General features: G+C 39.6%; 4 protein-coding genes across 4 annotated transcripts; 3 read left to right on the forward strand and 1 right to left on the reverse strand.

Annotated features, from left to right (window-relative positions):
• Positions 1–41,683: 41,683 nt before the first annotated feature.
• On the forward strand, positions 41,684–58,881 carry LOC119720136 (transcription factor COE3-like). The gene is made up of 7 exons (XM_038189691.1): positions 41,684–41,764; positions 43,357–43,477; positions 46,627–46,757; positions 48,300–48,515; positions 48,643–48,838; positions 49,482–49,664; positions 51,985–58,881. The coding sequence occupies exons 1-7, from the start codon at positions 41,750–41,752 to the stop codon at positions 52,275–52,277; spliced, it is 1,155 nt and encodes a 384-aa protein (XP_038045619.1). The 5' UTR covers positions 41,684–41,749; the 3' UTR covers positions 52,278–58,881.
• Positions 58,882–71,793: 12,912 nt separating this feature from the next.
• LOC119720715 (T-complex protein 1 subunit eta-like) lies at positions 71,794–92,801 on the reverse strand. The gene is made up of 11 exons (XM_038190526.1): positions 92,695–92,801; positions 90,278–90,431; positions 89,694–89,800; positions 86,569–86,747; positions 81,377–81,548; positions 79,867–80,031; positions 78,372–78,505; positions 75,830–75,982; positions 75,164–75,315; positions 74,438–74,626; positions 71,794–72,532 (listed from the first exon to the last, which is right to left on the reverse strand). The coding sequence occupies exons 1-11, from the start codon at positions 92,698–92,700 to the stop codon at positions 72,300–72,302; spliced, it is 1,644 nt and encodes a 547-aa protein (XP_038046454.1). The 5' UTR covers positions 92,701–92,801; the 3' UTR covers positions 71,794–72,299.
• Positions 92,802–92,933: 132 nt separating this feature from the next.
• On the forward strand, positions 92,934–111,810 carry LOC119720714 (DNA polymerase lambda-like). The gene is made up of 9 exons (XM_038190525.1): positions 92,934–93,909; positions 94,229–94,306; positions 94,581–94,688; positions 95,296–95,475; positions 95,927–96,055; positions 96,548–96,716; positions 109,450–109,544; positions 110,053–110,166; positions 110,497–111,810. The coding sequence occupies exons 1-9, from the start codon at positions 93,040–93,042 to the stop codon at positions 110,650–110,652; spliced, it is 1,899 nt and encodes a 632-aa protein (XP_038046453.1). The 5' UTR covers positions 92,934–93,039; the 3' UTR covers positions 110,653–111,810.
• A 473-nt stretch (positions 111,811–112,283) lies between these two features.
• Positions 112,284–118,718, forward strand: LOC119720716 (casein kinase I-like). Its single transcript, XM_038190527.1, has 7 exons — positions 112,284–112,593; positions 113,196–113,302; positions 114,129–114,255; positions 114,392–114,490; positions 114,615–114,754; positions 115,379–115,532; positions 116,274–118,718. The coding sequence occupies exons 1-7, from the start codon at positions 112,468–112,470 to the stop codon at positions 116,523–116,525; spliced, it is 1,005 nt and encodes a 334-aa protein (XP_038046455.1). The 5' UTR covers positions 112,284–112,467; the 3' UTR covers positions 116,526–118,718.
• Positions 118,719–135,581: the final 16,863 nt, after the last annotated feature.

The following is a 135,581-nucleotide window of genomic DNA, read 5'->3' on the forward strand; positions in this document are numbered from 1 at the left end:
ATGTTCATGTTAACATAACATGTTTTATTGTTCCCTCCATCCGAGTATAAAAACCAAAGTTGACATCCCGGACAAAATATCTGAATCAGCGCTTGCTCTCATGAACATTTTTTATGCTGTCTGGTTCATACTGTTGTTAAAAACCAGTCAACACCGAGGTCAGAAAGTCAAAAATCCCATTTAAGAAAGAGTAAATGTGGAATTCGGTTGGGGCGAAGGAATGGGAAAGAAAATGGGCCGCTGTTGGCAACAGAAGGTTTTTATTTTCTGCCTGACCTGTAGTGCCTATATATCATCATCAACCATGGCTTAGGTCACTTCTAATGGATGTGTTGCCTTCAAAAACCAATATCATCAGAGTTTTGAAGCTTGAAAATGCTGCATTGCCTTAGAGCATTGATCTCTAGAGTTAAAGGGTAGCACTGAAACAGTCCGTAAGTCTTTTATTTGTTAAGACTGAAAGAAAAAATGTAATGTAAACCTTTTCATTTTGTGATACAAATACAATTTGATGTAACCTTGAAACAGAAGACCGGTACGTGTCAATGTGTGAGCTGCAGGTTGAACCGTTATGAAAAAAATGAAAACAGTTCTTTTAAAAAAGAAAACAGGCTTCCCAATTCGTACTTGAGGAAACACATGTATAGATTTTCATTTCCTCATGCTATAGTCTAGAAAAAAAGAAAGAAAGCAAGAAGAAATTCTGGACACCTACCAGTAGTTATCATCACTCCAGTATGTCTGGAATTTAGACTAGACAAGGCCGTTGCCTACAGCTATGCTACTTTCTTACCACTTGTTTACACATTCATATTAGTTGTGTAATTGGATACGGCTATGTTAGATTAATAGTCCATTGAGCTGGCTAGTTCCTTTTTCCAAGCTGTAATTAATTTATTGGGTGTTTGGAAGAAGTGTCTTGTGCAGGTGGAGTGGTCATAAAAACACTTTGAGATGTGACATTTTTACACCACAGTAGTGAGATTGTTGTCAACTGCCCAATGTGCCTGGCTGGGCTTTTTCAGGAAGATTGACCAGTTTTGTGTTCTTGTAGCATGGAGGAAGGAACTTATAGACACTTTTGATAACACAGGACAAGTGGAAAATTGAACACAGTTGTTAAAAAAAAATCATAATTCCCTTTTGATGTACTGTATGGTCACCAAGAGCTCATCAATAGATTTTGGGAGATGTGCAGTGTACCCTCAAAGATTGTTTCATGGTTTTTGGAGAAACAAAAAACAGTCACACTGTGTGTTAAAGTTGATGGTTATTGGGTGTTAAATTAGTAGTAATTAAAAAGTCTTCTACGCCCAATAAACAAACACACCCTGCTGGTAGTTGTGATGAAAACTGCACACTCAGAGTCTATTTTAACCCAACTGTTTCCTGGGTTATATGGGTGTGTTTTTAAGAAGAATAGAGTCTGCTAGAATTAAGAATATTTCTTGACGTGGTATGATTGCTGGGTGTAGTTTTGTGGGTGATTTCTCACTTCCATTTTGCCCATCATCTCTTGGGATTGAGCATTGAGGAGAGACAATCCTCTGCTATGACTGGGCTAGTCCGACCCTCTCCAAACTCCAATTATACACCAAATTGAATCCTTTACACATGATTTCCTCGGCGTTAAGAAGATACAGCCAGCTTTCTGATGATGGGAAAATCACCTTGCTCTGAGGGTGAGCGTGTGTCTTTCCTTCTTTCGGCTCCCCGGGCCACCAGTCTAGGGGGAGCATGAGAAGCCAAGCCACCCATAGGTTGACAACCTTTACCCCAGGGTTGGTGGGAGCAACTTCTTACCCCTGGGGCTGAGATTTAACTTCATCTTGGGCTGAAGCTGTCGGCTTAACTCTAGCCAACATTTGATATATTTCGTGCCCAGAGTCCGGCGGAAAGTCTGTTGTGCAAAAAAAACCGCTTGACTTTCTCCAATTTGGGTTGAATTGTTGCTTTTGATGCTCTTATGGGTTGTATAACTCTTTAATCTTTAATAAACATTGGACGTGAAGGGGGGGGGGGATTTATTAGTTTAATAATGTTGTAGTTTCCTAAAGTCTGGTTGGATTGTAAAACTTTGTTTCAGACGTTCTGTCGCATAACTATGCAAGCAGGCGAGTTGAAAATTGTCAAACTCAATTGGAAAATCAAAAATAAAACCCCCTCTTGTAGTTAATATTCTTAAGATTTCTTGTAAATGTATCTACGTATTCTGAGCACAAGGGTCTCAAGAACTGAGAAGTTAGACAAAGGTTAAAAAAAACTGTGGTTGAAGTAAATTTTCACTCTAACACTTTGTGGCATTTTGCTGGCAAGTGCGGATGAATGCTTGCCGAGTTGTGGTTCAACCTCCACAGAGACACAATATTTAGAAATAAGCCACCAACTGTGTTAAATGCCGTCAAGATCCCACTAACAATTTGACAGAGGGAAAACCCTAGACGCCAATTAATACTAAATGGTGTGATGGCACTGTGAATTACTCATGATCAGTGGTGTAAAACACTTGGTAATGGATGTAATACTGGTGGAGTGGGCAGTGAAGTTTTTGTGACAATTTCACAGAATTGAGGTACCGGTATGACACGCTGAATTTCTGGGTGTCCGTGTTCATGCATTGTAATGTTAGTTATTGTGAAAATGGGATATTTTAGTGCACTTCTATAAAACATGGGTTTAATAATCTGAATTTAGTACATGTACTTGTACATCTTGCAATGGTTTTGGATTATTTTTTTGTTAATTTTTTTAAAAGTTAAATTTTGAAACACTTGTTACTGGTTGCCATGGGAATACCCATTAGCACTTGTCATCTCTTTGCAAATATCAACACAGTAGCAAGATCTATTGTAACCAACACTCCTCTCCCCCCCCCTCCTCCTCCAACTAATCCCAGATGAACTCTTAATTTGTTTGGACCAAAGGTTGTCAACAATGCCATCACTCCAAGATGCACATCCTTGAGATATCCAATTATCATCTTGTTACTTGTCCATCTCCAGTGAAGATGCCGAGCAGATGCCCTCGCCAAAGTGCAGCCAACAAAAGCCCCTATCCCCGCCTCTCATCTTTGCTCCGACATCCATTTACTAGGACAGAAAACTTGAAGAAAAAACCTGCCATGGTCTGTCAGTCATTGCCGATGACATTCCTTTTCCCCGCATCCATTCATCCATCCCTCCCTCCCTTGGTAACATCCTCCTTAGCCATCCTTACCCGCATCCAGCCAGCCAGTCCTCTTCACAGACAGACTACCGCTTGACTGTGTTTAGTTGTTGCTGCTAATGGAGGCTTCTGGCCCTAGTATGAAATCAATAAAGATTGATCCTAAGTGTGATGTTTGGCATTAGCGGTGATTACAGCGGAGAACCCCCAGCACAGCTGTACAGGACCCAGGGGTCCACACCTCAAGTGTACTTTTCCAAAGGCCGAGTAATTAGCAAGGAAAAGACTTGGGGATTTGCAGCCGATCTGACTGGCTTGACTGGCTGGTGTGCACTGTACTATTTTTGTTGCCAGCCAGCCTGTGGGTTTAAGCGTTGAGTGTGAAAGCATTTAGGATTTAAGACTGTTTTGATTTCTCTTTATTGTATCCTTAAGCATTGATACTGCCTTGTATGTATATCATAGAGCTAGGACCCACAGTACTAGTACAGTTGCACCCAAGTCTACATACAGTATACATGCCCTTATGTAGCATTCATATACCCTTTGTATTACAAACCAATTAATTCCATATGGTGGTGGTGTAACCGTTTTTAGATGGTTAGAAAACCACAAACGAACCATGAATTTCACAATTTTTTTGTACTTTGAGCTCGGCCTGATGTGAAGGTCTGGTGGAAATTGTGGGTGTAATTGAATTTCAGGGCAGAGATTCACAGGTAATTGGAGACAAATGTCCAGCACCGCCTTGTCTTTGTCATGCCTCAGAGAGTGACTGGGCAAAATGGCCGACCTGACATAATTTATGGGTGTGAAGATGCATAGCCTTAATCCTCCCAGTCTGGGAAGGGGGGAAGGGGGTCACCCCTAGGCACACTATTCCTTAAATCTCCCTGCCCTCAATGATTGTACATTGTCCGTCCGTTGGGTGGTTTACATCACACATGGCCTAATTTTTCTGGCGTAACTAGTTTGACACAAACCCGGAGGTGTGATACTTGTCATCACAATTTTCTGTTAAATACTTTATCCATTTGCCGTCAAAAATTTACCGTTAGCTTGACAAAAAGCAGTTGCATAGTGACCCAGATCCACTTCCCCAGCTCTTTTCAATATAAAAAAAATGGATTTGTTGAAATTTGTTAAAACAAAAGACAATTTTTTTCAAAGTGAATCAAATAAAGCTACCATGGGACCCAAATATTTCCAATGAAACCGCTGGAATAATTTGGTTAGCAATGTAATTTCATCAGGTTCCAAAGTACCCCATTGTGAGAAAAATTCAATTTCAGGCCGGTCAATATTACCACTAATTTACTGATGAAACTCAGCCTATTCAATATGTAAACAGTGTACTTAACAGGCAGCATAAGCAGTTAGCTCCCAGTAAATAGCCTTTGCCATGGCAACGCTAATGCAAAGTATTCCCCCATGCCCCATCAACGGTTAGTAATAGTTGTGGATATTGCTTGTACATTTTTCTAACTGCTTTTTTGGAGGGCAGTTCCTAATAACCACGCCGGCCACATAAATCATACACTGCAACATACATGCCCAGCAAACTCAAATCCGTATACAAGGGTTCTCCGTAAAACTTTTGTCGTTGGAAATCTCCGACTGATGAGGTCAGAAACCATGGAAATTAATGACCCATAGCTTGCTGATGCTGATTGGTTGAGGCCAAATTAAAAAAAAAAAGACTTGGTAGTTTATTGCTTCTGTTAAACAGAGATCTTTCTTAAGTTTTTCGAGGAAAAATTGGCAGACTTAGTCAATCCAAGTCTGGCAACAAGCTTGTTTGCTGCGACAGAATACTAAGAATAAAAAACTTGCCAGGAAGGACCTAGAACTTCACATCAATTGATTTATTCTGTGGATTCTGCTTACTCACAAAAACTGTTTTCTTTTATTATTTCTGCCGCTCATTAATCATCTTCAAGTCTCTAGTTTCAGTTTCTCTGGATCCACGGCAGGCAAGTAGTATATCTCAGACTCTTCCCCAGGTGCTACACATCAAAATGGTGCCAAGGCAGCTTTGTGAGTCCAAGGTTGTAATGCTTGGTATGCCATGCTTAATGTCTGTTGGCTAACAGACTACCAGTATAGAAACACTTGACATAACAAGACGTGGGGTCAAAGGCATTTATACTGGCTTCCCAAATCATACCCATCCTAGTTTTCATGGATACCGAACATTGCTCCATTCTCCATCACCTCAACAACCTAGCTAATCCTCCTAGGAATCCTCCACTCGACCCTAGCGAAATGTAGGCTCAATTTGTGGGTCGCAAAGCCCTAGAGGAGTGAACCTTTAGGGTAGTCAGCTACCCCAAGGAGGGCAGACGTAATCCTTAAGGAATCCTAGCAGGGTTCTCCCCAGGGTCTGCTTGGCTCCCTGGCTCCTCAGCTCCCCATCACCAACAACAGAGCTGTAACTACCTCTTGCGGATGACCCGTAGGTCACGGGGTCGTGACCCCAAACCCTCCCATGGGGACGCTCTCTTTTTGAGCCGTTTTAGCAGCTAAATTTGGATCTTTTGGAGAGTGATTTGTGATATTGGCTGCTGTTGATTTCTAGGCTAATTTTCTCGGCTGGTTTGCTGGGGTTTTTGGCGGCTCAGCTATAATCTGGCAATTCTTGTACTTGGTGAACCCTGGGAAGAAGTAGATTTCCACAAGTCCTTTGCTGGAATTTCAACAAGTAGAGAGTAAATAAGATTTAAAACTTTGCATGGCGGTAGTGTAAACTAGTGAGGGTTTGCGGTACACCATGTGGAAGAATCTCTTTGGAGAGGATAGAGAAGTAGAGAGTAACATTGAAGAAAACAAAAAGACAAGAAAAGCGTACTTTATGATGCATTATTTGTCACTCCCCTGAAACTTATACTCACTTGCCCCAGGTTATGCAAACCTTGGTGTCCATTGAAATATTTCTGAATCAGATTTCATTTCCTACAAAAAGTCCTCAGATTGTTTACATCCAACAAAACAGCCGCTTTCAAAATCAATGGTGGGCCATAAATTGAAATGCAACTTACTATTTTCCTATTAGTTACCAAGAATCCATTCCAGATTTATGAGTGTATTCACAGTCAACAAATGATTACATCTTGGTCCCCAACACCCTGTTTAATACAATCTTTGATAAAAACCATGAATGACGTGCTGTCCATCTTATCTTCAAGGCTACTTTTTGTTCGGTCCATTTGGCCGATTTTTTTTCCCCCCTGTCAGGTGTGATTACTTTCAAAATATTCCCTGCCAACGATTCATCTGGCATTCAGCATGATGTTGGCATTCAAACCTGGCAATGATGTATAGCAACAGTCAGGTGCCCAATGACGCTTCAACTCCAACCAATTCTTTAACAATGAGGTATGCATTTACTGGAGAATTCAAACCACATGCAAAGATGAGTCAGGTTTGAAAAATGGCTCCTTGGTATAATCTAAGACAAAGACCAGGACATCAACTGAGAGCATCAAGGGACCAAGAGACTGACCTTCCCCCCTCTCACTCCAGTTTTGTCTGGTCCACATTTTTTTTGGTGACAATAATCACCTCTCATAGATCACCACTGACAAATTTTGGCAGGAGCTTTGGTCCATTTTTTGGGTCTTGTGGAGCCAGAGCAGTCAAGTCGATAACTTGAGCAATTGACTCTCAGCTTATTCCCTGGTTGCATCCTGCTGCATGGGCTCATAATGTCTAACAGATGGAAGAGTTTTCTCTTCCCCCGGACCCTGACAATCCCACTCCAACTCATCATCATACCTTGATCTCTACCTCACAGCTCTTGGTGCTCTGGCCCCAGCCCCGCGGTGCCAGCAAAAGAAAGCGGCAAAAAGCATTTTTCTACGGATCACGTTTCCAAAGCGGAAAGGTTGACCGGTTACCAGGCAGTGTGGCCTACATTCCACCCATGATCTTATCTCAATTAGCCTAAATTCAAAGAGATTCTAGCCACACTCTGTATAGAATGACAAACCTCTCTATCCAACCATAGAAAAAAATCTGGGCCTACTACTTTTTTTTTCAAAGACAGGGCAAGTGGGGTGATGATTTATACTCCAGCGTGTGAGAGGTTCAGTAATGGGCCAAATCACTCAGCTACTTCTCCAAGACAGTATTTTATGATTTCTCCTGTCTCTCTGTCTCCAGCCGTAGATTCTTGATATTGATTCTGACTCCTGATTAACATTTTACCAGATACTAATACTTACACAGCTTGACTTTCAAGGATTCTGTTTGATAATATCCCTTGGCAAAGTCTGTGAATTGTAAAATAGTTAAAGGATTCTTTGCTAATTTTGAATGAAATTTGAGCTACTCTTGTGCTTTGCACATTTCCCTCTTAAAAATAGTGGAGTAACAACTAACATGCTTTAAAATTATCTCAATCATGACTTTCAAAATTCTTGAAAATAATCACCATGAAAAAGCAGTTTAATCACCTTGAAACCATAATTTTCTGATTAGTGCCCACCCTCAATTTATCTTTTATCTAACAATCATGGAAGATTAAGCTGTAATCCTACAAATTGCTCTATTCTGCAATGTAATGGCGATAAGTTCTCCAAACACAACCTCACTGAAGGAGCATCCCTAGAATTGAAGATTTATGATGTCGCTATGACAAATATCTTCTGTCCACTGACAGTCTTTGTGGAGGCATTTCTGATGACACAGCCTTCACCTCCTTCCAAGACACAAAACAGCCGCCATCATAAAATGAAAAACTGACGTGCATTCAGCTTGCTTGGCCCGTGATGTCACGTAGAGTTGACAGCTAACCAGAGACCCTCAGATTTTTTATCTGAAATCATATTTTTACAGTGTGTGGAACTTGAGTCAATCCAAGTGAATCATTCCTCAATTTTGTCATTTCCTTAATGCCAGGGGAAATTAGCCAATCCAGTTACCTATGCACCTAATTGGAAGTACCCCTCAGGCCTAAGCCTACCCCACCCAAAGCCTCAACAAATTAATAAAATGAAACAGCTTAATTTTCAATTAAAGTGCAAAGCTAAGATTTCTTTTCATCGCTGTCTTGATTCTTTATGAACATCAAATCCTGTATCTGATTTGCACTCTCATTATCCCATCCTTTTCAAAGTTATATTCACCCTAACCTTCTCAAAAGTGTGAGCAAGATTGCAACTTGATGTAAGAAACCTCAGTGTGTGATCTCCCAAGATGTTTCTGTTAATATTGTCATCTCAACCCAACTCAGAAGTCATGTCAGGAGATTGCCATCCTTGAGTCGATTAACACAGTTTTCATTCACACTTCCCTCCGTCCTGTTCGGCAACCCAACAGCTGATGTTGTTGGTGTCTCTCTGCCTTGCCCTACTTATGTCTCTGATCTAGACCAAGAATTTCCGGCCAACATAACAGAGTTTTTTTGCAGCATTGATGTTTGTGTTTTGGCCCATGCCAACTATCCATAAACACTAGGCCATTTCATGACCTGTACTTATAAAAGAATCGTACAGCTGAGAGACATGTATTTCAGAATCTTTACAAGTCTTTGTAATTGAAAGTTTGCACAGGGACTGGGTTAAGTTGGATGGCCTAAAACTTTGGATTATTGATCTAACATTACAATGTGTTCTGAAAATCCAATTGTTTGGTAGAAGTTGCAGAAGCATAGGAAATAAAATGACATTTTCCATCAAAGAAAAATGGGGAAAATAACCCAACTTTTAGGATTCACAGTATTTTGCACGGGGAATTAATTCAGGACTTTACATTATTTAAATTTGTTGTAATTTTTAACCATTCATAGTCACGATTCATTCCGTTTCAAAGAGGAAGTGTATTGTTAGTTTTATTTTGTAGTTTTCATCTTTATTGTAGGTTTTCGAGAGTGGAGTGATTGGGGGTGGGGTTTAAGCATGAGAATGATTTGATTATAAAAGGATTTACTGTTCAATATCTGTCAGTGCAAGTTTACTAAGCGATGAATCACCGAAAACTCTCTTAAGTAAAGACAGGAACCACTAAGCCACAAATTAACAGTTATAGGCCAGAGTCAGTTACGTGTAATGAGATAATCCTCATGTATAGACATGCAATTAAAAGGTCAAAAGGAGTCAAGTGAGGTCAGGGCACCAGACAAGTTTGCCAGCGTGCTATTGGTCAATTTGTCTTTGACAATACATGTACATTAGATAGTGTTTTAAATGTGATTTTTGTGGCAGAAGCTGTGATTGTTTTGAGCTTTTTAGAGGGAAACCAAAAAGTACAATTTTCTTTTGTTGCATCAAATTGTAACGGCCTGCATGAGTGTCACCTGCAAGAATATAACACAACTTTCTCAGTCCCATTTTAGAAAGCTGCAGTGCAATCAATGTTAAAATCATTGGATTATCAGACTTGGCAGACTTTGTAAAGAAAAGTACTCTAAAGTTGGCACTTAATACAAACAAGTTTTGTGCCTCAAAATTGCATGTTCAGCTGTATGCATTGAACCGAATACAGACACACAATGCTGTATTGAGACTCTATTTACCTCTGGATCCGAGTCCTGCATTTGTAGCCAAAGGAGAAAAAAAAAAAGGAGTTAAATATTCAGCGACGGTTCTTTTGCATATTGCGACAATATTGACCCAAGGTATAATGAGGCCTTAACACATCTGTATCTGCCTATCTCCGGCAAATTTACATTTGTTAACACACTGCGCGATCAGTGAACTGTCGGCGTGCATTTTGTTCCTCCCTTTTCCATTCTGGCTTTATTTGAAAATCTGTAACCAAAGTCTGAATTGGTTTGAGGAAAGACGACGGAGATGGAAAGGAAGAAAAAAAATTGTTTGCAAACTGTAGGAGAGAAAGTGCGGCATATTGTTTGGGGACTTTGGGGTTTCCTGTGGTTTCCTATTACTTTATGTATTTGTTTTCATTAAATTCACTGTTTCCCGATCATGCTTGGGCCATTATTGCGCTCGGTCGCACATTTCTGAAATGAGACCGAGTACAATTTCATAGCTGGTTTGGAAGTTATACGACACTCTCACGTTTTTAGTAAGATGCTTTGTTTTTACTGCATCAAGCATGCTTTGGGAAATTAAATTAAAAAGCTTCACATACATTCTGATGAGAGATTAAATTTCTTGGCTCTGTTTTCAAGAGAAGAAGATCGTTCAAATTAAGGAATTTTTTTCACAAGGGTGGAATTTATTTGGCGGTTTAGAATTCAGTGATGTAGTCAAAATTTGTCAGTGTTGGCCTTTAAAAAGTATTTGTATAGAAACTTTCTTTTACTTTCCCAAAAGTTTGGATGGAAAAAACGAGACTCAAATCATTTCTTACACTTGGTGAGTCTTAAATGGCGCACATAACTTTTCCTAATCAACACCAGAATTCCAATTTTGTCAAAGCTCAAACGTAGTTATCGTCCGCGTTGATGTCTCTTTTGACCACACACGTCCCAGGACAGTCATTTCTAACTGAGGCGTAAAACTAGAGGGATCATGGGAGTTACGAAGCTGACGTTGTTTCAAAAGTCTCTGACCCCAACACCAAAGTACCGACCGGTTCAGCTTGACCTAGTGTCACAAATTCCTTACCTCCAATGGCATGGAGTATTGCCTTGATAGATGGACACCGCCTGGTCTTCTGGGAAAAAAAAAGTAATCTTGGGGTTTGGTGTGACACCCATGAACGATGGTCAGTTGTTTAAACTGGCCTGAGGGTTCATCAGAGGAATTAGTTAATAATATCCAGCGACTGCTCCTGACTGCATTCTAATTTGACGTTGGGTTGGACTAGACCTGGGGCCCGGTGATATTGGTGTTGAATTTTTAATCAGAGGGTTTCTCGTTTCACTCGGCTTTTCCTGTCATTATCCCGGCCCCCGTGATTGGTTTTCTTGGTGGTAGTGGGACGCAGTCAGGAGAAGACTTGATGTGGGATATTGGGATTGTCTCTTGTGATCTGTATGGAAGCCGGGTACTGATTGCACTAGAGGGTTGCCAGATCTCCAAACTGCTAAATAATTCCGTGGGGTCGGTCTCCGAGGGGTTTCTGGATGTCAGATCAGGGCATCGTCAAAGTGCAGGGAGGAGTTGCCTCGACAACGGTTGCCGAGTGCCCTGCCCGCCCCGGCAGTGTTTAGAACACGTAATATGAGGCCTGTTACCTGCATCCAGGGCATAGCCTGTCATAAGGTACTCCAAGTGAAGGGGAAATGAAACAGGAGATTGACGTTGGTTACGTGCACCTTGGTAAAGACGACCTCTTTAATGGATCTGGCCCTAAATCACCAGCACAATCGCATCATCTTGGAGCATTATCCCACACGGTCCCAAGACAAGCTACCAGAATTACGGCTGACCTTCTTCCCAGAGGATCAATCACAGGATCCCATTCCAAAACAACTACATGTATAAAACAAAACCAAAAACCCCAACAGGTTCCTCAAAAAGTACAGAAGACCTGTGTGCGCCGACTGCGACAATCCAGTCGCAAGATGGAGTGCAGTGATAAAAGTTCAGATTAATAATGTATCTAGCACTTCCTGACTGAAAATCTGATCAAATGATAGTAACCTTCTCTACTAACAGCCCGATACAGAAAGCCCATGCACTTTAAAAAAACGCCGGTACTTTTCTCCTCCTCTGTGTTTGAGAGACAGCGCGATGCAAATATCCCTTCTTTGTGCGTAGAGATCCAATCTACAGTGTTGTGAACAGTGTACTAAGATATTTGTAGGGCATGGCATCAAGAAGTTGCTTTTCATCAGTTTCGAGGGAGTATTTTTGTTGCCTTAAGGTCCGGCCGAGGCGAAGTGGGAGAAGAGATTATACTGTGGCTTTGCCGAGATTTATTTTAATATCCCATTAGGGTTGTGGTGGTGGTTTGGGGGGTGAGGGGGAAAAGTCGCTGCAACAGATAAAGACACTGTGGCTGATGTGAGTCCATGTTGACAGGCTACCGGCTATTACCTGCTGGCTACCGGGGAAAAGTTGATGCAAAGGGCTCATCAGGGATACATAACTCAATATAGGACGGCCCGCCAGATAGGAAGATCTTGGCAATTGGTGTTTAAAAAAGGAGCATTAAATTCCCAAGACTATTTTTGATAAATCTATCTCACCTCTACAGGATAAAAAAAAAAAAATCATCATCATCGGTTATAAATTGGGTGAATTATTTGTTTTGGGTAGGTACGTGCCACGTTCAAATGAGGTGCTGAGGTGATCGGGTATGCATGATGGTACGTATTGTGTCACTGAACTTCAGCAATCCGTGCCCGACTTAACGAGGCACAATACTTCAGGGACAGTTTGGCTTAGCTTAGGACTGTTTATTTATTCTGATGATTATTCATTTGATTGACTGAGTTATTTGCTCTCTGAATTCAGAATTGGATGATTGTGATTTTTTTTTTCTTTTTCTGCTTTTGACCTTAATCAGAAGTATTTACATGTCCTTGGAAGAAAGTTTGTTCACTTCGGTGTTTGGGAAGGTAAGATCTGGTTTGTGGAACAAACCAGATATTTTTGACAGAAGGCCTCGGGTAACCATCTCAAGTGTCGCGTTGTTAAACCATGATTAAAATTAATCTCCCACTTAATCGTTGTTTTCAGTCCTTTGTTGATTTGAGATTTCTTCAGTTTGGTCCTTATAGCCCATTGCTTGAAACAATTTTTACTTTTTTGGGGGAAACATACCGTTCTAGGCAAATGAGTGTTCCTTCTAATGATTAAAAAAATTAAACGCATGCAAAGAAATTTTCAGGGGATTATGTTTTTTTTTAACTTCTAGGCATAAAAGGAACAAGATAACAAATGGAAAACATGTAAGTGTAGAATCTTGGTGGAGTGCTTCTATCTTTTGCTGGTCTGTGTCCACTTATTGGTTGTGACAGGTGCAAAAATTGTTTTGAACGTTGAATCAACATTGATATCTGACTTGCTGATCCCTCTTAAATTGTTTGAGTTATTGTAAAGCCCTGGCAACTGTTGAACAAGACGATACATATTACCAGGGTCTTGTTAAGTTTTACTGTTCATCTGCTGCCATTTTTAGCTGTAGTCAGATACTATGCTTTGTTTCAATAGGCCATGAACTGGGGTGAGATATTTTTACGCATGAAATTCTTCAAGTTTGGTAAATAAACAAAACCGGGAGTCTTGTTTGCCTGGTTGGATGTTCACCTTTTGATGTGTCTATCAAGAACGACCCGTAAAGTTCCACACGGGGAAATTTTGGAGCATGTGTGAAATCTAAGATTGGCTGTGTTAATGCAGCGGCTTGTGTTACTCTGCAATGTTTTCCTTTCCTCAGGGGAATTTCTCAGATTTGGTCTCCGAGTTCATCACGATTTTTTGTCTTTGAGTATTTTCGAGGAGGGATTATGAGAACTTAAGTCGCAGCCAGATGAGGAATTTGTTTTTTGGAATAGAAGTACAAAGGAATCAAACTATTGGTTTGCCTGTAGAAAACGAGTAACCTGCATAAATTTGGAGATGTGTACAATTTCTGAGATTTTAGTTAGATATTTTAGAAATGTCCTTCTGAGGTCAAATTTGGTGGTTTTATTTTTAGAATTGCAGAGAACTGGCTCTTTGAACTTTTCAGAAGAACTGGAAAAAAGTTGTTCTTTGACAAATCTCTGAAATTCAAAATATTGATTCATTCTGCAGGTTTGAGAGAAACATGGTCGGATATTTATTATGAGTAAGCTTGCGCAGTGAAAACCTGAGCTTGGTCCTGTGACAAGTCTCACTTCGTAGCTTCTCAGGGGGGACCAAAGCCTTAGGGTTAGGGGGTATCATGGTGTCAAAACTCATATCTAGTGTGTGCTACGACGCTCCTAGGTACACCAATGGGTGGCAAAGGCAATCTCCGCCCAATCGCCATGGCGATGAGATGCAACAACCTTTGAGTTCCCTGGACGAGTAACTGGATCTGCATCGTGGGGATTAATACTTGATGTGCATTAGATTGTGTCCGACAAGTAATGAATTTTGATTATTGTGCCCTTATTGGTTTACAATGCACCATGCATTCTTTTTTCATTATTATCATGCAAATGTGTTATATATGGAGTGATTTTAAGTTATACCACTTTCCTCGTAAAATATATCCATGTTATTGTAACATGAAATATGAAGAACTTCATGAAGCACATTTTTAGTTAAAACTTTACAGACAGTAGCAGTAATTTAAAACGGTAGTGAATTTTCGTCATAGAATTTCAATGCCATTCTTATTTATAAACGTGGGCCCCCTGCTATGGGTCAATTTTGTTGGATATCTTGCAGTCTTTCTCCCAATCGCAAACGGGGAGAAGAATGTGGCTGAACAGGAGAAGAGAAATCTCCAGAGGAATGGGCATTGACGCCCACAAGCTGAGCAGACCCATCTCAGAGAAACGTGAAACTTATTCAATTTCTTGCAAGACAAGCTAGCGACCCACATTTTAAGAAGACAACCGTTTTTCAATTGGTAACTTTTCTTATTTTTTTTAGGGAGGGGGGAATGGGATGCAAATTGGGCCAGATTTGTCTGGGGAATCAGGTACTGGACCTGCTGGAATCCCTGAGATTGTGTCTAACCATTAAGGATGGGCCGAGCATTGTTTCCTTGGAGACTTGATTGCAATAAGACAGTATTTCCTCCTCAAGGTACTGCACTGTCCTCACCCGGCTACAATCAATGAAAAGCTTTGACCACTTACATAAATAAAACTGCATGTAGAATTGTTCCTTCCAACAGTTTTTCTTTTCTTTTAGGAGTTAATGTCCTTGAATTTGTTCTGAATATAACCACTAAAAGACTTTTGCCAGGGGGATGAAATATTTGAGATTGTCCCTTTTTATCCCATTTAGAAGAGCAAAAAAATGTTGGGATTGTGAAAGTTTCCATGTCACATCTGGTACTAGTTACCACGGTGTTGCATGAAAACAAAGGCTGGCCTATCACAAGAGTGCCCCAGAAAGTCGAGCGGGCCAAAGCGGCATTTTTGGTGTCCACAAAAAAAGCTTTGAGCTAAAAAAAAAAAGCCAAAAAACCAAAAGTCCTTCCGTCTGTTGCTCAGATTACTCCCCGTAACCTAGTTTGACTGTTGGTGATAGATGGAGGGGTCAAGAAATCTTGATCCCTCCGACAAAAAAAAGAATATCAAGAAAGTCGGAGGCAAAACCGTCCGCTAATCTTCTTTCAGAATGGAGCGAAGAAGAGAGGGGGGTAGCAGCAAGAGGAACAGGAAAGTTTGGGTAATAGTTAAGGACCTGGTGTATGAGTTATAGGCTTAGGATTTATATTGCTTGCAGTCCCTGCGGATTGGATCTTTGGAGAGTGTGGTTTGGCTTCTTCTGGAGTTGATATACCCAGCAGGTGTTGGCGCGCTCTATTCCAAATGGGCAATCAATCCACATTAACACCATTGCCCTTTACAGATCTTCTAATAGAAATAAAATCCTCAAAAATAAAATGATGAATTGTTCCAGTTAAAGAGAGAGTTAACACCATATATTTTTGTTTGACTTGTTTTTTTAAAAATCACTTGTGAAAAAAAGGCATGCATTGTCAGTCATGACCAAGTAACATCCTTTTGACAACTTAAAAAGTTGGTATTTAAATTTCCTATTCATAACCTGAAGAGATGAGTCAGTTTTAGGCTGTCAATCACCTTGATGTGTCCTGTAAAATTGTTCATAAAATTGTTTTTGTTTAGATTATTTGTTTTGTACATGAAACAGCAACTATAGTTAAGGCATTGACATTGTGCAGTTCTAGTACATGTACATTGTACTTGAAGGCCGTTTCATGTACCAATCCCTCCCCAGTCCCCATGTAAATCATTTCCCATGACATCCTGTTTGTTGAAACCTAAATAATAGCAATGTCCATCATTTGCTGGCTGATAAACGAGGGAGAGGAGGGTTGGGAGATCCCGAGTAGAATGAGATAAAACTCTCCTCGTCTTAAGACGCAGCTATGAGTGATGACTGAATGAGGCAATCACACTGACAAGGTTATCAACACTTGCAAGGAGTCTTCCACCCTCGGTTGTTCTTCTAAGGAGTTGGGGTTGACTGGGGTATTTGGAGCAGCATTTGAGGGGATTAGGCGAGACACTCTATTGGCGATGGGGGGTACATGTACTGGATTATCAAGATGGAGAGGTATTTTTTTCTTCCCAGAGAGGGGTAGAGAAGTCAAATGCATAGATCGGTGAACGCTTGAGTGTAGCAACATGTACATTGTTGTACATTAATGACACATTACTGTATGAGATTTTTGGCATTGTGCTGTTTGAGATTTTTCCATTTAACTTATTAAAAATAGAGTTGTTTTAGACCGTAGAGCAAGACTCAGGTTCATATATTATGTGGCATCGACAGGATGACTTGTCTTTTTGTTAGTATTTTGACTTATGACATAAATGACTCTAGATCAGTGAAATTTGATAAATATCAAGGTACCATTTTAAGAATGCAAAACCCTTTGCCTTTCAAATCTACAAATCTGCGATTTCCTGTTCACAAGGCAATGTGTGTATTAACACTCAGTCCTTTGTTGGCAAACTACGAATCAGTGCAGATTATCGCCGTCATCGCACGCGTCGGTTGCACACCTTGTGAATACAACGATGACGAGTACGGCATCTGTGAATGTCCGCAGGCCTTAGATTTCCTCGCTTGCCAGCGCTCCTTCCACTCACTTGTCTCTCTCTCTCTCCTCTCTCATTCCGTGTTTTCTCAATGACAGAGCGGACACACTCTGCCTCGTAGCAAGGCCCTCAGCAACTCATTTGTGACGACTCTCTCAAATCCTGTTACCTTCTTGCCATGTTGATCCCGTGTTTATGCAAGCCGCAAAATAGGATTGGTCAAATCATTTTCTCTCTGCGTATCTATCCGACCAGGATGGAATTTTGTCACGTAGCGGTTGTACCGGGCTGCATTTTTTATTTGTGGGTCATGCTTGCCTGTTCCGTGGGGCTGATTTTCAATTTGGCCCAGTATTGTGATTAAAAATCCATTAACAGTATCCCGCAGTATAGTGATGAGATAACACCTTAAGAAACTATCAACAGATTAGATTCTGCCAGGCAACTAACCCCGTCTGATTGAAGTGCAGGACGGGACAGGAATCCTGCAACTTGGAGTGATTTCATTGTCAAACCGAAATTATCCCTTCCAGCCGCCGCGGGCAACATTGCCAATCTAAAGCTCACTCTTCCATGCCAGATAATACGGAGCAGACTTACGGGGCCTTTGTGTGCTGCACGGTCCATCGGATGAAATCACGTCCCTCTGTTCAGATACAAAATCCTTGTTCATATCAGAAAAAAAAGTTTGGTGAAAAAGAAGAACACAGAGAGCTTTTAATGATTACTTTCTCCCTACTTTAATCGCCAGATACATTAATAGGAATTTCATTATTTTGGAATAAAGTTGAAGGATATTTTGTTTTCTTTATTTGAAAATGATCTGTGTAGTACTGAGGTAAAATTCAAAAGCAATTGATTCAAAAGCAATTGACATGAAATCTCAAAAGCAACAATTGTGTAGATTTGATTGCAGCATCGGTATCCTTTGCCATCATGGAACATCCAATTACCATTTGAGTTTCGTCATCAGGGCAGCGTAAACCAACGTGCATAGAACTGATCAGTTTAGAGTTACTGTGTTTGCCCAGCAAAGGAATCCAATGTCAAGTGATTACAAATTGATTGGAAATTGAGATCTGTTAAGATTATTCCCTTGGCGAAAATGTTTCATAATCACAGGCATATATTACCAAGTTGTCGTAGGATTAAAAATGAAGCACTTTCAGTGATATGCTTGAAGATAGAAATGCGTCCATTGAATAATTGGGAACACCAAAAATTGCTTTCAGACTTTCATTTTGTGTATTATTTATTTAGTAAATTTGTCATTCAGTGAATCTTTAAGATTGACATACAGTCAAAGACTTTAATTAAAATTTGAAAGAAAATAGACGACACATATCCAAAGTGTTAGAGAATTCTCTGGGAGTGTGCCTGCCACGGTTATAGTAGTCACGACTGATGCCAACATTTCCAACATATTCCTTAAAATAACAAATCATCTAATAATTTCCTGCAATTTTCTCCTGTCTGACATCCACTGCACTTTGATCCCAGTCATGCGTGCTCTCAGCCCTACATCCAATCCTTTGTTCCATCGATTCAATATAACAGCTTGCTCCCGCCGATTTGCCGCATTTCCCATCATTTAACACCGTCTCCCCAAATCTTCACATTCTCAGACATTTCGGTATGAGCATGCTTTTGTTAACATTTTGTCCTCATCATCCTGCTCCTCGGGTTGTTGTGGTTCAATCATTGAGCGGTAAATTTCTTTGGACGTTTCCTCTGCGGAAGCGACACCATTCTGTGGTGATGAGCCATGATGGGAGTGTATCAACACGGTCCGAGCATACAAGGAGGTGCTAAGTCACACATATCCAGCTATGTCGCACCACACCATTCCGCGCCACCTGCTAGGAATGAAGCACTCATGCTAACCACAGGTGTTTCCACACCACTCCCAGTTTCTCCTCAGTTCTCATTATTCCTGCTCCTACCGCCGCATCCTTCCCCCACACTCCAAATCCGACTATTTCTGCACATTTGGTTACAGCTGCGTCAAGAAGCACCAACCATAAGGGCCAAAGTAATGAACTAATAGCTTGTCCATCCACTCTTGGAGTTACACCCTACCCCTCCACAGCCCTCCTTCCAATAACATTTATCGCCTCTTCATGTCTAGGTCACACCACTCTAGTTAGCACCTGTTTAAAGTCACCAGAGGATTCCAACCAGGTACTCACAGCTAATATTGCAAGGGTTTTTATTTCTCTGTGAGTCTGAGAGTAAGAAATATCTGTGCTATTCCCAGCTCGCTAATATTAATGCCTGGGCTGTGCAGTTTTCAAGCATCAGTGGTAGAGTTCCCCCAGGATCATTTAATCAATAAATAAACAAAGCCAGTTTTATTGGACTGGATTGGCAAGGTTGTGAATCCGGATCGGATTTTTTTTCTGGGATGGGGAGATTATATTTTGATGAAGGTTTGAGATTTATAGCGCGAATGATAGATTGTGGGATAGAACTTGCTTGAAAGATTTCAGGCTTTCTGCACTTAAAATGTAATGGAAATATTAATTCTATTGTCAAACTGCCAGTGAATTTACGTGACGTAAGTAAATTTGAATAATTGCTTTTGAATAATTTGCTTTTAGGTTTTTGCTAGGATTGCCTTTATGCTTTGTCATGATATCGTGTACATGTAATTTGTCATGGAGAGTTGTGCAAACTTCCATTTCTAACGGGGATTGGTTTGTTGTCAAGACGGGATAATGAAGTCTTGTCTCATTTGCTGTGTGATTGGAGTTTTGAGTTTACTTCAGTCACTTGTGTGTTTATTTATTTAGGGTCTTAAATTACTCAACAGGGACTTTTCCTTCAAGAAAAATCAACTGTTGACTCCTGTCCTGCTCCTTGTAGACATTGATAAACGCATCTTGCGTGTGTCGTTCAAAACTCAATGAAAAGAAAACAGGAAGAATCAACTCAACGGGCAATCAATACTTCATTACGTCGGGAGGCGGCTTGGAGTGATCTGCCTGCCGCCTTTCTTTATTGGTTTTAACCCATTCTTAAAGACTTGACTGCCTCCTCACTTTATCCAAGGATGTAGAGGCCGGCATCCCCCACTGAACTAATATTGGTTAAAGGAGAGGATTAGCCTGCATTGATGTCACCCTTTTGGCCTAAGAATGATCAGGGTAGACACTTCGAATTCAAGAGTTAATTATCCATTCTGGGTCTCCTACCTCCGTTGTTGGTGGGTCACAGAGTCCTGAATTGTAACCCTTTGACAATGGGTTCTCATGGAGGACTTACACGGACCAGTTAGCCCCGATATTCAATGGTTCCTGGGAAACCCTAATGGAGATTTCCTTGTGTCTTTTGATCGGGGCGCTGCCGCGATGGGTTTTAATACAGCATTACTGCCAGACTTGTAAAGCGAGAAAGATAACTCTATCAACATGGAAATGAGACGGATCACCTCAAACAGGTTGTGTCGCTTTCCCCCGTCTAAGCCCCCTCTCACTCTCCCGGTTCTCAAAGAGGTTGCCGCTTTGAGACACAAAGGAAGGAAAACGTTACTGGGATTTCAAAGCATTTTAGGAGTCGGTGCTAGGGTCAAACAATGTAGCCTCTCGGTAAGCCTCGCCTTACAATGACACTCGCAGGTACTTAGCAAAACACACTCGCTTTAGCTCAAGCAGAGGGTTTTGTCACTCAAGAAAAGAAGCTCAGATGCCAAAAATGGGATTTTGGAAAAGGAGTGTTGAGGTAGAAGATGGAAGAACAAATAAGTTTGAGGTAAAGAGATCAACATTTCAATGGATGGATATTGACTAAGATCTGATGAAAGTCTGAAAGTGTAGATCTGTATCAGTCAGCTTAGGCAAAGCCAAATTCTGTCAGTAATTGATTTTCTCTTCTAATATTTGATTAATGATCTTGGTCTGAAAAAAAGAACTAGTCATCAAAGCAAAGCAGAATTCTACCAAAAGGATGCTGACATGGTTAATTTTTTCAGAACAATTTTGTTGGTTTCAAGAGACTTGTTCAAACTGTTCTCAAACAAATTATTTTCAATGCCATCAAAGCCATCAGTTTGCAGATGTGAATTTCAAACTTTGTCATGATTTATTTGTTCACTGTTTTACAATGAGCATAATTCTGTCAAGGGATAAGTTTGTCTGCATTACAGACAAGGTAAGATCCCTTTTACGTCAATAGATAAGACAATATTGACTGATTGGTCTAGACATCAGACTTCTAAATATAAGTTCTTCCCTCCAGTCCTTTCCATCTTGCCACCACCAGAGTCTAAAACCGGACATTTACATGCACCCTGTGGTTGACAAAAGCTCCCAGATTAGCTCGCTGACACTTGAAAAGCTTCTAAGCTTTATAAATTGACCCCAGCCGCCAAACTGCCCCTGTGTCCCAACTCCGCCTCCCCAAACTAGCCCCATGGTGTTCTTCATGTGAGGTAAATGGACCGGTCAGCCCCCCTCTATTCTTCGGCTTGGACGTTACCCCTGTTAGCATTCCTTCCATTAATCATGGGGTAGGACGCACCATTGTGTCATGATTCCATTGTTATGTCATCAGTCTAAACTCAGATCATGATGATGAGAGGTTACCTCCCTTTTTGTCATCTTGTCTTTCCAACTAGTGATAAATTACATGCTGAGGAATCCTTTCTGGACAGTTGGTTATTTATTCGCCAAATCACATGAATGGTTCTGCATTTTAGTGGCTGTAGTGTTACTGTTAGTTCCTCACAAATTTTCATGCAGACTGTGAAATTCAGTGAAAGGTACAGACAGTGTAACATTTGGTACTTTCTTTCAACCAACTTGTGAAAGTTTTTTTCTGAGTGTTATTTGATTCTGTTTGACAAAACTATTCGCTAAAACCTTTCATCTTTGAAATTGAAAATGTAAAATGCCACTTTAAATGTTGAGTAATTTTGTGACATGTGTAAGGTTTAAAAATTAAATTTTGCTCAAAAGATTTTTGAAAATAAAAAATCCTCACAGTTTAAGCAAATGTTAGGTAAAAACAAATAAGTTTACAAGTTGAAATTTCTTCATAATAAATTCTTGAAATGAAGTTCTTTTATTAAATCATATTGAATCCAGTGAACCTGGTCAAGAAATAGCAACCATCCCCTCAGCCCCTGTGGTCAGGCATCAAGTCATAAAAAAATGTAGTCACTGTTGGAAAGCCCTCCCCTGACCCCAATGACCTTGCAGCAATCCTGTCCCTTGCGGCCAAAAAACTTCTCTTTTTAGAGACACTTTCACTTTTTCTTTGGCATGGCCCAAAAGTGTTCAAGTGCAGGGTGCATGACATTGCAAGAGGTTTGGTCTATGGTACATGACCCTGGGTAACAATAACACTTAATAGCTAGTGGGTAATATTGGGGGGGGGGGGGGCAATGAAGGGGGGGGGGCCTCTATGATGCCACCAGGTCCTGCCCTCTATTATACCGGGGATAAGACATCTGATCCAGTCCTTCATTCGAGGTAATTTCAACCCTGAATGGTGGTGACAGGTCAGAAACAAAAGCCTGCTTTCTGTTCTCTGGTCTGGGTCCTGGACCAAACGGATTCCAGCCCTGGAGCAAAGGTGGTGACAACTTGTGCCTCCAAACCAAAAAGGTGATCAAAAAGGAAGAAAATGGAATCCCTTTTGGTAACCTCTGGTTGGTATTAAGGTCCCGATGGGCAAATTGATAACAAATTGCCAATATTGTCAGGAATTACAACTGTTCTTTGTTAGAAGTTAGAATGATTTTTCCCCCAGAATGTGTTCTTCATGAAAACTGTAAGTAAGCCTTGTCTAAGCTGAAGCAATGTAGAGAGTGAGTTCAAACATTTTGAGACAAATTTGTCCCTTGAGGGATGTATTTTAAACTCACCAAAATTTGGTAAAAAGAGTTCCTTAACCACAATAGGTATACTTTGTTTTGTTTTTAAATTATCTACACATCTTCACAATGACAAGGTTCATAATGTTTGCAGAATAATTAAAAAACTTTGGAAATCATCAATTTGGATTTTAAAGTAAACCTACTTGGCAGGCTTTGATCCAAGCAGCAGCTGTTATGACAAGCGCCCTCGCTTGTCGAGATTCAGGCAACTTCTCATCAGGTTTAGTTGTCTTGACTAAACCCTTGGTATCAGCCTCAGACCAGACTCCGTGGAGCCAACCGATCCCCTCTCACATCTGCTAAGATCATTCCCTTGCTCCATAAAAACTCCCCGGCCAGAAATACTCCATAAATCTCAGCTGCGGCCATTTTCTTTCTAACCTCGTGAAGTTCAAATTCCTGGGAGATTTTTGTGTCTGGGGACTGGAGTGGATAATATGTCAGCTTATGTGCATTTGAGGCCTCGCTTTTGTGGCGTAACTGGGTAGCATAATGGCCGGCTCACTCATAAAAAATAGTTGAAGTTGTAAATAATTACCGTGATTCGTGCCATGGGTATATTTCTCTCGTAGATAAATGTATCAATCATGTGTTTGAGATCACGGATATATTTTAAATTATTGGGTTGTTGCTTCCAGTTGATTTTTTTCACATATAAAAAAATAAGTAGTAGTTATACATTGTGAAAATCTTGCGTCATTGCTTTTTGTTACACTGAAAGCCACATAAACTGATAAAAGTTTTGAGAAAATATTTTTAAACTTGAGTATGCCCTGCAAAGAAAATCTCCTTTTAACTTTTTTTTAGAATTATCAATAACTTAATAAAATAAAACTAGGCTACCCCTGACTTACCTTATTATAATATTTAAAAAAGTTACTACAGAAATTAGCACAGATTATTGCAGAAATAATTTAGATACAATTAGTCTAAATTTGATTACGCTTCAAGCACTAGAAGAAAGTCTGTTATTGGAACATCTATTTCAGACTTCAATTTCACTCACCTTAGTCTTCTCTCGTTTACTCAATTTATCTTTTTAACTTGCCCTCATATCATATCTGCCATGTTATTTTCCTTAAAATGAAACGAGAATGAAAAGGAATCAGACATGGAGATGAATGTATTCAGAGAAACGGGATTTGCCTAGGATTAGGCCGAGCGTTGTGGAGTTCAGCGCAGGACATGTTGGGAGATCTTTTGATGTCTGTCTCTATCAGTCCTTCTTGGGGTTTACGGACAGCGACAGAGCCTAAGGCAGTTGATGCAGGGCTCCTGACTCAATCTTCTTGTCTTTGCTAGCGCTCCGACTGTTGTAATTTCAATCAAATTGTGAGGATTATCTTATTTTCTTCAAATATTGATGGTGGAATTTTTGACAGACTGGACGGTGATGAATGAAGGACAGAAATGTTACAGCTAAAAGAATCCAGAGATGTTTTGTTTTAGACTGTCTCTTTTTTTCTACCAAAATGTTGAATTAGGAAGGAAGGTACATGTATTATCACATGTAAGGGAGCTTTTCAAACAAAGAAAATCTGTGTCAGATTCTTCAAAGGCATACTCTTAATAAATTTCTGTTGCGAGGAACAACTCTTCTCTTCGATAAGAAGAAGAGTTTTTAAATAATTGACGGACTTGTGACATACCAAATAAATTACAGGCTGTCCACACTGACAAGCTGAAGATTTAGTCGCCAGTTTTTCAGTCTTTCACCTCAGAATTGAAATTGGCACAATCAGTTGTCACTGTCCGAGTCTTTACACTCCCATGGGCTGTTGCCTTTGCCTTTTGTGTGCCAAAGTTTGTTGACGTTTTTAAGGGACCTTTTTTAGAAAGGTAAACATACCTGGTTGTGAGTTGAATTGAGATCTGTCAGAATTTAGCTGGCTTGTGTGGAACGTGACGGACGTTGAACTTATCACGTTCAAGAGGGGAAAATTTGGAGAACTGGTATTTCAAAACACAAAAACTCAGAATAGATACAATTTGTCGATCTGTCTTTTCGAAGAACCTGTTGTAGACTTTGAGTGCGTATATTTGATTATCAAATTAAGGAAACGGCCTAGTAGTGTATCATACAATATCTTCATTCGCTGCCTACAACCCATCCCAAGCCAGCAGGTACATTACGGTAATTCTGTGCATTACCGCTAATATAATAATCAGATAGTCGCTAAAATCCTGCTCATATTGCTGAGTGCTTTCCGCATGTGATTGTAATTTTTGATGTGTCTAAGACTTGCCTGGGATCATGAGGTCAGTGGTCAGGACTGTAAAGTACAGCAAACTTGGCAAATTTGAAGACAAATAAAAGAAACAGTGAAAATTAACTCTTTGGAATTCAAAAAGAAAAATTGACACATACTGGAGAATTTTTTTAGCTGAAAAATCTCATCAAGATGACCAACACAATTTTCAACTGATTGTTTTTTTTTTTTTTAAATCATAATTTTTGGTATTAAAAAGGTTGAAATTTATGTAAACTTCAAAATTGTTTGACAGTTGTTTCAATAAGATGTGTACCAGTGTATTTAAACTGAGGAGTAATTCGGTGAGCACAATTGCGATACAAAGAAAATCTTGTATCTCTGTGTAGCATTAGGTTCGTTTGACGGCGAGTACTATGTACCAGTACGTGTACGGCCGCGGTGCTGGAATTCATTCATTTCCACCCCGTCCATGTAATCAGTTTTTCCCTTCGCTTGGCTGGGCAGCAATGGAAGAGCACTTTGGTCAATCAGGAGAGGGAGGGATTATCGCGTCAGGTTTGGGCCGGGGTATCGGCGGGCCGGCCTGGCTGGCAGGCTGGCTGGCTGGCTGGCTCGTACCGTCCGGGGCAAATACCGAGGCAAACTCATCCCTCTCCCTTGATCTCTTGATGGTGTCCATTATTATCCTAGCTGTCATTTGCTATTCAGAAACCCTGGCTCACCGCGTCTGACAACATTAGTTCCACGTCGTTGGTATTGAGGGTAAATCCACATTGTCATGGTCCCGCTATGCTGGTTTCATTCAAGTTCTGTCATCCCAAGTCCCAGAAAATGCGGTTTTTTTATCTGCTTTGGATGAGCGAATTACAAGTGGGCTTATACCATTAATGGATTGATTCTCTCATAAGGTGCTGTGTAGGGTTTTTTTTATCTGTAGTTGATAATTGTAATTCAGAGTTTTTGTTCGAAATTTATAGGCAGTAAGAAACATTAAAATTCTTGCTTGGATTTTCTCAGGGTGTCTTGACTTAAACTGTTTTTGATAGATTTTTTTCTGACAGTTTAAATTTTTTTCCACTTTTGAACTGCTGTTAGTGCTGAGGAGATATGTTTCAGACCAATTTTATACGGAAATGTTTCTTAAGAGATAAATGCAGTACCTGTTAAAACTGTAAATCATATGTTGAGTAACTCAGTCCCTGCTCATCTTGTCTGTCCCTGTCTCTAACCCTGTTTGTCACCCTATCTGTTGTACCCTCCCCTTCCATCCTCCCGTCTGCTCTTTCCATCACACGAAAATCTCAGTCCCTGTGTTTTTTTCTTCCGTTTTCTTCAAACGGTACAAGACCGTTAGTATCTCTTGTTCGCATCGGTGCCGCTGGCAGGCTCCAGCACACTCGCTAGTACTCTCTCACCGAGCGTTTTATCGCCCTCTCATTATCCCGGTATACGCCAGATATTCTGATCCCCCAGCATTAAGTACAGTCCCCCTACCTTCCCGCGCTCTGTATTTCGGCAGTGGGAAATCCCTCTTATCGTGTTCATTTTCCTGTTTAAGCCGCTTTCGTATTTATTTTATCTCAACCTCATCATCAGTATTTGCATTTCTAACGGTGGAGCAGCGATGTCTGATGGAAATCATTGCATTGCACATGCTGAATTGACCAGCCAGATACGCTCCTTGCATTTTAAATCCAAGAGATGACTCGTGTTTTTACTCCTGTCGCCTGCATTATTTACATCCTCATTTGATGCATTTCTAATGAACGTGTTAATGTTGTTTTTTCTCCTTTTTTATTCTGATGTTTGGCTTTAGTTTTACATCCTAAACTTCATTTTGTAATCACCCAATTTCAGTCAGTTTGACAAAATGTCAAGTTTACTTAACTGTGAAAATTGTGCTCAGTAAGTCTTTTGCTTGGAATTTAATGGGGTGGTTTTTACCAGTAATCTTGAATTTATTCTGGGCTTTGGTCTGAGTTACATCCTGCATCTGTTTAACTGTATACCTGAGATATGTATCATTTTTTTGCTCGAAGCAAAGATTACTTCTGCTGAGGAAGACATGCATGCACCAGTATGCAAACTCAGAACAACTTACTTGTCTAGCTCCCTCACTTGTCCAAACTTAACCAAGTCCCCACACCAGGCCTGTTGCCAAGCAACCGGACATAAACTGCTCCCCAAAAGTTTCCTCTGGTCCCCCCCCCCCCCATGAGGCTAACCCCCTCAACCCTCCCAAACTACCCTGGTAGTGACAGATCTCATGTTTCAAGTGCTACTTCATTACATTGAGGGCAGTAGATTGGTTGGTTTGGGGTCTGCCAGATATCGGCATCCTCAAAGCGGTCGACTCTGAGTGATGCAGGGTCAAGAGGGTCTTAAGATCAAGGAGCGAAGGAGCGTTCCTGGGATGGTGTGCGGGTTACTGAACTGAACAAAAGCTTCAAGTGGTGATGTAAAGAGGTTTGAACTTGGAGATATTGAGGATGAAGAGAGAGATGGTTTAGGTTGTGTGATGGAGGATGAATGGGTAGATGGGAGGTGTGATGGTTTGTCATCATTGGTTAAATATGTTATAGGTCAAAGGTCACGGTGGTGAAGTGTTTTATTGGAAAAACTGTATTGACAAAAGATTTCTTGGTATGAAAATGTATGCTGACATGATATCAAGCTACAGAAATACTTCTGCAGTTTTAAGAAATCATACACTCTCGTCTTCTGAAAGATGTACAGTATCATCTTTAAAGGCTTCATATGTACCTTTAATTCCCAAAAAATTAGACCTTATGATTGTTTTGTACATTGTAAACAATTACATGAAATCAACATGGTTTTGTTCTAAATGCTTTGCTCAAACCCCAAAGGAGAATCAAACTGGAAGTGCTTATGCCAACAACATGGACATTTCTTTTATAAAGTTTTGCGGGGAGAGTTGAAAAAAAATCAGAACCGCAGTTGGAATTTCCAGGGAGAGTTGGTGAGTGATAGCGAGGAAATAGATCTGCTGGGGTCAAATCTTTATGACCCGAGGTCACGGTCTCTACACTAAATCACCGATATGAACGGTGTCATGTTTCGTTGCTCGGCATAGAAACATTAGAATCCGGCAGCTGTGCCAGAAACTGGAATTGAATTTGAAAACTGGGCAAAGAATGAGTTCTGTAATTTGGTGTGCAGACATCAAAAGAATTTTGCCGGCTGACTGGCTTTGGGGTTGACATAGTTTTGGATTCTGGTAGGGTGGTGATTAATCAGGGAAGTGGGGGAGGGCTGAAGGGATGGAAAATTTGGAAGCACATCTGAAACATTTTTATACAAGTCGGTTCCGTTTTTGATAAGTATAACCAAAGAGCATTTTATCAAAATGCTTAACAGGCAGAAATCACACTTTATTCCTTAAACCTAACAATTTTGTTTTTACATATTTGTCAAATGCATAGAAAGATTTTTTTTTGTAATTCAGAGCCTTGCACAGTTTGAAAGTCACTATTTTCTGTTTTATGTTTTATTGAGTTCATATAGTTTTGGTGACAAACAGAAATAGAGACAAATCAAGTTCAGGTCTCTCTGTACAAAATGCACTGAAAATTGCCCCCCCCCCCCCAAAAAAAAATCTCACAGCAACCTCAGACTGACTGATCTCTCAGTTACCCTAGAGTGAGTGGCGGAAATAATCGCTGACCTGTTATTTTGCTTTCGGATGAAATGCCATTGTAGTTGAAGCACCCGAGCATGAATAAATGAAATTGTGCGTAAACATAAATGAATAACAATATGGCAATTCAATCATTGAATGAGAGATACTGTTTCAAACTAATATGATTGTAAATTGATTGACAGGGGAGTGGATATATCCACAGCTGCCTTCCCTGGTGAATCTTGACACTACAAGAAAATAGCTGCAAGTTCCCTTTTTATTGCTTTAATCACATCAATATCTCGGGCTGCGTAAGCCTCTACTGCCCTTGCCCAAACACATTTTGTGTTGGATTGTCCCTATAACAACAAACACGAGCCAGCTCCCCCTCCTGAGGTTTACCCCTCCCCCTTCTGAAAGTCTGATTATATCACAACTGGGGCGCAACCAAGCGAAGGGAGACAAGGGGAAATGTCTTGGGTGTCCTCTTTAGCTTCTCCTCTGAGATTGAATCCTCCCCCATCCTCCCCTTGGTCCCCTACACGGTAATGATGATTTGGTGCAAAGCTTCTTAAGACAAGTGGAGATCTTGGAGTGGGGAAGTCTCGGGGGAGATGGATTCCAAACAGTACAGGTGACCCAGTCTGGCCTCTGTGCTTTTGAGCTTTGCTGTGGTTGGCCAGGGTCTGGAGACTACCCATGAGAAAAAAAAAAGACAGTGGTTGTTCACCTCACTGAGTAAATGATGGTGCGTGTACAGCGTTGGTGCTAGCGCCTCTACCCTCACACCGCCACTGCAAACCCCTTGTTTGTACGTTTCTAGTCAATGGGTGCGTACATGAGCCGCTCAACGGCAATGCTCTAGTCTTTTGAGAAGGGACGACCCCGGAGTTCAACCAGGCGCAGGGAAAGTATAATGAACTTGAGCGTTGGCACCTTCTGCCTGACTTGATTGACACAAATGGGGATGTGTGGCCTGCCTGAGCTGTATAAACCAATAGCCGGCCCCGTATTTATTCAGTCCAGAAGTATGTGCAAATAGACAGTGTGTACATACCCTCCATCAGCCCCCAATTCACACAGTAATGTTATTCTTGCCCATCCACGGCACAATCGCCATACACAGCACTGTTGATTTAAGCTAAAAGCTTCAGTAAATAGGCCACTTCCCTCCTCCTTTCTTTCCATTCTCTTCCTTTCTCCCCCCCCCCCCCTCCCTTCCCCCTTACTCCTCTTATTCCACTGGAAACCTGCTCTCATCTAACCAGAGATCGCCTCTCTCTCTCTCGCTCACAAGCTCTGGCTTCTCAAGTCTGGTCCATTAGATCCCCCCTTCTCTTTAGTCCGTCCAGAAAAGAGGTGTTTGATGGTTGCTGTCGATGAGGACAGTGGGCTGTATGGACCCCAACCAAAGTAGAAAAGACTCGAGATGAATCAGCCTATGCCAACATTAGCCTAATTGTGTAGCGCGACTTGTAGTATCACTTTCCCTCTCAGTCCTTTTGACTTTAGAGTGCTGCTCTCATTTTGTTAAGTACTATCAATATTTGTATTGCTAGCCCTGTGTTTGCACGTCACGCCAATAACGGGCCGAGAGAATGGCTCAAGTGCGGCTGTCTCTCCATTCAGCCTATTGTGATGGGCAATCAGACCGTGGCTGGCCATGCTTTGAATGTCAGATCATCTGACACTACGGTGGTGTCGCACCCCCGCACAAGTCACTCACATTAAGTTGCACTGTCACACACTCACATGCTCACAGGCTAGGCACGGGAACCGACCAACCAGCCTACCAATGCAGGTCTGCTGAAAAACCACACCGCTCTGAAAACTAGACCAGTTCAGCCGACAACCGTTCCAGCAGTCATCACAGTCCATTTGGATCCCAGAAACTGAAAGTCTGAAGTAGTGAACAAATATACAGTCTGTGCCGCAGCGAGTGGTTTATCCGCAGACCCTTCTTGCTTCGGTGAAAGGGTTCAGACTTGGAATTTACCAAGCAAAACGTCAATCATTGCAAACACACACTCACTTGCCCCTTGGCAACATAAAAGAAACACCATCGCTGTGCTGTTCCCTCCAAACATAAAGGAGGACCCCTTTTTTTGTAAGTTGAGTAACCCCAGTAAACTGAACACAAACCACTGTTACAATAAAAGAGGTTTGAGAAAAGAATAAAAGGGAGAAAAGTACTTGATGGAATAAAAAAAGAAAGAAAGAAAGGAAAGAAAGAACTAGAGCTTTGAAGGATAAATGCAGTAGGGTGAGTGCCAGTCATCTGTCAATTAAAGCCAGAGTTTTATACTCTTTTGTAATAAAACTCACAAAAGAGACGTGAGTACATGGTGCTACTGCAAAGTCCATACATACATAAATGTATTGTAATAAATTTATTGACCTAATTTTGAATTTCAAGACAGATGGAGATGGAGGGAGTTTGAGGGCATTCAACCCAGATGGCCTAAACCTCAAACTTCATAAAATGATTGATGTCCTCATACTTTCGTTGATATTACAAAAGCAAAAAAACAGGGAATAGTTTGTATCCTTGTTGATTTATTTGCGAAAAGACGCTGAAAACAGGACGTAATTACTTTGGATTAGCATTTTAGTTCAGCCAAGTTTGGTATTGTTTGTTTTTAAAGATGCTGTATCTGTTGAGTGTTTGTACCAAAAAAATCATGGTGTATTTTTCCTTTATTTAGACCTGAGGCATTGAAAGTATTTTTTTCTTCACACTTTTACATGATTTTTAGAAAATGTATATGTTTAAAAATAGTAGTAAGCAAGAAATGAAACTGCAGCATGTCAATGTTGGAAAACAAGGAGGGAAAAAAGGGATCATCTTAAAAATAGTCAAGTGCTTTAACTTCAAGAAATTTGTTAGATCAGCTAACATTTGTTAGAAATTGAAGAAGATTTTAAGAAAACAGTGGAGGAGAGAGAGAGAGAGATGTTTGATAGATTTCTCAATCAAGTCTCAGCTTAATGTGTTTTATCATTGGATTCCACTGTAGTGGTTCGTCAGTTACCTCTTTGTTTTGGAGGTCAAGTGATCATGTTGAGCCTTTTGTCCAGATTTGTTTGTATGTGTGTTTTATGGCAAGGCCCCTCCGCGAGGACCGGCCAATAGAAAAAGAGGCATCCCTGTGGAAAGCGGTTAAGTAGTTGGTAGCCTGTAGCCTGGAACCAGGGATTGGAGATTAATGCAGCTCTGCTAATGTACCGTTGCCATTTTTACATGAAATGGACACGTAGTATTTTCCATCACGGTGTTAGTAATTTTCTTTCTTTTGTGGGGTGGGAAACATTTATACTTTTTAGGAGTACATGTATGTAGATTATTTGTCCTGAGTTGATCTAAGTTGAAGTTAGATGTCAAAGTTAGTTTCATATTTCTTTTACCTTACATCACATAAACACAATAATAGTTTCCTCTTTTTGAAAGTTCAGATTGTTTTGATTCCTGTCTGATAGAAAAAGCAGCCTGATATGGGTCAGTCATCATGTTTTTCCTTCTTCTTTGTGCTCTTTTTGCAGCAAACCCTTGAGATCCTGTACTCAAGATAATCCTCCAACTGCAGCAAATTTTGCTTTTAAATTTCCCCGTTAATCAATAGTTAGCCATTTCATTTGGGACGGAGTGCACGGTTTGCCAAGCCTTTGGGGAAAGCTTCACTTCAAGTTAGAAGCTCCAAACCAAGTTAGGCTCTGGATATATGACCAGAAGCTAAATTATCTGGCCGCTTTGGTGAGTTCGTCTTGGCACCTAGGACCCTTAAATGGAATTAAGAGTTTGCTCTGGGCATGTCGAGCTTGTGCAAAAAGAGCGCTGAAGGCGTTATTTCTCCCCGTTTGCCTTTGCCCACTTTACATCCAAAATGGCCGGCTCTGACACTGCTTGCCACTAAAAGCTGATGGATTCGGTCAGCATCATCCAGGGAGCGGCAATTACCGGGATACCCACAATGCCCTATTGATCAGAGAACCCTGGGAGTATTGCATTGTGGGAGTTTTTATCGGCATCAAAAGATGTTGCTTTTGGTTGCCAGTGATTTCGGGTTCTTATAATTGATATTGTGGCAATTTTGTGCGCAAGGGAAGCAAAGCTCAGCGGAGCGAAGGTGATAACGACGCATTGGGTTGTGTTTCATCATCAAGAGTGAATCAAGATTCGGCCTGCCCTAATTCTAGCCTTCTTCTTTTTGGGCAAGTTTTGTAGCGTCTTCACTTGACACGTCAAAGAACTTTGCTATTATTGGTTGTCAGGCCCCAGTGCCGTGGCACACTGAGCTCGGCTCTACTCCCTTGACAAATCAAGCTGATGGAGCCTGCACCATGGTGTCACTGGCCGAGGAAAGCGGGGAATCTTTCCGCCAGAGTTAATGAATGCGTCAAAGTGAAACGAACTCCAGCAGGAGATTGGCTGTGTCATATCAGTATGGGCATGTTGATCGTGCACGTTGATCCTCACGCCATGACTTGGGCCTTTCGCTCGTCGCGCACGTTCCTAAACGCTAAGCCCCGGGACCAGCGAGCTATGCAAATCGTTCTCCCGCAGAATCTAGGCTTTAATTTAGCAAATGCAAAATGTTTAATTCATGAAAGAGGGTTTAATTCCTTTTTAAATTCATTAGGAGTGCTTGATGGAGCGCCCTGAATGTGTGAATTGAATGCAGTACAGGTATTAAGGACTCGTTTTAATCTGCACGCAACCGACATGTGCCGTCACATCTTTCATAGGTTATTTGATCAATGTCAACCAGGGACGTATTGTGTCACCTTCCGTAGTAAACCTTCCTTTGCTGATTAAACTCCAAAAATGTTACCTCGCATTCATTCAAAGAGGCAATTTTTTTTTAACCGTATCTCATCCCTTAAGTGACGTCGTAACACATGCCCAGCAACATGCAAACCAATATTTATTGCTTATGAAAATAGACGACCACCAAATATTGATGATGACCAAATCCATGTCAGACGGAACGATTTGATTTCAGTCTTCGGAGGGCACTGACTCTCTTAATGTCGCGGCAGAATTATGTGGTCTTTTGCATTTATCAATGTGATACCGTCTGGGGGGGGGGGTGAGGAAATAAAGAAGTCAGGTTGTCGTCGGTCGATCAGTCTCCTCCATCAAATCTACTGCCAATCCCCTCACTGATCCCTGGATAAGCCACCGGCAGCGGAGGTCCCACAGAGGCTGGGAGGGAAACAGCGGCAAGATTAGCTTGACTCCTACAGCTCCCTTGCTCGCTGCCTGATACTAACCCAGGAATTATTCAGCAGTGGTTGGTGAAGGGAGCCCTCTAGGGGCTTGAGGTTGTCAGGTTTGATGCTTATCTGAGGCCTGCTGGGATTACTGTATTACGGACTGAGGAATGGCCGGCAATTATTGAGGTTAATCATACAAGAAAAATAAAAGGGACCTGTCTTACTTCTCCGTCTTCACAAATACTACAAATCTGCTCCGTTCTGAAGAAACTAGCTTCAGTTTTTGTCAGTCGTTTGCCACGTTTTCCCACCAAGTTTTCAAGTTGTTGGGCATGGTGTTATCATTAATCCTACAAGGAAGGTTTCCTCTCCAGGGAGTCACCTCTTTCCCCTCATGGCTCCTTCTTAAAGCATTTTACTACTCCTTGAGTGGCTCTTGGTCTGGGCAATCCATGCCCCGTTGCATCCCGCCAAAAATCGGCGCACGCCAAGCACTTGATCCGAGGGTGGAAATCAAATGTAATGGTTGTGAAATTAAAAGATTTATCGGATGTAATGGCGGGAGAGTCGCGTTATTGATGGACTGTGCTCTGATGATTGTCCGGGTTGATTCTGCAGGAAGCTTGGATGGTTGACGAAAAAACTAGTCATTTGGTAAGTCCCCAGGGTAGGGGGAAAGGGGGGGGGTGTCTGACTCTTCGCTGAGAGTGTACGCTTGATGGCTACTCTGTATTGCTATTCAATGCTGCTATCATTATAAGGAGCTGCATTAGTGAAATGGCGGGCTAGTGCTGTGGCAGAGTGGTCGACATCATTTCTGATTAGTGAGGGAAGGGGACAGAAATAAAAACTGACGTTTGAAACCAGGAACTGGTAAGTATCATAATGACAAAGTAATCGTTGCCCAAGAAAACTCGCGATAATGTGCACGAACTTATATGCATTATCTGTGAATTTGTAAACACTGAATGACTTCAGAAAATGTTTTTACGATCAGCTCAACCTGTGTGATGCTTTTTTGTTTTAAGGAAATCTAGGGAACAAATTTTAAACATTGGGAAAAAAGTGGTGTCATCGAGTAAGACACAAGCAAACTGTGAATATGGTGAGAAGCCGCTCTCATATATCTGGCCATTTTTTTTTTATTGTGTCTTGCATCACTGAAACACGGCAGCAACATCTGATACGAGAGACACCAACCGTCACCCGCCATTTCAAAAGAAACGCTGAGATTTCAGTCTTGCCATTCACGTTGTATTCATCCCTCACATTAATTTTGACATCTCAATAGCCTGTCGGGTTTTATGTTTCATTCCGAAACTTTTCACTTTGTGACTATACCAGGACTGCATTCTAGGCCCTGTCTGCTTGTTAAACCGCTCAAAATTCTTCGCCATAATCCGTAGATATTAATGGTGGCCCGCTGAAAGCCACAATTTGCCGTTAATTTCTCGTGGCCACGGCAATTGAAAGGCTTTCATACGCCGCGCAAAGTGGTCAAATTTCTGCTCAAGTTTCAGGCGCGGAGAGTCGGGGATGAGATGTGAAGGTTCTCTGGGGACTTGGAGCGGACTTTTATCAGATTTGGGACTGGGGTACTGACCCAGGTAAAATATCAATTTGTCGGTGGCACTCGTCAAAGTTTGATTAGTGAGGACCAGAACCCGATATTGGGTTGTCATGTGACACGCTGACAGGAAGAAGGGGGATGGTTTTGGCACATCAAGACACCCCCCCCCCCCCCCTTCTGAAATCAAAGAAACAAGAAGATCTCATCGTCCACACTTAGCCAACTCCCTCCATCCTCCGACATGGAGAGACTGCAAGTCACCGAGTTTTTTGTTTAGATTTGTTAAAAGCATTCGGTAACATAACCTCAAGTTCATTTGACGCACTTTACCATATGCGTGGCCTTTTGTCCTGGTTTCGCCCCCTTGAAGAAAAAAGAAAAGAAAGCATGAATAATGAGAAGAATAGCACTCACTGGGGGTTGCTTGAATTCATTGTACTTTTTTCCGATAACGTCAATAAATTTGTAATGCAAAATTGAGCTATTAGCCATATTGAATTTCCCAGGCGTTACATATGATCTGCTAACAGTTTAAAATTACTTGGTATGGGCCTCTGGTTACCAGTCCAACCATAATAGCATTTGCATTAAACTAGTCATTAATTTTTCATGTGAAATATCCTGTTGAATTCACCAGCTAAGGAGAATTTTTCAATATTTTCATTAGTGGTTTTTTCTTTTTCCTTTTTCGCAATCCACAAGGAATTAGCATATGATTGCCGGTCGTATTTTCTTTGTCTCCTCACTTGGGATTTAGTCCAACACATGATTTTCATTGACCGCATAATGTCCCACATTTTTATCCCAGGATTAACAGTAATTCATTTTAAAATAGCTGGGTCGGTCGTACATCATCGACAGGAGAGTGTGCCGGGCGGAATTTATCCGAAGTCATATATCATCCTAAGGGCTGGAATAGCCCATCTGTTGTATCCTTAGATCTCAAAATCGGCAGGAGGTCAGAAATATTTTGATTTTTCAGGATGAGAAGACCCGATGTCATTTCTTAAAGAGGATCTTGGGATTGAATCATTTCAGGAAAGCAGACTTGTCGGGAGTATTATCAGCAAGCAGGGCCTCACAGCATACGACCAGTTAGTAGCAGATTCTGCACTACTCGGGTGTCTTTCCCATATATAAATAGCCGGCTAGATCGATTGCTTTGCCGTTGAAATTGTTACTGAATAATTGACGAAGCCGGGGTAATTGTGCCGCGTGGCATGGCCAGGGTATAGATAGGTCTTTGGCACGAACTGTCACTGATTATTTGAGGAGTAATATTTCAGAGCATGGAGGCTTTATATTACCAAGCTAGCCATCCGTGACAAAGTCACACCATGGGAGACTCTCAACTCACCCAATAGGAACCATCTGGACTCGCATTTCTTGCACAATACCAGACGGTCTTAACAACAGTTGGATGAACGCTGCCAAACAAGATGGAGCCAGAGAGAAAAAAAAATTAGCTTCTTTTTATTTGTGTGTGATAAAACATTCTACGGCCAAACATTGTTTATACATGCACAGACCTTAATGGATTTCAGAGCCACGTACATTTAGTTCTTTGTATTTTTGAGGAATTACATGACCTGAACTGACCGTCTTGCCTGTACTTTGTCCCTTTCATTCCCCTCCCCTCCCCTTTCTCTTCTCTCCCCCTCTGTCGTCTCCATACTGTCATCAGACACAAGACTTCATCCCTCTTCCTATTTACATGGTAATGATCCTCTCAGGTGTTCTCATCAGAAAATCTGTTTATTTTTAATTTTACCAAGCTTTGTTGCGAGTAGAGAGATGGTATTGAATGTCCTGTCCTGGCCTCCGTGTGGCCAGCCATGCATGCATTGATGCGCCTAGCCTCCGTTGTCTCCACAGCTCTGACTCTAAAGTTCGCTGCCGACGACAAGAGATGTTTTTATAGTCACGGATACTTCAGCTAATTTCGGAAACCAAACGAGAGAGAATAACGTCCCAGCTTGGATTGGGAGAAATTCAGGAAACTCGGCATACCATGAATAAACATAGGTTGAAGTTCAGGTGTGAATTAAATTCAGTTTTGAATTTAAAGGGGAAAAAATTAGGCCAAGCTGTTTACTTTTATTCAAGGAATTACAAAAGAGTAAAAAAAAATACTGCAAACTGCTTATGAACTGGAGTGACCTAAAAAAATATACAAAATATATAAGTTGGCAAGGCCTGACATTTTGATCTTAGCAGAATCGTATCAAACTTCAAAGGAAGTTCATCGTGCTAACTAAAAGTTGATGTAAAAATTTGTCGTCAATTTTTTAAATGAGCAGAAAAGGGTCATCTTGACTTCCTGAAATTGTTTATGCGAGAAAGATAAAAAAAAATGTAAGTGCCAATATTTATTGTCCTATCTCTCTGAATATCAGAGTGCAATCCATCACAGAAATGGACTTGTGACAAGTATATTTCTTTTAAAAAGGAGAAGAAAATATACTGAATTATACCCAGCAGCTGAAATGTGGCCGTCATCACCAAACCATCTCAAATGCTTTGCCCACTTTGCTTCGTGAGTGAAAGGAATCTCCTGCAGGGAAGTGTGCTAGTTTCCGAGATACGGTAGTCATCAATAACATAGGTTCTATTCTCAGTAGCCATTTTGCTCTTACATACTTTAAGTGTACTCTGTTTCTTGCAGTTAGGGTTGATAAACTTCCTTTTTTCTGGGGTACAAACTGGGCTTGTTTCTGGAACTAGTTGGTTGTGCCCTTCAGTGACGACAGAAAGGTTTAAATAGAAAGAACTGCAGGTTTGTAGATGCTGTTTTTGCTGGAAATCTCAATACCATTATCAATTTTGGTAAATACTGTTTCTTGATTTGTTTAAGTTATTTAAATTTCTTGAGCTAAGTTTCACAGTTAACTGAACAATATAAGAGATACTTTGTGAAGTGGTCACATGTTTGTCCATGCCTGCTCTCATGTCCTATACATGGACCTCAGCTGTTCTATCTCTTCACAAGTTCTCGGCTAAATAGATTGCGTCTTTCATTTCACTTTAAATGGCTTGGAGGAAATCCAGCCTTAGCGTTCCATCAAATGATCAGTTATTTCCAGAGCGTCTCCTACGTGGCTAGCCTGCCTGCAGTGTCAAGTCCGTGAATATAAAGTCGCAGAGATGACTGTGTTACCGGTAACCCTTACAGGCTTGGCCAAATCCTGGAGACTCGCACCTCAAGAAAGACAGAAAAAAACCCTGCGTGTGTGCCCCAATGCGGGGGCTACATGATTAAATCTTAATAGTGGTGGTTCACTGTGCAGTAGTGAGTTTTCAAACTGACATAGGATAACAGTGATACGGGGGGAAAACCTCAGGAAATGTCATTTATTTTTTAATGACCATGCTCAAAGATACAATAGATGTTGGCTTCTTTGCTGTTGGCATGACGATGATGAAAGAGTGTTTTGGGATTCGCTAAGGTAACAGAAGTTCATCGTTCTGAGCTACAGTTTTTTTAACCTCTGAAGACAGTTGTCCTTGTAAATTCGATATCCGGTTTGTGATGTGGCATTTCTTCTAGCTGTCTAAACTTAATTTCCAAATATTTTGGGGAAAGTGTCATTAATGCTCCCTTTTTTATTTTGATTTACTGTTGCTCAGTGTGTCTGTGTGAATAAAAATCAAGTTGAATTCATTTGCAATATCACTATACTTGTTAATAAATTGCAGGCTGTTTTTAATGTTTTTAAATTTCTTTATACAGTAGCTACTCTTAAGATCTCTGTAAATGTGTCCAAAAAATTGTAATAAGATGTTCTAAAGTTGACTAATTCCAGTTATCTCTGAAAAATGACAAACCGAATAGAACCTTTTATTTTGGAACAGGTAGAACCGATAAGACAACATCAGATCTTGAAGGTTTCTAATTACATTCATTGGCTTTCTTAATTCCCAAAGCCGTGTATTTTCACACCAGTGAGCCGCCAACGGTAGTATGAGTCTTGCCTACTAACTTGCCCAACATCCACTGTATACCTCACATCTCAGTCTGTTGACTGAGCTTCATAAAGTATGCAGAAGCCTCGCGTTTGGCTGGGGACTAATTTACCGGTTGACACCACGAAGAGGGCGATGCCTTCTCGCTGTGTCTTCCCCATCCTCTAGCTCCCTGAAGATCTGGGTCACATGTAGGTAGCGACTCTGTGCTATGAATATCATGAATGTGGACCTTTCTTGTAGAGATTTGTAGCATAAGAGCAATGTCTTGTTTCTTGTGAATTGTATTTGGAAGTGTCGAAAAATCAGGCTGTCGAATCTACATGTAGTTGATAAACTGTTGACACCGAAACGGACCTATTTGTTTTGAAACAAGCTTCTCTACCTATCATTGACTTCATGTCCACTTTTTAGAAGAAAAATAATCATGTTAAAAAGCAAATAGGACAATTTTTATTGTATAATTCAAATAATAATGGAACGTTAAAAAAAAAATGGTGTTGAAATTTCATCTTTGTGATTCTGAACCTTACCATAAAAATGTAAAACCCTCCACAAATTTAGACTTTCCTCACGTGTATGGAGTACCCAAATCATACTTGCAGAATTCGTTTAAAAAATGTTAGTTACTGCAGATTTTTATTTCTTTTTTTAATGGGAACAAATTTCCAATTGTTTGAGATTTCATTTCTTAATTTGTGTTGGCAAATTTCCAGTGGTTGTAGATTTTTATTAGTAATTTGATGAATTTGTTTAACCAAAATTTCACTAGTGATTGCCAAGGCGCCTTAGTTTAATGAAAGGAAGTGCTGATGAAGGGTTTAAAACCTAGAAGTCATTCACCTTGAGTTTGCCGTCAGTCAAAAGATTACGACAGATCATCGCATACCAGTATCAAGACGAAAGAAAAAAAAAGAAACGAAGAGAAACTGGCGACACGCAAACGTCTCCAATTATCTGTTTTGCTGGGCAGAAAATAGCAAGATGAATTGCTTTGTAGGATGAGTAAAGAGGGTCTTAATTCAAGCAGGAAAATGATGATTTGTTTTCAATTTGGGGGGATTATCTGGCATAGTTGCCCTCGGGGTTCTAGTATTGGTCATGGGGTGCACAGGTGCAGTATGGGTAGCAAAGACGTCGGTAGCGTGCCGATCATGTTAGCCTCTGCTTGTGAAATCGATAGTTGGTCATCGTAAAATTGATTTTAGCTACCATTAAAAGCAAGAATAATAAGAATAGGGTGGGTGGGGGTTTGTGTCTGCAGGGATGTGGTTTTCATGTTTACCTACTCATTTCCTTCACATTTATTATTTACTTATCATTGTGGTAGTCCTCATTGGTAATTGGCCCCTCTTGTCATTAGAAATGTTGATCAAAACTTTTCCGTTGAATTTGGTACAAAGCTTCACATTATAATTGTGGTTTAAAAGAAAAATAAAGTTAGTGTCGTAAGACGTTAGCTTCTATACCTCAAAAAATTGTGAAATACTGATGAAAACATGCATAGAATATAGTGAGTAATTTATTTGAATTTTTGTTTACATCAGATATGATTTTTCATAGTTGTTGGAAATTTACTGTGGGATACATACACTAACTGAAGTTTTTAGTCAAATTTTAGTGCTGTCTTGTAAAGCATAGTGTCCTACTTAGGGTTTGGGGATTGGCATTGCAACAGATCCTCTCAAAATGGAAACTTTCCAACAATATTTTTGTGCCAAACGTTTTTATTTTCGGCAGGGTTTTGTGTCTTGTTATCTCAGCCAGCAGGTTGTGGGAGAGTTGGGTGTTTCTTGAGGGGGCAATGCCCGGGCCTTGAGATCCTACCCACAGGGACCCTCCCCCAATCTATGAGATTCCTTCTCTATTAAATGTCGTCGGACACAGATTATGATGTGGCTATAAGTCCACTCCAAAATGGTGTCAACTCCAATTAGGCCAATTTGCCTAGTTATAACCCATACACTAACCCTCCTGTATCGTCACCTACCACTCTAGTCTTGCTGTATCACTATGCTGGAGTCTAACCCTAGGTGCTAAGGGGGGAAGGAAGGGGGTAAGGTAGGATACAGAAGGGGTCAATTACCTTAGGGTTGGGGCACCAAGTGTTTAGGGGAGACAGGTCATGTGTTCTTTTTGGTGGCGTCTTTTCAATGCGGCTCAGAATTAAAATTTATTTAAGGATTTAATGTCTTAACCTCACTTGATTGCTCAGTTAAAGATTGTTGTCTCTGTCTACAAAAACAAATCAAAGTGATGAGAGATGGTTAACAGATGAGAATTTAAATCATTAAAATCAGAAACTTTCATTCCTGTGTTTATTTCTCTGAAACAGCAATATTTGCTCTTTTTGAGTTCATTGGTATTTCAAAAAAGCATCCTTTGTTTTCATTTTACCCACTCCTTCTGCAGGTTCTTCTTGAAGTTTTTCCTCAAGTGCAACCAAAACTGCTTGAAGAATGCTGGAAACCCAAGGGACATGCGACGGTTTCAGGTAAGGCATGGGGCTACCGTGCCGTCTGGCGATCGATGCACCAGACACCATTACAGAACCCTCCTCCCTGTGCCTCGCTTCTCCTCATCCACTGCCCATCTTCCTTCGTGCCCATCCTTCCCCGCTCTCCTATGTCAACACACAACTCGCTTCTAAGCATGTGGTTGCATGAGCGCTACTCCACAAGCAGGAAAAATAGGAAGTGCAGGATTTGTTTTGAAAAGGGGCGCTCTGAAATCGATGCTGGATTTATAAGTGGCCCACAATCAATAGCCCATTCCTTGCGGTAGCTACACAAACAAAAGAATACGGCTTGGAATATATAAGCACTAAGGACTTGTAATTGTTTTTGTCTTATTCTTCGGGGTTCGGTCTGAGGTCTTTAAGAAGTGTGTACTTGGTCATAGCCGGATGTCAGGGCTGGAGAATTGAAGAGTGGTTACGAGGAATTAAAAAAAGAAAGAAAAAAAAACTACGGCGAAACTGAAAATTGATTAGAAGTGATCCTTGCACACTGGGTCCATTTTGGCTATTCGGCGAAATTGGTGATCGAATCGGAGCTAGTAAAGATTTCTTAAGAGACTGTGAGATGTCCAGTGTTGACGATAAGTGAGAAGAATATCTCTTTGGTTTGATGAGTCAAGTACGGCCATCTTGTCAGTAGAAAACTATCGATTCCCTCCGAGTGCCTTATGGACTGCCAATCAGACGTATTTGCTCTGACGACCCCGCTAACTTGTTGTGAGTATCGGGTGGCAAGTCAAGGGAAATAGAACATGAAACCGTCCCCTGACCAAAAAAAGGAAAACAGTGGAGGAAAAAAAAAAGGCGTGAGTGCTGGATTAGCCAGAGTGTGAAAGCTGGCCGCGTTGCGCTATGATCGGGCTTAGCCCTGTTATTAAGGAAAAACATGTAGGCCTTCCAGCAATAGGTCCCTGTACCCTGGTGTGTTACGTCTTCTCATATCACAACCAGTGCCGCACCAAGGGGGGTTGATATAGTCGGAAGACATCTCAATTCAGAATAAGTACACCTATTGTGTTCGGTTGAAATGGAATTAACCCGAGCCAGAAATGGAGGGGAGTTAAATTCCTCTAAACTCCAGGAACCGAGGGTGAAATGACGTCTCCTGTGGGTAAAGGAATATCAACATTCATCAAAAAGATATGGATCTGTTTGGACAAAAAAATAGCCAGTAGAGATATGGCGGGCAAAGGTTCAGCCCCGTTTCAGTGTACTTTTATTCAAGAAGATTTGTATAAATAAGAAATTTAGAGTTTAAAATTGTGTTAAATTGACTTTGTGTTTTCCTTTAAATTAGAATGAACCTAATCTTTGAAATGGCTAAAAACTCTGAAACCTGAATCACTGTCTTGTTATCACAAACATCAACTGATAAAAGTATAAAGTGATATTTAAAATCATCACGCCATGTTTTAGTCATTGTCATATCTGTTGGCCGTAAAAGGAATACAAGAAATTAAAGGTCTTTTAAAACTGTTTGCAACTTGAACAAGTTTAACCAACATTGCGCACTTTCATGATAAAGGTATGTCCCTATGTCTTATGTTCCTCATATTCATCCACTGTAGGTTGTCATTTCAACCACGCCCAATGTGGATGGCCATGTCTTGGCCGTCTCTGACAACATGTTTGTTCACAACAACTCCAAACATGGCCGTCGAGCACGGAGGCTTGATCCTTCAGAGGGAGGTAAGACAATCTAGATTTCATTATCAGAGTCTTGTACTGTATTTGTCTTTGCACAGTCTGTGAATTCAATTGTTTTTACAATTGTTCTGTCAAAAGAAATTTGAAACTGTTCAAATTTATCTTTCTTAGGAGTGTCTCAATTTCAAACATGAACAGATAAATTCACTCAATTGCATACTAACTCATTTAAGAAAGAAAAGAACAAATGTTTTGATTTTTTGATGAAGTATCGCCAAATGACATTCAGTAGCATTGAAATAGTTTTATACATAAAGTTGAAAGCTATATAGAAATGAAAAATGAAGTTCCTGAAGTGGTCTGTTTTCAATTGCAGTTGTTTGCATTTAGTAAATTCTTTACTGTAGATGTTTTTAAAAATGTTATTTTTGACGACAGCCTGTTCTTTACACTTGATGGTAAAGAAGCGAATATGTTACTTGGGAAGATGATTGCTGTCCTGGGAGTACTTGTTAATGGGAGTAAGCTGTAGGTCTGATAATTCCCAGACATCAGTCCTCAATTTATTGCCTCTCTGACCATATCATGCATACTGGACAGGCTCCTTACACGTCTCTCTGATCACACAATCATCGTGCGGCAATTTGGACCAGAAAAACCTGGTTACGTATCACTTGTTACAACCCGGGCAACATATGAAAATCACCAGACCGCTTTGTAAACCAGGTAACCGTAGCGTTTCTTGGTACATATTCACGCCCTCGTATGCAGACACTCACAGATGCAACGCAGATGTAGAAGTCGGTGACTCGAAACGGTTTGAGACGGGACTTAATTAAAGAGGATTGGGCGGATTACTCGCGTCTGTGTGAAGAGGGGAAATTTATGGGTCGGAATTGGGGCATCGACACCTGCGCTGTTTGTTCGTATTATTTAGCTGTCAGCGGCTGCAAATTTTTACAAGTAATGGCAGAAGGTGAGGTCAGTAGATGGAGTTGAAAAGTGTGAAATGAAAACAAACTGAGGATTAGTCTGTCTATTAAAGGCCTCGTCATTTTGAACAACTCATTTCATACTTCAGAACTTACGAAGCAAAGTTGGGTTAAACTAGAAACATGGCCTCCGTTTAGAAGAGTTCACCTGAGGGGTGTTTGTGTCTAAGATGAAAGTTGTCCTACACGCAAGGTATCGGCAGAGTTCAGTGGCCTGGCAAGTTTTGTTCACACGACAGTCATTTTTCAAGCTTTACGGCAAATCTAAGTCTTCTTTAACACATACGCCACAAATCAATCATCATCATTATCATTAGTGTTTGCTTAAATCATCTCTGAACAGTCTTTAAAGTTTGGTGCGTTGACCTGTGATGTGGGTCATAAATCAAATGCTTACCAGGGTCCTTCACCAAGACTAACAGTTTGAGACCTGGGGTCCATCTCTTAGCCCATTGTTAAGACGGCAAGTTACACCAAGATTAGAAAATCCTGTCAACAATAGGCAGGAGGAGTAGTAATGATGAGCCGTGTTTTGTTGGGAGATCACCCACCGTTGGAAGCCATTGTCCAGTCGGACACTTTATCAAAGTGCGGCAAATCGCTAGTGATTCATCCCCTCGGCCTTGGATAAAAAATACCAGCACTGCCCCGAGTCATTGTTGGGTTGCTTGTTTTGGATGCCACGGGGAGCGATCTGCAAAAGCATCCGTGATACAATGAAATAACAAATTGAAAGAAAGAAAAAAAGGGAAAAGAAAAACCGGCGCTTCAGGGAACTCATCTCCTCTGACTAGAAACTAAACTGTTTACGTCCTTCTCTGTGGTTGATGTCATGTTATGTGTTTGGGAGTTGTAAGAGTCTTTACTGGACAAATGTTGACACCGTGCATTCAAGAAAGATCTTTGGTAAACACTCCACTGTGGAACTGAAGAGACACTGTCCAAAATAGCCAGGAAAACTGAAGAAATGTTTCAGTTACTAATGTTTTTTTTTCATTAGAAGAAAATTGAAAGTAGGACGTATTCAGATAGTCAACTTAAAAAGAGGCAAAATGAAATGCACACAATTGTCTTAATTTAATAATGGCACAAGATTTACTTCTTAATTTTGTGATGGTTTGGCTCGACATCTTTATTTCATATGCCCATTGTTGGTCAAAATCCTTGGAATGCAATAACAATAATTGTCATTGCCTATCTACATGTATATGAATGCATATTATATCATTGTGAATACCTTGTAAAAAAATTTTTTTGATTGACATTTTTTTTGATTGGAACCATGACTGAATTCAATGGTAAAATTGGTCTCAATAACCGACTTGAAATGTCTTGAATTCATCAGAATGCGCATTTGTCTAAACCTTCTAGTTTTGAGAACATTCGGCGGTTGTGTAGCTGACTGTTGGATGGTTTGATTGAGATGTCAAGATTATATCCTTGTTTATCCTCACTGACAGGTGTTGTAGTACTCAGTCAGACCTTAGGATTACAGATCAGACACCTGTGGTAACAGTAAATCCAGACCCAAATCCAGTCATCTAGACCCAAAATTTTAGTCAGATTTGGCTCAAAAGTATTTTAAAAATTAAATCATGCCAAACTTTCAGTATTTGATTTTGGAAACATTTGGCATTTTATTTTGGGGCATTCAGCTTGATAAGAATATCTTCCTTGGTATTATGGGATAGAGTTAGTGGGTTTTGGTTAGCTATAGTCCTGCAGGCTCCTCTGCCTTTAATAGGAGCCCAAGAATAGGTGTCCATCCAAACTATAGTTTCAACCTGACCGTTCTTTCGTTCAACCAGTTTTTCATAAATGGTATTGTAATTCCTAATTCCATTTATTGGAAACTTTCTGCCAAATTCTGTTGATCGTCAAGTGGATGTCATGTTTTCCTTTAAATATTCCGTATTTTCTGCTTGATATTAAATCAATTAATAAACGAAATCAGTAAAAATCAATAATTGAAGAATTTCATAATTGTCTCCATAAAAAATGGCTTCCTCGGTTTGCAAAAAAAAGTAAAACATTAAGAGGGGACTTTCTAGTGACATTTCCACCATGGGCCAGATTTAGGTGTGTTCCTCTCGAACATAGACACTTGGTTTGGGAAGAATCAAAATATCAGAGCCTCATCTTTAACGATTAATATGTTACAACAACATTTCCAATTCTGCTGATATCCTCTTATCCTAGCTACACCATGCATCAAAGCCATCAGTCCCAGCGAAGGTTGGACAACTGGCGGATCCACTGTCATCATCGTTGGGGAAAACTTCTTTGATGGACTTCAAGTCGTCTTCGGTACCATGATTGTATGGAGTGAGGTGAGTTTGATTGGGTTTCATGTTGATTACTTTGTTCTAGTTGCTGCATTATGTTGTCAGTTTTCCTGTTACTTTGTAGTTTTATTATTATCACTGTCCTGACTTTACTCTGATGTGATTCGTAGTTGTTCGCCTATATGTACTTATCCTCAGGCAGTTCAGGTTCAAACTTGTAGAAATAGGTATTTCCCCCGAAGATTTAACGGATAAGTTTGAATGCTAGATAAGTTTTGCACTATGTATTCCCAAATGATGCCAAAAAAGGTCTTTTTACCGCTGCAATAAAGAGAAGAGAGTGACAACAGAAAATAAGATGGAGACTCACGAGCTGAAAAATGCAGGAGATGAAAAAAGCTGTGGAAGGTTTTCTGTGGTTTAAAAAAGTCGTCATTGAAGATCAAGTCAAAGAACTATAGCAACAATAACTGCGTGTGGATTGGTTCTTAAACTTCACCATCAATAGGAGAAGAAATCTGACAAATTTGTTCCTGTTTCCCCTCCACAAGGAATTGCATTACATTTGTACTATTGTCTATCGTCGCTTGGGTGAAGATTACTAAGGTTGACGTCCGTTATAAAAATCTGAGTTTCTCATTCAGACATGTTTTTGCCTGAGGCTTTTGCTCTTACATGCCAGGACTTAATTGAAAGTCGAGTTTGGAGAGATTTCTCCAAGGATGGGATGTTGTCTTCTCTTCTGACAAAATCTTAAAAAGGAAAAGAGTAAAAGAAAGAATTTATACTCTGATCATCATGGGGTTCTTTTCTGCAGGACCATTGTGCCCAAATCGTTAATCATCTTGGTACTTAAAAATATGAAGCTGGATTATCAAAAGACTTGTCTTTGTTGGCAGGAACAAAAAAATCTTGATTGTCCCGAATTGTTGTTGTGCCTAGTAACAGTTTAATAGTTGGAATCTAATCCTGAAGCTGGCCTACTTGTTGGTTTGATGAGGTGAAGTTGGAGGGACATAGGGAATTACATATTATTCATCCAGGAATTGCTAAGTCATTGATGAGAATGAAGAGTTCTTAAATGAGCGATTCCTGGGCTTTGAACTCTGCTTTTTCTCATTTTGGTTAAGCATCAAGCCCTACTTTACAGACAAAGCCCTTTTGTGTTTAGGAAGGAACGAGGAGATTGGGAAAGTAGCGTTTCAACTTGGGATTTAACTTCTTGGGATTTAACTTCCGATCAAGAAAGTTTGACTTTGCATCGCCAAAAGTGGCCATTCATCTTTAGATTTTGTTTGTTTCCTTGAGTCTTTACACCAATTTTTGTTTTTAGCCAATACTGAAATGTTCCACAAAGTGTCATACTGGTACAAAAACTACTGAAGATTATCAAAACTGTTAGATCTGATTTAAGAACTGTTACTTTTAACTTTTTAATTTTTAGAAAACAGAAGTTTAAAATGCTGGCTCTCTGCCGTCCTTCGGAGCATTATCGTTCTGACTGCATCTGGCCACTGCTAAAAAGGTTGTGGGCTGTTTTGTTTGAATAAGCCGACTGACGCACCCATAATTCCTTTTGTTTTGTAGCTGATCACCGCCCATGCCATCAGAGTCCAGACCCCACCCAGGCACATCCCTGGGGTAGTGGAGGTCACCCTATCCTACAAATCCAAGCAATTCTGTAAGGGTGCTCCGGGACGATTCGTATACGTCTCTCTCACAGAACCCACCATTGATTACGGTTTCCAGCGACTCAGCAAACTGGTTCCCAGACACCCTGGTGACGGAGACAGGCTTCCTAAGGTTAGCAATCTTGTGACGTTCAGTTAGTTTCTGCTACCGAATCATAGAATTTTAATAATCGTTCATTAAAGTTCTGACTGTCAATTCTACTCTTTTATTTTTCAATTGTCTAATCTTGTTCTTACAGGAGATAATTCTGAAGCGAGCAGCAGATTTAGCGGAGGTCCTGTATGGAATGCCTCGCAATCAGGTCCCGATTCCTGCCCCTCGCTCACCGGCCATCAACAACTCCAGCGGAACTGGTGGTCTGGTTCCTATGAACTCCTTCAGTAGTCAACTGTCTCTCGGTGAACACGATGGAAGCGGAAGTGAACAACAGTCAGGTAAGATAAGAAAACCTTCAATCATCTCATACTTGTTTCCTTTCGGGAGACATTCGGAGCTCCATATTTTTGGTTGAGAAATAACTTACTAATTCTGATCAAATCATGATGATAATCGGGCATGTTTAAACTAGACTGATTCATGTTTGAATCAGCCAGCCCATAGAAGGGAGCTTGGACTGAAAAATTCTGTTTTAACATTTGTTTTTTATTTTGACTTTTTCACTTTAAAATCAATCAATGTTCTTTTATCAAAAAGCACAGAGTTCCTGGTCACCCCCCCCCCCCCACCTGTACCTGCGACCCTTTATTGGTGACCCAGATTACCATCACATCTACAAAGTGAGCAACAGTCCTGGTTGCTCACTTTGTAGGCGTGATGGAAGACATCAGTTCTGGAAGTGTGTCATATTTCTCAAGGAGATTGGGCAAGGTGTGAAGTTAAGTTGAATGAATTGGAGTCAAGGTTGGGGGGGGGGGGCCTTGAAATGATGGGTTAGCTTCTCTTTGATGAAAACACTCTAAACTTTGACATATTTGGAGGTGAAATTGCAGTTTCAAAAGCTTGTGTTTTTTCAAGAAACTTTCTTGAAAGTACACTTTGGTGATCAAGTCTTCCTTTGTCCTGCCATGTTTTCCACAGGTTTTTCCCGCGTTCAACCCAGCAGTGCATTATCCCCCCGCGGGTACTCCTCCGGTATCTCCACACCTCATAGTAGTAACGGAAGCACAGGGTCTTACTCCAGTATGAATGGCTACGCCAGCGCCAGTAATCTCTCCAACATGACCATCCCATCCTCACCAAGTCTCTTCAACGGAACCGCCAGTAAGTACTGTCGTGGTCTTCTCTTGCATTAGTCACTCAAAAACCCACTCCTCCAAAGACTTGTTCTCGGGTACTTTTTGTCAAGCATGAGTTTAAGTACTTTATCTACAAGTACATGTACCTTCTTGTGATATGTCAATCGTTGAGTTTAAAACTAAGTACGAGTTAATGACTTGTGAGTACTGATATGAGTACTACCAAATCGAGTACTTAGTACACACTGACAAGAATGAGTACATGACGTGAGTAGTCCAGAAAAAAAAGTACTCGAGTACGAGCAAGATGAGTACAACTCTGCTTCATCAAGACGATGTCTGATAGTTTGTGTCTGTAGATGTAAGATATAGGACTTGCCACCAATCTCTGTAGCCGAGAGGTTGAGAGACTGGTTCCTTTCTGTCACTAGGCATGAAGATGGTTGAGACCAATAGGTGCTAGACTTGCAGTTAGAAAGTTGAAATTTGGTTGGAAATATTGAAAGAGGAAAGGACTGATCAAGTTTAATTTAACTCAACATGATGGGCTGAGTATTTTTGTCGTTAATCATACTATTAAGAGAAATCTTGAATCAAAGTTGATGTTCAGAATTCTTGTATTTTGAACTCGATGATGAATCAACCCTCATTCTTTTCAAAGTCTAGTATCAACTGGTTTCAACCAATTTGAACTAGATTTAGATAAAACTGTATCTACTTTTGTACATGTGGCAGTGGGATGTGTTTGTCATCTCAATTACTTATCAATACAGGGTAAATGACGCAAGTTTTTCTGCCCCCTGAATCTATCAGGGACAGAATAGATTGTTTTGTATTTACGGTGTGCAAATAAATGACCAAATTCGTTGTTCTTCATTAATGTTTGTTACTGATGTGTAAAAAAAAAAATGATATATCCCTAGATTGAACTGTGGGAAAAGATGATATCATATTTGAACAAATGCATATAATTGTTTTAAATGTTACAAGTCGAAAGTAGGGCTGTCATTTTAAATGTACAAATACAGCGGTTTAATGATTATTTTGAGTAGCGTCTATAGTGATACAAGTTGACCAGATCTTTGCACGAAAAAAAATAAAAATTAAGGAAACGCCAAAATTTCAAAAAAGTCCAAAATAGTTTTTTAATCTGCAGAGTAGCATCTTTGAAGAACTTATCAAGGCATGAAGCAGTACGGAAATAATCCATATCGCACTAATAGAAAAAAATTGGCTTACAATCGTGCAGTTTGTACGTTCTACTGATTGCATTTTGTTTCCCAAAGCAAGAGCAAAGTTGCTCTGGGACACTGAGTGACAAATAACTTTGCCTCAAGGATTTTTTTCCTAAGCTAAGTATTCTCCGAGTACAAAATGAGAGAGAGGTTTCTTTTTGTGGTGTAGTCTCCCGTCTCCTTGTGTAGGCCCCAGTAGCCTCGCTACACAATACTCCCTATTCACTGAGTTCTCGCCTGCCTAAGGCTACTTTCAAACTCCACTTGTTAATCTCATAATTTCGGATATTGCTTTCAATTTTTTTCTCTTCTCCCTGTTACAAGTCCCGACTGTCAGAGACTGTAAGTTTAATGCCACATTCATCCGTACAATTTGACAAAACAACCCGGGCCGGTATACAACAGGTCCTATGCATAATGTGCAATTTGCAGAGTTTTCCAACAACGACTTTATAAGATTTTCTCAAGAAATGGGCCGGCTAATTGCACGGATGGAGGGACTTTTGACGGGTATAATTTGATGAATTTGACAGGTTTTGTGGCACGGCAGGGACTTGTGACTATTCCCTCTGGTCTCCCAACATCCCTCTTGGCACGTCAAGTCGTACTCTTGAACAGTCACATTAAGCAATCAGCCTCAGTCAGCATTGTGCACCGTCGCACGTGAGCTCGGTAAATGGCCGAAAAAACACGTCCCAGTGAAAAAGCTTTAAAAAGGAAAGAAGAAAAAAAAAGAAATTCAGCTTGGTGTAAGCTCACTCACAATCACAGACTTCAATTTTGTAGCTGTGCTTTTTTCTTAGACTGTGTCGCCAACAGGTATAATAACTCCACAGTAGCTGTCTCATTGACAATTTTCCAGCGATACTCCCAACCGTTGGTTATGGGTTGCAAGCTGGATTTCCTAAGAGATTTCAAAATGAAATTATACAAGCCAGCCTCTCAGCATAGACATCCATTCAAAACGGACTCTAGGCTTTAAAGCTGTGTAGAGATCACCTTAGAATCACACACCTATACACATCATCGTCTTCAAATCTGCATCATGCACTCTTAGTTATTTTCCTTTTTTTTTTTTGCTTTGATGGATTCATTTTGTTTGTCCGTTAGCTGCCGTCCCTTCCTCTTCTCCATCGTCACTACCTACCCACCCCCCTCCCAGCAGTAACGGGACTGGGGGTTCCGCCTCCCATCGCACAGCCTCGGCCTCGCCTGGTCTATTCTCCTTCTCTCCAGCCAACATGATCACTGCCGTTAAGCAGAAGAGTGCGTTTGCCCCCGTGGTGCGTTGCGGTCCCTCCGGTAGTCCCTCCCCTGGTACGGGACCGGCCGGTTTGGCTGGTCCTATGGGGGGGACGTCAGGTGAGCGTGAGACACAAGGTGGGTGGTGGGTTTGGGCATGACTCTACTCCCTGCGCTTGCTTTTTGACCCCTCCCCCTCTCTCCCCCCTCCCCTCACACCCCCCCCCCCCCCACACCTCATTCTCAGTACAAACATTCTGTTCGTTCCAGCCTCTACCATTGCTGCTAACCCAATCAATGTTCCCTGCAGTATTTGCTTTTCTTTTTCCTTTCATTCATGCTTTACTTGCCAAGTGAAATCATTCTATTTCTATCTTTAACTAACCCAAAGTCAAATCATTCTATTTCTATTTTCATCTAATTTTATGCATGCTTCGTTTCTCTCTGTCGCTAATATCTTGCACTCTCCATCCATTCATCCTGCCACTCTTTGATGACTGTTGCCATGCCAACAAACCCACCACCTCACCTCTCAATGTCTCTCTGCTCATCAATATCTGATATCAATCAATTGATTGATTATTGATTATTGATCAAGCCGTTTAAATCCTTTGATTGACTCATTTTTACATTCGACAACGTCTACTTTTATTTGAAGTTCGTTTACTGTTCCAATTATTCTACAATCATTTATTATTATTTTTTTCATCTAGTTGTCAACATGTTCACGTTAATTGGAAGATTAATTGGAAGATGACATCAATTGTACCGATTCTTCAACTTTTCCAGCAAAAATTATGCCCTGTATTCCTTCATGAACTGCATGGTTCCCTGGCCTACTTCCCCTTGTAGTTGTCTCGATATATCTCTGCAACTAACTCATTAGATATAAAGCTGATTCACTCGACTAATCATAAATAATTCAAATTTCTCTTTCTTTATTTATTCCATGAAATGTACCTGTACTTTGAAAAGCATTTCAATCCTTATTTATTTTGACATTTGAAAGTTTGACTTTGAATCAAAATTCCACAAGGCTACCAGTTTAAATGTTTCATAAAATCATGCCAAAGTTTGCCAGTAATTGTCCTCAGTATATGTTGCAGCATTGTCTCAAGTTTAGTTGAAGATTCTGTTTTTAATACAAAGTTACATCTTTGAGTGCATTTGATTAGAACTTCAAGGCGCTTGACAATGACGTTATAAAGCTTCCGTTTTAACGCTGCACAATGAGTAATAGCCATTAAGCGTACTTGCCAATAATACAGAGTCTGATAATCGTATTGTACCCTACTCCTCGCCAACCCAGAGTAGTTCTCCAGCTAAATTGATCACATTACCTTGGCGATTCCTCCAGCCTTTCAAATCCTAACCCTTTACGTCAAAAAGACGTACAGCCCATACAATAATTTCTGCCACAGAAAACAAGCAAATCTTGTCTCTAATAACGTCGGCCTTTTGTTCCGTGTCCATTTCACCCATTTCCGCACAAGAAAACCCCGCATAGTCATTGAGAAAAACAGGCCTTCCTGTAATTGGATTAGCGTGTTTATTATTTACCCTTGATTTGCAGGCAAGGACTCGTCATGCCTCTCTGAAGGCCAATCATTTCCATTCAGAGTCCAAAAAAAAAAAAAAATTGTAGTCGGCGAAGGATAAGATGACAATGCCAGATTACTGTGCATTCCTTTGTCCTTTTGTTCCTATCTCCACTTGGCATTTTGACGTCTGCTTTGCAATCGTATAATTCCAATTGTGCGACTTCAATCCAATCTGAATTGATATTTAACTATCACATGTCCCCGGGGAGAATTATAGGACATGAATGCGTGCAGTTGGCAAGATCTATGGAATAGACGGCATTGAACATCAACAGCCAACAAAAATAAAAGAATATTTTTTGTTTGTCAATTGCTGTGAAAATTTGGAAGATAAGACTAAAAGATCCAAGTAGTACAGTCTAAATTTAAACATGAAAGAAGCACACTCTTTGGGAACTACATTTTCATGGAGGTTGCATCATTGTATTTAATTTATGAGTTCAACTGAGGTTCAGCAAAACAAGATCAGGAAATACAGGAGCTTAAGAAGGTAGTCATTACTGCCTGGACTGTTCTTGAGCCTGTAGTTGAAGCATTACGCAGCATTTCAAGGCACGGTCGCTTGCATGAGGCCATTATACCAGAGAGACTTGAACATTTGTAGTAGATTGTGAGTCATCTCTTCAAGCTATGTCTTGCTTTGTTGCCCAGCCTAAGATTTATCGCCGCTCGGGACACCCCCACGACACACCGCTAAACAATGAAATAGTCAGACTCTGACTGGATAATTTGGTGATATATGGGAGGGTTCTGATGACAGTAACCAGCTGAAACATTTATGGAGGGAAATTTTCGACACGCATTTTGCTGTCTTTCGCACTGCTTCAAGTATAAAAATCTGCTGTAATTTTATTCTGGTAGCCTGTGTAAAAGATCTGAAAAATATAAATTGCTTTTCACTCAAACAAGCCAAGAAAAGGACAGAATCCAACATGTATGAAAACAAAATTGTTTCTTGAATTGTAGTCACACCTGTTCAAGTGGCCTCTTTGACAAAACTTTTACCAAGCCTCGAGTAATTAGCTAGGTCGCTTGTTCAATGTTACCACCTGCTCATTATGAGTGTCATTTCTGGACACCTGCCAATAATAATGGCCACCTACTACTACCCTACTCCGGCCACCTGTCTTCTTTAACCACTCAATACAGGTGTGACTGCTGTAATGAAACAAACATTCGGCGCTTTCATCAGCAGAGAAGCTTACCCTAGGTCTTGTCTCTCTCCCCTTTTCTCTCTCCATCTGACATCCCATCTGTCACCCCCCTGTCCCTTACCCCACAGGGTCATCAACCATGATGTCTCCATCTTTCTGTGGAGTAGGGGGACCCTTTGCCCTACCTACATGCGGTGTACACACCTATGGCACACACATAGAAAGTCCCAGCAAGTAATTGGTCTGTCAGTTGGTCACTCGATCACACTGTCTGTCTGTGGGAAGACAGGTGACGTCTTTTAAATTTTGTGATGGGCCAATCACAGGGGACATTTGAAGGTCTTTAAAATCAAGCAGCAACTCATTATGAGCAGCTCTCTGCCATCATCTTAAAAAAAATCTTGAGACTGTCTGCAGATTACTTCCTGCCTCCTATTAATGCAATCTTGCCTGTAGGAGGTCAGGGGTTCCATGCCAGATCAAGCTCTTAATACAGGTTTTGTTTCTTGCGGATGCTAGCTCTCGCTGACGCTAACACATAAATTTAGCTCTCAAACACTGAACTGTGGGGGAAACAACCGTGGTATTACTTGTATGTCTTCAGCTGCATTTCTGAAATTATTTGCTTGTGAGAGAAGGAATAGTTCTTGGAGAATACATTTTGGATTAAAAGTCCATGAAAAGTGAAGATCTGGTCAACAATCGAATGCCAAAAGTAGTTTACAAACTTGTCAATGTCCTGTCACGTTATGTTATAAATCTGTGTATGTTTACTAGTAGTCTGGAGATTTCGGTTCTGTTTCAAGAAAATAGATCAAATTTTAGGCCACCTTGTCTTTTTAACTAGGACAGCTTTTATCATCTTGAATGAAAATATACAGGGAAGTTTTTTATTCAGAAGAAAAATTGATTATGACGATAATGATTTAAGATGATTATTATTATAAAAAGTATGGTGCCAAGATCTTAATTCATTAATGATTAGGGCTTTATCTGAAGCCCAGTACTGGTTTTTACCGTCAAGCTTTTTGCTGCTTTTGTACATATTTGCTTGTTACGTTTAAGGCTGTGCAAGGGGAAAACCAACACTGTTATTTTTGTACTGGCGTAGGAACTGAAACAACTTAGGATGATCATGTACATGTACGTAAACCTCTTATAGGTGGAATTTTAAAACAAAAAGAGGTTCACCCATTTGGGGTGTATTGCTTTTAAGTATACCTTAGATTTTTATAGCGGATTTAGAGAATCCAGGCTATTATTTTTGGTATCAATCACGCCAAATCTTAGCAAAAGGGTAATTTTTCCAACTAGATTGTAAGTGTTCAGACCTGTCATATTAGAATGTGCATTTCCGCATTTGCTGTTATTGAATTGGAGAAGAGGTTTGGACGAGGGGAACAGTTTTATAATTTCTCCATCTAACGCCCTTGGTCGGTCGTAGAATACTGTACCTTGAATCATTTCACCATTTTTACCTCAAAAACAGTCCTTTTTTTCTGACTGTTCAATGCTTTTTTTTCTGATTTATGCTGTCTAGATTGAGTATTTGTCCAACTTTAATGGGTAATTCAGAGTTAAAAAAAAAATGAAGATTTTTTTTATTTTTTACTTTAACTTGATCAGGTGTTCAACCTCGTCATGCTTAAGGAGACTAAAAGTATTCATTGCAAAAAGCTGTCATATGTGGCTTGAACAAGACTGTAAGTGTGTATTACTTTGTTTTTCAGAGCTGTATAATATGTCTGCCCATCTTCTTAGATGAGGAAATATTATTATCAGTGGTTAGTGTGGGCATTCTGGATGTCCAAAGCAAAATTTGGCATTGTAATTTCAATATAATCTGTTTTATTTCATCCGAAGTCATGAATGAGAGGTGATTTTTTGCTCTTGCCTGAAAACTCATCAAACTTTGATCCAAACGGAACAAAATTATTTAGCCATTCTTTAGAAAGGCTTGCACCTTCTCCTTGGATCTGCTGATTTCCTCGTTTTTTACTTCTCATGAATGCCATTACAAATTAAAAAATACTTTACAAAGTGTTTTGTAATTTGGAGTTTCCTCGGTTTTTTAAAATTCCCAGTTGCATGCCTGTTTAGATACCACGTTGAAACTTAAATTTGGAAGAAGGATATAAAAATGACATTTTCGCAAAACAAATGTTTAGAATGATAGTAAAAGGTTACTGGTTATGTCTTTGGCCCTCTCTGATTGGCATGATTAAAAAGTTTTGAGGGATTTTTTTCCAGGAAATTAAACATACATGCACAAAGGTACTTTTCTCAACCAGTCTGCTTCCATATATTATCTTAAACTGCTACATGTAATTTCAAAACATGTTGAAGGCTTTTGTGGAAGCAAAATTGTAAAAGAAATAACCGTTGTTTATATAAACAAAAATCTGAAATGATTTATTTTACAGTTTTACAGCTACTTTAAAGAGAGAAAGAGCTATAATCTAGAAAGACTTTAGGATTGTCCATACAACTGACAGTGTAACCCATACATGTACAAAGTGTGCATTCTCAACACGTTATTATTCTTGTGTGTATATAAAACAAGGAAATTTATATATAAGTGCATTTTTCTGTTTTTGTTTTTGTACCAAGACACATACATTTATGTGTCTTAAGCGCTGTGTAAAGAGCTTCGGACAAAACGATCAAAGAGATTTTTTGTTCCAAAAAAAAAAAGAAGAGTGTATATAGCTGAGTTTCTTTTGAAGAAAAGTTTTAAAACATGACAAACCAGATACAGTATTTGATAAGATTTTATAAAATCTTAAAACTATATTAAGTTTTTGGGGATGCTTTTTTTCTTCCAAAATGCAGGACTGATCAAGTTAGCACTTAAAACAATTAAAAACAAGAAATGGAATGAGTTTTTTTGGGGGGTGGAAAAAAAACACACACAAAAACAGCCTTTGTTCAGCTTGTGAATTAGCTTTGTTACTATATAACCGTGAAAAATATTCAGCTTAAAACACCCCCAGACTACACCAGATCATGTCAATACATTGTATTCGAAGAATTGAATTTATGTATGTTTCGAAACGTAATGGGCTTTCACATTCTGTATTTTGAAAGGAGACGCATTCATGTCAGTTATAAAGTTTTATCCAAAGTAATTATTTTCTCTGTGTAAACAGAAGCATGTCCAGTAAAATGGAAGAAGTTGAGACACGGATTGTAAATGACAAATTATAATGTATTCAAAAATTGCTGTATGACACTTTACAACAAGCCACAACAGTGATAAAGACTGGACATTATGTTATGGAATTACAAGACATCAATGCCAGTGTATGTAAACATTATTTTTAGTTAAAGGGATCAACGGAGCAAAAAAAATGTGCTTTGATATTTTTTTTGGTGTATAAATTGTCAGTTATGCTGCAATGTGTTCAAAAAGAGATTTCGTAGGTTACAAAACTAATCCGTATTTTAAAACCCACAAACATTCTTTCTTAGAAAACACCATGGTTTCTTTATGTATCATTGAGTCCTTTTTCAAGCTGTTACAACCCACGAAACTTAAAGAAATTGATGAAAAATTGTAAAGATTTTATTTGACAAGTTCCACTAAGTGTTGTATATGTTAACTTGAATGGAGTTCATGTAACAGGACTTTTGTGCAAACATTGATTTTGACAAAAAAATTGTCATGAATTTGCATAGAGTGGCATTTGGACTTATCTGTTTCTTTTAAATTTCTGCTGCCGTGAAACAAAGAACTCCTGTTTTTCTGGGTCAACTTTGTTGTGTTCACTATTTCTATGACTCAACCTTGTATTAGGTGATGCACAATGGGTATATTGCTGAAAACATTTACATCCACAAAGACTTGTGGACATCCACAAATGCTTGTGGACACTGATCTTGTTGCTGACGTGTAGGTAGCCTATTGCTGTTGTGGTTGAACTGTTTCTGTTGTTCATTGTGACTATATTGTCTTGATTGGCTCTCTAAAGATGAAAATATTAATAAAAAAGGAAATATAAGTGAGACTATTTAGGGTGTCAAATGTTTCTTTTTTCTTTTTGAAAATTGTTGCATTTTTTTTTCATGACTTTGAGTAATAGAATATACAAGGCTGTAGCCTTGAGTATTTTTCTATTCATATCATCAAAGCCATACCATTTTTGAACTATTGATAACACAAGGCTATAGCTTCTTTCAAAAATATTTTACATAATTTTTTCAAATTTGAAAAATATACAAGGCTATAGCCTTGTGTCATTATTAGTTCATTTTTTGAATTTTTTTTAATAGATATTGTTATTAATAACTGAAAAATATTCATGATTGTAATAGATGTAAAATATGCAAGGCTATAACCTTGTGTTATATATAGTTCCAAGAATTATCATGATTTTAATAGATTTTGAAAAATATGCAAGACTATAGCCTTGTGTTATTAAAAGTTCAAAAATATTTAACGAGATTTAATTTTTATGGATTTTGAAAAATTTGCAAGGCTATAGCCTTGTGTTATTAAAAGTTCAGAAACATATTTAGGAATTTGATTTTAATAGATTTTGAAAAATATGCAGGGTAAGGGGTTAGCCTTGCATTTTTATCAAAATTGGGCAAAATTTGACTTTTTCTTGAAAATCTGAAATGCAAGGGGTAAGCCTTGCATTTGTATCAAAATTCGGCAAACTGACTTTTTCTAGAAATCACAAAATGTAAGGGGTTGGCCTTGCATTGTTATCAAAATTGGGAAAACTTTGACTTTTTCTTGAAAATCACAAATGTAAGGGGTTAGCCTTGCATTTTTATCAAAATTGGACAAAATTTGACTTTTTCTGGAAAATAACAAATGTAAGGGGTTAGCCTTGCATTTTTATCAAAATTGGGCAAAATTGTCTTTTTCTGGAAAATCACAAATGTAAGGGGTTAGCCTTGCATTTTGATCAAAATTGGGCAAAATTTGACTTTTTCTGGAAAATAACAAATGTAAGGGGTTAGCCTTGCATTTTGATCAAAATTGGGCAAAATTTGACTTTTTCTGGAAAATAACAAATGTAAGGGGTTAGCCTTGCATTTTGATCAAAATTGGGCAAAATTTGACTTTTTCTTGAAAATCACAAATGTAAGGGGTTAGCCTTGCATTTTTATCAAAATTGGGCAAAATTTGACTTTTTCTTGAAAATCACAAATGTAAGGGGTTAGCCTTGCATTTTGATCAAAATTGGACAAAATTTGTCTTTTTCTGGAAAATCACAAATGTAAGGGGTAAGCCTTGCATTTTTATCAAAATTGGGCAAAATTTGTCTTTTTCTGGAAAATAACAAATGTAAGGGGTTAGCTTTGCATTTTGATCAAAATTGGGCAAAATTTGACTTTTTCTGCAAAATAACAAAATGTAAGGGGTTAGCCTTGCATTTTGATCAAAATTGGGCAAAATTTGACTTTTTCTGGAAAATCACAAAATGTAAGGGGTTAGCCTTGCATTTTGATCAAAATTGGGCAAAATTTGTCTTATTCTGGAAAATCACAAATGTAAGGGGTTAGCCTTGCATTTTAATCAAAATTGGGCAAAATTTGACTTTTTTCTGGAAAATCACAAATGTAAGGGGTTAGCCTTGCATTTTTATCAAAATTGGGCAAAATTGTCTTTTTCTGCAAAAATCACAAATGTAAGGGGTTAGCCTTGCATTTTGATCAAAATTGGGCAAAATTTGACTTTTTCTGGAAAATCACAAATGTAAGGGGTTAGCCTTGCATTTTGATCAAAATTGGGCAAAATTTGACTTTTTCTTGAAAATCACAAAATGTAAGGGGTTAGCCTTGCATTTTGATCAAAATTGGGCAAAATTTGACTTTTTCTGGAAAATAACAAATGTAAGGGGTTAGCCTTGCATTTTGATCAAAATTGGGCAAAATTTGTCTTTTTCTTGAAAATAACAAAATGTAAGGGGTTAGCCTTGCATTTTTATCAAAATTGGGCAAAATTTGATTTTTTCTTGAAAATCACAAAATGTAAGGGGTAAGCCTTGCATTTTTATCAAAATTGGAAAAAATTTGTCTTTTTCTGGAAAATCACAAATGTAAGGGGTTAGCCTTGCATTTTTATCAAAATTGGGCAAAATTTGATTTTTTTCTTGAAAATCACAAATGTAAGGGGTTAGCCTTGCATTTTTATCAAAATTGGGCAAAATTTGTCTTTTTCTGGAAAATCACAAAATGTAAGGGGTTAGCCTTGCATTTTGATCAAAATGGGGCAAAATTTGTCTTTTTCTGGAAAATCACAAATGTAAGGGGTTAGCCTTGCATTTTGATCAAAATTGGGCAAAATTTGATTTTTCTGGAAAATCACAAAATGTATGGGGTTAGCCTTGCATTTTGATCAAAATTGGGCAAAATTTGACTTTTTCTGGAAAATCACCAAATGTAAGGGGTTAGCCTTGCATTTTGATCAAAATTGGGCAAAATTTGTCTTTTTCTGGAAAATCACAAATGTAAGGGGTTAGCCTTGCATTTTGATCAAAATTGGGCAAAATTTGACTTTTTCTGGAAAATAACAAAATGTAAGGGGTTAGCCTTGCATTTTGATCAAAATTGGGCAAAATTTGTCTTTTTCTTGAAAATCACAAATGTAAGGGGTTAGCCTTGCATTTTGATCAAAATTGGGCAAAATTTGACTTTTTCTTGAAAATCACAAATGTAAGGGGTTAGCCTTGCATTTTGATCAAAATTGGGCAAAATTTGTCTTATTCTGGAAAATCACAAATGTAAGGGGTTAGCCTTGCATTTTGATCAAAATTGGGCAAAATTTGACTTTTTCTGGAAAATCACAAATGTAAGGGGTTAGCCTTGCATTTTGATCAAAATTGGGCAAAATTTGTCTTTTTCTGGAAAATCACAAATGTAAGGGGTTAGCCTTGCATTTTGATCAAAATTGGGCAAAATTTGACTTTTTCTGGAAAATCACAAATGTAAGGGGTTAGCCTTGCATTTTTATCAAAATTGGGCAAAATTTGTCTTTTTCTGGAAAATCACAAATGTAAGGGGTTAGCCTTGCATTTTGATCAAAATTGGGCAAAATTTGACTTTTTCTGGAAAATCACAAATGTAAGGGGTTAGCCTTGCATTTTGATCAAAATTGGGCAAAATTTGTCTTTTTCTGGAAAATCACAAATGTAAGGGGTTAGCCTTGCATTTTGATCAAAATTGGGCAAAATTTGACTTTTTCTGGAAAATCACAAATGTAAGGGGTTAGCCTTGCATTTTTATCAAAATTGGGCAAAATTTGTCTTTTTCTGGAAAATCACAAATGTAAGGGGTTAGCCTTGCATTTTGATCAAAATTGGGCAAAATTTGACTTTTTCTGGAAAATCACAAATGTAAGGGGTTAGCCTTGCATTTTTATCAAAATTGGGCAAAATTTGTCTTTTTCTGGAAAATCACAAATGTAAGGGGTTAGCCTTGCATTTTGATCAAAATTGGGCAAAATTTGACTTTTTCTGGAAAATCACAAATGTAAGGGGTTAGCCTTGCATTTTTATCAAAATTGGGCAAAATTTGTCTTTTTCTGGAAAATCACAAATGTAAGGGGTTAGCCTTGCATTTTGATCAAAATTGGGAAAATTTGTCTTTTTCTGGAAAATCACAAATGTAAGGGGTTAGCCTTGCATTTTGATCAAAATTGGGCAAAATTTGTCTTTTTCTGGAAAATCACAAATGTAAGGGGTTAGCCTTGCATTTTTATCAAAATTGGGCAAAATTTGACCTTCTTTAGAAATCACAAAATGTAAGGGGTTAGCCTTGCATTTTGATCAAAATTGGGCAAAATTTGACTTTTTCTGGAAAATCACAAATGTAAGGGGTTAGCCTTGCATTTTTATCAAAATTGGGCAAAATTTGACTTTTTCTGGAAAATCACAAATGTAAGGGGTTAGCCTTGCATTTTGATCAAAATTGGGCAAAATTTGACTTTTTCTTGAAAATCACAAATGTAAGGGGTTAGCCTTGCATTTTTATCAAAATTGGGCAAAATTTGTCTTTTTCTTGAAAATCACAAATGTAAGGGGTTAGCCTTGCATTTTTATCAAAATTGGGCAAAATTTGACCTTCTTTAGAAATCACAAAATGTAAGGGGTTAGCCTTGCATTTTGATCAAAATTGGGCAAAATTTGACTTTTTCTGGAAAATCACAAATGTAAGGGGTTAGCCTTGCATTTTTATCAAAATTGGGCAAAATTTGTCTTTTTCTGGAAAATCACAAATGTAAGGGGTTAGCCTTGCATTTTGATCAAAATTGGGAAAATTTGTCTTTTTCTGGAAAATCACAAATGTAAGGGGTTAGCCTTGCATTTTTATCAAAATTGGGCAAAATTTGACTTTTTCTGGAAAATAACAACATGTAAGGGGTGAGCCTTGCATTTTGATCAAAATTGGGCAAAATTTGACTTTTTCTTGAAAATCACAAATGTAAGGGGTTAGCCTTGCATTTTGATCAAAATTGGGCAAAATTTGACTTTTTCTGGAAAATAACAACATGTAAGGGGTTAGCCTTGAATTTTGATCAAAATTGGGCAAAATTTGACTTTTTCTTGAAAATCACAAATGTAAGGGGTTAGCCTTGCATTTTTATCAAAATTGGGCAAAATTTGACTTTTTCTTGAAAATCACAAATGTAAGGGGTTAGCCTTGCATTTTTATCAAAATTGGGCAAAATTTGACTTTTTCTGGAAAATAACAAAATGTAAGGGGTTAGCCTTGCATTTTGATCAAAATTGGGCAAAATTTGTCTTTTTCTGGAAAATCACAAATGTAAGGGGTTAGCCTTGCATTTTGATCAAAATTGGGAAAATTTGTCTTTTTCTGGAAAATCACAAATGTAAGGGGTTAGCCTTGCATTTTTATCAAAATTGGGCAAAATTTGACTTTTTCTGGAAAATAACAACATGTAAGGGGTTAGCCTTGCATTTTGATCAAAATTGGGCAAAATTTGACTTTTTCTTGAAAATCACAAATGTAAGGGGTTAGCCTTGCATTTTTATCAAAATTGGGCAAAATTTGTCTTTTTCTTGAAAATCACAAATGTAAGGGGTTAGCCTTGCATTTTTATCAAAATTGGGCAAAATTTGATTTTTTCTTGAAAATCACAAAATGTAAGGGGTTAGCCTTGCATTTTTATCAAAATTGGACAAAATTTGTCTTTTTCTGGAAAATCACAAATGTAAGGGGTTAGCCTTGCATTTTGATCAAAATTGGGCAAAATTTGACTTTTTCTGGAAAATCACAAATGTAAGGGGTTAGCCTTGCATTTTTATCAAAATTGGGCAAAATTTGACCTTCTTTAGAAATCACAAAATGTAAGGGGTTAGCCTTGCATTTTGATCAAAATTGGGCAAAATTTGACTTTTTCTGGAAAATCACAAATGTAAGGGGTTAGCCTTGCATTTTTATCAAAATTGGGCAAAATTTGTCTTTTTCTGGAAAATCACAAATGTAAGGGGTTAGCCTTGCATTTTGATCAAAATTGGGAAAATTTGTCTTTTTCTGGAAAATCACAAATGTAAGGGGTTAGCCTTGCATTTTGATCAAAATTGGGCAAAATTTGTCTTTTTCTTGAAAATCACAAATGTAAGGGGTTAGCCTTGCATTTTGATCAAAATTGGGCAAAAGTTTGACTTTTTCTGGAAAATCACAAATGTAAGGGGTTAGCCTTGCATTTTTATCAAAATTGGGCAAAATTTGTCTTTTTCTGGAAAATCACAAATGTAAGGGGTTAGCCTTGCATTTTGATCAAAATTGGGCAAAATTTGACTTTTTCTGGAAAATCACAAATGTAAGGGGTTAGCCTTGCATTTTCATCAAAATCAGGCAAAATTTGACTTTTTCTGGAAAATCACAAATGTAAGGGGTTATAATTTGATCAAAATTAGCCTTGTGTGATTAAAAGTTCAAAAACATTTTCATGAAAATTGATTTTAATAGATTTTGAAAAATATGCAGGGCTATAGCCTTGTGTTATTATATAGTTCCAAGTATTGTCATGATTTAAAAAGCTTTTGAAAAATATGAAAGGCTATAGCCTTGTCATAAATTTGTCAAAACATCGTGATTGTAATAGATTTCGAAAAAAATATACAAGGCTTTAGCCTTGTGATATTAGTTATTCAAAAATGTTCCGACGTTAATGATTTTAAGAGAAATTGAAAATATACAAGGCTGTAGCCTTGTGATATTAGTTATTCAAAAATGTTTTGACGTTAATGATTTTAAGAGAAATCGAAAATATACAAGGCTGTAGCCTTGGGTTAGAAATGCAAATGTGGTTCAAAAATATTTACAAAATTTTACTCGATTATGAAAAACGTGTAAGGGTATAGCCTTGTGTTATTATTTATAAGTCAAAAAAAGTTTCATAAACGCAATCAGTAAAGATTTTGTTTTTAATATTTTCCCCAAACCATAAAACAAAATTATTTCGTTAAGTTGTGGTAAAATAACATTAAATCAACAATTTAAAATTGGTCCATAGTGACAGACATGTGGAAATTTGGGATAGTTTTGTTGTGAAAATGTTGCTCCAAAATCATAAAAATATAGTAAAGCTAAAGCCTTGTGTTTTCATTTATTCTTGGCCAAAAAAAGAAATTCTGTACAAACAAAACATTTATGGGCCAGTGTTAAAAATGTCTGAAAATTTCAATTTGGGACAAAACGCTTTTTTTGCAGTTTGGATTATAATTCACTTCCTTCATATTGAAATATTTTGTTAAGGGAGCCATGAACAAATATGAGCATAATTATTTTTTAAAATAGGTGACATTCTTAAATCTGGGGGAACAATAAAGCTATAAGCATTGTACTGTGATTTTAATGTTTCTACTTCAAATACATGTACCTTTTAAAAAACAACTGATAAACATGTAAAACAAGGCAACTTTTTTTTTTCTTAATATTTCATGAAAAATACCTTGGATAAAAAAAAACACCTGAAGATCATATAAAAATACAAAACAAACAAAGCTAAAAAATAGCATAAAAAATAAGAAAATAATGGGGGAAAAAATAGCCTAATTTGGATGTTTTCAGTTCCCCGCTTGACTGCATGGGTTTTTATCGGCATTAGTTTTCTCTGGGGTTTTCTTCCATATTGTAGTTTTGATATTGATTTTTCTGTCCTTATTATCTACCATTTTACACTGAATCCTGAGGGAGAACAGTGCACAGAACCGATAACAAAATGGTTATAGATTTGGCCAAAATGAAAACAAGTTGATAATTTATTGCCTTGTAGTTGATGTGATTGAACATGCACAGTGAAGGTTACAAAACAAGGCAAAGGGTTTATTTTTATATTTCATGAAAATACATCCTCTTCAAATACTTGGCAAAATTTGCAAATGTTACACAGAGATAACCTTGTTTTTTTTTCGCAGAAACTATTTTGTGAATAACAACAATGAAGGAACAACTGCAAAAATCTTGTCAAAATCATGAAGATTCAGTCATGTTCTTACCATCATCAAATAAAACAAGACACGTTCTGATAAACATGTACACCAAAATGCGTGGTGATGAAATTTAATCTCAGAAAAGTGCAAGTAAGGTGAGGATCAACTTGTTGACGAATTGACTGGGTCCCTACAATAGCAGCTAGCTATCGGCCATGAAAACTCAGTCTGAAAGATTCTTCCCTGTAAATCTCGAGCGACACCCCAATTAGACCCACCCTAATTCTTGTGGCAATTTTGCCCCTACAGGACAACGCCCCCCTTCTTACATTTTACACCATCCATCAAACAGGAGTCCCTTAAGCAAGGCTTGAGAGGGTCTCATAACACTGCATCCTTCACACTGAGGCTTAAGAACGTCTTACACGTCTTCTTAAGCCTCTGATGTCTAGCCACGACTCCTTCAATCCCCAACCAGCCAGATTGACACAGAATTGAGCGCCAGGGACCCCCTCTCCCCCATCAGCAACAGTTTTAAAATCAACTGGAGTCCCCACAAACCCCTCAGCATAGCCCCTGGTTGAATAATCCCGTGCCCGTCATGAACACTGGACTACTTTCCATCAACGAGACTCGATTTCTTGCAGTCGTCTTTTCTTTTTGACGGGTTTGCTTGGGGCTGATTGGACAAGTTGAGTGCAAACCGCTATTAATCTCTGTCTTATAACCTCAGGATGACCTAGATTGGAAAAAGAAAAAGGGGCAAAAATCTCCAGGAAAGGACATCCAGAGGTCTTTTTGTACTCTTTGCAGAACATTTGTTACAAATCAGTACAATGGAGTACTACGAACTACGTGCAGTAAACACATCTCTTCAGACTGCTATGGCACAATAAATTGAAGCTTCTTTTGAAAAAAATGTGTACTTCTATCATCTTTTGAGAAGATGAAATGCTCCCCACTGGAAAACCATCTTTAAAGATGACAAACATCTCAATTTACAGCAATTTCTTTCACAGAGGTGCACTTAAAGTGTAACTGATGTTTTTAAAAGGACGATTCCAAACGTGTTTTTTTTAAACAGATTTGAAGACAAATACATGTACTGTACATGTAATGCAATTACAAAGTACACGTAGAATATAATTTTCTACCTAAAGACACCTCAATCCATCGCAAAATCCCAAATAAACCTGTAGACAGGAAAAGGATAATGGAGAAATTATTTTCACGGCCAAAAAAAAAGAAAAGAGGTCGGATATTTTTGGGAAATACATAACTTTGGTAAGTGTTGAATTGCTGATACACATACTGGTGTTAGTGGGGTTTCATTTACAGTGCTCTGAACAGTACAGTAATTGTGTTATTCATAAGATGGAATTGACGTCAGGGGTGATGTAAATTCAATATTAAGTTTTGCCCTTCACAAACATATTAACACTGTACATGTTTACACTAAGTATAGTGTTTATACGTCAGTGAAGGGCAAATCTTAATACTGAAATTAATTTTGTCGTTACTCAAAAGTTGTTTGTGACTTTACAAATAAAGGTAAGCAGTCACTATTTCACAAGATACATCTTCCGTTATCTTAAAATTTGGTGGCTGGAACCCTTTAGCACAAGTTACATTGTACTACCCTGTATTTACTACTTCAAGGTACATATGGGGCGGTATAAGGAGTAACAAGCAGGCTGCTTTGGGGCAATACAGGAGGTAATGGATTATCCAACATTCCATCTGTGCATTATACAAACTACCATCACAAGAACACTGGACAGAGAAATGGTAAAACAGGGCACTCAAAAACACGCAACAGGTTTTGGAGTAACTCCAAGGAATATGAAGTCCACTTTCCTCCAGATTTCTTAAGAGCAGAAGTTCATGTCTCCAGTGGTTTGGGATTAAAACAAGACGACTATTCCACAGGATCTTCCTTTGATGGTGTCTGAAAAATGGGTCACTTGTCTCAGAGGCAGCTCATTTTCCTTCTGTTTTATCCACGACTTGTTCTCGGACAGGATGACATTTTCTATCCTCGTCCAAAACCTGAATTCCACCTGCAGCAGAAAATCAGGGACTTGCACCAAAGAGACAAGGAAGAGGTATTTTGGGGTCTTGACTTGGAAGGAAAAAAAAGTGTCTTGAAGAGCTGCAATCAAGTCCAGGAATGCTGGGGGCAGGAAATGCACTAAAACTCAACCCCCAACGACTGTCAGAATGAGCACAGAGGGGCAGGCAGGATGTTGCTGTATTTCTCCGCAAGAAATGTAGCAAAGATGTCCTTTTCTTCTTTGTTCCCTGGTCAATTAAATCCATTTAGGACATCACTCCAACTCTAGTGAACCAATATCTTGCTTCTTCCCCACTGATTAAAGGGGGCCCTTGGAGATAAGCTAGTTTGGTGGATCTAGGGGCTAAACAGCTAACTTATTGGTGAGAAATAAAGCTTTTAGTGGTCCCATTTCTTCAGGTTTTGCATATTCATGACACAAAAGGTTTTCCCCATCAATTAGGAGGGTCAAGCGACGATAGAACCATGCCATTGGCCAGTACTTACTGGCCAGCAGTACACTGAGGACCTACCGGCCACCGGCCAAAGCGGGGGACCGGTTTATCGGTCACCGGTGTCAAGTGACGAACCCTTCAAGCTGTGAGTGACAATCTGTCTGTGTGTGTAATGGACGACAGATACCAACTAATAATTCATCATTCACGATTGGCAGATTTTTTTTCTCTTTTACCCATGGAATAGTTTTGAAGACATGTCAAGATTGATGGCATTGCTCAAAGGAATTACAGAATCTGCCAAAGAAATTGTGGGTTTAGAGAAAACAAGTGTGTCAAGTCATACACTGACTTGGGGGCATTTTCTGATATAACTAGAAAACAAAGTTACTACACAAAGAAAACTTTGTGGTTAAATAGCAAAAGAAGTACCCCACATGCTAAATGTCATGTGATGTTCAGTACATGACTGGGTTTTGGCATTTTTTTAATGGGGTGGGGGATGTGGGGAGTCCCCCACACACTCATCATTTGGAGAAAACAAAAATGAGCTTTCTATTGTAAATAAAAATGCATCAAGAAAGTGAGGCCTCCTGCAAATTAGACCCGTTTTTGGTGGTTCTGCTGAAAGACAGAAAAAGCAGCTCAAAGCAAGGTTGGATACAATTATAATCAACAGTAAGCTCGTCTATGAACTCAATATACAAGCAAGTACCCTCCAGACAATGGACAACAAACATAACTACTACAGGAACCTTAATCTTGCCAAATCTTCCTAGTCTTTGCCACTGACCTGCATTGTGTCCCTAGCACTGGAGCTCCAGTGAGTGGTGAAATAGCGCCATCTACTGGTTTATGCTTCGAGTCAATAGACCTTATGCGTTAAGATGGGGTCAGAGGGCAATGGTTGTGTATTCATTGTTACTAGGTTATAGAACAAAAACAAACTCTCAGACACATGCAATGCATAGCTTTAAAAACAAATATTGTAAATCCCTGGATGCCGCAGATTCTCAAATGCAAATGGATGAAGTGGCTGTGAACCAGTGAAATGCAAGTGCCCTCCACTCACTGTATGTTGCTAGGACACAAAGCGCCCTCATTGTTCACTCACACAGCCACTAACAAACTGTAGCTAAACTGAATCTGCTCTTGCCCAGAAGTGCTTAAATGAAAATCACAAATTTTACGACTTTGTAAGGATGAACAATTGTTAGACTTTGACTTTAACTTCACACATATCTGATTTTTATTACATGTAACCACACTGCATTAACAGGACAATGCACTATTATCACTTCACACAATTTATACCATTTTAAAGGGAATGTACAACATTTGCTTTTGCTGCAATTTTCAGAAATAAATGGATTTGGAGGATTAGTATGTTATAGCAAATATTGTTCAACTGACTTGTTTCACATTTTGGGCTTGGTTATGCTGGAAAAACCAAGAAAACCAACCATTTTCTTGTAGTCTGGTTTCCCGACCCCACTTAAGATGAAACGGAGAAACGTAAAGACTTTGGGGAATTGTAAGGTCAAAGAATCACTCTAACAGGTTTGTACCCTTCAAAGGTGTGTAATCTATTGCAAAGAAAATGCGGAATAACTAAATATGAAAAATAGGAACAGTTTTTGAAAAAGCCAGTGTTTTCCAACGCTGGTCGGCCGACCAGCGTTGGATAAATACAGTTTTTCTTGAAAATGTCAGCACACCAGGAGCCACGATTTTACAGGATGCTTTAGACTGTCAGTCCCTAACAATTCAGTAAGGTATTTTGTGATAATTTGATCATTTTGTTTTTTGATGTTTGCAAATGTTGTATCTTCCCTTTAAGGCATGGCTGCAACAGCAGTAAACCATACACAAGCAATAAGAGAAAGTTTGCGATTCCAAAAGGACACTTCTTACAACCCAGCAATTGGGCCCATGCAGTAAGCCAGAACATGACTTCTCATGTGCAGTGGTCAACTGCATGCACATACGGAGTAATTCTTTGGTCAATGTTGGATCAAAGATGGTTTTCAGCTCAGTCTGCGACTGCCAAATGGACTTCTCAATTGGTCCGCCCATCAGGCTTCAACATTCCTTTGATACTGAACGAAAAAGGCTTTAAAAAGGACCGGGTATCCCTAACAATGTCGAAAAATATGGGTCAGGAAAATGATTACAGACCGACATTCCAATACTATCAAGGTATAATTTAAACAGTATCACATAAAAGTGTCTCAAAACTTTGAACGCTTGGAATGTTCCACTGGGAATATAGCACTGTTCATATCAGGAATACTGAATTTTCTGACGGGAAAAACCTGGAAGCACCAGGTGTTCCCATATGGGAACTGTTTGGCTTACGTATTCCAGCTGGGAATATAATGGGAAATCTGTAGTGACAGGCATGCAACTGGGAAGTCACAAAAACAGGAAATTCCAAGCTTTACAAGACTCTAGTGATGCAGTGTCTTTTCCATTTTTAGTGGCATACCAGAAATGTAAAAAAAAGAGAGGAAAATCAGCTGATCAAGGAAAAGTTGCATGCCTGTGTCAAAGTGTCTTGCTCCCCAAAGAAGTGTCCCCAAAACAACAAGACCATTCCGAGTTTTGAGACATTTCTTTAGGAAAATATTTTCAGGAAACTGATATTAGGCCAAAAAAAAAATACTCCGGTCTCTGGTCAGCGCGCGCGTCGATTTTAACCATGCGCGTCAACCTTTTTTTTCCTTCAAATTAACACGGAAGCTACAACAGCTCCTCAAATGTTTGTACCAAGGAGCACCAAGGAATGGGGAAATTGCACCAAGGCAAATGATAAAGGGCACCAAGGCAAATTATGGAGAACACCAATGTATAATGAGGGCACAAAAAAAGCAAAATAGTACCCACCTTGTCTGTACAATTCAAGCTTGGAAAAAAAACCAAAAAAAAACACCCCCCCCCCAAAAAAAACGCGTCGCCGCATCAATTCCGGAACTTCGGTCTGACCAGAGACCGATAATTATTTTTTTTTGGCCTTAGTTTTGAGGATTTTCTGATCTGATAGGGAAGTTCAACAAGTGTGAATAGCTTACTAGTACAAAAGACAACACTGCTTGCACATACGATACTTTTTTGATATTTTATGGGCGAATAAGCGATTCAGATTGAAGTGATGTGAAATTTAGATGAAAATATGTTAACTGGTGTTTCCAAAAAGCCAGAAAACAATGTGCATGACTAATTTCTTTTCCACATTCCAATGGTGACTTAAAAGTTCAAATCTCAAAAGCATAACCCTTAACATTTAGGAAAACCCCAGAAGGTAACCAGATGCATTGAGACTGGCCCACTTTAACCTTAAAATATTACACTATGGAGGAAAATGTTTTTCAGTCTTGTAAACAAAAGATTTGTATAAAAAAAAAGGTGAGAGAAATTCTACATCAATTCTTAACCCTTAAATCGCCCTTCAGCACAAACCGGGTACAATGACAAGTCAAGATTCTTATTTCTGGGTGGTATTATCATCAGCGTGGTCTACCCCTGCCCCTACCCCTACCCATCGGTGGTTTGACCGGCCGATCGTCCGTGTTAGTGGACTTTGGATTCTTGACTGTCTCATCCACAGACAGGATCAAGCAGGCTGCTTCAGACGCTGCCGTGATGGCATTGATCTTGACAATTGCTGGCTCCCAGACGCAGGCTGCAAAGTTATCGGCCACGTCCTCATTCAAGATGTCCACTCCGTACCATGTGTTACCTGCACAGATAAAAATACAGAAAAATTCAAGATGCCAGTTATTTATTTATGCAACTTGTCGAGGCTGAAACTGCTTGGATACAAACTTCTGTAACAAAATGAACTTCTGCAATCCTTTCTGAGCTGTCGCTTGAAGAATGTCAAATTCCTTCACTTGCTTAAGCATGAACAATACAGAAAATACTTTACGAAGCACTTTTTTATTTCCAAAATAATGGTAAATGTTCCTAAAATTTCCTCTGTGCGATCATGATTCCACCCTCTGCAGTTAAGGTATATTCAGAATTTGATTAAGTTACCGAAAAAGTAACGTTGCAAGAGCAGAAGAAACTAAGTAAGGGCAGGCTAATACTCAACGCCAATAGGAATGGCATAAAACCAAATATTTACAGCTAAATTTGCTACGGATGAAATGGGCTTAACTTCTGTGATTTTGCAGAGGAGAACTTGTGATGTTTCAAATTCCTATTCATGTTCATTTACATGCTGAGGATTAGAAATGGGCTGAAGACAAATACAACCTGATTTCCAGTTTGAACTTCAACTTTCTTCTCCCCTTCTCAAGTTAACCATGACCCTCTCACTTTCTCCTTAGACCCTCCTGCTTTCTCCTTAGATCCTCCCCTTCCCCGTACTTGTCCCACCCTCATCCCCTATCACTGGCGATCCATCAGGGTGCAATAAAGCAAACCCCGATGCTCCCTTTAGTCACTCGGCCTCTGTCAGCTGTGCCGTGCAGCTGCGGATATATATCCACAGACCGGGCGACTTCCAGGATGCACCAATACACACCCAGCTGACACAACATGGAAGCCGCAAAGATTCCATACCATAAGGTAGACGGCCCAGCACCGACAAGCCTATCAGATGGCCAAGTTGCCGTTGTAGCGGCAAGCTACGTGACAGATTTGTGCCAATATATACCCAGCAACTCCACAACCCCCTCAAACATAGCTAGGGGTGACAACAAGTACCTCTTACCCCCCTCCCCCCACCCCTCAACGCCATCCCCACGCAATTCAGCCTAAAGGTTTGCGGGATGACACACACAATTTTACTGAACATGTGTTGGTTGAGACAGCGCCACATCAAAAAAGAGAGACAGAAAAAAAAGTGAGCAACATACGCTCACGTACTCCATGAACGTGCTAGGCAGGAAATTTGATTTGCAGAGGTGGACTGGACCCAGCCACCAAAAACATCCAATTGGTTCCAATTTGCTCGGCAGGAAATGCCTCAATTTCCAGGGTACGTGAAACCATGCAAGGCAGAGAGAGTGAGTGAGAGAGACGGACGTCTGTACATGTCGGCGTGATGGAAAGGTGGGGGGGGGGGGGGGGGGGGGGGGAGGTGGTGGGGATATTGATGATATATTGCGGGGTTCATGCCTAGCTACTATGATGAGTGCTTCATGTCAGGTCTGGGTATTACCCTCTGCAGGCAATCGCTAAAATACACCTGTTCTTGATTTGAAACTATGCCGAACAACTCTAAGGTTTAGACTTGAAATGAGGTTGATCAAGCACATAGGCTTTGAAGTTCACTGTCTTTATTTTGGATTTCTTTAAAGGTTCTCAGAGTTGTATAAGTATTAAAAAAGTAAGTTTTACAAAATCTGCAGAAAAAAATCAATGGTTACGACGATGTAACTTGAACATTTAAAATTAAAAAAAATTAAAAACGCCCACAAAAAAATACTTTTGGGAAACAAATGGACATGTTCTAAATGACGTTTTGGGCCAAAATTGGGTAAAACAAAGACCTTTAATGGAGCATGATCTGAACCAGCAACCTCCTCAAAACTGTACTTGCACTCAACCAAACGAACTCTCCATTCATGTCTCCAAAACTGACCATATGTTTGTTAAAAGAGAAAAACAGATTGTGACAAACAATTCTACAAACCTTGGGCATGTTTCTGTCTGAGTTTGTTCAGGATGTTGGTGGCATCAAACCCAGCGTTGTCGCACAGCTGTCGTGGGATGATTTCCAACGCCTTGGCAAACGCACCAATCAGGATCTGCTGCTTGCCGGCGATGGTGCGCGAGTAGTCGCGTAGATACTTGCTCAGCTCCATCTCAATAGCGCCACCGCCTGTTCAAGCAAAGCCAGTTTAGACATTCTTAAACAATGCATTAGTGCAAATTTGGTGTAATGGACGATACAAATAAGTCAATTTTTTGTGTTCTTTAGATGCTCAGTAAATAAACCTGAGAATGATTTTTCAAATCTGGTACATCCATCATCTAGTTATGGTCCAGGAGATTACAGACTAGGAGTTTTGGATCATTTTTCTCAACTTTGCTTAGATATCATGGTTAAATTGGCTCTGTTCTGGACATGACTTTTTTTTTTTACTGTACCTGTTACATTTGATATATATTATTTTATAATTCTCATGCACTCCATAATGCAGATGTTCTCCAATTTAAGCTATGAATAGCAAACTACATACCATGCATATGAAAAGTAATTTGAAGTCATTCTTAAAGATATTTGAATTGCAAATTACAAAGTACCAAGGCAACAGGGTCTCGTATGATTGGCATTTGAATGACTTGTGATGACTTAAGCTGTCTTGTGAGGAGTTGCTATCCCTTTTTCATAAATGGGTCTTTGAAATCACTGTACCTGCAACGACCGCGTCATTCTTGATGGCTCGTCTTACAATCATGATGGCGTCGTGTAGAGAACGTTCTGTCTCCTCAATGAACTGCTCAGCCCCGCCTCGCAGAATGAGGGTGCAGGTCTTGGCCTGTTGGCATCCAGTGAAGAAGTTATACCTGGAACAAGACCACAGAAAAAACGTTTAGTGCTGGGGAAAAAAAATTGCAGAAGTTATACCTGGAACAAGACCACAGAAAAAACGTTTAGTGCTGGGGAAAAAAAATTGCAACCGGGGTCAACTGGTCAAGAGGACGGCTGGGAACTTGGTCAGCAATGTAGTTGAAGAGCAAGCATCAACTGAACTTTGAAAGGTTTGTACGAACAAAAAAATCAATAACAGGGGCAAAAATATCAACAGTTAGCAGGAAATGTGTTTCAATTATAGCAGAATTGTTTTAATAATCTTAAGCATTTTCCACAGCCTAGTCTTGCTACTCCTTGCATACACAAGGACATTTTCGGAACAATTCTTTACGAAAACAATGATTCAGAAGTTTATATGCTCTTTGTTGCTTGCTATTTATGGTTGTGGTGAAATGGACGGACAATCTTCTCAAAATTAATGTGCTCAGCAGCTTGATCAAATATTAAACTTTATTTTAGACTGTTTGAGTACAACAATCTACTGACCTCTCTCCGCCAATCTGTTCCTCGTTGAATGCCTCACACGTTCCCAAGACGTCTTCGGTTAGACTCTGAACCGAGGTCTGTATAGCGCCCCCGCAGGCCTGCAAGGTACGTTTCAAGTCCTGTTCCACAACACGACCGGCGCAAAACAAGTCCCTGTTAGTGAAATAACAAACGATTGTTTGACTCGGGATGCATCTCTATTAACCCTCTAAGATAACAACTGCAGTAGATGCAGCCTTTTGCAGCCCAAGACCTTGACAAAGTGCATCCTACAAAATCAGTAACGCACTTCTGCCACGTAACCTCAATCCTCCAAATTCCTCCACTTTAGGAAAGAGGATTTTGAAGGATTCAGGGCGGTTAGGTTAAGCAAATGTTACAGGCTTGATCTTGTGATATAATGGTAGTGTCCTTTTTGTTTCAAGCTTGCAATAAACAGAACAATCAAGACAACAAAGATAGAAATCCTAACTAATATAGGAAAATAAACGATAGATGATTGTGCCCCGATCTTAACATCTAAAATTATTCATTTGTTATTGATGGACGTTGGATTCAAATTGAAACCAGCCTTATCCACCTTTAACAAATTTCTCCAGAACCACACCTGACGAGTACAGACATTGACACCAGAATCAATCAGATATTGTCTGTCGCATTCCGCAGGTAAATCCATGTGTGTGTTTGGAGGTAATCGGTCCACTATTCCCAATTGGGATGAATAATGAGAGCCAGGTAGGGTCCAGACGGGATGGCCTCTGTCAGTTACGACCCAGATACCTCATGAACTCAGCCTAACCTTGCTAAACCAGTAAAAACGCCCCAGATTTCAGCCAAATCAAACACAACCAGATGAGTTATGTGTCTCCTGACTGACAATCATGACAGGGATAAATTGATGTAATCCACCGCAACGACACTTCTGACTTGTCGAGGGTAATCAAAGAGAACTTCTTCAGACATTCCGTCACTGACACCATGGACTGAAATCCTGTGCATTCTCTCGAGGACAGACACGGCAGATTCTTCCAAACCACTCACCACTTCTTCATAATTGACACCCTGTCAGTCATGCCAAACTAAATTATTCCAGAGCTTAGAATTATTAGTTTGACGTTTGAAACAATTAGGAGCAACTACACGTAAAAATTGATTCTTGCAGATCTTCCAGTAACTCCAGGATCCAAGAAATGGAAAACTAGAAATTAAGCTTTGCCGTCTGAATCCAAATATTTACATGTAGGCTGACCACAGTTGCTTGTAATTCTTTTTTGGTCGAAACATGACTCTTGAACACAGGTCTGAATATAGTGTGAAATATCCCCACGATAGAGATTAATATTCAAACATTATTACTGGTAAATGTCATTGTTACATTGTATATATCCAATCCTTCTAGCATCAAACCTTTGTTAGGCCATGGATTATGGATTCGTTGCAGAATAAAAGTTAACTTTGAAAAAAAAAAAAAAAAAAAAATTAAATTATAAATCACAGCCGAAAAAAATAACCCCTCGCCCCAAATCTCGCTTTCTAGGTAGTATGAATATACAGTTTATGCAGACAGTATGAGTCGCTGATTTCAAAGATCGCTGATTATCAACAGATTGGAAAATCAACCATGGCCTTACAATTCTGCAGTCCAGTATCTGTACTGGAGTGAACTGTCCACACAGAGAGTATGGCTCTCATCAAATCTCTGAAAGTCCTGTTAGGGCGCAACGAAGTGAGCAAGTTACACAATCAGTTATGATTCACGGTAACTGGTTCATTTCAACGGCAGCTACTCCCCTGTCATTGATGCATGGCAGACATAACCAATCATGACAGAAACATCCCCAGCAACAAGTGGAATTCTTGTAGACGCACACTCCCCAAAACATAACCAGAGAATATGATCTGTTGAAATACTTAATTCCTGTTGCTGGGGTTCATGAACTGATGGGAGCAAATTCAGGTTATGTTAGTGTTAAACTCTCGTCGAGTACGATATCGTAACTGACATATCCTGTGACTGCCAAGCACCAGGAGTTAAGCCATGCCCTTGCCCTTGAGGTTTGGTGGAATGATTTAACCTGTGCCCGACTTTTACAAAAAACAGGGAATCAGGTTTTCTTGGACCTTACTCCTTCCTATATGATCTTGGCAAAATGACCAGATCTCAGTTGCATCCCTTACTCCTAGGGGGTAAGAAAAATCTGATTAAAATTGGAGCATTCAGGACTGTTAGGATTGGAGATGAACCAAAACAAGGTAACTGCCACTTGTTTTGAATTTGATTTTAATTTTAATCCTAGCTCTGCTAAATCCAAACTGTTTTTTTTTTTAACTACGCAGTGGAAAAAAACAAACCCTTTTATTCCAACTTGGGAATCATCCCAACTTCATGGTCCACTATTTGTTAAATTCAGTTGGATTTCAATTCAGAAGTGTGCTGAGAAAAAACCCGAAGTTGGGTTCCCTCAAAGAAACAAAAACTCCCTTTCTTCAGAGCCGTACCCTCTAAGATGGCAGTTATGCATAAGGTCTATGATTTGTTTACCTATCAGCAAAGTACTGAGTAGCCACATCACCGATAGGTAGCTTGGACAGGACAACTTTGGCTCCACTTAGATGAATCTTCTCCAGTTTATCATAGAGGATGGACCACTCAGCATCCACAATGTTCTGATATTCCTGCATGAGAAAAAACACAAAACGAAACTTGTAACATTTGCACAGGATAAAATACTTGGATTTAACATCAACACCACAGGTTTGGCACAAATACCATAATAAAACTTATATGTCAATGACTAAGCCATGACTTTTTCATGACAAATCCAAGTTTCTTTCGATGACTGAATGCACTGTTTTCCAGTGACTGTTTTGTTGTACAAAATTTCAGTTTTATGGAGCCCTGCTGAAGCTCCCCCAAATGAGTGTTGTTGCAAAAAAGGAGAATTTAATATCATGGGCCGGAGCTGGAAGTGACTTTCCTGAAGGTATACAACACTGACAGTGTTAAATGAAATGTCAGTAAATGCATTGAAATGTCAGAAAAATCTGATATTTTTAGAGAGTTTCGTGAAACATTAATGTCTCTTACATTATTGTCTCTGGAAAAGGCACACCTGGATTTTTCTAGGTGTGTGTTTTTTCTAGGTGTGTGGTTTTCTAGGTGTGTGATCTGTGTTCCAGGAAAATTCAGGCGTGCAATTATTCACACTTCTCCGGAAGCTTTTAGGTGTGCGATGGTGTGGGGGTGTGATCGCACGCCTCAAATCAGAAAGACTGTTACAGTGAATTAGCAGCAAATGAATTTACAAGCAACCTAGTGATTCGTACTTATTTTGTCTCACAGATCACATTTGGTGCTCGTGGCAATACTGTTTTGATGAGTTCCCTCAAAAGTGCACCCCCTTTGACTTGAAGGGGTAGCACGGGGGTAGCACAGAGGTGCCCGGCTCCTCCACACACTATATTGGAGTCTTGATATCATAACATTGGTGATTCATTTCCTCTGGTAGGAAAGGGAGTTTCTAAACTTAGGGGTAACTCGGGGTGTAAACACTGCGAGGCTTCGCAGGATGGGGTACAGGTTTACACTGCGGTTAGATGAAAACTTGTCATGTTTCCTTTCTATTTGAGTCAGTCTGGGGACAATTTTACACTTTTTGCTTCAGCTCTAACTGCTTTCACATTTATCGTGACATCCTCTGAAATCCAACAAGACTTGATATTTATATCTTATGGAATAAACTTCTATTTAAGTTAGTTGTGATTCAATTGCATTCAAAATAGCCTGAAAGAACTGAAAAGCATATTTTTTATTTTTTAAAATGTGCCAAATTTAAACAGTATGGTTTTATTGCCTAACTGTGCCGACAATGATTAAAATGGTTTCTAGTGGTAGAAAAGAAAATTCTTAGATATAAAAAAAAAGGTTGAAAGTTGATAAACCTTGATTCTATATACATTTTCAAGCTTGAAATTTGGCCAGAATTCATTTATAATTGGAAAAGACTCAAAGACAATTTAACAACTTATCATTTTACCTCAACATTGTCCACTCTGACTTCAGCGTTCTCCTTCTCAGATTTGAGTTCCAGCTCCACGTTCAAGAGAGCAATCTTGGGATTCTTGTAAGATTTAGGCTGCATCTCAAAGCCGGCATAGCTGAATGTCTTCTTGAAGGCCACGCCCGCAACCAGTCTGGATTCCTAAAATAAAAGAAAAGGAAAAAAGTTGAGTGCAAATTTAAATAAAACTTGTATTTAGAACATTCAACGTACCAAGGGGTGGTACAAGTTGGAGGCATCAAACCATGGTCTTTTTAAAAATTAATAAATCCCAGAAAACTGGGATTTATTCAGGCGTTGTATAATACTGTCTGTTTCACTCACTATGATCTATTCTACAGAAACACTGATGTGAAAAAAATAAATAGATCAACTCTCAGAAACAGTTTCTCACGGCCGCGATGGCAGCGACGCTCCATCAGAACGATGGATTGTCACTACCTGGACCATGATGCATTGCTCTACCACAAATGTAACGCAAGAGGAAGTAACGACAGAAATACTTCCCTGCTGACTTAATTGTGGATCTATCCTAATCCTCCCATGTCCTCAAGAATCAAATGCCTGAATTTGCGGTATTCTGTGGAATTGTGTCTGTCCAGCTCAGCCTTTTTTATTACATGAGCTTTTGTGTCACAATTTTGGCCGCAAACAAAGACCACAACATTAATTTTACTTTGTGTACGGCAAACTGACACATTACCACAAACAAATGCCAACTCTAGACGACGAGCAGATATATCAGCTGAAACTATTACAAAGATGGAATTGAACCCTAACTCTCCTCAATCCTCCAAACTCAACCAGCTGGATTTGAAGGATTTTGGAGGATTGACGCTGTATGGCAAAAAAGTTTTGGTTGATTTTGGAGGATGCATTGTGTCAAGGTCTTAAGCTGTACCTCCATTGTTTATGTTCAGCCACGCTTAATTGAGGCCTACATTATACTGGATACCATCCGCACTGCTTCTGGATATCATTGGTAATGCCTTGAAGTATTAACAGTGATTGTTGGATGATTTGTAGGATTGAGGCAGTGGTCACCCCTCCACTGAGCAAATCCAATTCGTACATGTTGGCAATTGGAGGATTCCGCAGGACTGAGGGGGATTCAGCTGGACTGAGGATGAAAGAAACTTCCAAAGTCTCTTATAAACCTACCAGATCCTTCATAATCCTCAGGTGATTTTGTGTAGGATTTTGTAGGATTGAGGAAGGTATAGTTTTGACAAGTACATTTTTACACTATTGCAAAGATTGTGTCATTTCAGGCATGCAACTGGGAAGTCACAAAAAAACGAGGAAATTCAAATCTTTTCAAGACTTTGTACAGTGTTTTTCTATTTTCAATGGCACGCATGGGAAGTGAAATAAGAGGAAATCCGCTGATCCGAGGAAAACTTGCATGCCTGCATTAGTTGTCTGAATGGTTTGGTTCTTAATAAAAATACCTGAAGACCAAAAAACAGAAACAATGACGACATACCTCCAGAGCCCCTCCTTGAACTTTCTTAATCCCAATCATTTCCATGGGTAGATTCTCGTCCAGTAGACTAACGGCACTGACCACCATGTCAGCAAAGAAGTCCTTCTGAGCAGCTACTAGCTTGGAGCTTAGCGTGGTGGCTGCGCATTTCTCTAGTAACTTGGTGTGCTCCCTGAGAAATTGTGAAGAAAAAAAAATCAAATTGAAGACAATTACACAGTGACTGAACTACTACTGCAAAATAATCGGTATAAAGAAATTACAAAAGGAAAACACACAAGTTTCCACAGTTCGTTTTTATATTTCAACTCTAACAACGCTCTCCAAAGCCTGCAAAATCCACAAGGATTGCGAGGATTTTGCAGGAGTCGGGGTTAAAAGCAAGTAACATCCTCTTTACACAAAGAATGTGGACATTTCTTTTCTGCAAATTTATGTATTTTGGAATTACTGAAGGTGCTGACCACTTCAACTTATTCTGAGACCTGCGATCACGATCGCTTTGACAACCGAGTTGGTTGTTATCCATACTTCTCACTCTTTTTTTGGCTGAACTACAAAATCCTTACCTCAAAAACCAAGGAAAAATTGTTTTGTCTTCCTACAATGATCTACTAATACTTTTAGATGACACACAGTTACAAAAAATTTGTTACTTTGACTTGGTAAATTATTCCAACTTTTGTATTTAGCAAGACTATGATTTGTCACATGGAAAGGGTGCAGTGTCAAAGACACAGAAAGAGGATGAATTTATTTCCTGTGCAAAGTAGCGTCAAAAGGTGTTAATCACTGAATCAGGATGTCATTCAAACCTTCACATCCCACGGCTGTCTTAAAGACACGAGTCAAAGTAAATTCACTCCGAGTGCATTCAATAACGGTCTTCCGAGGCAAATTTCATGCCAGCCCCGGTACTGACAGGCACCATGTGTGGTAACGCGTTGACGGCCTACGTGTCGCACAAATCGCGCCATCATCCTAAGCATGGGTCAGCAGTCCGCGTCTGTCATTAGAGGGGCGGTCCTCGGGGGAAACTCCCCGAAACCAGATTCCACTTTCTCAGTGATATCTTACATCACACTTGATACCAAACACATGTTACGATGCATCAGTTTACACACACTAATACGAAGGGAGGTTACCGGAGGTGAATAGGGCAAAGGGAAGGCAATAAAGTGGGTGGGGCAAGTTGTGTGGTCACTCTTCCACTACAAATTCTTAAATTATGACAATATTTCAGAGTCAAACTGAAATGCATTATCATGCTGTCCTGAAGTAAACCCATATCCAAATTTTAGTGATCCCTTTTTGATTGACCAATTTACTGAGCAGACCTATTCAAACAATATCCGAAACTATCAAACTGTGAAACCTTCTAATTCTGAAGATTCCTATTTCTGAAATAAAATTGCTTGTTTCCTGCTCAACAAAAGCGGACAAACCTTATTTGGAACCAGTTTGGTTACAGATTGTTAAGATCAACCCTAACCCTTCACGATCTTTAAAACTCAACCAGGCCATTTTGGAGGATTTTGCGGGATAGGAACATACGGCTCAGGAGCTTTTACTTTGGGCTGGATTTATCCTGAAAAATGGATCATTATATGAAATATTAAAACTCAATAAAAAGCGTGAACTGATAAAAAATGACATCCGATGACAAATTGTCTCGGCCCATTCCCCAGGCGTGTTTACCGCACAGATGAAACCAGCTCTCATCATAACGGGACCAAAGCCCCCAACTCATGTCAGCTCTCCGCAGCTCCATATCAGATGGAAATGGTGAACAGCTGCTCTGAATTTGGTTGGGCTGACAGCTGGGTGATACATAACGTACTGACTCATGGGTCCTTAAAAGGGGCGGGGATTAGAGAGGTAGCTGCGGTGATTGGGGGGGGGGGGGGCTTCACTCATGCCTTACAAATTAACGCCTGGTCAGTTGACAAGGGTAACATTTCTGGCTGACTTGTGGTTTGTCCTGTGCAATCATAGTTATATCACCGCTATACTATGAAGAACAAAAGTTGCATGTGCGTATGTGTCCGTGTTCACGAGTTGATTGCCTGTAAAGCTTTCGCCCATGAAGTGGGCGACAGGCGGCAAAGCCGACTACCGGTGAAGTGGGCGAGGCGAAGCCTCATACAAACAAGTCAATGTTGGTTGAATGCAGGGGGCAGCTGGACTGTGCTACATATGCTTTCAACTACACATATCCTGCTTGACTGTAAGCAACATCGTGTGATACTTGTCTTGCGACATTAAGCAGACTTAGCAGTGCGGCGACAGTTTTATGTATTAGTCAAACATGACATTTCCATTTTCATTTGAATTTTTGTTTTTTTAATTTTCAACTAGTCAGTTGTCCCTTGTTTGCAAAATATCCAGCAAAGTACTGCAGGCCCTGAAACATTTGACATGCACGTAAAATACAGTCAATAATTAAATTTGTCCCAGTCGTGAACTCCAAACATTCTGTTATGGTAAAAAACAAACACGAAAATGCCAAATCATGTAACTTGACATGCAGATAATTTCACTTTAGCCACATCAGCGGGGTTGTGTTTTGTGAGACAGTCATCTGCCAAGAAGCGGGTATCTAGGGTACAGCTTAGGGGATAAGATTTCAGATGAATAAGGAAGGCATGTTGGAATGCAGTCAAGAAAGAGGATTCCTCTCGAGTGGGAGTACCAAGCAAAACCACAACAGATCCGGCCAAGTTAATTTGCTCAAGAAAGTACGCTGTCAGCTAGCCAAGGTCATGAACCTCCTAATCCAAACAAACAAGAGCCGAAGAATGTCCCACAATGCACCGCAAACCATCAAGTCACACCCTTCTCCATCATAGCACAAGATCTAAGTCAGATGACCCTTTAACATGATCCCAAGACATGATGTTACTCAGCAGACCACTTTTTTTTTCTTCTTGACTCCACGTCACATTTCTGTGATCCCTCCTCACTCATCTGTGTTTGCCTGGGGGGCTCTAGACGGGTCCTTCATTCTACCATATCGTCTTTGAATTACGACCCCCCAAAAAATTACACACATACAAGAATGCCTATTGATTTACGACCTGACTACTCAGAAAAAAAGGAGACTGGTTTTACGCTCTGCTATGCCGGTTTCTTAAAGATAAAGAAAGTTGAAAGAGAGAGAAAAGGCCACACATCTGATGTGCGTTAAAGGGTACTCGGTCATGTGGAACTAAAGGCTCTACTAGCCACAAAACACACATTGTTTCATTAAACATCAATGGTTAAATGACGCTGACTTAAGTAGGGCAGGGAAAAAATGATAAATGACCCTGTTCCCCTAGGGGGTGGAGACAGAAAACAAGTAAGCAGCCAGGCTACATACTCAGATGATTCAAATTTTCTCCAGGTTTTTGGCCCTGACTCGGCCATATGGTTGCATGTCAATTCTCATCGCGTCATATTTTCATAATTCATAACCCTGTTTTTCCTCTCGTCATCAAAGTCCCTTTCCTTTTTCATACTCAAGAGGGCCTCACTCTATCGCAAGCTTCAGAGGTTTAGAGAGAGCTGTTAAAAGATATTTTTCAAATCCATTTTTGGTCCGCTTGCGTACGGTCGGTAACGCTACAGGACTGTTACACAGTCACAGGTTTCTCTAATTTTCTGTTAGGAAAACCAAATGCACAACAAATTAAAGAAACACACCATAAAAAAAAGGTTTTGCTCACTAATCATTACAACAGACAGATGAAAGCAACAATCAACCCTTTCCTCCCAGGGTGTATGTAAAATCAAACTCAATAATAATAATATACTCATGATAATAAGAATAATAATAACATAAAATGTAATATTCAGGACGTATAAGATAAGTTATGCAAATGATTAAAAATAGTGGAATTTCAGTTGTCACAGGTGATTTATTCCAAGTAAAAAAAAACCAACTTGGAATTCTGTGGTGTAACAAGCACCTCTTCATTGGTGAACTTTTGTAAAATAGGGGCCACATGTACGGGGTCTGACCCAAGAGGGAGCCTTGTAAATACTTAAGGGACAATCCTGTTGATGGTACACCATACAACATCAATTTACGACTGTGTACGAGGAAAAATGCCAATTGATACACATATGCTTCCAACTGCCAAAAATTGATGGTTCCTGTTACTATGTCCAAAAACCGAAGTTTTGTCCCAAAGACCGACTATTAATATTAGACATATGAGCGAGTATGTTGGCACACTGATTGAGTGAATGCATGGACAATGACATGTAGTTTGTCAGATTTTGCAAAGAATATGTCATCTGTCATCAGTGGGTCCATTTTTTGGTCTGGTTTTATTGCCGTCTGTTGAGAACCAATGATTGTTTTTCATAGTGTAAGCACCAATTATTTGATAGAGAGGAAATCACTTAATGATTAACAAGGTACTAAAAACCAAATCCATTGAGTTTATCAGAAAGGAATTCCGAATAGGGTCACCAATGGTAGAACTTAATATTCAACTTTTTACGATTACTGATGCACCAGTCTACAAGGCACAAGTGTGGGATGCTGGTTCATGAAGTCAGGATAGCAGACATCGTTTGCGGTTTACCTAATCCAAAATGTACAGTGGGTCTGGATACTGTTTTACAGAGACATGACTGGTGATTTATTGCTAGGATTAGTATTCTATTGGTGAATAAGTGAGAAAATAGTGTCCATGATTTTCTGACAGGAAGTGCGTCCATGAACTTTATAATTTTCAGATTTTCATGGTTAAAGGGGAAAAGGCGTTGGTCGGCCTAAGGTTGAGTTGTTTGTGTTTCTAGTGATGTTATTAACAACGGCGTGGCGTAGTCACATCTGTCCAACCTCATCAGGGGAGTCAAAGAACTCACTAGCTGACATTCTTATTTTTGGGTCCCCCACCATCAATTAGCCGGCCGTTGACAGTGTGCAGGGAGGGGGGGGGGGGGGGGGGGGGGTTAGGGTTGGGGTGAGGAGGGGGAAGACACAGAGGGACGCATCATCCATCAATCATCACTTTGATTAAACGTTTGGGGATTCTACTGCGTTATCTGCCACAATGCATTTCTTAGTGAAATTACACCGGGCAACGGTGCCGATAAAAGTAGCTTGGGGGATGGGTACTGTCGGGGGAGCTAGAGGCTTGGTATTAGGGGGCTAGTTAGATTGAGGCAGTCAATAGAGAACTTCCGGGGCTACTCACGCGGGGTTGTCGCTCTCTATTTTGACGGCGATCTCCCGGATCTTGTCCAGAGCTAGCTGGGTAGCCTTGCGGTACGCTCGGACGATGACCTGTGGGTGCACGTTCTCGTCAACAAACGACTTGACTTGTTTGAGGAACTCGGCTGCCAGCATGGTAACGGTTGTGGTTCCATCCCCAACCTGAATGTGGACAAAATTTAAGATATATAAAAAAAGCAACTTGAGAAAATATCTCTTAGCTAACTGTCAAATATAGGAACTCTCATGATAGAAAAAACAAGCAAATGATAAAATAGAAGGAAAAACAAGTACGTCAGAAAAAAAAATCCCATCCAAATCCTGTCTACATCCCCCCCCCCCAACAAAAAAAGTTAAAGAGCAAACCTTTTTTAATTGATATTTATTATAATTTTCTTGTTCTACTATAATCCCTCTTTTTCTTAATGGCTTCCTTTTTAAATTGAAATCAAAATTCAATAGAAATTTGTTTGAATTGATCAAAATTGTTCTTGTCAGAAGTATTCATACGACGAAAAAGAGGAAACTCATCGCATAAGATACACTGTATACTTTGAATTCTTTTCTGAGAGAGAAGTAAATCTGGTCAACTTTGACGGGAACTAGAGGTGACATTTTCTATTTTGTCCCCCTTAACCTTGCCTTCCTGACGCCGTCACTCTAACAGTTAGAATTAGAACCCAATTAAACCTGCCTGCTGCGGTGGTCAACGGCCAAGTACTGATTGACGGAATCATGCTCTTATTAGTTCAATAATCACTGATTACGTGTTGAGACGTGAATCACATAGCGGTGAAGCATGACAAGGCAATATATGACGATACAACTTTGGGTATTAGTGTTATGACCACTGCTGACCCCTCTTGACCCTAAGTTATTTCGTTGGCGTCCATATAACTAACACCACACCGTTCAAATGTTCTCCATAGTGCTGGATACCAACTTTTGCATCTATGTATTTTTTTTAATACTCTTTTGTCAATTTGTACAGCAAGCCTTGGACCTACTGGGTGATCATTTTGAAATCTCCATGTTTGAAAAAAACAAAACAACAACAATTGCTCCCTTTCAGCAATGTTGAGTACATTTATATATTGTTTGTTGAATACCATTTAATAACACACACAAAAAAAATCTTTCTTTCTGACTGATTTCTTGAAGTCTGTATCTTGCTTTTTACCACAGTTTAATTTTTACGACACAGGGATCTTTTTTTTTTAGCCGAGGAAGTAGGACATGTGTATAAAGTTATAAAATGTAAAAATCAAAATTGGATAACAGTCTCGAGCCAATGAAGTTTTTTTCAAATCACATTCTCTGCAAAAATTTTTTTTCCCCACTAAAGATTAGAAATGACTAGTTACAGAGATGAAACAATCCCAAGGGGGAATCCCCTTAGAATGGAGGGTCAAGGGGACACAAGAATCACTCTACAAGCACAAGGGGATATCCTCATGAGGAACTGGTTATTGTGGTGAGTCAAAAAAGTAAAGTAGGCTTGCACTGAATAAGACTGTGGAACGTAAAGCACCCCCTCATTAGGCAGAGTCAAGTTAGTCTAGATCTGTCTGCTCATTAACATTGATGGCGGTATTGAGCATCAGTGTACGAATCAGAAGGAATCTTTGAATTGGTTTTGCTGAATAATGGCATGCTTAGCAGAAAATCCAAACACCCTCATCATTTTTTGAAAGTTGGTTGAAAAACAATTGATTTGGTATGGCCTTAAACTAAATACACATTGATAGTACAAAATGTAACTGAAATACAGCTTCGACACTGTCATCTGGAATGAAGTTAACACTTCATGTGCCCCAATTTTAAAAGTTTCGGAGGAAAACTTTGTCACAACATCAGTGGAACTCATTAATTTTGAGTTGCTCCATGACTGGAATTGATACTGACACTTTTTCACCTGACAGCTAGACCCAATTGAGCACTAAATACTTCAGGAAAAGGTGTCAATGCTTTGGTTCGTTGGGAGAGAAGGCATTTTTTTTTCCAATCTTGGGGACCTGCTTTCAATTAACACCTATCCAGCACAGCCGTTGGTGTCAACCGGAGTTTGTCTTACTGTCTGTGATGTATCTATTACGGACGAGTCATCATTTCCTTTGAAGGGTAGCGGTTTTTTTAGATTTGAAAGACTGATCTGAGCTTACGGGAAAATAGAATCAACTTAAGTGCCGTGTGTCAATATTTCTGGAATTACATTCCCTGGGGGTTAGAAAGGGAAGGATTATCGTACATAATTGGATAGGAAGATGAAATCATACATAACTGATGGCTTACTGTTATAATATGAAATGATCTACTTTTCAAAAGGGCAACTGGTTGAAAAAGGAGAAACTTGTGCCCTGGAGTAACTCTGCTCCTTTTACCCATAAATCACTGTAGCTCCCCAAACAGCCCTGCCTAATATGTAACGTACGAAACTGACTGAGCACTGTATGGTTTCATGGATTCTTCAGTGATTATACACAATGCTGATTATACACAATGTTATACAATGTGGAACAGCTGCTGATAGATTATGCGATTCTGGGAAATGGTTTCAAAAGAGGCTTTACAAATTTTGTCATTCCTTTACTTCCACGATAATAATAATAAAACAGCATTTATATAGCGCAATATGAATCAAAGATTCCTCAAAGCGCTTAACAATAGAACAAGAATCCCAATTTAAAACCTAACTTGGTTACAAACTTCGGCCGGACCAGCTGTTGTCTGAATGATTAATCGTTAGAAATTCTGTAAAATTCTGTAAACTGCTGATGACTGCTCTTCCAAAAAGAATTAAAATTGGGGTGTGAAATGTCTGTTTCATTTACTATGATCTATTCCACTGACACAATGAAGTGCATCAAACAGATCAACTCTCAGAAACAGCTTCTCACGGCCGTGTTGGCAGCGACGCTCCATCAGAACGATGGATTGTCACTACCTGGACCATGATGCATTGCTCTACCACAATTGTAACGCAAGAGAAAGTAACGATGGAAGTACTTCTCCGCTGACTTAATTGTGGAAGCTTGAATTACAAATCAGAACTATTATTAAAATGATGTTAAATAACAGCATCTTGTGTTATGTTATCAAGACTCTGACCTCTGCATCTTGTGACTTGGCAATCTCCACAAGTGTCTTGGCAGCAGGATGGATGACGTCCAGTAACTTGACTATCGTGGCTCCATCATTGGAGATTGTAACACCACCTGAAATGTAAGCACGGCACCAAGGAGTCATCAGTGACAATTAACATGCAACAAGTAAACATTTTAAAAGATGAGGAATCCACCTCGCCTACTTCAGGGGAGGCGGCTTTGCTGATATTACAATTTTGCTTAACCCTAACGTATTAATTTTCATGCGAGCATGGTATCCTGAATCCATCCAAATCCACCAGAAATTTAGGTGATGGATTTTGAAGACTCCGAGGAAAAACATGCTGTATTTTTTTTTTTATGCCACCATGGTATCCTGAAACCGCCAGAATCTATCAAGACTTTAGCTGGTGGACTTTAGCGGATTCAGGATACCTCCAGTATCTACACTGGGGGATTCTGATGGACTCAGGATACCAGCATTTTTTTGCGTGACAATATTGGTGAATTTCGGCGGATTCAGAATACTTTTTAGTAAAAGAGCCCCAGGAGTTACGGTTAAAGAACAGAGAATTTTACTCATCCTACCTCTAGGATCCACCATGAGTTTATCCATCCCTCGTGGGCCCAGGGTGGTACGGACGGCATCAGCCACAACCTGACAGGCATTGATGTTACTGATGACTTGAGACCGACCCTGAGAGGCCTCTGTGCCCTCCTTGAGGAGGATAATTTGTGGTTGCTATGGAAACAAACACGAAAATAAGTTTAACTTTGGGGAGAATCGATATCTAACTCCTACACAGGCATCATTTACACGACATATCGGCACAAATATCTATTTTTGAAAAATGCGTGTAAACTTCAGTTTGAAGGACTAGGCCTAACATAACAGTACAAGTATGGAGAGAAAGTATTTTGGAAAGGAAAGCCAAGTCCAAGGGAATACAAATTTGTTTGACAATGTTTGAATTCACTGAAACAAATACAAACTAGACTGGGACCTGGAGTGACAGTGAAACGTACAAAACTAAATCAGGCCAACTTTACTCACTTTTTAGCCAGCAAATTTCTCCAAAATTTTCATTGGGAAAAGAAAAGGTCCTCAGTATTTCAACAACCAAGTTTGAAGACTCAATTCGATTTATAGAAGAGACATTTCTTCAATATTTTACACACCAGAGGGAAGTCAAGTGATTTCAAAATGAGGCTAAAGACTAGACTGGTACATGTCCAACCATGGTCCAACTGTTTGAAAAAAAACCCCGACCTCTTCATTCAGCGTCATTAGTCTGGCAATCTGGCAGTGACTGACTATGGAGAAATGTGTAGTAACTAAATAGAGACTTGTTCCTAACTTGCCAAATGTTTCTTTTGGCACAGTTGATTGATGCAGTTACTGAAGCTGTGTTGGACTGGTTGTTTCAGGTGGCAGTTTTTCCCTCGTATTGCATGTTTTCAATACCTTAAGTTTTGGGACTCTCATACACAGTAAATGAGTAATGTATTTGAGAGTCCCAAATTTTCGGACTAGACCTCAACCTATCAAAAATGCCTATCCCTACACTTGCACTGACAACTAGACTTGCTAGCCCCACTAGTGTGGCCGTCGGTATGCTGCGCTGAACCTAAGGCCACACACCGTGGTACCGCGCGCTACTGAGGACGAAGTTTTCATAAAATTCAGGGCAGTTTCTTACATTCTCAGTTTCTTACTTTCTTATGGTTGTATTCTATGATGTCTCACCAATCACTTCTGGAATGCTAAGGTCTAATGATGTTCCATTTTCCGAGATATTCTTCAATCTTTCTGGAGTCCATATGCACTCGTGAAACGTCTGGTGATGGCAGCCATTTTGAATGGGACAAGAGATGACCTCAAGCTATGACGTCGCGTGTATGCAAATTGCTTGTCGAGCGCGCAAGGGCGCGAGTTGCAAATGCGACGGCTGTTTCCTGTACCATGCATTTATCGTCAGGGGGCCACGTGCACCGATCTCTATTCAGGATCTACGGCACAGGAAACAGCCGTCGCATTTGCAACTCGCGCCCTCGCGCGCTCGACAAGCAATTTGCATAAACGCGACGTCACAGCTTGAGGTCATCTCTTGTCCCATTCAAAATGGCTGCCATCACCAGACGTTTCACGAGTGCATATGGACTCCAGAAAGATTGAAGAATATCTCGGAAAATGGAACATCATTAGACCTTAGCATTCCAGAAGTGATTGGTGAGACATCATAGAATACAACCATAAGAAAGTAAGAAACTGAGAATGTAAGAAACTGCCCTGAATTTTATGAAAACTTCGTCCCCAGTAGCGCGCGGTACCACGGTGTGTGGCCTTAGGTTCAGCGCAGCATACCGACGGCCACACTAGTCATGCTGGCATGGCTAGTGGGGCTATAGACTTGCATGACTTGACAAGCATTTTTATCATGTTTATGCATTTCAATACAAGAGCACAAAGGAAAGGTAACGATAACTTAAGAAGAAAATCACAATACAAAAAGCCAAAGTAGTGCCTTACACACCTAGACTAGTGGAGTTTAATAAAATTTTGAAAATCACAAAATAGAATTTAGAAAATAAAATTTTCAGACAGGAAATCAAAAATACAGGCTACACAGCTACAAAAATAACTGAGCTTTCTCAGAGGCAATAAGGAGTACATGTACATGTACCTGCATTTATTAACCTACAAATGAAAAACAAGCATGTTAACACTTTGGCTAAAATCTTTTATAAATCAATGAGAAACAAACACTGTCCAAAATGTAAATTCATGTACGCATGGAAAACCATACGAAAGCGTATGGAAACTTCTAGAAACACGTTGGAATTCAGTAATAAAACCCACAAATATCGACATTTAGAAGGACAAAATTTCGTTAATTTTAGCATTTAAATATCTTTAAAGAATAAAACTTTCTATTGAAAGCGTAATATTTGAAACCTTTTGTCAGATTATAGAGGATTATTCAGATAAAAACGGCATATCTCACCATCATTTTGGTATCGTCTGCACTGCTGATTAGTGGAGTAACGAAATTACAACAAACATGTCCAAATAATTTAAATTTCTGTTGTCAAACAGAAAATAATCAAATTGTACATTTTCGCGTTACAAACGTTACAAAATTCAAAGACATTTTTTAAAATAAATCTTTTCCAGTTGGATTGGCAAAAAAATAAAATTATTATCGCTAGTACGAGGTTACTCCTGATGACCTTTGAACTAAAATGGCAGCCTCCTAGTCAAGTTTATCAACAAACGCAACCAAAGCATCAGGCCGGGCTTAGTACACGATTCGTTTGTTTCATGAGATTTCCAAAGTATCTTTTGCACGATGGCTTCGTCTTCTAATTCCAAGGAATCGAAATCATCAAGCCGCAAGAGAAAACATCCAACAATTAATCCGTTTTTACCAAATGAAGAATCGGGAAATCTGGCGAAGAAAACAAAAACCACAGCCTCTGCTCAGTCAAGTTCAACTTTGAATAATCCACCGGGTTCATCATCAGAAACACACGTAAAGCCAAATCTGGACGATGCAGATCATGACCAACAGTTTCTTAGTGGCATCGTTGCGTATATTCTACCTGCTGGATTGGGAAAAGCACGCACTGACATCTTCAAAAAACAAATGTCAAAATTCGGCGCAGAAGTGTTGAATGTTTGGGATGAGACACATTGCACTCATTTGGTCGTTGATGAAGGGATGGATGTTGAACGCTTGAAAAGAATCATGAAGATTGAAAAGGCTCCGTCAAACACTTACGTACTGAGAGCAAGCTGGCTAAGCCTCTGTCTCTCGGAAAATGAACTTGTGCCAATTGATAATTACAAATTAAGATTTCCGGTTATTAAGAAAGAAGACCCTTCCAAAAAGTCAGATCTGTCTTCAACATCAACTCCTAGCATAAGCAGTAAATCTGGCATTGATGGATCGGATGTTAATAAGAGTGAAACTCTCGAGAAGAAACCAAATATTTCTGACATCCCATCTAGTTCCAATGCCCCGCCCATCCAAGGAACTAAATGGACTAGTCCAGTGAAAATTGCTACGTCTGACAGGGGTTATGACAGCGATGATAGTAACTACGTGCCGAGTGATGGTGATGATTATCAGGAGTCTGTGATGGTAACGACAGCATCGGATGATGCTGGCTCATCATCCAATGTATCAACACCAGCTACATCTCCTCAAAAGCTTCCAGTTAGTTGTTGGTTTTTTTTGTTTTGGAAATGGTCAGGGATGTAGTCCAGTCCATCACAAGTCCTCCAGTCCCAATTTCAATCACAACTTATTCATATGACATTATGAGCTTTGACAAAGGATTTCCTTTCTAATTGTTCATCCATTTGTTCTTGTGACTGGACTTGCGAATGGACTTGAATACATTCCTGAAAATGGTGGTTATTAGGAGGGGAAAGGTGGGGGTTAAGAGATTTTGAATAATTATTTATACAAGAATTACGAGATCAACTGAAGTGTCATAACCATTGTTGAAATCATTGTGTTGTTTTTATTCCAGAGAGGTAACTGGGTGTGTTCCAAGCCATCTACCTCACAGCAGAAAAACCTCAATGAGCACATCACTGAAAAGCTGGAGGTAAAATATTTTCTGTGTCCTTTCAATCTGGTACCAAGGATATCCTGGGCAGTTTGATGTGTACTCAAGTTATATTTGAATTCAAAGCCCAACTTTTTTTGTGTAAAGTAGACGAAACAAAGAAATTTACTTTGTATCTAATTAATGTATCCAATTAAAGTCGGGTGTTAAAGGCTTCAGGGAACTATAAATGCAGAAAGGTGAACATAATTGACAAGAAATTGAGTCATATTTTTAGTCTAGTGCTTTGGATTAAAGTCTGTATTCTTTTTAGGTTTTGATGAAGACCTACAACAACACAAAAGATCACTGGAGGGCCCAGGGATATCGTAAGGCCATCACCGCTCTGAAGCAGTACCCTAAGGAAGTCACTAGCTGGGAGGTGAGTAAAATAGTGGGTGGGCTTCAGGGTTGGGAAGGAGCCAAAGCTTTGTCAATACTTTCGCGAAACAAGTTCCAACAGAAGATGTGTCATAATTCATCAGGACACACCAAATTCTAAGGTTCATAAACATTTTTTGAAAAAAGTTCAAAGGTAACGTCAATACTTATCTTTCTACTTAACATATTTTTCTTAGATTTCCTTTTTTATCTCTTCTTTATGTAGCCCTTGCTTTGGGTGACCCTTAAATAATGTCTCGTGATGGGCAATGCTCTCTCAAAAAGAAAAACAATCAGAATAATCCTTAAGTTAATATTTGTTCAGTGCTTAAAGAAAATGTTTCTCTGTTTTCACAGCAGTATCTTTCAACAGAAAATGTTATTTCACTTTGCTTTAAGAGGATTGATTAATCATGAAAACAGAATAGAACAGTGGCGTTTTTCACATTTTGATCATTCTATGACAGTTGTAATGAAGTCAATCACAAAATCTGGTGATGAAGAATGATACGCACAGGGAGCACTTTTGACGTCAGGCCAGATGACTTGTGATTGACTTTTGATGACTAGTTTTGATTAGAATTTTGAAATTTTTTATTTATACAAAGGAAGCCAATAAAATCCCTGGCATTGGCACCCGTCTTGCAGACAAGATCAGCGAGATCTTAGAAAGCGGACATCTGAGGAAGATTGACCATGTCTGCGGAGGAGAGGACATGAAGGCTTTGGACATCTTCAATAATATCTGGGGAGTTGGACCGACGGTGGCACAGGAATGGGTCCAACTGGTAGGGTTTGTCTTGTCAAGACTCGAGCTATGGAACAGGAAGGGGAAGATTAGGAAATGTTTCAAACTTGAAATGTGACTGCTTTGAAACGTCGTTTCCTAAGGGTGCAAGCAGTGTTTGAAACTGTCACCTGCAGGAGTTTTGAGATCCCCCCCCCCCTCCTGCTTCCTACACTTTAAAAAAAAAACAAGCAGCCATCAGTGCCTCATTAATTAAGGGAGATTTTTTTGTCCTGATAATTGCTGTGAAAGAAGTGTTTTCTTTCGAAAAATTATAAATTGAATACTGTATCACCTAAATTAAAGTTTGCACTTTGTACTGCCATTAATGCAAGAAACATGACCACTTTTGATTTGCATCAAAACATCAAATTGTAACAAAACTGTGCATATTTGTGGTATCTGCTATAATTGGAATATTTTTGTTGTCTTTATCTCATTGGTAATCTCAGGGATACAGGACACTGGACGACGTCAGAGAGAAAGCCAAATTAAACAGGCAACAGAAGATTGGCTTGAAGCACTACGAGGATTTCTTGCAACGGATGCAGAGGGAGGAGGCAGGAGAAATTGAGAGAACTGTGAGTCAAGGATTTTGGATTTTGAAATTTCCAGGTTTCTGGGTCCTAGGTTTGTTTCCAACTCAAATATTCAGGTTCCTAAGACACAGGTCTTGAACATTTTGAACAAGAGAAGAACCACATCCAGATCATAATTCAGTTGATTTCAGCCATAAAGAGGAAGCAACTTTTCACCTCACTTTTTGGGGTCAACAGAGGGCAGCAACCAAGATTTGCTTCAAGATTCCTACAAAGGTTGTTGCTGCAATATAGTAACAAATATAAAATCAGTTCCTTTTCCGTTATTGATTTAATTAAGTGTCTTTTCCTTTTGTTGCTGTTACCTTGGACAACCCCACTATTGTCATTTGTCATGATTTGGTCTATCAATGTAGAAATATTATCAGGTGTACTTAAAAAGTACTATGAATAAGACAGGATCGCAAGTAACTCTTAGCTCCAGCAGCTTCCTAGACAGACTAGAATCAAATTCTATTTTCTTGCTATCCTTAGGTCCGTGAGATGGCTGAGAGCATAGATCCAGGCATGTTGGCTGTCGTTTGTGGCTCGTATCGTCGTGGTAAAACAACCTGTGGAGACGTTGATGTGCTCATTACTCACCCTGATGGGAGGTCACACCGCGGAGCGCTGGGGAAGATACTGGATGGACTCCGAGCTAAAGGTTAGACCTGGTGGTTGGTTCGTCTGTTCAGTGGGTTGGTTGTTTGATAAATTCATCTGCAGAGGCGTAATACGTCCTTCTTGCTCAATCAAATAGTGTGCATTGACCAATTAGATCAAGAATATTGGTCAAGTGACCATGGTATCTCGGTCAAAAACTCTGTTACAAGCGCTGTGAGAAATGTATCCACGCTAGAGATGGGTGGGGCTTTTGGCCGAATTCTGAATGGTCCGTTCTGGTTGGACATCAGACATTTTCAAACCATTGGCAGTGTTTGTCCAATAAAATTAAAGTTCAGTCAAATTCTGTACTGTTAAAGTATTGCGACAGTTTTTGTCGGAGCATTTTTTTGTATCTTCTTTCACCCTCATTGTCTGTTTATAAATTTGTTGGCTGGTCAGATTGTTGATTTACTAATTTGAATCGGTTTTAATATTTACTGAATGTCAAACTGTCAAAACAAAACAGGATAAAATATATGAATTCAGGCACACAATTTGTTTTGTTTTGTAAACACTCTGTAAAAATACACAAATATAAGCACTGTTTATTAACCAGCTGCGCTTATGTCACATTTTGAAGATCATAGTGTGCATGCCGTTAATGGTTGCAGATCAGTAAACAGATTGCCCTAGTCCTCAGTGATTACTATGCCCACTTCCAAAAATTAGGAAAAATACTCAAAGTCTCCAAGGTGATCGAGACACTCATCAAATTAATGCTCATTTCGTCATCTTTCATTTTCTGTTCAATTTTTTTCGGGGGGGGGGGGGGGGGTTAACCAATGACTTTTGGGAATTACATCCTAAAAGTACTCCTGAAGCCCATCGCCATTGTGAAAAAGAATGCCTATCCTCCATTGCAAAATCGAGCAATTTTAGGGCCCAATTTCATCCAAATGTCACAGAAATACAATGTTGTAGTCCTCTTAATGGCCTCCACCTTTCTTTTTTAAAAACCTTCAAGTTCATGGCCAACAAAATGCTCTAATTGCAAAAATATAGAGGGCTTGCAAATCGTGATTTGGCCGGTGTAGGCCATTTTGGGCCCATTTACTGGCCTGCACCCTTACTTTTTTTCTATCCCAATAACTAAATTGTGAAAATGCATACACACAAATACATGTTCCCCTTTTATACTATGGTGTGCTATAAATACGAGCATGTGTTAGGTAGAAATATCTTCCTTTCCCAATAGTACAATGGCACAAATGTTAGTAAAAGCTGGGAAGAATGTTTAATACATACTTGTACTAGAAACATGAAATATCATACACTCTTTCTGGCTAACATGGTGTGAAGAAAATGATAGGCAGGATTATAGATCACATGTGCAACAAGGTGGAGTAGGAAAAATGTGGCTGACGCACTTCATGCCGAATTCCGAGCACAATACGCAAACAAACGCTGTAAGTGTTTGAACATATATACGTCAGAGGACGGTCCTAAGTCTTGTATAACTAATCTATTACAAACAGATGCGTAGATTGCTTCCAAACGCATCCGGAATTGTGTTAAGTCTTGATCGCACAACTGGAATTCCAATATTATGATATTTTTTTTTCAAAAAGAATATCAAGAATGTGGGAAGAGGGGAAAAATGTTTGAATGCAACTTTCCCAAATTGAGCTTATTTTCTGTTGACAAATTCTGTTTCCTTTTTCTTGTAAGAAAATAGTGTTTTGTTAAGAAACAGTAACCCTGACTTCCATATTGGTTTAAATTTTGCCCTAAAATATATAAATTTCTTCAATAATTTCAAAAAATAAACCCCGACTCAATTTATTGCATCATACGAAGACCAGAAACTCAGATCTGTAAAGGTGTGGCCATCATTATTTCGACGCAAACCGGAGGTGTGTAAGAACACCTGTGCCCAACCTAATCAATATTATTGATTCCTGTCAATTTGTTTTAAATTACATTTTAATTTTAGAATCTACATTCAGTTCCTAGAATGAGAAGAGGTAGAGTTTGTGGCAAATAAAAAAAAAAAGAAGGAGACATTTGTGTTGGATTCTAGATGCCCTAGGACCAGATTGAGGATGTTTCATTATGGCTGGGATTTATTTCCGAAACATCAATATTCTTGATGACAATTTGTATGGCCCTTCACTCTTTACTTTGAGAAAAAAAATTGTCACAGTCTTTGAGTTGCTACATATGGCAAACCGATATGGGCCCAAATAACATCCACGTGCTTGAGACTCCAAGCAATTAAATCAGCTCTATAAAGCTTAGTCTGAATTCTGTATAGTTAAGGCAATTAATTTTATGTCGAACTGTTAAAATTCAGTTATTGAATATATCCTGAAGACATCACAGATTTCAATTGAAAAACAACTAGATGTTAGTGACAAAGGTTGAAAGCAAAGTCCTCCAAAACAAGGTTAAAATTTTGACGTTCAGATGGGCTTGGAGATATTCTTTTCAAGTTGAAATTTATTACTGCAAGAAAATCCAATCTGTGAAAAGCTCTTCAATCACGAGATAATTTGTCAGTGTCCTCCTTATATAATCTCAGATCATCTGACAAAAAAAGGAAGATTTAATGAGGTCCACAAGAGAATCATCTTCTTTGGAGATCCAATCATTTTTCCCCGGCCACTCAGTAACCCCAACTAATTATCAACAATGGCAGCTGTGACGTCAACGCCTCAAGAACAAACACAAATTAATCATGAAATAACTGTCAGGGGGTGATATTGCATTGTCGGTATTTACAGCGCCCATGAAAGTTGCTAAGACGTAATCAGGTAAGATTCATTATCCTGCTAAAAAATGTGTCCTCAGGATTCCATATCGGATGGGGAAAGGCTCATCCATTGCTATGGCAACTAAAGCATCTCGGGCAAAATGGAACAAAGTTGTTACAATTCTAGGGCACGTGTGCAGAGGAAAGTGAAACACGTTTTTAAGATCAGTGTGTAAATGCAGGACTTTTAGTTTTGAATTCTGAATGAATACTGTGTGTGTGTGGGGGGGGGGGGGGTGCCCGGACCTCATGTAACGCTAGAGGGCACTCTTTTCCCTCGTTTTTCTTATCTCTCTTTTTATTCATATTTCATTATCTCTCTTTTCATTTATACGAGGCCTACATATTTCATGTACTTCTAGCAGGTCTTCGGTAGCCCATTGTTGTATTACAAAAACATGGCAGTCATCAAATGGACCAATCAACAGCTTAGTCCACATTTCTGTTGGAAATGACGTCACAATTTCTGAAGTCGACTCGCGGCTGGCGCGCGGTGTCGCATAAAATGTGCCTGCTAGGATAAATCAGACGTTCGTTCGTGTGGCTCTAGGGCACTTGGAATTTGTAGTGGCGCGAGTTCTTATTTTTCTTTTTTATATCCCCTAGTGGTTTCTTTTAATTCGATTTATGCTCCTATTAAACTGATTAATAGTCGTGTAATACGCGTATTACGTGCACGTTTGTACAAGTACGCAAATTGGTCGAATGAACGTCAGCCCATTGGCCACGTAAATCCTCGCCTTGTTTCCAGCGTCACTGGTTACATTATCCCAATTAGCGCATCGTCAACCCGACACTGGATTTCTATCATTTCTTTCATATACAGCCCTATCAGGCAACGTATTTAATTTGCGCCAATTTCTCAAAGAGCCCGGGAACGGCCTGGCCTGGCGCGTGCGTCCCCCCGATATGAAACACGAGCCCTCGGCTTCCGTGCCGGACATTAAAAGCATTGAACTGGACCGTGGAGTTGATAGCTTTTACACCTCACATTTTGGCTTCTTGCCGAGCATAAAAGGAGGATGTAATATTAAGTGAAAGGAAGTGTGCAGGATATAGTACGTACGTATTTCCTTTTCTTTTAATATGTGAGGCGGGCTGGAGTGTGTCTTCGGGATGCAGGCTACCTCGTTGATCTTGAGTTGGGGGGGGGGCTTAATCGAAATTCCTTGAAATTTCTTCGTTATGAAATGAAGATGTAGAGGGATTTCATAACGCAATTTGAAAAGCAATTGTTTCTATTTTGTATCGCAGTGTTAATGCGCATTGACGTTTTTGAACGACTGGAACTTTGTATAAAGCATTGCATTAAGCTAACGATTCGATAACTTTTTCAAACTTTAAATTTGAAAAGTCCTCAAGCTTGTCAAAAAGTTGAGTTAGCGTCTAAAGCAATAATTATAATTAGGTTAAGGAGCAATGGCACATTCTTACAATTAGGGTCTTAGTTAATGGAGCTTTTCAGCACATACATTTTCTGAGCAAAATATTCTGTTCCGTTCCGTGAAATTTGCCTGAATTTGATACGTGAAATACAAATGCCAACTAAATATGTTATTTTCCTCGGGTGAAGACTTACCGAGATGCGAAGCCAAACACAACTAAGACGCTGAAATAATGCGGACACTGAATTAGGGGTACACGGCGCACCCCAATGACGTAGCAAAGATGCTCATCCCTTCGCCAATAGGCAGAAAGGCAAGCACACATCATAGGCTCCGAATTCGACTTAGCAAGAACTGGTTCTCAATCTATGCACTTACCATACCAAAACAGAGCCAATTAATGCTAGACTATGCGCTTACAAAGAAAGTCCGCAGCCGCTATATTGGGTTCCACGAATTTGATGCGAGTCGTAGCCTTAAAAGCTTGAGCTTTAAGCGGTCCCGTATTGACATTCTGGAGCTCGTCGGTGGGTTGAGTTTAATTGGCGAGGAAAATGTCGAGTTTACTGAAAGAGCGCGCACCGACTAAAACGTTTTGCGCTCTCGCTACAGCCATGTGTCTTCGCTTAACCTTTTAAAGTGGGGAACTGACGTAAACTAGATTCTGGAGAAAGAGGCTGCATGAGTACATTGTCAACTTCTAAGTTACAAGACGACACACATTGCAAAGTAACCGTGCACGGACAGGAAAGAGGTATCGTCAGCTATAGTGAAAGCTTTTTTCATATGAACTGGAAAAAGGTTGTTCTTGAAAACGGAGAAACTCTCGAGATTTTGAGATATGACAGAGAGACTGCGCGACAAGCTGATCGAGTGTTCGCGGTTTTTCTTGATAGTCAGGGAAATGTTGACGACTTGCTCAGCTCAAGGAGAATTTTGTTATCTTTTCCAAGCGGTATATTCTCAGAAATCAACCATTTTTAATCGTCTATTCTCCTTAAGCATTTTATCTTGTTGAAAATAATATGCAATTCTTGCTAAGAAGATAGAGGTTTTGTGAACGATACTATAAAAGGGCAAATGAGAGCAGAATTTGATAATAATTGCGTTTCAAATTTCATGAATAACTCAGAGCTATTTCCCCTTTATATAAGCTGTGTTATTATTATTAGGGACCGTTAAAGTATGAAACAAAATTGCATTCAATGCTTTCAATCTTTCTCACTTAGCTTTCAGGTATAAACTGCAAAATACATTATTGCGTCCGTAGTAAAGGGCAAAACCCAATGATAGAACGTTTGAAACGTATTCTGATATGAAAACTCATGATTGTCGAAGATAGGCCTATGCGTGTATTGCAACAGGATTTTTGATCTGTGAATATCTAGGGGAAAACCAGTCACAAAAACACGAAGTCATGTCAGGAAATAACGGCCTCAACTTGGCCGTGGTTCATGCCCTTTGTATGTTTTGACTAGTGACGCTTCCTGTGTTTAAACTGGGCCAACTCTGTATCGTTTCACCCAGCATTATTTTGTATCAAGATTTGAATCACCGTAATAACAAACAAATGACGTCAATAGAAACAGCCCTGCACCGGGATAACATTGACATTGTTGCGATATGATTGTTAGCAGCGTGTTTTCAAGGGTCAATTAGCGGGGGTTTCCGGGTCTCATGGCTGGCACATGGGTGGTTGCCAAACACGCTCCATGCTGGGTTTCCCCCTGGTGGCCCGTTTCACGTTGACCTTGATGTTTGCTTTATCTATGGGGTGACTTGTCGCTACCTTCCTGAAATGACTTTTGCCCCCAAATAAAATCTTATCTATTTGATACAAAGTTCACCATGACGTCTTGGTTTGTTTATGAAATGATTTTTGCCCCAAAATAAAATCTTAGCTATGTGGAACAACTTAACCATGGATGACTTATGGTTCATTTTTGAAATGACACTTGCCCCAAATAATATTGAAGTTGTTTTATGATAATTTAACCATAAGCATAAGACGTTTGATTTGCCTTGTATGAGCATGGATTCCTCCATGGTATGAGTTTCAAACATTTCACATGTTGAAATAATCGTGTTTCCCTAGGCGACCTAGAATGATTTGCCCTTTTCTACTCTTTTTTTTTTATAATACATTTCAATGTGATGTCCAATCCACAAACGTCATCACATTACATAAAATGTACTATACAAATTTCCACTTCGTCATGATGAGCCTGCTTTAAAAGTGAAGTCACTACACACAGATGTGGCACAAACTCGGAAAAGCGTTGCAAAATTATTACAAGGAGTTGATTTACTGTAATGGAACTTATTTTAGATAAAATATATCAATTTTCAAACAGTGACGTCAAATGAATTCAAGCATAGAGGATTGTTCTGGATGATGGAATAAATGCATCGAATCTGTCTGCCGTTTCAAAATGGCCAATATTTCACCGTATTGCGCAATGCTGTATCATATTTCCAGGGGATACGATGCGAGTAATTGAACAGAGTTTAATCATGGCGTTGATACATGCACATTTTGATCCGACTCATCGAAATGTTTTGTGTAAGAGGTCCGCGAAGAAAACGTGAATCACCAGAAAACGTAAATCCCTTAGTTTATTTCACTTTATCTATCATCTTCAAGACGTTTCTACTCGCTTGCTGACCGGCTTCCGTTTCTTATAAGAATTTAAGAACTTATAGGACAACTTGCCAAACCGGACATGTCTCTTTACACGGTATACGACAGTGTCTGAAACTTTGTAAAGGGGGCCTGAGTTGACATCCTTGTTCCCTGGGTCATGCTGGAGTATCCCGTCAACCTTGGCCGTGATTTTTGTGTTTCTTTGCACAATTATCGTCAGGTGCTTTTTCAAAGGCGAGATAATCTCAGCCCTGACAGCATCCTGTCCGTTATCTCCCTGCGCGATGCGCGAGTCCCTTTGTGTGTTTCTTCATCAGTTTTTAGTGGAGGATAAAGCAAGCCCTGGCATGAATGCAACGATACGTCATATCATTCAATAATAGTGCGTGGTGAGTCACCGACTGATGACGTCAGCCATTGACTGGTAACTGACTCTGCCCTTGATGTTGCATGCATGGTTCATGATTCAGCGCCGGGTACCCGTTATGACTGATAGCGAACGGCATGTGTGCGCGCGTGGCGTGTGTACAGTATAAAAGCCGTGCAGCACGAAAACTCGGACAGAAACACTTCAGATCATTCTCGTCAAACAAGCTCAGAAAGTTTACTTCAGCGATCACAAAAAGAGATCGTATTTTGAAAGTCAATTCAACTTGAGCGTACAAACATGATGACATCACCATTGGTAGTGATGAGAGCTACTTTGAGTTTGAGAAGCGAGCCCAGCCCCACCACCTCTCCTGCAACTCGCCGCCACGGCCGGCGCAACGCCATGCCCGACGTCACGGTCGGTATCACGGCAGACCAACTCCGCACCTTGGAAGCGACGGTACAGACGTACGTACCGGACTTCTATAACCCATCAGCGGGGGTTAGGAGAGCCGCATACGGGGCAAGTCACCGCCGAAACGCGGTGGCCAACGTAGTCGAGGGACTCACCCACGACGAGCTTCATCATCTGGCAGACATGGTCCGCACCTACCGGCCTGATATGACATCTCGTCACCACGACGACAGCGACGATGACGCATCATCAGGTGACGGTGAAGAGTCATGTTTCTACCCCAACGGCCCGTGCCCAGCCTACTACGAGCGGCGACGCAATGCTTTAGCCAACCCACTCGCCGACTTGGACTACGCAACACTCCGAAGAATCCAAAACCTCCACAACTGCAGACATACAGCCGCACACCACGACAGAATCTAAAACATCACCAGAACTGTCGTTATGGAAATACACGCATCAAGGGACTCTAAATACCTTTTCCAATTCGACCATATATAAAATGGAACAGTGCCTTTGAGTGAAAGACAGAAACTGTGTACGAACTTAACAATCATCCTGAAATCTGCAAAAGAAATCTATGGACAGCCGTCCATTAGAACTGTATTTACATCTTTTCCAACCCACCATGCACCGAGTCCCAATCACCAGCTCAGCTGTCACGTCATCAATTCAACCATGATTCAACCCTGGACTTAATCTAGAACGTCACGCGCCGCTGGAGCCTTTGTCCCGCCAAGAATGACTGACTTATTGAGCCATCAAGTTACCATGGTGATTGGTGACGTCAGCACAGTGACTTTACAGAACTCCCAAATATCCATTCTTTGCTGTTTACAAAATTTGATCAAGTTCAGACTTTTTTGTGTCGCAAAGTTGGCAAGGCTGCCAAAAGAAAAATAACAATGAGTCATATTTATTCTGATGTAAATTTGTGTCAACTTTTAACCAAATTTGGTTGTACGAAACTCAATCCTCGTGCTTGAATGGTTCATGCCTTAACTTTGCCTATCTGCTTTGTCATAAAATTTGTGTATGCATCACATTTTGCTTACAAGTTTTTCTTTGTAACATTTGTTTGTGGCACATACATTTCCTTTCAGTGTTTGTAAATTTCGAACTGAACAAGTACACAATTGCATTTATTTATTATTCTGCAAAGCTTTTCGCTTAAGTTTCTGGCTTATAATGCGTGATCATACCGAGCTTTGCGCTGAAATCATTGTGAATATTGGTACATTTCGATCAATGCTTTTCCACTATAAATATTTGATACTTCATCCTTGTTGATGTTATTTGAAATATTGCGATGTATTCAAGCTTATGGCCGGACCATAAGTTAATAATAAACTTACAGAAAACAGAAATATGTTGTTTATTTTTGTGTATTTATTGTGTATTGTAGGCCCATTTTCTTGCATCTTCACTGATGAGGGGGTGAAGATTAAGTGGAGGTGAAGTAGGGGGGGGGAGTGGACGTGGTAAACTTTGATTAGTTGGCTATTGTCATTAAGACCCTTGTGTCTTTCTTTGGAATTCGAAGGAAAGCTTACTGATTAATTCTCTATCATAAAATTCTACTCCTTATTTTATTTTTGGGAAGGGGGGGGGGGCTGAGAATTAAGCCGTTTCTTTTCTTCAGTTGAGAGATGAAAGTTTTTGTAAGATAAAACTGATTTAGTTACGAGTTTTTCCCAAATTCTTGATTTTTTTTCCAGACGTGATCCTCTTTCACCACTTTACTCCTTATATGAGTCACCAGAGACCGTTATTGAAAATATCATCCACTACAAAACCTCGTAAAACGGTTTGATGATACAAATCGAAACTCCCTCCCTCAACTAATTACTCATTCCCGCTCCCTCCAAAAGAATTCATGCACAAACACTTTAAAACCAAAAGTAAACACAAACAAGCAACGATAATGAAACCACAAGCCTTTGGGCATTAATACAAATTCGTCGGCAAAGGGCAAAACTATGTATAAAAATGTACACCAAGTTCCCACTCAAATTAAAAAGCAAGCAGCATTAATGAAATCATACAGGAAGAATGACTAGATGATTTCATTAACCCTTCATTGTTAACCATTATGTCATCATCTTCGTGACGTAACCAGAACCGCCATTTTTTTTAGTTGACAGAATTTCAACCGTCGCACAAAATCTTTTCTTGTGGTCTTGTATTCCAGCCACTGTCGCATGCAAGCGCACGTAGCTCGTAAAGATGTCAAGCGCTAGACTTTGCGTTTGTTGACCAGCACTGCACAATAGAGAGTCTTCAAGACTGACGTCTAGACTCGAAGGTAACTCACTCAAAGAAGAAGGCTTCTGTCTTCTCTTTCATGGCAGACTATCGCCGGAGGGGTGTCGACGTCTGTGGACCTATTTCTGAACCAAGATTGCCTACGTCACTAATCACATTCACAAAAACAGCCGCGGCACAGTCATGTTTTCTTTTAATTACCAATTTTCCAAAATAATTATTAACTTTGCATCTCTTAGTTTTTTTGTGACTTCTCAGTATCTTTGATAGCATTACTATGGAGCGACAAGTCTGAATTTTGTGCCGCATAAAATCGCAGACAATTACAGGGCTAGCTGTTATTTTGTTAAGCCTTTTGTTTCCGAGACTTCCTGGTTTGGTTTCCGACTCTATTGGGGTCATAGATACATGTATTGGCTTGTTTTTTAAACTTCCGTAAACACTTTTACATCCTTGAAGGATCCAGGGCATGTTTCCACTCCTGAGAAGAAGCAGAGGCTTAAACTCAACGTTTCAGTCAGTAGGACCTGACCGTCTTCAGGAGAATGCCTAAACCTTTGAGAGGGGAACATTGTATCGTTGAAAGAGGATGAGAAGCATGACACGATGCATGAGCAACTGCATCATGAAGAAAGTCCAGTGTGACTTGACGTAACTGACTTTAACATGACTTGAATTTGGTAGTATTGAATTAGATATTAAAGTTACCGAATTCATAGAACTCGGTTCATAAAAAATCGTATCCATCCTGTTTTCGCGCCAAAAGATGGAATATTTATTTGCAGGTGTTTTTTTTGAAATATCATCCCTTGTGCGTCATGTAGCTTTTAGTCTAGAAGTTCCCTTGCGCAATGAAACACCCAGGCGATTTTAAGGAGGGAGTTTCCATGTCCCATGTTTTTAAATCATGTTTATGTGAAAATGATAGTTTTGATTTCCCGCGGGAGCCATTGGTTGTATTCAGAGTCTATCAACGCGTAGTGAGTACGTGCATTGTTGACGATAACACTTATAACGACACCACTATAGAACGTTCTCGGCTGCAAAATGACGTCGAAAATTGAGTCATCAGAATAAACTCCATAAGCCGCCATTAATATTTTGTTACTGACTTGGAATTTTGTTGGTGTACGTGTATTTGCACAAATGACTTTTTTGTTCTCCTTTAAATGATTTGTTTATATGGTTTTAAAATTCCTATTCTTTTTACATATTATTTTGCTATTTTTTTTTAAAATTTTATGAACTTTTACTGTGAAATTAATAAAAAACGTATCTAAAAACAAAGGCAAATGTTACAATACTTTTTCTTCAATAAGCGATAAGAAAAAAGAAAAGTTTAATAGTTCATGATTATCAACTGTCAGTTATCATTAAAATCCTTTCGTCTAACTAAAAGTTTGAACTGATCCCACTAAACATTTTACTGAACAAAAAACCCATAAACTTCTTAACGGATGTATACCATGCATGCACCATAGCAAACTCCACAAAATATTTACCTATGAGGTTACGCACGTGTAATCTGAACAGGATTTGCACGTACTAGGACGTCCTTCACCCTTCTTCCGGTTGAACATTGAAAAGCCTGATACCTGAGCCAGGAAACCTCCGTGACATATATCTAAAGCTACCGCCAGAGCTTTGTCAAACGAAAGTCTCATGTATGCAGAATCACGATTCTCGCCCCTTACTTCGTAAGACTCGGTCAAAGCCGGATCTGGCGATACGCGGGAAATCGGAGTGTTTATCGGGAAAACTCACGATTTCGTTGATCAACTGTTGATAGCCGCAGGTTAATATTAAAAAATGATGACGTGTGGTTTGAACAAAATAACGAACACAGCCAGGGACATGTTAAGATGAAAATTGATGTGACGTCATGATGACGTCAACAGGTGTCAAGTTACATCACATTAAAGGTGCATATTTTGAAGCCCTATATCTACACAACTACAGGTTCAACTGGGTTGATACTTGGTATAAACATAGACTAGACATGAACATGTTATAGATGAAAACTGATAAGACGTCATGAAACTTCATAGGGTGTCATTGTTATAGTGAGGATTGGATATAGGAGCTAATGCAAGCCCAAGACAATAAACGAGGGCGCTCTTTTTGGGAAACCGCCATCTTGGATCTAAAGTGAGGCTAAACTTGCAAAAGAAAGACCCCTCCGCGTCGTTACTATGTTGGTTGCTAAGCTATTTACCATAAGAGTGGTTGAAACTTGCCAGTCAAACCGCACAAAGTGCCCATGGTCGGTTTTAACTTGGCGAATAGGTTCTTTTATCGCCTTCAGATTCTAGTGACCCTGGTTCGAACCCCTTTAGATGCATCGTGTACATTGATGGCCTGCGTGTATTGCCTGAATTTCTCAAATCTCGTTAATACGACATTTACTAAGCCTGCGCGACATTCAAGTACCCCAGATAGAGGAAACCTAAGAGAAACCATGCACGAACCATGCAAACATCACAAACACAAGGTTCAAGTCTGACCGGATATCGGATGATCGAACGGTATTCGCAAGCCACTTACGTATATCCGAACAATGACAATAACAGATGTTATTTATTGTTCTACGGAATGATGTACAAGTATATACAACCGACGTTCACAGTGGTTACGCTTTTGTTATGATTCGAGAGAGTGTGAAATTATCTCATACCACATGTGACAAAACGTCAAAAGAAATTCTTCATTATACCTAACAAAAATAATAAAATAAATCATCCACATATGATTTTTGTAACAAAATCTATAAATACTTTAAAACACCTATAGTCTTCTAATTTTCTATAGTCCAATAACGGGAGTATTTTAGAGTGTAGTTGTTTGTTCATTTTCTGCATAGTTAGTTTGTTGTTTCACCTGTTTTTGTTTGTTTGTTTGTAGGTTTTATCACCGATGACCTAGTGAGACAGGGAGATGACGAAGAGGAGCAGAAGAAATACATGGGCGTCTGCAAACTCCCGGGAGAAAATCACAAGGTCTTAAGACTTAAAAATAGTTCATGCTTCATGCCAAGGCGAATGCGACGCTAATTGGACGTTACGAAACATCCGCTGTTAATTGTTAAACTCTTTGTGAATTCGCGGCCGGAATTCTTGCCGTGACGTCGCAATTTTGCATTCGCATTCAACCCACCTTTAAACTGGCCTTTACCCATTAATCTAAGACGTTATAGATTTTTGTTTTTCGGATTTGCAGTGCAAAGTCATTTTCTCTTTTCAGTGCACTTGGTTGAAATGAACTAATTTGCTGAAAGAAAAATCATTTTTTAGAAGGAGAGGATTTTTCCTTTATCATGATTTCTGTGTCAAATGAACATCATTTAAACCTTTTTTTTTTTTTTTTTAAGAAATAACGATGAGCACAAGGATGTCAACATCGATGGCACATTAAACCTAAACCAAGGAAGATACAAAATTAATCAGTTTGAGAGATATTTTCAAGTCCGTTCATATCAACTTTTCATTATATTTCTTTTGTGCACAGTACCGACGTCTGGATATCATTGTAGCTCCTTACAGTCAGTACTACTGCGCCCTCATGCACTTCACTGGCTCCGGTCATTTCAACCGATCCATCCGACTACTGGCCAAGAAAAAGGTTTGTAAACCTAACTTCCTTGAGAAAAACTTTCCATCATTTCAGACATTCCTTTTTGTCCCATATGCTGCGAAGTAGTCCGAGATACTTAACGAGATAATGCTTTAGTTCTAAGGCTTATCGGCTTCTGTTTGGATTGGATAAGCTCTAACACAAAGGTTAACCTTAAAATGGACTTTATTCATCCTATTTTATTTTGCATTAATAACTTTATAGACTATTGAACTGACTTGAATGAAACAAAGTTTTTATAAATTTACTTTCACTTTAATGCAAGAAAAACCTCACTGACCGATTTTATTTCCCGGCCTTGGTTTCCTCCTGATCCAGGGGATGTCGCTCTCTGAGCATGCGCTGCGGACTGGCGTCATCAGGCACGGTCAGGTCAAAGTTCACGAGGGCACGCCCCTTCCGGTCACGTGTGAGGAGGACATATTCAGACATCTTGGTTTGGAGTACAGAGAGCCCGAGGAGAGAGACTACTGAAATAAAAAATGAGTTTTTAAACTCGCAGTTGCTATTTTTTTCTAAAGTAAATCGGTGTTCTTTTGCTTATCTAGCTGCTGACTTTTGAAATTTAATTTTGGTGTCAGTTAATTTTATGTTTTACAAAAATGAATGAAACGTTTTTAATGTCCTATCTTGCAAAATGAATTAACTAATGTCGAATACTTTTTAGTGTAAAAAAAGAATGAACTATTGAAAGTAATATCAGCACATTATTAACATTAGTTTAATTACATGCAATGTTGGTAGCTCGTCCTAATGTGCAGGGCCAAGATTGAAAAATTGTAATTGATGTTCAAAGTGATACAATCGAGTAAGTATGATGTAAAAAAAAATCCGACGTGTTGTTTTTTTGTAGTTTATGTCTTTTTTTTTGTAGTTTATGTCGTGTCCTTCTTGTACCCCAAACCTGTTTTTAAAAGGTTGTCATTTTGTGTCTCTTTAACGTTTGACTGAAGTACAGACTGAAATGTGAAAATTTAATGTGATATTGATTTTTTTTAATCGGAACTTCTTATTCTATGGTTGTCTTATTCCGGCCAACATGGAAGAGTGGACTTGGACTTGTAAAAACCGTTCCCGTAACTTTTGAAGTGCGCCACCATGTGGCAACTGTTGGTGAATTAATGCCAAACCAGCTGGCAGAACTAGAAACTATTCAACTCATAAAAAAATTGTATTATATTTTTGTTTGTATAGTCTCCTACAAGGGAGCAGTCAGGCAGAAATTCTGGTTGGAATTGCACCACCGATCGTCGGTTGTGTTTGGTTGGCAAAGGTCCCAGTTTTTATGAATGAGCCGAGGTTATTGTGATGAAATATCAGAGGTTAACTCGGTCTGGAAAGGATGAATCACCACATTGACTATATTTGCAAAGGCTTCAGACAACTCGGGTTCATATCAGACACTATCATTGTGAATTTATAAAATGAATTTTAGGAATTTCCTGTACCAAGAAATAATTGCCTTAGCACCAATAAAATATTTATTTTCCAAAACAGTAAGTGATTATTAGGGAAATGCTAATATTTATCAAGAGCCATGTACATGTATTATAGGAATATATGATGTTTAAATTTATCAATTTTATTATTGCATGTACCCTAATTTTTTATTAACTACTTTTTTTTAATTGAATAAAACGAAGCAAAACAAACATAAGTTGTGTTATCATTGATGAAGTGAATTCTGTTTTTAAAGTGAAGTCAGTTTGGTTTGAGTTAATGATTATGATGTGAGGTCGTCATGTGATAGTGATGATGATGTCCAAGATGAAATGATGTGGTGCAGGATGGTGATCATACTAAAATTCTGATGAGGAAAAACATATCCTGCTAAGTAAGCTAAAATGAGCTGAACACGAACCATTTGAATAAAACTAGGCTTTCAAACACGAATTAAAAAAACAGGCTTTTGAAAGCTTTTCGCATGATGAAATGTGGGTGTTGCCCGAAACTATTCGATCAATGAAGCCTGGTTACTAATGAGTACCGAGGCCGTTTGCCTGCTGCGTACGTGTTGTTGAGCGATGCATGAAAAGCATGATCATTCATTCATGTCAAAATCATATCGCTGGTGTACGTTATGACTACTATTCAAAAACCAGACTATGGCGCAACGGGGTACCAGCAACTCTTCAGAAATGGAAGACGAGTGAACACTATGCCATCCTCCGCAGACAATCTCGAAGAATTTCACCGCAAATGAATATAGACTGGACTTTCAAATCATCTTAAACGGCTCGATGATGTTAGTTGGATGTAGGGGGAGGTGTAAAGTGTCTTTCATGAGCCATGTCTAGCGGCAGAGGACAGAAGTATGAATATACGGTGGCGTCTGGAACGTACAGCTTGGTCAAGAAGATCGGCAGTGGATCGTTTGGCGATATTTATCTCGGTGTCGATTTGACAACTGGGGAGGTAATGTTATTTTACAGGAGTGAAATTAATTAGATCAATCATAGAAATATCCGCACTTGGTTGCTGATTGTAGGATTTCAGGTGTAACTTCATTTTCCTGTTTTCTCGGCTTTTGGACGTTGGTTGGTTGGACGTTTGTTGGCATGCCCCACCCACCCATCAATGACATGTTCAATTGTTTGGCACCACTCCCTGCCTCACCCCCCCCCCCCCCCCTTGCCCCCCCCCCCCCCCCCCCCCCCCACCCCCACCCCACCCCACACCAACACACCCTGGGCCCCCTTTTCCCCTCCAACCACATCTGTCTTGTTTGTGATTTATTTGTTGGTTGCTAAATTAAGGCCTTTTGTTGACAGTGACTCATGAATGATGAACCAATTAAAGTAGGGCTAGTGAAAATATGGAGGTTGGAGGAGGTGACCGACAAGAATGAGAGGATGATGTTCAGTGGGGAGGGGGGGGGGGGGAGTGGATAGTGGACAAAGAGTGACATATAAATCTCCCATGGTGCTAGCCATGGTCTGTTTATCAATTCTCCAAATTGTTTACATTCATTCAAAATGTTCAAATTCATTCTAATTAATTGCATTGCTTGTGTACAGGAAGTGGCTGTGAAGCTTGAGCCCAAGAATGCCAGGCATCCACAGTTGCTGTATGAGAGCAAACTCTACAAGATACTACAAGGAGGTGCAGGCATTCCTAGAATAAGGTGATGATAACCAGAATCTGCATGTAAGGGATGGGGTGGGGTGGGTGGGGAAGGGGTGTGGAGTGAGTGAGGTGTTGATTGGTTGGGGGGCGGGGGTGAAGGGATGGATGGGTAGATGGCTGGGGATGGGTAAGGAGATGGATGAGGGTGGGTGGGAGATGGGTTTTGAGATGGGCGGGGAGATTTGGGGCATTGGTGGTTGATAGTAGAGGGGATGGGCGAATTGGTGTGGGTTGGGGGTGGGGACATGGGCGTCGCAAGGCCCCTCTTGGACAAGCAAAAAAAAAAAAAAAAAAAGAGAGAGAGAGAAAAAAAGAAAGAGGCGCGAAGTCATATAGTTGTTAATTTAATGGGTGGGGGGCAAATGTCCCTGCCCACCCTCGAAAAAATGATAAATCCAGAAAATGCTGGAAATTATAGGGATTTGGGAGGAAAATATGTGCTTTGCCCCCCCCCCCCCCCCCTAGAAAAAATCCTGGCGACGCCCATGGGTGGGGACGGGTAGGGGGATGGGTGGGGTACATTCGGGGCATCAGTGAAGAGTGGGTGGGTTGGATGAGGGATGGATGCATTATTGGGGGGGGGGGGGAGTGGGCTGGGGTTGGTTAAGGGAAAGGTTGGGGATAGGTATATAGTGTGGGTGAGGGACGGATAGGGGTTGGTTGGGATGGATTTGTGATTAGTTGGAGGATAGTCAGGAAGACTGTTGGATCGGTTTGGGGTTGGGTTTGGCTCAGGATGCCGGGTAGGGAAAGTAGGCTCAGTAGGTGAACCTGTTTCGAGTGTCAACACGTGATTTGACTTCTATTTTGGTTTATAAATCTAGATGGTATGGTCAGGAGAAGGCTTACAATGTTCTTGTCATGGAACTCCTGGGTCCCAGCATCGAGGATCTCTTCATGTTCTGCAGTCGGAGATTCACAATGAAGACTGTTCTCATGCTAGCTGACCAGGTCAGTTATTGAATTAAGGAGTCAACAATTTGCATAAGTAATAAGACTTTGAATGGCTTTCACTTCTCATGTGTGAGTTTTATACGTGTGAGTTTTATACCAAAACTGTCATTTTTTCCCCACCATATCTTTTCAGACAATCAGTCGAATAGAGTATGTTCATAACAGGAACTTCATCCACCGTGATATCAAACCGGACAATTTCTTAATGGGCATCGGGAAACGTTGCAATCAGGTAAGTGGAGTGGTAAATTCAGGCTATCGAAAAACCAAGCTTAGTAAACCAACGTCCATCCTTATTTTGAGATAACTTTTTGGAAGACTGTTATAATTGTCTCAATCATTCGTTGGCTCTACAGGTGTTTCTGATAGATTTTGGTCTTGCCAAGAAGTACCGCGACAGTAAAACGCGACAGCATATCCCGTACAGGGAGCATAAGAATCTCACAGGGACAGCCAGATACGCCAGCATCAATGCCCATCTAGGAATCGAGCAGAGGTAATCAAGAAATGCACAGATTTAACCCTCAACTTCCAAGATCTTTCAAATTCCACTTGGTGGTTTAAAAGGACATTACTGGGTGGGATTATTAATGTTCTTGAATGATCTCACCTTAACCCATTGGCAACTGTATTACATTGTATTACTTTGTATTACCTTGTATTACATTGTATTACATTTACTCATTGATGAAACCACTAAGTGCTCCGACGGTTTCAGGTGCTACAGTGACTAATAAGTATTGGGTTAAGTGGTAGGGTTATTCATCCAAAAGTTGGTTTGGAAAAGGCCCGTTTCCAGGACACTTGGAGCACATTAAGCTTTCATTTGATCAAACACAGACCTGAAGAACAGGTATAGATGTGCTCTGGTCCCTCAATAATTCTGATCAGTGTGACTCAATGAAATCTGTATTGCCAAACTGTCATCTCCCTAGTAATAAGACTTACAATACTCAGTGGATTTGTGACAGGGCCCATAGGTAAACCTCAAATGACAATCTTTAAGATGGATGAAGAATCAGTGAGAGGTGTGTTGCAACACAATTTTTGGTAAGACAGTGACATTTGATATATGTTGTATTAACAAACATCTTGCCGTTTTTTTCTCTCTTACCTTAAGTCGTCGCGATGATCTGGAGTCATTAGGCTACGTCTTGATGTATCTGAATCGGGCTCAGCTTCCTTGGCAGGGTCTTCACGCTGTCACCAAGAAACAGAAATATGAGAAGATCAGTGAGAAGAAGCTAGCAACACCTCCAGAGGTCTTGTGTCAGGTGAGACGTGCCCAGAGCCTCTTAAACCCCCACCCAATCCCAAACACCCTTGTGGAGACCCACGAACCCTCACACCTATCCTTAAACCTATCTTTGTACCTCATCCTTCACCACAATCAACAGTGTCATAATTGAGTCCATCACAAGTCCATTCTCAGGTAACTGGGGAAAAACAACAGCAAAGGCCCGCCTTTTTCACAGGTCATTGTAATAGCCTGTGAGTTAATAACTGGATGATTTGTGATGGACTTGTGATGATTGAAGAACAACTTATGAAAACGAAATCAAGTCTACTATCAAGCCAGAGGTCAAGTCCAGATTGGAATGAACCTATTTTTGCAGTCTTGTCCAAGTGGACTTATTCAGTCCGTTCTTTTGCTGTGTCTGTCTGGGTCTCAGACTAGTCTATGATATGCGAGTAGATTCGGCGATTAATTATGCAAAACGACCGCGTCTTGACCTCAAGATTCTGACCATTCAGCAGGGGCCTTCTATCAGGTCTTCCGTAACCCATTGTTGTATTACAAAAACATGTCAGCCAAATTGACCAACCAACAGCTTAGTCCACATTTCTGATCAAAATGATGTCACAATTTTCTAAAGTCGACTCCGATTGGCTGCTCAGATATATCAGACATTGGTTACAGAGAGGGCTCCGTTGTCCAACGGGTGATACTCGGACTAGTCTCAGATCTGGAATTTGTAAAATCACATTTTTTCTTCACTTTTTCGGTCTGACAGGGCTTTCCAGAAGAGTTTTCACACTACCTACGCTACTGTCGAGATCTGGGCTTTGATGAAGCGCCGAATTACATGTTCCTACGGCAGCTGTTTCGTGTTCTGTTCCGTAAACTGAACCACCAGTACGACTGTACGTTTGACTGGACCATGCTGAAGCAGAGAATGGTTCATAACCCACTCAGCGGCCTACCAATGTCGCCCTCGCCTGACGGAGCCAGGCAACTGGAGGCCAGGAACTATGTCAAACACTGAAGGACTGGGCAAGTCTACTGCTTAAACTTTAACATAGCAGTGTCACCCATTCGCACCAACTACAGCCAAACTGACCAACAAATTCAACTGTGTGAGGATGAAAACTGAACTTTAGGAGACTATGGACAACTCTATGGTCCTTATGTAACCTTTGACACACGTCCGCATACATTATCTGATCCTTTGTTCAGCTGAATAGACCGACCCATTAAGCCCCGCCTCCTGATGATTCGACCAATCACAGCTGTGATTGCTTGACCAAATGTCTAATGAAACTCCCACATGCGTGTACTTGCATGACCTGCGTGGCAGGAACAATTAGTGTGTCATTTCAGAAGTGCAGGTGTTGTTACCCATGAGTGCAGTGGGTTGGGCTTAATGTAATGGTCTATTGACCTCTGACATGATGGTATGGCCAGCCAATTGTAACAAAATTGTCTGAGGTAACAAATCAAAATTACTCATGAATGGTACAAAGTTAACATTGCATTGTCTCTTTGAAACATAACTAGATCATAACACAGTTGGGTTGACTTGTCAAAAACCCAAATTCTATTTTAAAACCATGATATTTATCTAACAGTAACTGTTGCTAAATACATTGGGAATATGCTAAACAGAAAAAAAAGCATGCTGTATATAAATGCATGGACTGTAATACACAGTATAAACTATTTATAACTATTTAATTATGCAAAACAAGACTGTTTTGACCTCGAGATTCTGACCATTCAGCGGGCGCCTTGTATATCATGTCTTTGGTTACCGGTTGTGATACACATCTATAAATAAAACCTAGACACGACATGTATTATACTTTTACGTTGTGAATTGAGCCTAAATAGGCTGCGTCACATGGCCTGTATGTAATGATACATTACGCGATGCGCGAACATCCTGTGGCTTCGAATGATCATCACATTTTAAATAACAAGCGTAATGCGAATGCCCTCTTGCACGTCACGTCACGCCCACGATGAGCGTTTGCGTAATCTATACGCGCAGTATTTTGCTAACAGTTTTGAGAGGAAATGTCGGGTCTAGGTTTTATTAGATCTCTATGCCCGTTGTTCATGTTGTATTACAAAAACATTGCATCCAAATTGACCAATCAATAGACCACGATTTTGTAAAGCCAACTCCGATTGGCTGGCGATCGTGTTCGGATAAATTTGCATGCTTTGATATATTAGACATTGCTCCGTTGGACAACAGGTGATACCCAGAGTAACCCTAGACTTGCATGCAGAGGTTCTAAGACAATTGAAAACTAAACTGGTTTGAAATTAACAGTTGATAGTCTTTACCGAATGACAAACCTGTTACTGAACTGTTTTGATTCAAATGGAGTTTAGAAAGCTAAGAAGAGGTAAAAAAGACACATTGTTGATTTAAAGATAAAGACTTTTCCTGGGAATTGAGTAAAAAAAGTAGTGCTTTCACTTTTAAAGTAAACTGTCTTTCGATTGATGCTCCAGTTTAATGATTGCTAATTAGTAGCACTGATGTAATGTGTACTTCAACTGATTTGGATTTCTAATATAGACAGAACAGGTGAAATGCCATGTAGGCTTGCTAGCAAGGAGCCTATGTAATAGGCTAGTTTGATTTGTATATATGTAAAACAACCTGTTCAGAAATGTAAATACTGTAAACAAATATTTTATATTTTTTATGAAGAGCTGATTTGGAGCATTACAAATCATTGTAGTGATGTGATTGATTATGATTGGCAATACTTAATGTTTGGTATGGTTGTGGACTCGAAGTAGAGTCCAGAATCATGTTGGAATGAGAATTAATTGTTTAGATTTGGTGTATGGGCAATCGACAAAATTTGGAATCAAACTTTTGATGGCTGGTCGTTTTAACTATTAACACAGAGGATCTTCATAGTAATCTGATAAGTATAAGTATGGTGTTAGAAATATAAAAAAAGAATATCATTTTAAGAAAGGTCTATAAAAGAACAACCTTAAGATCAATCCAGCTTTATTCAATTTTCTTCTAATTTGAACCTTTGTAATATCTATAACTTGGTTTCATATCAAATCTCTCTAAAATAGAAAAGAACACTTAAGTGAAGACTTTTCCTTCTAGTCTTTTCCTTCTGCGTGCTAAGACTTGTTCTCGTGTTTAATTTTGAGAGCTGTTGCTAACTTGAGTGGAATTAAAAAAACTGATGAAAATGAACAATTTGTGAGTCTTTTTGTCTTGAGTGCATATTTTGCTTTACTGCGTACATTTGCCAAAAAAAATAAAATTGTGTAAGTACAAAAGAAAATGTGCGGAGTTTGAGACATGATCAGAGGATTTGGAGCAGACCTAAGGAGATTGTAAGCGGGTGAAAGAAGGAATGGGAAATTGAAGGGAAATTGAAGGGAAAAAGGGCGGGGTACTTGTGTAACTATTAATTGTTGTGGTCTCACAAGAGGGCGCTATTGCTAATGACCTGTAGACTGAGTCGAGTTAAGTTGAGTCTTGATGGCGATGCTGCGTAATGCGCGTTAAAAAAAAAAAATGTTTTGAGCAAATTATTTAAAGACATCGGTGATTTTCACAGTAACGCCACGTATAATACAATAGACAGCCAGCCTGGCAATTTAATAATGTACTGAACATTAAAAAAATATATATATATATGAGGATATTTCAATATGGCCGCCGGTAATCCCATTTCATCTTTCAAGTGCGGTGCGCGCAACAAGTTGATCTTAAATTTCTAACGACCGCTTCTTGCATTCATTTTTAACTTTACAGGGAAATGAAATGTATCGTTGCCATGAAGTTGCCTTCCGTTTAAATTTCTATTCGGTATCATGATCGAAATGTTGACCCACTTTTCAAGAAATCAACGTTGTGTCACATTGGCATTAGACAAGATTTGACGCACTGTATTAGGCCTATATCAACCAAAAACATCAGTCTATCATCTAACAATATTGGCTGTGCTTCACTTTCATTTTTGGTATTTACTTCCAAAAACCTTGCGTCGATTCAATTTGACCTCAAACAGTTGCACTGTCTTTTCCCAAAAGAAATCAAAGCGCGTGTGAAAAAGGCAGCAATGTGCAGTGCGACCAATTAGTCTGGTTTTACGGTCTCACAAGTTGCGCATAAGCAGCAAAAAGCAGGCTCGATTGCCGCCCAAGGCGCCGGGCCGATACGGCTAGCAGGAAACGGTCGAGTAGCCTTGCAAATCTCAACCTAAAACGAATTTCCCCCAAATGATACCTTTTTTTGGGGGGGGGGGGTGGGGTGGGGGTAGGATTCACCTGTATCTTAAAAATACCTGTCTTTGGAAATAGACATATATTATCAGCGCCTTTAGTACCTGTTGGTATAGATACGTGTATTATTATTATTATCTTCCCTCAGATAATGGTCACTGTAATGGTACAGGTACTAATCAGCTTCAGCCACTAACAATGGGGATGGACAAAGAAAGGTCTTGAAAACAAATATTTTCTTCCTTTTTAAACAGATCATTTTAACAGATCTCTAGTCCTTCTTTGCTCTAAAATGTACAGCGATCTCAAATTTAAATATAATTGATTGCAGCCCACTCATAGAATTGTCGTTCAAGGTCAAGATTATTACTCGCATTTTGATTAATAACAAAACAGCCCGTGTTAACTTTTACCAGTTATCTAAATAAGTATTCTCTGTGAGCAGCTTTTTAATTTTTTTCCAAAGATTTGAGGCAGACAAATCTACAGGTATGTGCAATGTACTAATTTTATTTTTTTTAGATTCTCAACCAACCTGTATGGGTTTTTCTTAACTTGTTTAATTATGTTTACTGTGATTTTAATGTTTTTAATATTCTAAATTATCATGCAATTTGACCTTCGGGTTACAATGTGATAATGTAGATAAAATATACCATATACCATATACTTTCCATTGTGTTCTGTTCATTTTCATCTTGGATGGCTATTCATCTCTATCCATTTGGCATACTGGAATATCATTTTCAATATCTAACCCCTTCACTCTAAATGAAGAGATATTGGATATCGGGATCCTTCAATGTCGGCATCTTCAAAGAACTCGATGCGCCAAAATCATTTTTAATTAATTCACTTTAGTGCGGTCTCAGGTAAAAGCTATTCATAAATACCTCAGACAGTTTAGCCATTCCTATTGGTCGAGAGCCCGTCACGTGGCCGGTATTAAACGGATGATAAAGACATGGCTAGCTGGTCTTAAACACTTTTCCAGTGTCACAATAAAATATGGACTCCTAAAAATCCAGTGCCTCTTATCGTTTCATTGGTTGAACGTTCACAATCCTCACGTAGGCATGCGCAACACTACCAGGGAGTTAGAATTTTATAGTTCTAAATTCAAAACGCAACGCGCCAGGTGCGTTCTGCGCGACATCGCGTAGAACATGATACGCGCGCGTCAATCTCCATAAAAGGGTTGTTTTCATCTTACTCGCCAGCTGAACACTCCATTATTTTGCAGGAGGGATGTTTCAAAAAGCATAAAGTGAATTTGTTGAACAAAATCGGGATGTTTTGAACGAATTATATGATTTTTGTTTACCGAAAAGGTATTTATGAATGGGAATAAATATGTACTCCGTCGGTATTTATCACTCTGTTTAATACCACTTAGAGTCTGGGTGCTGATAATTACCCTCGCCTCCGGCTCGGGTAATTATCAGCACCCAGACTCTAAGTGGTATTAAACAGAGTGATAAAAACCTCCGGAGCACACATTTATTCCCTTAATAAAGCCTAGTATACAAATAACGAATGTTTGTGAGTGCGATGGTAAGAATAATTTCATGAGGTGACAGATTGAATGTTCTATTCCACGAGGCGAAGCCGAGTGGAATAGAACATTCAATCACCGAATGAAATTATTCTTTCCATCGCACGAACGTAAAACATTCGTTATTTGTTTTATACAACACCTGAATAAATTCTCGTCATTTGATTGGTAAATTATAAACTACAATTTGCTTTGATTTTAAAGATGTTGAACTACCCCTTCACGAAAATGTTTGAACCCAACGCTGGAAGGCTGGCTCTTTGGAACAATACGCGCTACGCTGAACGCGCACACCAGCATGCATTTTGCACGCAAATACCGCGTCATGGAACAAGCGCAAAGTGAAACGGTATAACGCATGGGTATAACGCATGGTCGCACCGTGCATTATACCGAATAATAATATGTCACATGATCTACAATTCACCAATCAGATGACGGGGATTTATTCAGGTGTTGTATAATAAGCTATATAAGCCGTTCTTTGTGGCTGCACTTTTCACATATCCGGATAACTATGTGAAGAGTCTGATATTATTAATTGAAATTAAATTCACTCATATTCTCTTGAAACCATAATTGAAATAAAATATGAAAAAGGGTGGATTCATTTTACTGTATTCAAGCAAACATAAGAATTACTTCCCTCCAGATGTTTAAATAATTGAAAGATTATTATAAATATAAAACTCGAAATAAAATGTTAAACGTTAAAAATTATTTAATTGCAAATTAATCATGATGGGTGTTTTTTTCTTCAATTCTTCTTAAACTGAATCAAAAATGAACCACTCCTAATCTGTTTCTGAAAGCGTGCGCCATTTTCCTCGGTTACACACCGTCCCAATTCTTAAGCCAAGCAAAACAAACTCCTCCAAGATTCTCATTTCATCTTGTAACACGAGTATCCGCCCTCAAGGATGTTTTCGGATTTGTGCTCATCTTCAACAGTTTATATCCTCCCATGCTGTCTTCCCCGCAGCGGTTTAATCTTTTAATAAGACTGCTTTTTTTTCAGAATGAATCAGCTGAGTTATATTAAAAAGAGCCAAACTCGGTCAAAAGTTTGACCTCCAATTCACAATTTTTATTAAAAGCTAACTTCCAAGCACCAAAAACAGTGACTAACTCAAGCTTTTAGAACATAAACTTAGCTTGAAATATTTTCATTGAAATTGCTAGAACGAAAATATAGTGCAATACACATTACACAGTGAATTCTTTTTCTTCTTTTCAAAATGCGCAAACGTATTTAAATATTGCATGCCAATTTATCATCAGAATCAATAGCGGGCAGCATTTACGTCAACAGAGGGCGCTCTAGGCATCAACATCGTCAAAACGAGTCTATAATTTAAAACCTATCGAAGGCAATTTCTCGCTCCAATCTGAAAACCGCTTAAGTCTACTCTACTCTAAAAGCCTCGTCAAAGACATATATCGATCACTCCAGATATCAAAAAGGTGTTAGTGTATCACTAGATAAATAGTTGAAAATGCAATTTGCTGTCCCATTTCAGAGGATTTCTACAGCTTTGCCGCTTTCTTCGAGACGCAAATTGGGCGCAGTCGACAACTCCGTAAATTGGTCAGAGCTGAGAAGTGATAGGCTACTGCACTGAAACATGTATTATGTTTCCAAGTTTTTTTCCCCTATTTTTTACGAGAATGTGAATTGGAGCGTAAATAACAGCAGAGGAGTGACACCGAATGAGGGTAACTTTGTATCATCGTGGACGTTTTGTCTCCAAGCAGCCGGAGGCAAATATAACCGTGAACTCAAAATAAATATTATACACTTCGGGTCTTATTGATGTGTGCTGAGGGTGACATGTGGTCAGCCAATCCATGTAACATGATATAGGTACATACATATGAACTAAATCCCTTCAATTACTTTAATTTATTATGACAGATACCGTGTACTGCAGAGAGGAATGCAAATAAAAACGGCGATTTCATTAAATCTGTATCACATTTCTTATTGAGTTCTTACGACGAGTCGACTCTGGAACCAATTTTTATACGGTTAGTAAAGATGCATATATACTCCATGCTCTTCAAAAGCGGATTTTTTTTTCTCCTATAACGAACTTTCAATTTGTATGTTTTGTTTTTATAAGATGGAATTTTTGCGTCGGGGTGATATAAATCAAATTAGGTTTTGCCCTTCACCGACGTTTTTTAAACACTGTATACTCAGTGTGTTACCTCCCGAGTGAAAGTTGGAAAAAATCACTCGGGTGGGACTCGAACCCACGACATCCTGCTTTCTAGTGCAGATGTCTTACCACTCGACCACCGAGCTAACGGGATCGGTTGGCCGGTTCGAATCTGATGTACATAGCAGCGGGTACCGCATAAACTATTGTAAGATGGAATTTTGCGTCGGGGTGATATAAATCAAATTAGGTTTTGCCCTTCACCGACGTTTTTTTATAATAATGGGGCGTTTCTCATGTTTTGTTTTAACAAAATACAAAACTTTGCAGTTATTCATAAAATCCCTAAAAAAGAGAAAAAAAAATAATGGGGCGTTTCTCATGAATGCGCATCTTGAAGAAAAAGCCAGTTAAGAAAACTTCAAAATCAGTTGCCTGTCATTTTATCCCTATAAATGACATAAATGTATTAAAGGCGTTAAGAAATTACGATTAAAATTCATTCATGAAATAACACCCAACAAATAATATAAAATCTTTACAATCATTGATGATGAATATGGTTTCGCAAGTCACATTAAAAACTTTACTTCCGGCTTATATATATCTTGGCAAATCCTGAATTATTAAAACCATTCCTATAAGACGTGACCTGGTCATTACAGCATCCGCGGCTTTCTGTTAACTCGCTGCATGTTCCGTTTGGCAGCCTGGAGCAAGTCGGAAGTGGTCTGGAGATTGGGTTTAATTAAGATCGTGCAGAATCAAGAATACAGCCGATTGCTGGAATAGACCCGAGCACGGAAGTAAGTCCCACAAGTATGAAGACTTCACCACGGAGACAAATACTTCTAGCAATGTCTTTTACTTGATGTTCGAGAAAAGAAAGAAAAACACATTACTGTCAGATTACAAATGCCTTGGGCATGCAGCCCTACGACACGAATGTTGCCACTTACCGCTAAAATCGTGCGCATGTTTTATTGAGGAAATTCTTAAGTCAACTATGCTGCGAGTTAGCATGTGTCATGCTGAGGGTTAGCATGTGTCAATCTTTGACACAAGTTTGGATGTTGTAAATTAACAACAGTGTCAGTTTGTTACACAGTTATTTCCACTTGTGTTAGCGGCTCAATTTTGGTATAAATTCTGTCCCAGAAAACTAAAGTTCTCTTTAACTTAAACTTTGTTTTTAACTTTGTCGTAGATCGCGTTTGTCCTACAGCCATATCGGTTCATGTTACATTTCTGCAATACGATCCATCCACATTCACTGCAGGCATTAGCCAATCTTCTAGTGTCTTTTGTTCAAGCAACAAGACTCTAAAATTCAATTGCCAGAACGCGATACAAAAATCCCAGCAAGGGAACACATCCACCTGCCAAACACTCCGAACGGTTTCGAAAATTTCATCCCGAAATGTCGCGTAGATTAGATTTCACGATTCATGTTGTCAATGGGAAAACATGAAACCTAAAACTCTTTTCAATTTAGAACAAAGGCCATCTGAAATGCAAACGCGATCTTTTCTTTGAAATTAATTCATGTTGCGTCAAATCGGGGTATAGCTTAAAGTGAAGCCAGAGGTGGTACCTGGGGTACTAAACGACGCTTAAGTCTTTCTTGATTTTATTTTTTAAGAATTGTCTTTTTTTTAATATACATTTCAACCCCGAAAGACCCATTTTAGATGCGGATTCACTGATGACTTATGACCAAGCTCCAACCAGGCAACCACACACGAGAATGTAAACGAAAACGAACATAGGACACTTGGTGCTGAATGAAATGTCCAAGGATCCCGCAAAGAAAAAATACCAACATATCGAAGTGACGTCAGTTATCACGTCATACTCGTCCGGAGGGGACCAACGTCCCGTAGTGACCTCGATTATCAGTGAAAAATACGGATCAATAGATGATCACTTCTCGTAAACTCTGTTGAATTTGGACACGTTCCGCACGTACAGCTCTTGTTCGTTGGCTGGTTGGTTGGTTTGTAAATTCTCGATGCCAGATGCGAATTTAACCATTTCATTTCAATCTTTGTGAACGTTTTTCCCCCATGCTTCGGCAAACTGACAGGTTTTATTCTGGCTAGAAAGCACCTAATAGGGTTGACCGGTTGAAACTGGTTTTTAATCTGACATACGGCGTGTACAGAATAAGCTAGTGGGTTTCAGCGGTGGCGTAACATTGACAGTGCGCCCTCTCTAGACTAATCTGCGTTTTCGCCTCCGCATTGTGTATTTTCGTTTAAGTAGCTTTGCCCGCCGTGTCCGTTCAAAAGAGCGGTCGTTTCACTCGGCACACGAGTCTCGCGTCGCACGGTCTTCCCGCCAAAACACGAAGAAATAAACCCAGAAAAAAAGATCGTCTGCGGAGGATTTGACAGTCAGATGAAAATGGAATAATTTGATCGGCTGTGGATTTGTGGGAATCCTGTCTTCGCTTTTTTTTTTAATGGATTGAAATGAAAGGAAAATGTCGGCTGTGGAATAAAGCCGTGCGATTTGGAGCAGTCTCACACTCGAACAGTCATCGGTAAGTAATCAGGTTTTGTTACTGAAAATTTGACCTATAGATATTTCCCTCTGGTACTTCGACACGAAGAAAACGCAGGGTTTTTGTATCCGAGAAAAAAATACAAAAATATGTGTTTTGCATGTCAATTTTACTTTTTTCTTTTCTCCCTCGGGAAATGATTTTTTTTTAAAAAGATCAACTGACTATGTTTAAATTTAACTGACTGAATCTTCCTTGATATGTGTAATCAAAAAGCTTAACACATTTCAACTGTCGTTAACATTAATCCTATCAATCGGAATATTTCTCATAATTCAGCTTGAATTTCAGCTTTAGTATATAAATTTTAAAAAATATGGCTATTTATTCCGACGCTGCGACAAATCCTCCAGTGCTGATTATTCACCACAATTTTTTGCCTATAATTCAATTTCTCTTCACTCGACCCAGACCTATTTTTCACTCGTCCCCGGCGCATTTATTTGTTCTCAATGAAATCTATTTTTTTTTTTTTTTTTTTTACTGTATGAAAATTATTTGCATATTACCCCGGAAAAAATGGTGTGGCTATTTAGCATTTCTATCAAAAAAACTCCACGAACCTGCTTGAAATTCAATCGAATTTGTTGTTCAAGTCCACCTTTCCGATGTGGATTCCTTTAGACACTCGAGCACAGACACCCCTCGTTATAACCTAATACAGGTTTCCAGATTTCTGCCCTATTTGGAGAGCTACTCTTGAAGATCCGAAATACATGCCCTGCGTTTAACGTTTCTCCGGCACGTGCGAGAGGCTAGCTTGAAGTTCCCTCGGAGTTCGATGGCCGGCGCCACCGAACAAAATAACCACCGAAAAAAATCGACACAAGTAGCTTTTTATTGGGTGCAGACCGTGCAGTCTTCAACTGCTTCGTGGCCAATTATTTCTTTGCACCACGTTCTAATGAAGATGAATTAGGAGAACAGAACTTCAATTTCATCGTCATTGAAGTGTTAATCACAACACCTGTTATTTAAATCACTTATGAGAGTGTGAGTTTAGGCGTCGTTATTTCTGCAGCGATGATTGCTTTTATTGTAAGATAGTTGCAATTTAGGTGGTTTTTGTACCCAAGAAATTGACCCAATAAGAATTCTGATAATTGTAAGGACTGTCAGTTATTTGTGAGCATTTGTATGGTAATTATAATTTGTCATTCGGGTTTTTTTTCTATATAACGACCCAATTTAAGAAAAATAAAACCAGTTAAATCCATATTCACGCAATCATTTTTAATACATTTTATGGCTTAAATAGGAGATAATTAAATTTAAAATAAAATTATATATTTGTCTTAATATTGGCTATAGCTCTCGCCCTTCATTTTGTACAAATGAAAAATAATTTCACAATGAATTCAATAATAGTACCTCTAGATAACAAATCGAATTGATATGTGACAAGAGACTGGCTCAATTCTTCAAGATCATTATCATTTGAATCAGAAAAGCTCCAATAATGCCAAATGAAACAGCGAACAAAAGGCTTCTGGGGTATGTTCCATCCACGAATTGATGATTGAGTTAATAAATCTCAAAATACAAACATAAGCCTGTTGTGATTAAAATCTGGAGTGCAGCGAATTCCCCAGTTTGAATGACAAAAAATCGATCAGTATGAATCGAAATCATCCGGGGTTTGCACTTTAAAAGATTTCAGCTTTGAGCTTTTTTTCAGGTCGTGCCCACGGCCCTCTGCTGCTGATACCCTGGATTTCATACACCGGTCTCCAGTGGCCTAATAACAAGATTGAATCTTGTAGGAAAAAAAAAACACAAGCCACACAGTACGGTTTCCAGGCAGTCCATAGACTGATTACGAAAATGGCAATGAATTCATGTTTTAAAACAAAATCGATTTTGAGCTCCGGTCCTTTTCATTTTGAATGTACGTGAACTCTTTTCCCCCAAAGGCGAATCTGTTTTCCCAAAGCCTACATGAATACCAGCTCGCAATTATGGATACTTCCGGCTTCATCTGCAATCAATTTTATCTTCAATAAGTCCAATTGCGGAGCTCGGCTCCCCACCTGCGCGTTGGATTTAGGGACAACGATGACAAGAAATCTTCGGAATATTTCCTTAATTCCGCCTCATCCCGAGTTTTTCATCAAAGGAAACAGCGGTAAACTTCAATGTAGGGTTTCACCTTCTTAACATGCCTCTCCTATAGTGCGGCTTTTCTTGTAGATGACAACTACTGACTTATGTTTAATTAAGCCAGAAGATGTTGCCGAATTCCATGGAATATCCTGGGGACAAAATCCAGGGAATTACACCCCGAAGACAATCAATTTCAGAGGATTCAGAAATGAGCTGAATTCCTTGTTTTTTTTTGCCGAGTCCGAAACAGCGCAATAGGTGGGGAAATAAAGGTTTGCCAAGAATTCCAATTTTTACCCAGGGAGGAGTTTGGAATTGTTTCGAGGATCAAAGAGGAAAGCCATCTTGTGTCCGAGAAAAAAAAAGATGACTTTTGCACATCCCTAAATCTAAGATCCAGAATTGAGAATTCTTGAGAATATTTGTGTTTAATATTTTATCTTGACCTGCTTCATGATGGAATTAATGGGAAAACAGAAAGGTCTCAACTTTGGATTTTTCTTCAAAATAATGAGCTCATGATAATCGACCCATGATCTATGAAGGTTTGCCAAGCACAATTCAACATTTAATGAAGATGTATGTGGAAATTGTTGACTTCTAAAAACTGAGAATGATTGAAAAAAAAAAAGCGGAGGAGTATAGCTCCATGGGTAATTCCCAGTGTTATAAACGAAATGTATGCCTATGGTATGCCCTGAAGTAGACATCTGTTGTTCTCATTTCTTGTAATACTTCAATTTTAATTTAGTCTTATAAAGTTATCGAAAATCACCCGAATGCCTAGTTTGATTAGAGGGGAAAAATGGTTTTGATTGATTAACTCTCTCGTTTACGGCTTATCTTTAATTGTTTTCACCGACTCCAAACCACCTTGCGTTTAGGAAATTTAATAACGTAGCAAATTTCATTTCAAAGATGACAAAGCAGAAGAGTCATATGTACTATGAAACACCATTATTCAACACCGCAACGGCGAAAAGTAGGACAAACCTAGGCTAGCCACTCCATCACTTTGATGTTTTTCTTTTTAGTTTTTACAAATTATAAGCCACACGCTTGCTCAGGTTGCTACAACGTCAATTCCCGACTTTGGTCGGCCGCGAGGGATAAAAAAAACAAGCCGCATGCAGGCGGTAATGATTGAGAAGCAAGCATCGGTGCGGTGGTGGGGGGATTTGAGGGGAAAAATCGGAAAAGCCTGGAGCAAGTTTGAAATGATTTGAGAGGTTTTTTTTGGCGAGCGATAGTACAGTGGCCGGTCTAGCGACGGGGCGGCGAGTAGCTAATGTGATCTCCCGTGTAACGGTGTATGCATAGCTCAGGATCTACCGTGCTCTCAAATCTTTGATAGCAGTTGAAAAAAAAGGAAAAACGTTGTTGTTATTGTGATATGATTGAGTGGAGGTGAACAAATTAGATTTAAAATTGAAACAACTTTTGCTTTTTAGATTACAGTCAAAACTTTTTGAAGTACAAGTTTTGTTTTTTAAATTACAATAAAAAATGTATCAAATTTCAAAATTAAATAAGTAACTTCTTAATGTCTCAAGCGCTAATTAGTTTTTTCCACTGATTAAAAAATTTGTTTTTATTTTAATATAATTTGAGTTTCATTTGAGACTCGGTATCGATTCCCAAAAAAATCTCATGGTTTCAGTATTAATTCCATTAATATTCAAGTTCCTTTGGATTTATTTTCAACACGTCTTGCCTCTTCGATCCGAAATACATTATGTTTCGACATATCGGATTCGCATTTATGATAAAAAAGGTGTCCAAAATGGCTTTATTCTTAAGGGAAAAAACACCCACCAATAAGACAAAGAAGGTCGTATGACAGCAAAGTTCACCGTGAGAAAACAAATAATGAACACTTTGCTGAGTGCGAAGGCTTAGTTTCCACATTATTTTGTTCTCAGATGCACCTGGCGCGAGTCAAAATCAGGACTGAAAAGAATAGTTCTATCATTCAAAGAATCAACTGAAAATGACATTTTACAAATGCAAGTGATTATGAAGTGTCTTTTTATGGTGTTCTAAACTGCATGACATGGATTTAAGGGACATTACGTCCTGGAATGCGCCTAAATGGGCTACACGAAATGATGCTAATTGGAAAGAGCATTTAAAAAGTAGGATATAAACGTCCAAACAACCATACTTTAAAGACTGAGCATTTTTTTGTGTTATTCTTGCGAGAACGGATTTCGGGGGTCAACATTTTGACTCTCATAAATCGAACTGTTGGGTGCTAGTCGTACTTCCTGCCGCCGCTTGTTCCACCAGTGCATCGCACTCTGCGGACGTGCGAGAAACAATATTTGTAAATTGGTGCTGTGTGTATTATGTGTCGCACAAACAACGCCGTGAACCGCACATTGCGGTTGCTCCCCCCCCCCCCCCCCGACATGCAAAGCTGGATACGCTACAGTTTAGTTGACTTTCCGGCGCAGTTTTTTGGGGCAAATCACGACAGTGCACTTTCTTGAGTGGCTACGACATTATCGATGTAAAGGCATTTGAATAGGTAACACTATAAGTGGGCAAATTCACACCCAAATGTTCCGAGTGTTGCGAGGCGAATAGACAGCTGCTATTGACAGTTGAAACCTAACACTTTAAACGATCAGTCGACAACTCCGTCAACTCTTTCGAAGCAAGGGTAGCATGATATCTATAGCCTACACCAAAGCCAAGCACAACCTGATCGTGCGAGTTTCTCCTATGCTAATGACACAGGCTTTGGAAGATAACAGTGTAAGGTTTTACCCCAAAACTATACAACACGGAACTACTTGCGTTTCAGCAATGATCTAGCCAACGCATGCTAGAAGTTGGGGGCGCTAATGATGTCACATCCCTTTTTACAAACTGGATTGCGGACATTCTACACCTAGGAAAGTGCAGATTTCAAAGGCAGGCCAAAAGTGTTCAATGTATTTCCCAACCGCCATCATTCAGTGGGCGGACACAAGCACAGGAAATCGGTGAAATATCCTTTCTTTTTTGGCAGCTTTTTGATTGAGGCGATGTTCGTTTCACCACAGTCTGCCGCCTCTACAATGACAAACGATCCGTTATCAGACCCACCGAAGTAAGTGCGGACACCGCTTAGCGTTGCGCGTACTTCAGGGCCAAGTGCGGACCTGCAGTTGGGGTTTCATGAGGTATTTATAGAAACGCTCGGGTGGAGTATGTTCCCCGGGGCATGCACGTGGAATGAGAGTTTTCTGACATCGACAGTTCATGAATCTGGGTTGCGGGAGTTTTACAGAACTTGGGACTATGTGATCTACTGTGCAAATACAGCGTGTGTCAATAAAACGGTAGCAGTGAATCTATAAATATTTTTTAAAACAAATACTAGCATTCTCTGTTTGCAGCTTATCTATTGAGTCTGCAGGTGTAGTAAATAGGCCCTACTTTACACAATGGTCTTCATCCCATCTCTTTTGGACACCCCAGTCCAGAGATACAGCTAATTAAATCAAACGACTTGAGTTTGAAGTTGGGCCACTTTTCAGATTATCTGGTATCTAATGAAAGGCATTCACATACAAGAGGGTGTTTTGAACAATTCGAAAGTGGCCCAAACAGATTTTGACAGTCTATACAAGTTTTGCCGTAACTTTAAAACAAAAGGTCCAAATCACACAGAGCAAAAATCCTCTCAAGGGTAAAAAAAAAAACCCCACTCTATCATCTCATGGTAATTATTTACAAAAACGATATAGTTTCCTCAGAAAAAAATGTTGTAAGACTGCAACATTTTTTTGAGACACATGTATATTGCGTTTAACAGCGAGGATGGCTGTCGAATATCCAGGGGCGGATCAAGCTGTTGCTCGGGGGGGGGGGGGTGTAAGCAGGTATATGCTAGGTTTTTCTGCATGACTTTTCTTTTTTATGCTACCCCCTAACCCACTCCCACTCCCCGTAGACATACCACTAATATCAGTACTCGTGTAGGGTCGAACCGGCGACCACTGATACGCATGCATGAAACACCTAGAAAATCTCTTTTGTCACCTTGTTGAAAACCATCACAGGAGACAGGAAAATATATTGAGAAATGTCTCTGAGCATTGTTTTTACAGGCTGCTATGAATTCACATTGTTGATGTTGTATGTGATCCTGACTGAACCAGTTGAGAATGGTAACATTTGGTATACTTTTGAAGATGTTGTAAACGCGCTGAATTGTACAGTCTGCAAAATCACTAACAAAACTGTGTTAAAATAAACGCTGATTTGAAACCAGCCAGGGAAAAAATGAAAAAATCCCGCAATCTCGCTCACAAGATCGCGGGAATCCGCGAGATCAGTGCAGCCGAGCAATACACCCGGATATAGAATCAGAGGGATGAACGGACGGAAGTAGGCTGATACCGGACAAAGGAAGAGAAGATCAGAATATCCAGGGAAGAAAAACAAACCGACTAGAGAAAGAAGATCAAAAATGGCACGAAGCATCGATCCGACGGCTGCAGCTGTATATGACGCGTAATCCTAGCTACGCGATTTCATTTTAAAGGGATATATCGGGTAATTGGCTTGCCCTGACCGGTCGTTCCAGCTCGTTTTTATTCCTTGGACAAACCCACAATCAAAATCTGTCAACCTGAAGCTAATCAAATATCTCTAAACCGGCGTGAGATATAGAGATTTCGCGGCAAAGTTAACTAGAGCGTTATTACACGATTCCATTTTGATGGAACGAGGTGGTGGCGTGAAGACTGGCTTAAGTTAAAATAACCCGGACCAACAAATTAAAGATTGGTACCCGCGCAAACTGGTTCCCACACGGTTAAGAGACAAAAATCCGCTTTTATTTTCACCTCTTTCTGATTTGTTCTTTTCATCTTACAGACAAATTGTCAACTACATGTGCAGTGTTTTTGTAAACTGTTATGATATATAGGCGTAAAGACCGGCTACAACTGAAAATAACTCGGGTCAACAAGTTAAGACTGGTACACGCGCAAACTGGTGTCCACACGAATAAGGGACTTGTATTTCACCATTTTTTACGTTCTTGTTGCAGTCGAATTATATCAACCACAATGTTGTGTTTAACTGAATTTATTTTAGGAAGGGTTTCCCCTCGATTTGTGCATCTCCAGACGCCGTTTATGAAACGTAAAACTGATCACCGGAGATAAATACGAAACATCAGAAGGTTGAAATTTGAGTCAAGTCTCGAGTTGGGAACGGCTTTTATGCAGAATTGGAAACGAAAGTCTCCTTTCGATAAAGTGAAATTTGAACGGGCCGTTTCGCCTACTGTTTAACATTCCAGACCGCTACAGTTTCATCATGGAAATCGAATCTCACGTCGGGGGAACAAGTTGCTCGATACTCAATGGAAATCTCAACAACATCGACCAGGGGACATTGGATATACAGCCACAAAACAGACGAAAAAACACCCACCGCCGTCCCCTTTAATGCAATCTCCAGTACAGTTGTATTAACGGTCAAGTAACAGTCGCTACCGGTTTGGATTAATTGTACAGGAAAGTGGAATTACAAAGCTGGGTATAAGAGCAAAAATGAATCTGAAAGCGACAGTAATGGAGGTTTAAAAGGCTGAGCGAATTGTCGCTTTGTGCAAAGGTAAAATAGGAATGAATAAAATCTTCAAATGCCCCAGCGCACTAAATCAAATTAAACGAAGTGGAAGGAAGGTGAGGAGAAATTTGAACGAGGTCTCCTTTTTCCTCTGGTTTTTTTTCTAGAATTTTATCAATTCAGCCTTGCGGACCGTTTTCACCTCATCTTTTGATAACAGCGCAATACAATCATGTTGAATAGCTTCAGGAAATGGCGCAAAAACACCTGCACCGGTTGCAGTTTTTATTTTCGCACAGCGGGCCGATGACGTCACAACAGGGATAGAAGACTTTGGCTTTTTTTGTGGGTGTAATGTGGGAAATATTCTGGACTAGTCGAGTGGAAGTTTTCCGCGGAATCGCAAGGGTATAAGGCAGGGAATTTTCTAAAGGTGACTTGATTTCTGTCTTGCAACGCTGCGGATTTGGTCACGGATGACTGCGTAACGATCGTGTGTGTAAGGTGGCAAAGTTGCTCCACTGAAATGCCAATGCCAATATTGCAGACTTGAACACGAATCACGCAGGATGAAACAACCAATCTAAGATACGCACGGAGCTGGAAAAAATCTTGACATACTCAATACAACGGATTTGCGAGTAGGAGAATAAAAAAAAGACATCTTATCTTCACAGAGACACATCTTATAATACTCAATGCCTCCTCCTACCCTTAAGAAGCGAGAGATCGTAATCTCTTCAGATGTAAAGATAATGATATCACCCGATAGTTTGTGCTTAGTGTGGACACTATTCATACAACTGATGAGGAGAAAAAAAAATCTGTAAGCAAATAAATTATAAAAAAAATATCAAAATTAGTTGCTTCTGTGGGCAAAACCTATTTGAGAACCTATCACAAGCATTTTGTACAGGGCCCGGGCTCGCAGCCCGTTTTTGGCTCCTTTTTTTGTGTAAAGTTCAAGCTTAGCTTAATTGCGCACTTTCATGAAATTGGCCCCGCTTCTCGATTTGTGGTTAAAAAGGAAGTCAACAAATCGCCATTATGGTTTCTGCGTAGTAAATTAAATATATTGCTCGGTTCTATCCCACCTTTAGTGTATCACTGTTGACATGCATCTAATTTGCATACTGTTTTGACTTCTGACGAAAAAAAATCTCCAAGGTTGCCGGCGGCATTTTTTTTTGGAGCTGACGAGCTGTCCATGAATAATTCCCCCGAATAGGTCAGATATTTATCTCTTGCAAGATTTTCAATTCCCTCTGTGCAGTAAATATAAAAAAAAAATCAACCAAATAAAATCGAGTATCAACAGTGCTATCGGTTAGGATCAGCGCGTGGCCCATGGGAGGCGGGCTAGAGGTTGCTGGAGGTTTGGACTTATATCTTTAGACCAAAAACAAACATTATTTTGAGCCAAGATAACTGAAATAATTAGGGTTGCGGCAAATATGTCAATCTGTTTTTAATAAAGTGCGGTTATTGTCTTAGAAACCCCACATTACGGCGACACTAAAGTCTTTTATAAAAGACGGCGAGGGATTTACATATAATCTGCATGGTCAGGCCAATTTAAGATTAATATCACAAACATATTTCAGACTAAGTTTCAATTACGATTTTATTTTTCAAATACGATTTCGTTCGAGTCATCATAGCAACAGGCCATGGCGGTTACAAATGGCGGTTACAAAGACAGAAAATAACCAAATAGAATGAGGACTGTTTAATGGCCTTTATCTGTTTTAAAACGCATTTTGCGTTTTTGTATTCGTCACTTTATTTTACAAAATCAGACCATGTCGTCAAGATTGATCCGTCATTTCTGGACGAAATGGACTGTACGAAGATAGCCTTTTAAAT

Source organism: Patiria miniata, unplaced genomic scaffold (genome assembly GCF_015706575.1).
Source record: "Patiria miniata isolate m_02_andy unplaced genomic scaffold, ASM1570657v1 HiC_scaffold_9, whole genome shotgun sequence".
Taxonomy (NCBI): domain Eukaryota; kingdom Metazoa; phylum Echinodermata; class Asteroidea; order Valvatida; family Asterinidae; genus Patiria; species Patiria miniata.

Coding starts and splice junctions, on each gene's coding strand:
- LOC119720714 (XM_038190525.1), top strand. CDS start 93,040: ATGGCTTCGTCTTCTAATTCCAAGGAATCGAAATCATCAAGCCGCAAG. Junction 95,476..95,926: donor CACAGGAATGGGTCCAACTG/GTAGGGTTTGTC, acceptor TGGTAATCTCAG/GGATACAGGACACTGGACGA. Junction 110,167..110,496: donor GACTACTGGCCAAGAAAAAG/GTTTGTAAACCT, acceptor CTCCTGATCCAG/GGGATGTCGCTCTCTGAGCA.
- LOC119720716 (XM_038190527.1), top strand. CDS start 112,468: ATGTCTAGCGGCAGAGGACAGAAGTATGAATATACGGTGGCGTCTGGA. Junction 113,303..114,128: donor GCAGGCATTCCTAGAATAAG/GTGATGATAACC, acceptor TTATAAATCTAG/ATGGTATGGTCAGGAGAAGG. Junction 115,533..116,273: donor CTCCAGAGGTCTTGTGTCAG/GTGAGACGTGCC, acceptor TCGGTCTGACAG/GGCTTTCCAGAAGAGTTTTC.
- LOC119720136 (XM_038189691.1), top strand. Junction 43,478..46,626: donor GCTTGATCCTTCAGAGGGAG/GTAAGACAATCT, acceptor CTCTTATCCTAG/CTACACCATGCATCAAAGCC. Junction 48,516..48,642: donor ACGGAGACAGGCTTCCTAAG/GTTAGCAATCTT, acceptor TTGTTCTTACAG/GAGATAATTCTGAAGCGAGC.
- LOC119720715 (XM_038190526.1), bottom strand. Junction 80,032..81,376: donor TTCAAGGAGGGGCTCTGGAG/GTATGTCGTCAT, acceptor CTTTTATTTTAG/GAATCCAGACTGGTTGCGGG. Junction 74,627..75,163: donor GAATGACGCGGTCGTTGCAG/GTACAGTGATTT, acceptor TTGCTTGAACAG/GCGGTGGCGCTATTGAGATG.